At 50.4% G+C, this 141,444-nt stretch overlaps 4 protein-coding genes across 8 annotated transcripts; 2 read left to right on the forward strand and 2 right to left on the reverse strand.

Annotated features, from left to right (window-relative positions):
- The first annotated feature begins 12,592 nt into the window (after positions 1-12,592).
- NBL1 (NBL1, DAN family BMP antagonist) lies at positions 12,593-22,564 on the forward strand. Its single transcript, XM_032495331.1, has 4 exons — positions 12,593-12,825; positions 19,900-20,094; positions 20,206-20,317; positions 21,029-22,564. Exons 2-4 carry the CDS (start codon positions 19,928-19,930, stop codon positions 21,272-21,274), a joined length of 525 nt encoding a protein of 174 aa, XP_032351222.1. The 5' UTR covers positions 12,593-12,825; positions 19,900-19,927; the 3' UTR covers positions 21,275-22,564.
- Positions 22,565-28,099: 5,535 nt separating this feature from the next.
- HTR6 (5-hydroxytryptamine receptor 6) lies at positions 28,100-40,062 on the forward strand. Its single transcript, XM_032495336.1, has 4 exons — positions 28,100-28,221; positions 28,687-29,692; positions 39,256-39,414; positions 39,613-40,062. The coding sequence occupies exons 2-4, from the start codon at positions 28,979-28,981 to the stop codon at positions 40,060-40,062; spliced, it is 1,323 nt and encodes a 440-aa protein (XP_032351227.1). The 5' UTR covers positions 28,100-28,221; positions 28,687-28,978.
- A 2,092-nt stretch (positions 40,063-42,154) lies between these two features.
- Positions 42,155-119,919, reverse strand: TMCO4 (transmembrane and coiled-coil domains 4). Of its 5 annotated transcripts, XM_032495334.1 has the most exons (17): positions 119,633-119,913; positions 113,877-113,984; positions 110,493-110,650; positions 106,905-107,082; positions 100,792-100,966; positions 100,055-100,082; positions 91,546-91,678; positions 84,940-85,037; positions 84,549-84,692; positions 83,469-83,588; positions 80,151-80,315; positions 79,209-79,345; positions 77,601-77,685; positions 57,690-57,783; positions 54,985-55,102; positions 49,811-49,928; positions 43,024-43,288 (listed from the first exon to the last, which is right to left on the reverse strand). In XM_032495334.1, the coding sequence occupies exons 4-17, from the start codon at positions 107,072-107,074 to the stop codon at positions 43,167-43,169; spliced, it is 1,707 nt and encodes a 568-aa protein (XP_032351225.1). In that variant the 5' UTR covers positions 107,075-107,082; positions 110,493-110,650; positions 113,877-113,984; positions 119,633-119,913; the 3' UTR covers positions 43,024-43,166. The 5 variants fall into 5 exon arrangements, 4 of the variants coding, with proteins under 4 accessions (XP_032351224.1, XP_032351223.1, XP_032351225.1 ...); XM_032495333.1 differs by lacking the exon at positions 57,690-57,783 and having other exon boundaries at positions 42,155-43,288; positions 110,493-110,588; positions 119,633-119,906; XM_032495332.1 differs by lacking the exon at positions 57,690-57,783 and having other exon boundaries at positions 42,155-43,288; positions 119,633-119,906.
- Positions 119,920-135,763: 15,844 nt separating this feature from the next.
- On the reverse strand, positions 135,764-136,973 carry RNF186 (ring finger protein 186). Its single transcript, XM_006188280.3, has one exon. The coding sequence runs from the start codon at positions 136,800-136,802 to the stop codon at positions 136,122-136,124; it is 681 nt and encodes a 226-aa protein (XP_006188342.1). The 5' UTR covers positions 136,803-136,973; the 3' UTR covers positions 135,764-136,121.
- Positions 136,974-141,444: the final 4,471 nt, after the last annotated feature.

Consider the following 141,444-nt stretch of genomic DNA (forward strand, 5'->3'; position numbering starts at 1 on the left):
GAAAAATAACTTTACAAGCTGTTTTACTTCTTATACTTGTTTTCTCTGTATTTGCTTTTAGCTACTATTCCCCCCCCCCATTTTCCTATCTTTATTCAGGCAGAGAGAAGAATAACAGGTCCCCTTCCGAAAAAGACAAAAAGAGAAAACACAACATGCCCACTAGATCTCTAGATATGTCAGTAGAATATGGAGTAGAAATGGACACTGGAATCAGACTTCTCTATCTTATCAGTTATCAGTTTTAGGCATTTATTAAGATGGGCCCCTTTGCCCGGCATCTTTGAAACATCACTTGTGTGTTTTGGGAAACTGAGCCTGTGAGGGAATAGTTCTGGGCAAAGGCCAACCAAAGGAAGCATGGGCTGTTTGCTTTAGCTCCAGAGTACTTCGTATTCCTGCCTTGTAGCTCTTTGCAGAGACTGGCCCAAAGCACAATGCTTGATCTTGTCCCCACTCCCTGCCCCCGTCTCAAATCAACCTTCTGAAAGTTCCAGCTTGTTGGCAAAGGCATACATTCTGTTCTACTTTAACTTTCATTAAAAATTCAAGTCCTCCAGGGCCCTGTTCCCTTGTGGGGTTGTGAAACTTTGACTTTGCTTCTTGTCTGCCCTTCTGGAACCAAATACAAGGAAATTCATGAGTTTGGAGAGAGAGTGATGGGAACCCAACTGGGCACAGGATTCTGGGATAAAGCTGTGACGCCCCGAAAGTGGCCTGCCCTGCCAACATATATAAATACATTCAGTCTGAGCTTGACACTGTATAATTTGGCCCAGAACAATATGTATTTTGAACTCATTTAGGTGAATGACTTTGGCATTCCCAGTACCCACTGGGGTAGTTTTTATCAGGCTACATTTGCCTTATACAGAAGTATGCCTTTGTTCTGAGAAATGGCCTCAGAGCACACTCTGTTGAGCTGTTTCCTTTATTGAGTGTCATCCTCTGTCATCCATTTCAAAGGATCCAAGGATGCAGTCTTGAAATCCTGCCTGCAGGAAATCTAGAGACTGGGAATGAAGAAGATATCTATGTAGTTTTGCTTTTAGTTTTCCCAAACCTCACTGTTTACATTTTTTAAAAATGTAACCAAGCCATAATTACATTTTACTTGTCGTGGTTCAATCTGGTTGTATTGTTTGAAGGACTATTTTTGAACCTGCACGAATAAACTCTGCAAAGTCTTTCCACGAGGATGTACTCCATGGGGCTGGAACAGCCTTTATCCCAAGTGGTGCTGAGACAAACGATCTCCTGTTGCATGCTTTCTAATTACATAAATGCCAAGGGTGGAAGGGAGAAAGTGGAAATTCTCAGTACCAAAAGGAATGCTAAATTTAGAATCACAAGCTCATCTGGAAGCTATCACCACTTTTTTCTTTAAGTGAGCTGCAAGCACCACTTGCCCTTGGACACCGAAGGATGGTGGTGGGGTAAACAGACCTGGGCAGGAGCTGGGCAGAAGTTCCCGTGTTCACTGAGCAGCCTCGTGCGGAGCAAGTGTGAGAGTCAGTGGTAACTGCCACAGCCAGAAAGTGCCTCGAAGGAAGGGCACGGACAGGCAGCAAGGGAGAGGCAGGGCCCTACACGGGAAGAGCACAGGGTTCCCAGTTAGAGAGACCTAGGTCCGAGTTCCTGCTCCTCCGCTGACTTGCCACGTGACCATGGAGGGATTCCTCGATCTCTTCAACCTACAGTTTCCTCATCTGTAAAGGGAGAAAAAATTTTCTACCATATGGACTTTGAGGGTCAAATATACGTGCTAACACGAGTATTTCAAAGGAGGATGCTGCTGTTTGAATCAGAGTGCATGGTAATGGGAGGTAGTCTGGGGACTGTTCTAGGACAGAAAGAGGGTATAATCCTTGGGCTCAAAGAGTTGGCTCTTAGTGTCTAAGTTAGCAAGACCTGAGGGACAGAATGGGTGTCTCAAATGAGTTCTTGGTAACAAAAAGCCTAAAATTGTTGGAAAACACTGCATCTTCATAAACAAGTGTCAGTGTCATTTGTTTTCACTCTACTCCATTGAGACACACATATGAGGAAAGCCATCGTGGCCTCCCTGCTCCTGAAACTCCACCGAGCATTTCAAAGACCAGTCACTGAGCACATGGCCTCAGTGCTAGGCCAGGAGGGGACCCGAGAACTCCAGGGGCTGCTGGCATGGTAGGAGACAGGGCGAGGACCGAACACCTGCATTCAGGATAATTGGCTTCAATTATGTGATCCTCATGCAAAGAGTTTAAAGCCAGAAGATGTTAAGTGGAGGAAGACGATGTCAGGAATTCTGGAGGAATTCAGGAGTGGGCAGGAGATGAGTGTTTAACAGGGAAGAAAGCGGGACTAGAAAAAGGAGCTCATTATCAACTGTCGGTCATCTTTTCTCTATTCCTGGTCTAGCCAGTTTGAGCCTGGCAGCATTTCATTTGATCACTTCAAATGAATATATAGTAATGGTTTGTACTTATTAAGCACCTACTTTGTGCCAGTTTCTATTCTGAAGTTTTACGAACCTCATGACACTTAATTTTTTCAACAGTCCTAGGAGAGAAGCGCTGTTGTCCTCGTTTTATAGATGAAGACACAGATTTTGAAAGTAAATTAACTTGCTCAAGGATAAACAGCTAAGAGGTGATACAGGCAGGATCTTTACCTGATTTCAGAACCCAGGCACTTAACTGCCCTGCTATGTTGGTCAAAAGCCATTTAAACTGGGAAGGATTGTTCAAAGTGGTTTGATCCAGTGTGAACCTGGTTTGATACAAACCTGGTTGAACTAGTTGAAATTGATCAGAGTCGGTTTCATTGAGCTTACATTGATAAGAACAAGTTGTTCCAATTTGAAATCAGCTGTATTTGTTAAAATAACTGCTATCTTTATTAGTCAGATATGTAATTGTCATCCAGAGCTTCAGGTCAGTGTTACTAATGAGTTTTGCTAAATCTTTGCGAGTATAATAAAGCATCATGACATTTTATTGACCTATGCATCTTATAAACTATACACGCTTTTCAATTAGTTTTCATAAGTCATGATTTATAGACAGTGAAATGCACCCATCACTAGGTAGAAAATGGAGACCGTTTTATAATGTACACTGGTAATATTCACTACATTTATGTTTTACTTTTTTTTTTTTAATTGGGTGGGGCAGGTAATCAGATTTATTTATTTTAGTGGAGGTCCTGGGGATTGAACCTAGGACCTCATGCATGCTAGGCATGCACTCTACCACTGAACTATACCTTCCCCCTGTTTTACTTTTAAGGGGTTAAATTTTTGGGGTAACTTTTGATTTTGATACAATTTTACACTTAGAGAAAAGTTATGAAAGTAATAACCAGGAATTCTTTTGTACCCTTTACCTGTGTTTACCAGTTGTACACATTTTTTCTCATTTACTTCATCATTCTTTGTGTGTATGTCTAGTATTTTTGAGCTATTTGAGAGGATGTTGGAGATGTCATGCCCATTTACTTCTAAATGCTTCAATATATATTTCCTAAAAATAAGATTCTCTTATATAATCAAAGTGCCATTATTAAAATCAAATGGTTAACACTGATATAATAGTATCTAATCCATAGTACATATTCAGATTTTGTAGATTATCAAAGCAATGTATTGTCTAGCTGTTTCCCCCAGTCTAGGATCCAGTCCAGGATCATGTGTCGGATTTAGTTGTCGAGTCTCTTTCTTTAATCCAGAACAGTTCATCAGCCTTTTTTCTTGATCTTGAGATTTTTGAAGAGTGTAAGCTAGTTATTTTGTAGAATGTTCCTCAGTTTGGGTTTGATGTTTCCTCGTGATTAGATTCAGCTTTTGCCATTTTGGCAGAGCTGCCCTTGTGTTCTTTTCAGTAAATCATATCAGGAGGCACACGATGTCCATTTGTCTCAACATGAGTGATGTGAACTTTGGTCACTTGGTTGAAGTGGTGTTTGCCTGGTTTCCCCACTATGAATTTATTATTTTTCTCTTTGTGATTTTTAAATAGGTTGTGTGGAGAAACTTTTAGGACTGCAAATATCCTGTTCTTTATCAAACCATAATAGTTTTAGCCTCTACTGATGATTTTCTAAGTTCATTATTCCCTATTATTGACATCCTATACAGAATAATTTTCCCTTCTTCCCCATTTATTTGATCATTTATATCAGTGTGGACTTGTGGGTTCTCATTTTATTAAGTTGATTGTAATCCATTACCCTCAATATTTATTACTCAAACTGTCCAGATTTCTCTAGGAGGAAGGACCTCTCTCGAGCCGGTGACTGTATCCTCTAACGTGTCAACTCCATACTTAAAGCACAAGCTCTTCCAGACTCTTCTTGCTTTACCCCAGCCTTGGTGTCAGCCCTTTCTCCAAGGAGCCCTAGTTCCTTCTAGTGGAGATGGTAGTTAGAAACCAAGATGAGTGTGTGTGCTCGTCGCTATTAGTGTGTCGGTGCTTCCTCTCAGCAGACAGAGCGAGGAATAGGGGTGTGTGTCCGTCCTTGAGTTTGTGCTGATATCTTAAGTCCAAAGCCTAGGGTTTTGTCTGGCCTTCTCCCCATCCATAACTCCCTTATCTAACAATGAGAACTCTGGCTCCAAGGGATTTAATTTCCAAAGAGCAATGTTTTATAAATTAGGCCTACTTGTACATGAGCGGAAATATGCTATGATTCTTTGAGAGACAGTCTGTGTGTATGTGTGTGTGTATGTGTGTGTGTGTGTGCGTGCGCGCACAAGCATGCATGCTCTGGCCTCTTTTAGTCTTTATATGTCTTCCAGTGTCTGTCATTCCTTGCTTGTCTGTATCTTTGGATGTAATCAAGACCCAGAGTACATTTTATCATAATATTTATGGAGTACTTTTAGCCTTACTATTTTTCAGTTAGGAAGTTGAGTTTAATGTTTTCTAAATTTTTTTTTTCTAAATTTGAGTTCTCTAAATTTTTAAGACTCCTAAATTAACTTGGTTTTTAAGTGGGTGGCCCTGCCTAGTCATTTCCATGGGTCAGTGACTTTCAATTGGAAGAAAGGCTTCCCAAAAGTCTTACTATAGAGCATCCTCTGTTCTCAACTGAGCGGCTTCCCTGGGTCACTGTGTAATCATGAGAAAGTCACTTGATCTCTCTGGGCCTCATTGTAAGACAGTTGTAATGATCCCTTCCTGTCAGACAGTCCCATGTGAGGTCAGCCACTCTCTTATCGAGGAGAAGGGTGAAATAGCCAGCCGAATAAGATTCTTGTGTAATCAGTTATGTAACAAATTATGACCAAAAGAATCATCCCCCTTTAAACTGTAGGTATGTTGATTGCGATACCACAGGGCAGACTCTTTCACGCCACAGAAATACAGGAAAGGCCCACTGCTGTTCCAGACTTGACATCCTCTTCTCTCTGTGGGAGATTTCATGGATAAAACCCAAGTTCTGCTCATTTTACCAGGAAGAGGACTGTCAAGGAGTATCAAGTTAGTTCCAGATCTTTCCTTAATCTATGTAGAGGCCCTTCTTGAAGACCAGGAGAGCAAGCCACAGAAGGTGAGGGAGGGAACATGGCCCCATCTAATAAGCTTTCCTGACTTCTCTCCCTTGGCCCCAGAAAGCAGCCATAAGCCTTCTTTTTGGCTTGGACCTGTGGTCTGTAAAGCCTCGGTTTAGCTGAGGAAGGGAACCCTTGGAGGATTGCTCTCCCTTTGCCAGAACCTCTGCAGATTTCCCCGTGGCTTCCCAGCCTCTCACCCTCCTCCCGGTCCTAACACCGTTTTATGCATGTTGTTTCCTTTTAGAAAATTTCAGTCGGTCCCCAGTAATGCACAAAATAAAGGTCCAGATTTCTTAGTCTAGTACTCAAGGCCCCCTGCCTGGTAGCCCCTATCTCTGCCTCCTGCTCTACGCCCACTACCCCTTCCATGGAGTAAGACGGGAGGCCGAGAGCAGGGCTCTAGAGCCACACTTTCAGGGTTTGAATCCAATTCTGACACTTACTCTGTGAGTAGGGCCTTGGAAGTTATCTGCCCTGTCCGTGCCTCAGTTTCCTTATCTGGAAATGGGAGCAACGATGAGAATGCCCACCTCAAAAGGTTATTATGAGAACATGTGAAAAGCCTTTTGAACAGTGCCTGGCATATGGTAATATTAGACTATATTACTATTATTGCCCCCTTTGAATCTATTCTCACGCAGCAGCTAGCGTTGAAAAATAAATCGGACTATGTCAGTCCTCTTCTCAGAACCTTCCAATGGCTTTTCATCCCATTTGGAGAGAAAGAGCTAGAGTCAGCACAGTGGACTCTGAGACCCTCCGTGACCTGACCGTCCTGGTGCCTGTCTGACCTTGACTCCTGTCACCTGCTCCCCGTTTCTCTGCTCCAGTCCTTCGGTCCTTGCTGGGCCTGAACGCACTACACGTTCCCACTAGGGCCACTCTGCTCCCAGGTGTCTGCATGGCTTGCTGTGTCTCTCCTTCGGGTCTGTGCTCGGTGCACCCTCCGCAGGGAGGCCCTCCCTGACTGCTCTGGGTTTTGTGACCCTTCCCCTGTACTCACTCTAACCCACTTCCCTGCTTCTTCTCTCTGGCGTTTATCGCAATTTCAGTCTGTATCTTTAACCTACATATTTTGTTGGCTGTCTGTCTCCTCCCACCAAAAGGTAAGCTCCCTGAGGGCAGATATTTGTATTATTTGGGGTTTTTAATTTTTTTTTTTTTGACTGCCATATCCTTAGTATCTGAATAGAGCCGAGCACATAGTGGGCACTCCATATTTGCTGAGTAGGTAAATGTTAGTATATTACCTCCATTTCAGTCAAACTAGTTATCTATTCTTGAAACATTCTTCTAGAGGTGACACATTCATTCAAACAAATATGTTTATCTCACAAGCCAAATGTATCCATTTTGGTGACTGCCTAGAGGAGCTATGTTAAGGATTCTGAGGCTACTTCTGAGCCAACCCAGAAAGTGTTTTCTTACGTTCATGGTGTCGGCTGTGGTGCTCTGGAGGTCTGAGGGCCACATATTTGTCCAATGCACACCCCCTTTCCTGAGCCCTTTCTTTCTTACCGTGGACTGCTTTCTCAACTTGCCAAGCCTTGCTCATACGTCAGAGCACTGGTTTAAGTCCTACCCCCAGCAAGCCTTTCCCAGGCATACCAGCACCCGGGACTGCTCCCTTCTCTGAACGCCTGTGGCCTCATGGTTGGGTTGCCAACGAGCTTTTCCTTTGTTCCACTGCTTCCCGTTGTTGGTTCCTCTGCCCTTTTCCCTTCCAGGGCAGACCTTACACCTTATTCTGTCTCCAGTTCCTGGTGCTGTGCTGGACACTTAGTACGTGGTACCCCCCCAACTGAAAACAAGTTTTAATCAAGACTTTTGGGAGGTAAGTAATAAACTCCTTCAAATCAGCTTAGGTTTGTAAGATACTGGAAAAGTTCAGCGAGTTCAAGGAAAGGTGACTATCAGGACACATGAGGCGAGAACCAAGCCCTTGTCAGCTGCTTCGGCAGCCAGAGTTCTCTAGAATTCTGCCCTTAATGCCACTGGGTCCCTGTGCCTTTCAGTTCCAATTCCTCAGAAAGAGGATCTGATTGGCCCAGCCTGGGTCAGGTGTCACCTCCGGGCCAATCCGCTCTGACCAGGACAGGTTCATGGAGGACACGTGGCTGTGGCTTGTACCTTGTGTTTATTGGTGGATGTGGCTAGAAGCCAGTTCCCTAGTGGAGGGGCTGGACAGACACCCAGATAGTATTCTTTTGTGCCTTCTTTTTCTTCAATACCCATGTTCCTAACAGGAGGATTTTTCAATGAATCTATCTGGAGCACAAAAGCCTTAAGAAAAACAAAAAACAAAAAACAAAAAACTGTTCTGTGGGATAGTAAACACACACCGAAGGTCCAGGTCTTGAGGAGAGAGAAAAATTCTCCTCTGTGGGCATTTGTGGGCTGCTGGGAGCTGAGAAATGGAAGAATCAGTGGAAGGGAGAACGGCGGAAGGACATTGTAAAAGAACTGACTTGCTAACGCTGCCCACCACTGTGGCAGCCCTGTTTACCCCCTTCCCCTCTGGCAGCAGGGTGGACGAATTCCAGGCCCGAGGCCCTTTCCTGAGAACCCAGCTCTGGTGCTGTCACGTGGAGGTGGGTGGGTGTCCCTGTGGAGTCAGGCGGCCCCCGCTGAAGAAAACAAGAAAGTGATGGGGGCAGGAAGCAAACAAAGAGTAAAGTGGGTGGTTGGGAAGGCGCCTGGCACCCTGTCCCTGGCATTTAGGCCGCATTCCTGATGACATGGATGAGGAAACAGCCATGACCACCACGGCCTTTCTTGAGTGGAAAAGGGACATTTTTTGGAGTCAAACCGACTTGAGTTTAAATCTCCACTCTGAAATTCCCCAGAATTAGTTCTCATCTCTGACCCTCTTCTCTCTTTAAAAGAACATTTTATTCTATTTACTTATTTTAATTTTTTTCTTTTTTTTTCCCCTTGGGGGAGAGGTAATTAGGCTTACTTATTTATTTTATTTTTAGAGGAGGTACAGAGGATTGAACCCAGGACCTTGTGTGTGCTAAGCATGCACTCTACCACTTGAGCTATACCCTCCCCTGACAGTCTCTCTTCTCATCTCCTCCTTCTTAGCACTTGATCCCTCTTCTTGATTTTTGGTCTCCCATTCTACCTGCAAAGGGCATTTGACATCTTTGCTTGGGGCCAGGTTCCGCTTGGGTCCTCATTTCTGGCCTCTAGTCTTGGCCGAGGCCACACCTCCCTCACCCTCCATAGCCTTCAGGGACACTATAAGGAACCGTCACCTCCTCCCGCTTTCTCTGAGCCCAAGATGGGGCCCAGAGGCTTCCTGAGCTCCCAGGGACAGGAGGAGGTGGCAACAGCCAGCCCAAGGGGTGGGCTCAAAGTCAGAGTATCTGATTCTGCTCCTGGATCTACTACTGACTTGCTGAATGAACTTAGGCAAATCCTCTTCCTCCATGGGAAAGGATAATATGACACTAGTGGCTTCCACTTCCTGAGAGTCGAGCTGGTGCCAGGTTCTGTGCTTCACGTATGTGTCCCTCAGTGAGTTCTCCCAGTAAGCATGCACTTGGGCACCATTAAAATTCCTATTTCACAGGTGAGGAAACTGAGGCTCAGAAAGTGCATTAGTAAGAAATTTGAGAAAACTTCGTGCTAAAGCCTGGGTTTGATCCAGGACTCTGACTCCCTGCCTTCTCTCTGCTGTACCCAAACCTCCCTAAAATTGCTTTCACTTTCTGGAGCACGTGCTATTTTCCAGGAACTGTGCCGAGCACTTGCATCCATTTATCTCCTTGAATCCTGGCTCCTTCTCATCATAATCTTACCGTAAACGTCATCCCTTTGAGATGTCTTCTGAGGCTCTGCCATCCCATCACTCACTCTGGCTTGCCTGAGTTCCTCCATAACACTTAGATTATGAGAAACCCATTCGTCTACAGACGCGTACCTGCTGTGCCTCCCTGCTGCAGAACTTAAGCTTCTGGAGGGCTGGGGCCTTGTCGGTCTAGTCCATTGTTGTGTCCCCAGCACCTCTGTCCCTGCCTGGCACACAGTCAGCACAAGAAGTATTTGTTAAATAAGCGAGTAAGTCCTGATAACACCTCTACAGAGCACGTACTGCTAACAGCTGCGTCTTACAGAGGAGGACACTGAGGCCCAGACAGGAAACGACTTGTCCAGTCGGTGGGTAATGGAGCAAGGATGTACACCCAAGCAGAAAGACTCCAGAACTTTCCACGATGAGTCTTCATGACCTCTCCTACCTACAGACTTGAAAGTGTGGACGCTCCTGGTCTTTATCTTGCAGAAGAGAGAGGGACCGTGGTTCTCCCGGACCCCAGTACCAACCGCCTGAATCAGTGGGCCAGACTGGGAAGGAAGGCCTTTGCTTGTTTTCACACTTTCTGCAGGAGAGTGCAGAGGTTTGGACCCCTGTCGAGGCCAGGCTGACGGGATTAGAGGAAACAGCTGGCCCAAGCCCGTGCCCTGCGGGAGGGAGTGCACATTCCCGGGACTCGGGGAGGGAGCAGCTCCCCACAGCCCAGTCACATTCCAGGTCGGTCATTTTTCTGAGCCCAGATGTTTGCTAATGAGCTGGGGAGAGAGGCTTTCAGTCCTCTACCCCAGCTCTGGGCCCCACATTACCTCGGCCCCAAGAGGCTGGCCCAGGGCCAGTAGGCTCTGGCTTCAGGCCCGTGCCCTGTGCCAGCCAGGCCTGTCGGGGCAACTGGCGCACTGCTGCCAACCAGGTGCATGTCCAGGAGCTTGGAGGCTTTGCCTTTCCCGCTGGGGCCCCACCACCCCGAGTCCTGGTGCTGTAGCATCCTTGCTGCAGCCTGAGGGAGGCAGTCAAGAGGGTTGGTGGCAAGGGTGGGCTTTGGAGTTGACGGGTCTAGTTCAAGTCTGGACTTTGTCCATCACTAGTGGTGTGATCTTGGGCAGGTAACTAAGCTTGTGATGCCTTGATTTTTCTCATCTGTACAATGGGAATAATGACAAGATAGTGGTAAGGAGTCTATATAATAAAGCAGGCATAGCGCTAAGCATAATGCCTAGCACAGAATGATAGTTGTTGATGGTATTAACAAAAGTCACCTTCCAGACCCCTTGTTCACGTGGTAGCCCTCCGGTAATTACCAGTCTTCACCAGACAGGTGTGATCCAATCCCAAACCCCATGTACTTGATTAAATGGTTGAGTGGCTGGCAACTGTCCACTTGGAGGGCCTCTTCTCCAGGCTCTCTGACTTGACAACCTCATCAATCTACACAGTTAGCTTCTTGCAGTGGGATGGGTTCTTACAAAAGGTAGATATCCAGTCCCTGCCCCACCCAGGGTCGACACTGAGAGTGGCAGTGGTAAGCAAAATTTTCAGTGTTTCCTGAGTGCCTACCGTGCAGTGAGGCTAGCTAGACCCTGTGCCACGAGTCCCTCCAACCGATGGTAGCTGACATCCCCTTTACTGTGGCTCTAAGTCGGTTACTTAACCTCTCTCTAGGTCTTGACTCTTTCACTTATGAAATGAGGATAACAATACTGTTTATCCCATAGATTTGTTGTGTGGGTGAAAAGTGCTTATAAGGGACCAGGCACATAGCATAGTAAGATGCTTGATATGTGTGAGCTATTATGAGTGTTATTACAGTAATCCTTGTGGAAACATTTACAGGGGAATAATTACTTAATTCAGCCAAATATATTGTACACCTTGTTTGCCCTTCCACCCCCAAGTCCTGGGGACACTGACACAGGTGATCCCTGCCCTCAAGGAGCCCACTGTCAAGTGGTGGAAAGAGATTCACTCAACTAGTCTAGAGGGAGGGAAATTAAAAGAACAGGGGGTATGTATCCTGTGCTTCCAGGATCACACTAGAGGAGGGAGGGGTTTATGCTACCTGGATCTTGGGAAGGCTTTCCAGTCTGGTGCTTGAAGAATGCCTTTACTAGGACATGAAAGGAGGGGAAGGGAAGCCCGGTCAAAGGAAATAGAGTAAGCAAGAGCTGGGAGGCATGGGGATGCATTACTGGGCTTGGAGAGACAGATAGGCCGAGTACACTATGGAGTTATCAGCAGGCCACTAGGAGCCACTGGGATTCTCGGCAAACTGACATGGGATGAGCAGGGCTGCGTCCACCTGGGAGCTTCCAGCCAGGCTGCGGTGAATGCATGAACACCAACCCACTACTGTGACAGAAAGCAGTATTCTCCAGTCTGTCTCACAATTGTGTCCTGGGCTACTACTTCCAGGAGCAAAGCTATTTTCTCACTTCACTGGGCACACCCAACAGAGAGGGCGTGGCCGAAACCCACCCAAATGCCCCAGTGTGGACTGATGAGTTGGGTACCCCTCCTCCTCTAGCAGCTGAGGCTGGACGATGCGCTGGGCGCTCGGCTCTTCCCAGGGGCCAGGGAAGTGAGTCCAGCTTTTGACGCTCACGTTCCGAATAGTCCTCCTTGGGGCTCTCAGACTCCTCTCTGCACACTTAAGCCAAGGGCTTGGAGCTGAGGCGAGGCCTGGCGGAGGTCGAGTGACACTAGGAAACTAAGAGCGCGGACCTGCCCTGGGTCGCACGCCCGGGAGTGGAGAGGTGGGGGCGCACAGCAGGACTGCGAGGTGAGGACAGTCTCCCCGTACTGAGACTCGGTGGACTGGAGCGCCACACCCTCGGAGCAAGACTGCAGCGCTCGGTTCCCACAAAAAGGAACACCTCCATCTTTGTCACCCGGAGGCCAGGCTCGGCCTGATGGTCCCGGCTCCAGGAAAGTTACGCGGAGAGGAGTCTGAGGGCAGAGAAATCCGGCGGAGGGCACTTTAGATCGAGCAGGGGCGCCGGACTCTGCTCTGCCCCTAGGGCGCCGGCCAGGGCGGCCCCCGCAGTTCCGCCGTGCCGTCGGACCGCTCCGGAGCCCGTCCCGGGGCTCGAGGGCGGCGGGGAGAAGAGGCCGGGGCCCCCGGCGGCCGAGGCGCCCCCTCCTGCGCGTCCGGAGGGAGCGGCCCAGCGCGCCCGCCCGCTCTTTCTTTTTCGCGTCCCTCCCTCTGCTGCCCCCGCCCTCGCTCCCTATTTGGAGCGGAGACACCCCTGACGTCGGAGCCGCTCGGCTCGCCGCTCCCCCGCACCGCGCGCCCGCCCGGGGCCGCAGACGGCGCGCAGCGCAGCCCAGCAGAGCCTCACGGGGCTGCCGCCAACCCTGCCGGCCGCCTCCCCGAGCCTCCCGGGGGCGCCGCGCCTGACCCCCGCCGCCCGCAGACAGCTCCGCAGGAACCCGCGGGCGCGCCACGCTCCCCGCCGCCGCCGCGCGCGCGGTAAGTCCCGCCCGGGCCGGCACGCGGGCGCCCGGCTTCCAGAGGCTTCGGCCGCAGACGCAGCGCTGCGCCCCCGGCCGCCGGCTGCGCTCCCAGGGCACCGGGCGGAGGCGCCGCTGCCGAGCCCCGGAACCCGGAGGGCTCCGGACGCCGGGGCTGGGGACGTGGGCGCGGCACGGGGTGGCCAGGGAGCACCCCTGCGCCTCGAGCCGGTCCCCCGACTCGCCGGGGGTTTCCATTTCTCGGTAGGAGTCCCGCGGCCAAGAGAGAAACGGAGGGAGATGCGCGGCCGAGGGCAAGCCGGGCGGGTCGAAGGCTGGTCGGGCCGCGCGGGCGCCGGGGCAGCGCCCGGAGCTCGGCCACAGGGCTCGCGTGTCCCCCCGGCTCTGCCCGGGCCTCGCTACGCCGCGAGTCTCTCCACTTCTGTCCGTTTCTGCCTCCTTTTTGTCTCTGTGTGTTTCTGTCTCCCCATCTGTCTGTCTCCGTCTCTCTATTTCCGTTCCTCTCTCAGGTTCTGTCCCTTTCTTTCTGTTTCTCCCTTTCTGCCTGTTTTCAGTTTCCCTGGGCTTGTGCCTCTGCCTTTATGTTTTCTTTCCGTCTCTCTGCCTGCCCTGCTCTGGGAGTCTCTGTCTGTGCGTCTCCCTGATCCCCCACCCTGAAATTCAGACCCCCCCCCCAAACCGTGTCAGAGGCACGGGTCCCCCACTGGGATTCGTGAATAGTTTCCTAGACCCGGTAAAAGAAGCGAAACCCTCCCCCTACCTTCCGCCTGCCCTCGGGGCCTGGCCTGGGTCATCCCCCTGGAATTGAGACTAGGGCAGGGGATCCAGCCTTTCCGGGGGCTCAGTTTTCTTAAGACTTCCACCCCCGCGAGGCGGCCTGGACAACAGGGCCGTGCTGCCGGCCACCTGCCCGTCCCGCTCCCTGGGCGGGGCGATTCTGATGTTTTACAAGCCGCAGTAAAGGGGGCAGCTGGCTGCCTTGGCTTGGCCAGGGAGGTGGCGGGCACCAGGGGAGAAGGGCACATTTTCAGGCTTTCCAAGGCTTTTGCCCAGCTGGAGGACACCAGCCTGTAACTACGGGAACCCCAGGAAAACAGAGGTCAGGGCGGGAGGCCAAAGGCTGGGCGCTGGCAGAGGATGGGGGTGGGGAAGCAATTTGTCAACAAGGAGCCCCTCACCCTTTGTTACTGTGGAAACCACCAGCCTCCTGAAACTCCTCCAGATGCTGGGGCTGCTTGGGTGTGGTTTGCCTTTAGTTGGGGCCAAAGAAAAGGCGAGGCTGGAGCATTTTCTTGGTGACCCCCCTCCACCCCTGCAAGCTGGACCTCTTTCTCCTGGGCCTGTGTGCTGGAGGGTGGACCCAGCAGTATATGCTCTGCATTAGCCACGGCTTTATTTTCCTTCTTTTAGAGTGAAATTTTGAATGGAGTGGACTGTTTCTCCCCACCCCCACCCCCAAGGGTCGCAGGCTGCGGGAGCAGGCAGGGATGCTGGTGAAGTCTGCAGTGGGACTTCTGCTGAGCAGATGTGTAGGCTGACCCTGCAGCAGTTCATTAGCATAGATTTGTTTTGGAGACGGTTTTTTGGTTTGCGGGCAGGAGGGCCAGGGTCTGGGTTGGGGGGCTGTAGCCAGGATGGTGGAGCTGCCTGGCGGAGGCAGGCAGGCCTTTTGGGCATGGGCTTGGCCCTTCATGTCCGGCCCTGGACCGTCGGTTCAAGCTCTGCCAGCGCTGATGGAATGAAGGAAGCCACCCTGCGGTGACTGGGGTCATGGAATCACAGTGGAATCACATGGAATCCCAGCAGCCTTCAACAGCATGCTGGAGCTGGACTCCTCTTGAGAGAATCTGCTCAAATGGATGTTCGCAGGCCTCGCTTCCCATTTTATGGGGCAAACACGAGGCTCCGGGAGGTGAAACAAGTGGTCAGTGGCTTGGCCTGTAACCACTGTACCATCCTGCCTCCAGGCACACAGTGAGTCAGCAGATAAGCCTGGGCCTGAACTTGTCCTCGGACCCCAGAGTGGGCCTGGGAAACCCTGCTGAGCTGATCAGGGCTGGGGTCTGACCCTGCCTCGCCCCTCCCAGACCGACCTTTTCAGCTACACCATTCACGGAAGTCCCTGCGCTCATTCCAAGACCTGCAGGGGTGGCCTGCCTCACCCTTGCTGATCCCCAAGCCCAGGGCCGAGGCCACAAATGCCACACCCTCTGCACCTCACAGCATGTACAGTGTGGCAGCCAGGCCCAGCCTTTTTTCTCGAAGATGGATTCTAGAGGGGGCTGGTCTCTCCAGGACGCTATCCCTTCCGTCAGTGGCCCAAGAATTAGTCTTAGTGGAATCTTCCTCTTACTTCCTACCCTGGCAAGCAAGTGTGTTGGGCGGCACTGGACAGTTCATGAGTTCCCCCTAAATCCAGTTTCTTCCAGGCGGATGCAACCCCAGATTTAGATATTCTCAGGACCCACTCAGGATCCGGTGGGAGGGAGAGGGTGGGGGAGGGGAGGGCGAGGAGGTAGTGTGGGAGGCAGAAGGGCGTGGGCAGAGTTCAGGGAGGAGGAGTGGCCCAGAGTGACTCCCAGTGACATCTACTGAAGGCATCCCGTGACAAGCGCCCTCTCCTGAAAATTCCTTGCACTCTTCAGTTCAGTTCTCACAGCTGCCCTTAGGAGGTGGATTATCCCCACTTTGCAGGTGAGAAAATTGAGGCACAGAAAGGTTATAGTGGCTGAGCTAAGATTTGCACCGGAGTCTGTCCCAGTCAGTGGTGGAGAATGGAGGACACCCAGACCCTGCCGTGTGTGTGTGTTGGGCGGTGGGGGGTGGGGTGGGCAGGAAAACAGGGAGAGGTAGGGACTGGGAGCATCTGGTCTGATAAGTTTGAAAAACATCTCACCGCAAACCCCACAGGCTTTGTGCGAATCCAGATGTCACCTGAGTGCACAGGTAGAAGCTTCCATCCGAGTCCTGGGCCTGTAAGTGGGAAGGTTTGCCAGGGGAGTTAAAGTTGGGGAGAGGCTTGTGTTTCTACCAAGGGTTTGCCAGCCCTGCCTTCCACCTGCTCCCACACCGGGCTGGTTGCTGGGAACCACAGCATCGAAAGCCTAGGGGGATGTGTATGTGTGTGTAGCCAGGGGTGAGTGGACCATTGTACCTAGAAAATCGTGGTGAACTCTTGTTATACGAGATTGGCTCTTTACGAAGGGAGCTTCATAGTGAGTGGGGTCAGGCAGAGGTCTTCCTTGAAATCTAGGCCCCTCTGTGAATTTAAGCTTTCATTCCAGACTCTAGGCCCAGGTAGTGGGGTGGGTGGCACTTGTCAGCAGTGCTATTATGGGGGACCCTTCCCTGGGGAGTTGGGGGGCCTCAGAATCATTCAGGAGCAGGTCCAGATACCTGGGTCACACCCTAGACCCCACACTGTGAGGTCAGAATGTCCAGGGCTGGGGTCCGGGCGTCTGAGTCTTTGGCAAGCATCTCAGGGAAGATGCTAGGTTCTGGTAGGTGTGAGACGCAGAAAGGACCCCAAAGGCCCGACCCTGAAGCCTGTGTCCTTGCTGCCCCACCCTCGTTCTTCCCTGGGAAGCAACCAGGGCAGGTGTCCAGTGTTTGTCCACTGCCTTCTTCCCCTGTGTGGGAGACATCAGCCGTCCCTTCCTTGATCTGTGCCTGTTTCCACAGTGCTGGGCTGGATCAGCCTGTGTCCCCTCCTCTCCCCCAGGGAATTTCTTTCTGTGTTGCTGGCAGCTTCCAGATGTGTCAGGTGTTTGCACGGGGCCTCTGAGGATCTGGAGGGCTTAGACTTGGGAGTGGACGGTGGGATGGGAAGAGGACTCCCACTCTGGGCTGAGGACGCCCTCACTGCAGCCTCCCCGTGACTCTGAGGATGGCTGGTGTCATACCTTCCTCGAGGCTCCAAGGAGCTAGAGGTTAGCCTGGGGGATCCCCTTCCCGCTCCAGCATCCTGGGGATCCCATGACTTGTGGTGTGACCTTCAGGGCAGGAGGAAGGGATGAGAATCTGGGTAAAGCTCTGCAGTCTCAGGAAGGAAGATCTGATGGCTTGATCAGAAAAAAAAAATCAGCTGAGCTTCTGCTTGAAAAAACAAAACACAAGCCAACAAAAAATAAAACTTGCTAGCAAAGCACTGACTCCATTGCGAAGGGCGGGGGGCAGCAGGGTTCCTTGGAGACGGCGGGAGGGTGGGAGGTGACCAGCCTGGCGTCCCCCTGCCTCCTGCTCCAGTGTCCAGCTTTGGCTCTGATGCCTGCCCAGCCTTCCCATCATCCCCCGGGCGGGGGGAGAGACCTGCTGAGTTGGGCGCCTGCTGGGTGCTGGGTGCTTTCATTGCACCCTCGCCGTCCTTCTCAGGGAAAGTGCTCTGCTCCCTGTGTCCAGGCTGAGGTGGGTGGGCACAGAGAGGTGACTTCTGAAGTCACACAGCTCCTAGACTGGAGGCCTGGGATTTGAACTTAAGAGCTCAGGGCTGCTGGCCAGGGGAAGCTGAGTGGGGCCCGGCCCCTCCTCTGAGGTCCTGGCCAGGGCTTGGGGAGCCTGGCACTTTGGGTTCAGCACCCCTTCTGTGGGCCCAGCTGGCCTTTAGGAGAGGTGCTGGAGAGGGAGGGAGGTAAGGGAGGTGGCCTTCTGCCTCTGTTTATCTCATTTCTCCTTGACTTCTGCTACAACCTGACCCACAGTAACCAGTCCTCACTCTGCAGGCCAGGGCTCCCCTAAAACACTCACCGTTATCCCTTGTTAATAACCTCAGCCCTATCTCAGCTCTCCCCCTACCCCGAGCCTGGTCCGAGCCCATGGCCTCAGGTCCAACCTCCCCTAATCCCAGCCCCAAATGAGCCCCAAGCCCCAGTATCTGTCCCCAATCCTGAGGAGACCTAACCCCACTCCCTGGCCCAGTCACTGCACTGGCCCTACCTGACCTGGCCGTCCAGAGGAGTCACGATGGGGTCAGGTGGAGGACAAAATTCCCCAGACTTCCCTGAGGTCTCCAGGGGGGCCAGTCTAGCCTGGGGGCCCAGGGAGCTGTGGCCTTGGGTGAGCCGCCGGGGCCTCTGCTGGTGAGCTGTGGTCGGAGGCAGAGGCTGGTTCCCCGGGGACAGAAGAGGACCTGGTGGGGTGAGGAAGCCTCCTGGATGCCAAGTGTGTTGAAAAATTAGATTGCCAGTTAGGAACAAGTCCATTCGATTTTCTTAGGACTAAAAACACAGGCTTTGCTGTCGATCTTGTGAGCGAGACCGGATGTGCGTGGGTGAGAGCCTGGGTCGTGACACAGACTCACTTGGGCTGGCGCAGGCTGTCTGGACTCACCTCCCACTGGTCTCCCCGCCTCTCCCCTCCCCGCTCCCTGCATTGGGGTCCTGTGAGATGGAACTGAGACCTCCTGCAGGGAAGAGGGGCAGGCCATGAGGAGAACTTGCTGGACAGAGCAGAGTGCTGTGGATGGAGGTGGTCACAGCCCTGCAGGCCGGCCCAGGCCTTCCCCGCCAGCCCGGCTGAGCCAGCCCACCTAGTTAGCCTGCAGGAGCGGGCAAGACCCCCCCAACACCTCCCACTTCCCAACACTTGACTAGGTACCTGCCGCTTTCAGCAAAAAGTGGGCTGAGAGTAGGGTTGTTCTGATCAGTGGCATGTCCAGCCCTGAGCCGGCCTGACTGGTACTGGGCATCTGTGGGACCAGTGCAGCCATACTTGGCCCTTGCTTTCAATTCAGCCCCATCCAGCCCCTCTGGGGACTGTCCCCATGCCCAGAATCCTAGTCTGACTGAGCTGGACCAGATCTCAAGCTTGACCTGTATATCTGAACCATTATAGAAGATTGTAAAAAACAAACAAACAAACAAAAAAGCCCCACAGAATCCCATCCTGCCCTAGAACGTTCATTCCACAAGTCTCCAGGGGATTCTGATGCTCTCCCAGGTTTGGAAACCACCTCACTCATGCTACAGGTGGGGACACTGAGGCCGGAGTGTCTAGGGCCCCACAGCGTGGGTAGACTCCTGACTCCCAGTCCAGTGCCTTTTCCCCAAGGTTCTGACTCCAGAGGACCCCCTTGTGAGCATTGCCCTCATTTCCAGGTCTCTCTGAAATTACCCTCTTCTATGCTTTTTGAGGTGAGGAAGTGGCAAAACCTACTGAAGATGACATTGGGGGACATTGGGAAAATCCCCTCAGAGCTGAAGCCTTCTGACACACAGTCTGCCCTGCAGCGCCATCTGCTGGCTGGTTCTGGTATTGCCTTAGTGCCTTGCTCCGTCTGATTCACAGAGGCTCAAGCCCTTGGCTTGGATTGTCTCCTCTTTGACTCAGGGATTAGGAAGGAGCTGGAGATGATGAAGTGTGTGTAGACTCAGGACTCGGGGCTCTGGTGGGGCATCCAAAAGAGAAATACAGTCTGGTTCAGGGTTAGTTCCTTCACTGAGGTGCAGCCAGCCAAGGTGGCATAAGAATTCACAGTGACATAAAGATAGAGGTTAGCTTTCCTGATGTCAGTTCTGACAACAGTGGCAGCATGTCCAGGAGACAGGCTGGCTGGCCAGCTCCTGGGGGGCATGTGCTGTTGGAAGGACCCACAACATCACAGTGAGGAGGGAGCTAATGATTGTTCAACACTTAAAAATCTTCTTGGGAATTTAATGTCTAGTTTAGTACTTGCAACAATCCATTGCCACACCCAGTATCCCCATTGTTTTTTAGATGGAGAAACTGAGGCACAGAGATAAAAAGTAATGTGCTCAAAGCTACATAGTAAGTTATAAAAATAACTAACAATATTGAGTGTGTATTATCTGCTTGTCTCTCTGCTGAGGGTTTTTCATGAGATGCCTTACTTAATCTTCAAGACACCCAGCTGATGCTCGTACTGTTAGCAGCTCCACTTTTGAGGTTCATACTGGAGAAATAACTTGTCCAAGGTTGTCCTGGAACAGTAAGTGGTAGAGGCAAGATTTGAACCCAGGCCATCGGGAGTCAGAGCCCATGCTTGTAACATCACCGCCCCCCACTCCTCCGCCCTGCCTCCTGGGCCCTGCCAGCCTCACCTGCGGTCTGTTCTCAGTTCTAGGGCTCCAGAGGCCACGGGCACGATGCTTCGGGTCCTGGTGGGGGCTGTCCTCCCCGCTGTGCTGCTGGCCGCTCCACCGCCCATCAACAAGTTGGCATTGTTCCCAGATAAGAGTGCCTGGTGCGAGGCCAAGAACATCACCCAGATCGTGGGCCACAGCGGCTGTGAGGCCAAGTCCATCCAGAACAGGTGGGATCCGGGGGGAAGGGCAGGTGGGCGGAGGGGATGAGGACACGGACAGGGCCGCCCATTCCTGCCTCCGCCACGGTGACACGGATGCGGTGGCCTCTCCTCCCACAGGGCGTGCCTGGGACAGTGCTTTAGCTACAGCGTTCCCAATACCTTCCCGCAGTCTACGGAGTCCCTGGTGCACTGCGACTCCTGCATGCCGGCCCAGTCCATGTGGGAGATCGTGAGTACCGCCGCCCGCTCCCACCCAGCCTCCACCCTGAACCTGGGCCGACCTTGGCCGTGAGTGCTTAGGGAGGCCTTGCTGTGTGCAGAGGTCGAGGCTTGTGCCAGGGAGACAGACAGACATGGTCCTTGCCACATGATGGCTTATAAGTCTGACACCAACACATACAGGACTAGAGATTTTTCTGAAGCTCCATTCTGATGTCAGTCGCACGCTGCAGTTGTTTCAGTGGCTTCCCATTGTTATAAGATGAGACCTAAACCTTTGCCAGCCCCACAAGGCCTGGTCTGGCTCGCCAGGCAGAGGGAACAGCATGTGCAAAGTCTCAGGCAGATCAGGCAGCGCAGAGTTGGCAGGAGTGGCACGAGGTCAGGGTTGGAGAGAGGAGATTTTTCCGCAGGTGCGCTGGGAGGCCCGGGGGGCATTTCAGGCAGGAGGTGGCCATGTTGGGGTTTCCCTCGAGGCGCCCTCTGGCTGCCGTGGGAATGGAAGAGGCTGGCAGACTGGCTGAGAGGAGGGAAGTCTGGTGGCTCATGCAGGGATGCCCCCATCCCTCGCTGGGCTCACAGAGCCCACTGGGGCATCCTGGATGGGCTCAGGATTCTGGGGCCTCTGGGATTCTTGGTCTCATGAGGAGTGTTACCCTGGGGCCTCCTTGCCACCCCAAGCCTTTGGAAACACCTCTCCCTTTCTCTCCTGCCCTCCCAGGTGACTTTGGAGTGCCCTGGCCACGAGGAGGTGCCCAGGGTGGACAAGTTGGTGGAGAAGATCTTGCACTGCAGCTGCCAGGCGTGTGGCAAGGAGCCGAGTCATGAGGGCCTGAGCGTCTACGTGCAGGGCGAGGACGCGCAGGGCTCCCAGCCTGGCCCCCACCCCCACCCCGGTGGGCAGACCCCTGACCCCGAGGATCCCCCGGGGGTTCCCCATGTGGAGGAAGAGGGGGCTGAGGACTGAGGCCCCCAACTCTTCCTCCCCTCTCATCCCCTGTGGAATGCTGGGTCTCACCCTCCCAGGGAAGAGTTGGGGGAGAGGCTGAAGTCCCCCCTTTGGCACTGGATGGACTTGGATTCAGACTTGGACTTGGAATGCTTCCCGGTTGCCATGGAGATCGGAAGGGAGGGGCTGGCGCCAAGCTGCACAATTTAATATATTCAAGAGTTGGGGGGAAGAAGCAGAGGTCTTCAGGATTCTTTTTCGGAGGGGGTTTCTCTTCCTTTCTGCCTCCTAGAGGTGTGCCCTTGGGACGGGGGGCAGTTGGCTAAGCTGCTGCATTGGGGTGAGGCCGTGCAAAATGGCGGGAGCCAGGCCAAGGCCTGAACAGCCGCTGGTGAGGCAGGGCCCTGGGTGTGCTGATGGTGGTGCTGGGCCCCAGGCTGAGGGTGGGCACCTTGACTGCAGCAGCCCGAGGGAGCGCTGGGAGGACCATTGGCAGAAGCAGGAAGCTCTGGCCCACAGGCTTCCCCCAAGGCCTCCCACCCTACTCCCCATCCCCAGGGTGACTTCTTCCTGGTGGCACAGAGGTGGCCCTCCCTTGATGGCGTGGTTGGGAGTCAGGCCTGGGCAGGACCCTGCTGACTCATGGCCCTGGAGCTGGAAGCCAGGCCCTCCGGCTTCTTTGGCTTCCCAGGGCGTGGAGGGAAGCGGGGAAGAGGAGCCCTGCTGGGCCAAGGGGAGGGGCTGACCCCCTGGACCAGAAGAGCCTCCCTCCCTCCTCGCCCTCTCCCAGATCTTGGTGTCTCCCCCTCCCCCCAAGTTCTAGGCCCCTCACAGCTGCTGGAGCTCAGCTCACCCTCTTGGGAAGCTTTTTCTGAGTATCTGATGGTGGGGAGCAGTCTCCCTTCCCCAGAGGTGCCAGGAGGGACTGGGTGGGGTGGACTCTGGCTGAGCCTCAAGAAACGTGGAAGGGGAGGGGCGCGGGCGCGTGTGGGTGGCCAGTGTTCCCTGTGGCTCCCCAGCTGCCCAGTCCCACCGCCTCCCTTCCCCCAGCTGCACTTTAGCCCTAGAAGGGGCGCGGGGCCCGGGGGGAGGGCCGGGCAGGCGGGCAATGAGGAAGGCCCCGCAGCACCCACAACTGCCTGCATCTGCCTGTCTGTCCCCAGGGCTGCTGCCAGCCCAGCAGCCCCCTCCCTGGGGGCGCCACGGTCCTCGCAGCTGTTGCGACAAGAGCTTCTGGAGCTTGTAACCAGTAGATTGTCTCCCTGATGGACCCTGAGTTTTCTCATGAATAAACTCGTTCAACGCGTGTTCTCTTCCTCACTGGGTGGCTCTGCTGACCCAGGGCTCCCTGAGGGGAGGGAGTCAGGCTGCACATCGAGCCCGGAGCAGAGCCACCAGGCAACGCGGCCCGCAGGCCCTCCCTGCGTCCTAGGGGCCCCCACTTTCCCACCTTGCTGTGGCCCCCTGGCTCCTGGCTCCCCAGCTCCTGCCTCCTTCCTTGGGTGTCTGTTTCTGGCCTCTTGTATATCTTGGTGGGGCTTCTGGAACCTCTTGTCTGACTTTGGCCCTTGATCCCTTGGGCTTGCCCCAGGACATCGCTTCACCCTCACAGGGACCAGTCTGGCTTGGCTTCAGGAGAAGGGGAAATGGACAAAACCAGTGGTTACAAGTTGCTGTGTGAGGTGGGTGCTGTGCTAAGTACTCTACATAAATTAACTCGCTTAATCCTCGCTACCACCTGGCAAGGTGGATATAGTGCCTTCATTTTACAGACGAGGCATTGCAAGTGCAGAGGGGTTAAGTAACTTGCCCAGGGGTGAGAAATGTCACCAACAGGACGTGAACCCAGGCAGTCTGGCAGAATCATTCTTTCCGGTATAACCTGAGTAATGGCCATTTGTTAATTACCTACTGTGTGCCTGGCTGGTTGTTTGGCAACTCTGGAGTCCCTTCCCCCTCACAATGGCCCTACGGGTTTGGTACCGTTCCTGGCATGCAGCTGAGCGTGGGGCCCCCCCAGACTCTCCACTGAGGCAGGGCTGGTGGTGTGGGTGAGAGCTATGATGCTCTTTATTCCTCGCACACATTGCTGTAACCACCAATAGCAGGCAGTTTGCATATATTATTTCAATCCATGGATGATCGTCATTTTGCAAATGAGAACTGAGGGCCTTTATGCTTTGGGAGTGTCTCCCAGGCTGGGAAGCGGCGGTGCCGGGATTCCAATTTGGCGTCCTCTAGTGGTGCAGTTGTGTACTACACACGTCAGTTCCTCAGGGTACCAAACCTTCCCCTCATGGATGCCCTGCATGCTTGTGTACTGCCCAGCTACAGGATGGCGCTTCCTGCAGTCATGCAGGACACAACTCTTTAGGGTGGCCCTGTGCCCCTTGACATGGAACTGGGTTGGAGAGAACCCATCAGTGACCTCTCAGTCTGGCAGGGACAGACTGGCCGTATTCACATATATTCTGAATATATGTGCTAGATGTGAGGTCTAACTCAGGGGCTTTGGAGGACTCAGAGACCGGGCCCAAATAAAGGACTTCCTGGGGGCTGTGAGGTCTAACTCAGGGGCTTTGGAGGACTCAGAGACCGGGCCCAAATAAAGGACTTCCTGGGGGCTGTGTCCTTGGTACTGGGCCTCTGAGACCCGAGCATCGTCTTGGCAGGATGAGTCTTGACCAGGAGCTGCTTATATCCTGTGTATGAAACAAGGCAGGGTATAAATTCATAGATACATAAAGCAATTAATATGAGGCTGGTTGGAAAGGAAGCAGGAAGGTGGGTTGGTGTGGCTGGTGGCAGACCTGGAATCCTAGCCTGAGTTCAGACTTCAGTCTCTTTGCAGTAAGAGCCCTGGAGGTGTCTGCACAGAACTCGATTTCAGTGAGATGAAAAGAAGCCTCGTGGGAGGAGGAGAGAGAGGCTGGAGACCAGATGGAGACTGCAATAGTCCAAGCAAGAGGTGATGGAGGCCAGAATGGAGTGGGGACAGGCAGAGGGTAGGGAGGTAGGGCCCTAGCAGAGGGGTGGGGCCACAGAGGAGAGGCGCTGCTGATTGAATGTGGGATCAGCGAGTAGGAAGAGCCAGATTTGTGAGAACAGAGAAGCATCACTAGTGGGGCCAGCTTGCCAATGGCAGTGAGATGTGGATTAGTGACTGCCAATTTTTCTCTTCGTGGATCTCAAACTGAACTACCATGATATCCCAGAAAAAAATCGCAGGTCCCTCTCCACTGTTTGTCCCCAAACCTCCTGAGAGAGTGGAGTAAATTTAAAATCTTCACAAGGGATAAACACTGATGCGCACTGTCTATGCTGGACCCTCTCCGGATGGGCGGATAATTGGTACCAGTTTCCCCAGTTCGTCTGAGCCACTGGTATCGAGCCAATAACTCCCATCTAGTTTCCTCCCCTGCTTTGAGCCTCTGAGAAATTCCAGTCTGCCTGGGTTTAAATTCTGGCTGGGCCACTGCCTAGCTGCACAATCTTGAGCAAGTCAATTAAGATCTCTGAGGCTCAGTTTTCCCATTAGGAAGTCGGGGAATCATGATTGTACCACCTCACTCTCAGAGTCGTGATCTTTGCATGAATTAGTGTAAATACAGAGCTTGGAACAGTGCCTGGCATATGCTAGGACCTCAATGAATATCAGCAGTTATAATAATAATTATTGAGACTGAATGATAGGCCCATGACAGCTGGTGATTGGGCTGATAGTTTTGTTCATTCATTCATTGAACATATATTTATGGAAGCCTAATACATGCTAAGGCATCAGCAGTGAACAGAATAGACAAATCCCTGCCCTCATGGAGTTAACCACTTGGTCCAGCTTCCTATGGAAGCCCCTCTAAGCAGGCCTCACAACCTCCCTGGACCTCAATTTCTCCATCTCTGTCGTAAGCAGTCCTCCTTGGTCCTCTGCGTACTGACAGGCACAGAGGACTTCTAAGACTTAGCTGTCCCATTGTGGCATCAGCCTTCTCCTCTAGGGAGAGAGCAACCCACAGCTAGAAGTAATCAAGAAAACACTGAGCATCCTTGAAGGTCCCTCTGTACCATGAGGTGTTAAGGATATTTAAGACTATATTATTCCATGACTGAAATGACAAATTTAGGTGAGCACACAGAACTTTTCAAAAGGTTTAAAGTCAAGATAATAACTGTGGCCACAAGATGGCACCATCACCCAGACCCAATCTTGAAAAATTATTATTTTAAAATTTTAATTTCATTTTTTCATTTTTTATTTTTTATTGAAGTATAGTCAGTTTATAATGCTGTGTTAATTTCTGGTGTGCAGTGCAGTTATACATATATATTCCTTTTCATATTTTTTATTATAGGTTATTACAAGATATTGAATATATTTCCCTATGCTATCCAGTATTAACATTGTTGTTTATCTATTTTATATATAGTAGTTACTATATGCAAATCCTAACTCCCAACTTATCCCTTCATCTCCCCTTCCTCTCTGGTAATTGTAAGTTTGTTCTCTATGTCTGTGAGTCATTTCTGTTTTGTAAATAAGTTCATTTGTATCATATTTTAGATTCCACACACAAGTGATATCATATGGTATTTTTCTTTCTTTTTCTGACTTAACTTCACTTAGAATGATGATCTCCATATCCATCCATGTTACTGCAAATGGCATTATTTTATTCTTTTTTATGGCTGAGTAATAATATTCTATAGTATATATATACCACATCTTCTTTATCCAGTCATCTGTCAGTGAACATTTAGGTTGCTTCCATGTCTTGGCTATTATAAATAGTGCTGCTGTGAACATTGGGGTGCAGGTATAAGCAAACTACAGATCATAATATAATAAGCATCCATGCTTCTATCACCTAGAATGAACAAATATTCACATTTTTGGTCATGTTTTCTTTAGATATTAAAAAAAAACAGGACATTAAACTGAAAAAGCCAAAGCAGAGGGACTAATGTGCTATCCTACTATATACTTCTAATTTTCACAGTGCTAGAATTTACCAGGCGCCTCCTCTGTGCAAAAAGGTGTAAATACTCATCCCATTTGTATCTTCGCTGCCCCAGTTTCACAGCAGCAGAGAAATGAAGAGGCTCACAGAGCACGTAACACAACTGGGATTATGAACCCAGGTCACTGGGCTCCATAGTGTGTTTTACATAGTGCTTCTCAGCTTTTCTGTTGCTCATATAAGGAATCCCTGGGCTGATGGCGTTACTGTAGAGCTGAATGCACTCCCATTGTACAGGTGGGAACACTGAGGCCAACGGCTAGCACTGACACAGCATCGTAAAGTTTACAGATTATACCAGTGTCATTTCGTCCTGCCAACAACCCTGTGAGGTGGGTGCTGTGTTGTTCTGCTAATGATTGCGGAGGAGAAAACAGAGACCAGGGAGATGGAGTCGCTGGCCCTAAGTCCATGGAGCTAGGTACCAGTGGAGCTGGCATCTCAAGTCTGCTCTTTCTGATTCTCTGCCAGTGCTTGATAGCCTGTTCCTTGAGGCACAACAGAAATTGTCACAGTGGTGCAGGTGGTGCTGGGAGGGAGGACAGGCCTCCTCCTGCGACAGAGACCCATCTGTGGGCAAGATGGAGACTCCAAGCACCAAGCAGTGGCTCAGGGGGGATGGCTGTGTGCAGGGTCTTGAGGTTTCTTTGCCTTGGGCACTGGGCAGAGCTGAGTTTCAGTTCCACTTGATCACTTGCTGCTGGTGAACTTGGGTGAGGCCCTCGGCCTCTCTGAGCCCCATTTTAACAGCTACCTCTGAGCGTTGCTGTATCAGTAGAAATGGCATAATACAGCCCCTGGAACACAGCAGGAACCATAAATGTGGGCAGTATTATTTCCCTGCTTCTGCGAAGGGAAAAAGACCCCCGCCCACTCCAGATTCCCTTTTCACTCCTCCCCGTTTTCTTTCTTTCTATGGCAATTTTCACTCTACGACTACTTTGTTTACTATGCTTATTTTTGCATGTCTCCTTCCAGTAGACTGTCAACTCAGTGAAGCTGGGTCTTTGTTTTGGTTACTATGGTGTCTTGATTAGGCAGAACAGTGCGTGACACTTAGTAGGCGTTCAATATGTGTTGAATCCACAATATTAATCTGTGAAGTGTCGGGTAGAGACTGTCCTTAGCCAAGGGGGAGAGAGACACAGCAGTGGTGCCCGGGTTGTGCCACACCCCGCCCTTCTTCCTGCAGCAACTCCACCCCACCTGGCCTGGGGATTCCCCAGTCTGTTCACACTCTTTAGTAGACTTGGGAGTGCCAGCAGCTCGCGGACTTCATCTTCAGTGCCTGGTGCTGTCGGGAGAACGGGATGGTTTCTGCCCAGAAAGACCGTGAGGAGGAGGTAGCCATATGTTTAAACTAGAGTTTTAAGTAAGTATTATGTAGGTTGTTATATACCATATATACTGTTATATACGTACCTACGTGTAATATTATATATGTGTACGTATATACGTCAAGCGATCTGCTTAATCTCCCCCAACGGGCTCCCGCAGTGACCCTCGCTGCGGGTGGACGGCCCCGCACTGGGGAGCAGTCCTGGATGAAGGCGGGCCACAGTCCCCTCCTCTGAGTTCCTCCTGCGCCACGTGTGGGTTGGGGAGGGGCATGCGGGGGTGTGGATGCTGCTACAGCTGGGAGGCGATCTGGCGCAGCCTGGGCGCTCCGGTCGTCCCTCCGCAGGCCCGGGGGTACCGGGGACGCTGCCAGCCCGCGAGGCCGGGGCTCGGCTCTCCCCGCCCACCGCAGGGCGGGGCGCAGGCTCCGCGGCGCGGGGACCGCGCGCTCCTGGAAGCAGCCGCCGCTCCTCCGCGCGCGCCGGCCCCTAGCGGAGCCTCCCGGGTCCCTGGGCGCCTGCCCGGCCTGCAGCCTCCTCTTCCTCTCCCGGCCCCGCGGCCGGAGCTGTGCCGCAGTCGCAGGCGGCGGAGCAGCGCTCAGCGCCCCAGGTACCGAGCGCGGGCGGGAGCGGGACCGGCGCCCCGTGGCCGGGTTGGGAGGCGGCGGAGGCGCGGCCGCTGCTCCTTCTCTCCCCGAGGGCCGGCCCGGCGTCCTCTCTCGCTGCGGGGACCGTGTTCACCCAAGCCCCAGGTGCCTCTGCGCGGGCTCTGAGACCTGTGTTCCCCGCCGGGGGCTTTGCTCTGGCCCGCGGGCCCCCTCCCCCAACCTCTTACTCCGCGACCCCCAGCACCACGGCTCCCCACCTGGCATCCCTCTACGTCTATCCGCCGCGGGGTGGTTCCCCTGGCCCGACAGCGCCCATTCGCACCCGGCTCCCACCCCCTGGGGTCCCTGTCCCCGACAGCGTCCTTGCCCCATCTTACCTCCCGCCCCTTCAGGGGACTCTGCTCCCGCCAGCCAACCGCGCAGAGTCACCGTCCCGGTCCTTCTGACTTCCTGCCCGCTCCTTCTAGGAGGCTCTTCTCATCAGGTGCCTTCGCCCAAACTTCCTACCCGTTTGCACCAGGTGCCCCTACCTCACACCGGAGGACGTCCAAAGAAGCCTTCTCCGTCCTCCTCAGGTTGCTGCCCCTTGACCCGGAGACCCATCCCTATCTTCTCACCTGCCGCCCTGGGGGTCTGTTCTCACCGACGACGCCCATCCACTCTGCTCCTCCAGGTCCCATACCGCGTCTTCCTGCCCAACCTACCTCGTACCCCGGACCCCTCTGAAACTCACGTCCTCGCCCTCGGCCCTCTGCCCCCATGGTCCCAGAGCAGGGCCCCGCCAACAACAGCACCCCGGACTGGGAGTCGGGGCCACGGTCGCAACAGGAAGGCAGCGGCTGGGTGGCGGCCGCGCTGTGTGTGGTCATCGCACTGACGGCGGCGGCCAACTCGCTACTCATCGCGCTCATCTGCACGCAGCCTGCGCTGCGCAACACGTCCAACTTCTTCCTGGTGTCGCTCTTCACGTCGGACCTGATGGTGGGGCTGGTGGTGATGCCGCCGGCCATGCTGAACGCGCTGTACGGGCGCTGGGTGCTGGCGCGCAGCCTCTGCCTGCTTTGGGCCGCCTTCGACGTGATGTGCTGCAGCGCCTCCATCCTCAACCTCTGCCTCATTAGCCTGGACCGCTACTTGCTCATCCTCTCGCCGCTGCGCTACAAACTGCGCATGACGCCCCCGCGCGCCCTGGCGCTCATCCTGAGCGCCTGGAGCCTGGCCGCGCTCGCCTCCTTCCCGCCCCTGCTGCTGGGCTGGCACGAGCTGGGCGGCGCTCGCGCACCTGCCCCGGGCCAGTGCCGCCTGCTGGCCAGCCTGCCGTTCGTCCTCGTGGCGTCCGGCATCACCTTCTTCCTGCCCTCGGGCGCCATCTGCTTCACCTACTGCAGGATCCTGCTGGCCGCCCGCAAGCAAGCCGTGCAGGTGGCCTCCCTCACCACCGGCATGGCCTGCCAGCCCTTGGAGACGCTGCAGGTACCCAGGGTGCTCAGGGAGATCCGGGCTTGTGGGATGGAGGGGAATGAGCCGCCACTGGGTGCCCAGTGCGCATCCATCACTTTCTTTTTCTTTTTTTCCCCCACCGTTTTTTAATACACACTTGCTGGCGATCTCCAAGTGGTCATTCCCAGCTCCCACCTTTCTTCTGAACTCCAGACTCAATGCCCGACTGTCCACAGGATGCTCTGGGATGTGGGTCAGGCTTCTCAAATGTAACATGTGCAACAGGGAATTCAGGGTGTCCTGACTCTTCCCATCTGCTCGTCCCCCATCTTCCCCACCGCCACAAATGACTCCAACTTGGCATCAGGCACCAGAAATTTAGGGATAATTTTTCTCCCTCATGCTTGTGGGATTCATTGCCAAGGCCCTGCTGGTGCTGCCTTCTAAGCACGTGTCATCTTCAACACCACCCTCCTGATCCAAACCACCATTGTTTCTTACCTGGAGTCTCTGATAGTCTCCTTCTGCCCGCCCACCCCACCCCGTCCCACTTCCACTCCAGACTCACTCTTATCCATTTTCTGTGCAGCAGCCAAAAGCACAAATAAAAACAAAAAAGTGGTCACATCACTCCCCTGCGTCAGACCTTTCAGCAGCTCGGCATTGCTCTCAAGATGAGGAGGGGACACTTGTCAGAATCTGGCCCTGGGACCCCGTCCTTCCAACCTCTCCCTGCCCCGTCTCTTCCTGCACCAGCCCTGTGGCCCTTCTGATGCTCCCAGAAGCCCCAGGCTGACTCTGTGGCCAGGTCTTTGCACTCGCTGTCCCCTCTGCCTGGCATGTCCTTCCCCCCTGGGCTGCCATTGCCAGACTTTTCTTCAGCTCCCAGGCCACCCCTTCCCAGAGACCGTCCCTGACCACCCTGTCTGCAGGCCTCCCCACCCTGCTTTTCTCTGTCCCGACCCCCAGTGTATTTGTTGATTCGATCAGTGTCCATCTCACCCCACTCAAGTGTAAGCTCCCTTGAGGGCTGGGTGTGTCCGGATTGGCTTTGCCCCTCCACTGCACATAGTAAATGCTTATTGATTCCCTGTGAATGGGGTAGGTGCTCTTAACTCAAGGCCCTGCAGCATCTAGGGTAGAGTGGCTCACACAATGCCTGGGTCCTATTGTCCATCCCGAAGGATGGGGGTCTACACTGATCCTGCCTGAGCCCGAGAGAATGAGGTCACAGGTCCCAAGGAAGGTCCTGACTGGGCTCTCTGAGCTCATCTTGGTGTAGATGCCTGCAGGATCGGGGAGGTGGGGTGCCTTTGGAATCACTGGGTAGATGGGGGCTAAGAGGCTAACATCCTGGTCGGCAGTCCCCTGGAGCAGCTTGTCCGTATCACCCTAGCAGTGAGGTCCACCAACTAGAAGGACAAGGTCTTGGATGGACAGGCTGCAGCCCTGCTCTCTCCCTGATCTGTGCTCATGAAGAACTTTCCTGAGTCTCAGCAGATGGCAGTGACCCTGATTTAGTTCTCCAGCGGGAAGACGACTGCCTGGGCCATCCACACTCTCCCCCTGGGTTCTTGTGAAGGAGCGTTTCCCGAAACTGCAGGTGTTTGGGAACTGCCTTGTGAGATCTGCCTTGCTACCTGCTCCGTCCACCCTTGCTACCCTCACACATGCCGTAAGCCTCTGCGTTCGTATGTGCTTAGCATTTGCTTGAAATCATCTCACTTATCTTTTTACCTTCATAAACTTATTTAGAGAGAAAACTTCTTATCTCTTTTGGGAATGGAAAAATCAGTCTCCTTGCCGTAAAATAGAAGGTGATCACAAACACAACCCCAGTGAGGCTGCAGAAACCCCAGCAGTGTCCCTGAAGTCCAGCTTGGTTTGGCTGGAGAGACTGAGCTGAGGCCTGCTTTCTCTTTGTCAGATGTCAGAGGGATGTTAAAGACGTAGTAGCATCCATGCAGGGCTTTTTCTCAATGGAGCCAGAAGAGCAGGGAGGGAACTGTGAAAGACGTCCATTCCTGCTGAGGTTCAGTTCTTTTATGGGATCCATTTACCGCCCAAGCTCATCTCCCATTCTCACCCTCTGGGAAGCTCTGCCCTAGTGATCAAGGACGCGAGAAGCTGGCTGGCCTTGGTGAGGCTGAGGTGGGAGAGGTCTGGATTCTCGGTTCCAACAGTGCCTGTGACACACGGATTTTCTTTCCATGAAGCTAACTGGCTGGTGCCAGGACTGAACCTGAGACAATGCAGCCTCCGCACCCGGACAGGCATCCCCCAGGTGCTGGCAGCTGCAGCCCCCTAGCCTTTGAGCGCTCACTGCATGCCAAGCACTGAGCTCAGCTAATCCCCCCAACACTCAGTGAGGCAAGTGCTGTCATCATCCCTCTGATGGGGAAACTGAGGGCCATAGAGGGGAGGTGAATTGCCCAAGGTTGCACAGCTGAGGAGTGAGGTTCAAGCTCAGATCTGACTGATGTCAAAGCCTGGGTCTGAGCATCGTGCTGCCTATGGGCGGTGACATGCTCTTAAAACGCTGACTTCAGGGACACCACCCCGTGTCTGTCCCTCTACTCCACTGGCTGTGCCTTCTCCATCTCCTCTGTGGGTCTTCCTGATCTACCACCATCTGTGACCTCAGTCCTTGGGCCTCCTTGCTTTTTTGCCCCTCCACATTCACTCCCTCAGTGTGCTCATCTCATCCCAGGACTGAAAGTACCACCCACACGGTGATGACTTCCAGCAGGGACCACTTACTTACCCCACCCCAAACAGAACTCTGGGTCTTCCAGGCTCCAGATACCATCCCTCCATTGTCTTCCTCATATCGACTCATTGACATGAGTTGCTCAGGCCAGGAATCCTGGAGGCAGCCTTTCTTTTTCTCACGCTGCACAGTCGGTCCTCTGACCGCTACTTTCAAGACACGTGCAGGCTCTGATCATTTCTCATGTCTATTGCTGCCTCCCGGTGCTGGCTGAGCCCCTTCATCTGTTGCTTGGGTTAGTGCAGTGATCTCCCACTGGCTTCCTGATCCCATTCTTACTCCCTTTCCATCTGACACAGCAGCCTGAGCCATCCCTTTAATATGCAAGTTCTGTTGCATCATTCCTCTTCTCCTTCTCTGGTCTCCTCCCCTTCCACCACGCCCCTCACTATTTCTCTTTCAGCCCCACTGGCCCCCTTGCTGTTTCTTGAGCACACCAAGCACACTCCTGCCCCAGGACCTTTGCACTTGCTGTTCCTTCTTTCGGAGTGCCCTTTCCCCACATCAGCTGGTTCTCCCCCTAACCCAGAAGAAACTGATAGAGGTTAGGGGGTTAATGATTGTTTATTTCCTCCTACTAGAACGTAAGTTCCATGAGGGTGAGGGCTTGTCTCTACTGCTATATTCCCAGCACCTAAAACTGCGCCTGCCATGTTGTAAGCGCGCAGTGCACAGTAATGGAAAGAATGAAATGAATGCAGTGCTTCGCAGAGCCTGGGATTCAAGCCCCGCTCACATTGCTCCCTGTTCTCCCAATTCCTTTACAAGAAGTTCTTGTAGTGGATGGATCCTGTGCTGTTTCGTACATTGATTGACTTCCTCAGTACTGTGTTGAGTGCCTCCCATGTGCAGGAGCTTTTCTAGGCTGTGGGTGCAGCCATGAGCGGATGGAGACAGTCTTGCCCTCTTGGAATCTATGTTCTAGTTTGAGAGAGAGACATTGATCATGAAACCCTATCGTGATGAGGGTTATGGAGCTTATAATATTCAAAACCTATTACTCCCTGTGCATACGTTTGCAAACTGAAGTGAGGAAGTCACAAAACCAAAGGCTGGGAGGAGTCTTCAGGGGTCATTTAGCCAGCACCCTGCCTCAGAGGCAGAAGGACCCGTAGCCTCTCAAGCCAGAAATGTGTCTGTGCGAACACCTCCCACTTTCTGGAAAGCCTTTTCTCTTGATTTGAATGAGAAAGTGTCAGACTCCACCACCGCCTTTGCTTCTAAAACCACTTGGATCCAAAGCAAGCCTTCCACAGGGCTATTTTCCTTACCGCCTGGAGAATTGCTTGTAATTGGGGAACTTGCTTCTGGGATGCTGTCTCTACTCCAGCCTCTTCGGTTGTGACCCCGTCCCCCCACCCACCTCCACCCCGAGCTGGCCTGCCCCGGAGACCAGCAGCGTCCAGCCTGGAGGGCGGAGGAACTCTCAATGCCTGGATCCAGAGGAACTGATGAGAGTGAACAGAACTTGGGGTGTGTCAGGCCCCTTTCCTCCTCTTCTCAGCTCCACTGAACCCTCAGCTCCTTCCTGATCCAGCCTCTAGTTTCCCTGAAGAGGGAAGTGGGCTGGGCACTGATCCCTGAAGTCCTGCCTCCTCTGGGGCTTTGGACATGGAGGCTGAGCCAGCTGGAGCATCTTTTTCTGCCTCTACCCGCCACTTCTGCCTACTGATGTGAACAGGCTTTTAAAAAGCCACTGGTTGGGAGTAGTTTCATCCAGGTCTTCATGGCCACAGGGGCTGTGAGAAAGGGGCTGTGCCTTGAGGTGAGGCAGGAGCTGTGGGCGGGGGGTGGAGAGGGGGCAGAGAGGTGGTGGCGGTGTCGGAGTGAGATGCTGCCAGGGGTTTGTGTGTGTGTGTGAACGGTGGGCGCCTGTATGGGGGTGGCGCTCATCCTTGGGGGATACCAGAGGAACCAGTGTGGGAACTCAGCCCGATGGGGAGCAGCAGAAAGAAGCCCAGATGGGAGTTTCCGTTTTGTCAGTTCCTTTCTCTCTCTGCCAGGATTCCTGTGTCTCTGTGGTTAGAACCCCCTCCCCATCATCTTCCTTTTTACTTCGTCTTTCCCCCTTCCCAGGCCCCCTCCCCCAGTTCCACCTCGCCCCAATCTCTTCCTTCCTTCTGCAGTGCTGTCTTCCTCTTCCTTCTCTCCCATCAACTTCTCCTCCTTGTCCTCCCCCAGCTTTTTTCACCCTCTATCACCCAGCTATGCATCATTCTGTCCTAACGATCCATCTTGCCTTCCATCTCTGCTTCCTCCTCCTCAGAGAAGGCTGTGATCACAGAAATATCTTGGAGGTGGAGGAGGGGGCTGAGTGGGAGAGGCTGCCAGAGGAGCAGAGCGGAGCATGACAGCCATGGCTGCTGCTTAGAACGAGGCGGCGGGTGCAGCGGGGGCAGGGCGCAGGAGCTTGTGTGCCTGGATGGGCGTGGGTTCAAATCCCGCCTCCTTCTCATCTCAGCCAGGTGACTCTGGACAAGTCACTCACCTCCCTCTACCCCAGGGGTAATGGTATTTATCATTTGAGGCAGTTTGAAGAATCAATGAGATGATACATGTAAACCTGGTGCATAGTAGGTGCTCAACTAGTGTTAATTCCTGTCCTTTCCTCTTGGTGGTAAAGCATGTGGTTCTGGGGAGCTTGTCCCTTTGAGCCTTTCGAGGGGTAGAAAGCAGCATCGCTGCCATCAGCAGCCTGGTCACCGTTATCAAGGAGCTGAGGGGAACACAAGTAACAATGACAACAACAACAATAACCAGCACTCACAGGTGCTCACCATGTGCCGTGCGCTGTTCCAGTAACTTCCTATCATCTTATTTAATCCTTACGACCATCCTATGGGCAAATACCATTGTAATCACCTTTTTACAGATGAGAGATCTGAGGCACAGAGAGGTGATGTACCTCGCTTAAGGCCACTCAGCTAGTTAGTAACAGAGCCCCGATCTGAACCAGGCAGTCTGGCTCCAGAGTCTACCTTATAACCCTCACTATGATTAAATGATTGTACAAATTTGAAATTACACAAAGGAATACGGAAACACACTGTAAGATGCAAATTCATCAATAAAGTCAAAGACCCCTCTGATGTCTATCGAATCACCTCCCACTCCCAGGGACACTTTTATCAGCGTCTTTCCAGTTCTTTTCTGTGTTTCCATGTTTGTTTACAGACCTAAAGAAACTTAGTGCTTTGCTTTGTGTATTTTTCTAAACAAAGGGAATCATCTTGTTTAGAAAAATATCTCTTGTTTTGCAACTTGCCGTTATCACTTGATAATGTGTCGTGGAGATCTTTCTGTTTGATCAATTCATTCTTTTAAACGTCTGTATAGTATTCTATAGTGGGAACGTACTGGGGTGTATTTAACCATTCTCCTTTTGATGGACTTTTGGGATGTTTCCTATCAGGAGTTTTTCCTATCGCGACTAGCGCCGTGGTATGCATTCTTGTATGTGCCAAGTGTACAGACATGTGTGCTGGTGTTTATGAACATAGGGGCCTGTAAATGGAATTGCCTTCTGGAAGGGCACTGCCAAATCGTCATCCAGTGGCTGCCCCCTGACAGTGACAAATGCCACTGACGCATATAAGGGACATGCAAACAACAGAATGTGCCATGAGGGGCTGCAAGGGGCTACAGGGCAGAGAGAAGTGGGAAGGCGAGGCTGGCATCAGCCAGACCCCAGAGTGTGGGCTGGCGGTTGCCATTGGCTTCTGCTCCATGAGGGCCTCTCTGTGACAGTGGTGGGGTTTTACTTGGGGGTGCCATCCTCTAAAGTGGAAGCAGCATGGGCAAATGGGAAAAACACAGTTTCTGGAGCCAGAAATGACTTTAATTCCCTGACTCAATACTTACCTGCTGTTTGACTCCTGGCAAGTTCTTCTGCCTCTCTGCATCCCATCTGCAGGATGGGTATTACGATGCCCACCTCCCACGAAGGCTGGACGGCAGAACGAATATCAAGCGCTGATGCACAGTAAGCGCTTAGTATGTGGGGTTGATAATTTGGGGTAACTGGTGCCTTGGCTGAGGACTTGTACTGGCACAGCGTGATCTTGGAAAGGTCCCCTACCCTTTCTGAGCCTCAGTTCCTTCCCCTCTTGCCTATATTCTTGGATGAACTCTTTGGAGAGAAGAGGAGAAAGAAAAATGCAGGTTTATTCCCAGGAAGACAAGAGAGGGAATCTCAGATCATCTTTAACTTTTCTGGAGTGCTCTCCCTGATGATTGACCCCAGCAGATCTCCCCACGTGCCTCAGTTCCCTGGTGCCCTAGAGCTCTGGCAAGGTCACAGCTGTCTCTTTCCCCTTCCTCAGGTCGCCAGGGGCCAGGGGGTTTCTGTGTGACTGGGGTTTCCTGAAGACGCTGTCTCCCTCCTCCCCATATGTCTGTCCTCACTGATGGTAGCAATTTGAATTCATGGCAGATCTTAGGAGATTCTTTTAGGGCAGTAGAGCCCTCTCCCTCTGGGTTGACGACAGAGCCACAGAAACCATACAGAGTCCACTCTGGAGAGAGAAAATGAGCAGGAGAGAAAAGCAGCCCTCTTTTTCTCCCTCGCTGCAGTGTAGTGAGTCACAGCATTTGTCCTGATGTGCATGCTGTTTTGGAAAACCGGAGCTGCTGGCAGAGGGACAGGGCTCCTGATGGTGCCAAAAACTTCCCCAACCTGATGCATGTACCACCGAACCAACATCAGAGCTGCTATGTATTTACACTCACTCTCTGCTGGACACTGTGCATGCGTTTATTATCCACAACTTCACAGCAACTCTGTAAGCTGAGTATTTTCTCCCATTTTACAGATGTGGAAACAGAGACTCTCAAGATCACAGAGTGAGTAAGTGGTAGAGGCATGATCTGAAGCCAGACCACTTGTCTTAAAAGCCCAGCTCCTGCCTCCGCTCAGTGTTGCCCCACCAAGACAGGGGGTAGTAATCAAGGGCCTCTTATAGGCTGCTCTGTGTGAATGTGTCCTTAATATTTGTCTAACCAGATTTCATCTGGACAAACACATTGAAGGGTGAGAGTTACAGTGTGTCTCGTCTCCCCTGTTCTGCCCACCGCCATTCTAGAATGAGACTCTCCAATTCTACAGATAGTAGCAGCTGGGGTTCAGCACCATGGAGAGGAACCAAGCCTGGATACCCTGAGGAGGCGGGGAGAGAACGGGGCTGGGAGGGGAGTTCCTGTGCTTGAGAGTGGGGAGAGGGGTTTGGCTTTGGTGCTCTCAGGGCTGACAAATCTTGGCTTTGCTTCCTCCGCCCCCTTTCCATCTGCGAAGTTTGCGTGGGAATCTGGTTCCCCTCCTGCCTCCTTCTGACTCTTTCATCTTCCCATACCCAAGCTACCTCTGGTTGCCTCAGGAGCTAAGCTGGGCTCCCATGCAGTTTAGGAAATGTTGGGGGGAATCCCTGGATTTCAAAGGGTCACTGGTCCTTTGGTCTGAGGATTTGTACTGTGTATTCCCAGGCAGCACACATACTGTTTCATAACTCTGTGAATTGTGCACATCTCTGCATACTAGTATTTACTTTAATTGTAAATATAGGTGGGTCTCGCTTTGTGTAAATCTGATAGACGAAAATACAGATTGATTGCAACACGTGGTTTAGAGGAGAGCTTCCCATTCCAGCTTTTGTGGACCCATAGAGGTTTCATGGATGAACGTTGCAGTGGCCTCTGAACCCTCTGGATGTGTGGGAACTTTTTTCTTCTGTGTGTGTATAAAAATTTGTAAGTTTTTTCTTTTCTGGGGAGTGGTTTTGTAGATTTTATTAGAGTCTTAGCAGGCTCATGAAGCTGAAAAAGTTAAGAGGACCACTGGGCTAAAAAGTTCAGAGAGGTTTTTTAAAGTCTGGGACTCCTGGTCTCCAGTTTTCAAGGTCACATTCCAATCCCTGTTGCCGTGTCCCCCCCACCTCTCCCCCAGCTCCTGCTCACGGAGTCCACGTGTGAGAATGGAGATGTCTGCCAGTTCCCAGCAAAATCTGAGTTTAAAATGCCAAGGTCACTCGCAGCCCTAGTAATTTCTAACCAATTTAATTGCACACATTTGTTTTGGGCACACCTTTTCAAAAATGCACTTTATTTTGTGAAACATGAGAGTAGTGGTGCAGGCAAAACCATCAGTCTAAAATATGAAGAGAATCCATATGCAAAGAGATTGCCAAGCCCTGGAGAGCAACTGTCCTCTTTTGCCAAGTCCAGTTCAATTGCAGCTAATTCTTGGTAGTGCCAAAATGCAGTGCAGGACAACACTGCCCCCAAACACAAATCCAACAGTTCAGAAGACCCACGCTCCCTGCGAAGGACAACACTTGATACTGGCCATCACACATGGCTATGAGCCCCAGCACCCAGGAAATCTCGTGGTACTTCCTAGAGCTCCTTGTGAAGTGCTGGGTCAGGGTCAGGACACAGTGCAGGATCAGGACCAAGGCTCAGTCTACTTCTGGGGTTAGGGCTCAGTCTGAGGCTAAAGTTGGGTTCAGTCTGGTCCATGGTTGAGGCTCAGTTTGAGACCTTGGTTATGCAGGGCTCAGTCTACAGTAGGCATCAGGGGCTCAGGACTGTGAGCAGGGCTTAGCTGATTGATGATGTCTGGGCTTGGTCTGGAGCCATGGTCAAGGTTCAGTCTGGAATCAGGGTCAGGCTTCAGTCTCGGACTACAATTGGGACTCACTCAAGGAGGAGGGCTCAGTTTATTACTGGTACTAGGGCTCAGTTTAGAATTAGGATTAGGGCTCAGTCTGTGGCTGGGAATAGGCTCAGACTGGGGTTCTTTCTTAGCTGAATCATGTGGCCTTCCTTTCCGCAGGTGCCCAGGACCCCATGCCCAGGGGTGGAATCAGCTGACGGTAGGCGTCTGGCCACCAAGCACAGCAGGAAGGCCTTGAAGGCTAGCCTGACACTGGGCATCCTACTGGGCATGTTCTTTGTGACCTGGCTGCCCTTCTTTGTGGCCAACATAGCCCAGGTAATGCCACCGCAGGGGGTAGGTGAGTCCATGCCTTGCTGGGGAGGCCCTGAATCCCATCCCAGCCCAGATCCGGGGAGGGAAGAGGGTGGGTTGCCTTTCATGGCATATGTGTTCGTGTGTCCATCCCATCCATGCTGGGTGGGGTGGTCTGTGTCCCTGCTCTGGGACCAGGCATGATGCACGCCATCCCTCTAGGCCGTGTGCGACTGCATCTCCCCAGGCCTCTTCGATGTCCTCACGTGGCTGGGTTACTGTAACAGCACCATGAACCCCATCATCTACCCACTCTTCATGCGGGACTTCAAGCGGGCCCTGGGCAGGTTCATGCCATGTCCCCACTGCCCCCGGGAGCACCAGGCCAGCCTGGCCTCCCCCTCCATGCGTACCTCTCACAGTGGCCCACGGCCCGGCCTGAGCCTGCAGCACGTGCTGCCACTGCCCCTGCCACCTAACTTGGACTCAGACTCGGACTCAGGCTCAGATGGCTCCTCAGGCCTGAAACTCACAGCCCAGCTCCTACTGCCTGGAGAGGCCACCCGGGACCCCCCACCGCCTGCCAGGGCCACTACCACAGCCAACTTCTTCAACATCGATCCAGTGGAGCCTGAGCTGCGGCTGCATCCACTTGGGACCCCCACGAACTGACCCGGGCTTGGAGTTGGTCTGTGGGAAGCTGAACTGGAAAGGACCAAGTTCCCAAAGCCTTGGACTAGCTCTTGGCTAAAGCCAGGGGGCCATAGGTCCTCTGGGAGCCCTCTGAGCTCCAGTTGGGTGCACTGAGCCAGCTCCCCCTGCCCACTCCAGCCTCCTATCTGGAGGAGAAAAGGCTGCTTCAGATAGTTTTCTCCAGGATGCTCCGCTGTTGAGTGTAACTTGTGGATGTGTGTAGAGCAAGGCTGGAGGACTCCTGCGGGTGGGCATAAGGACCTCTTGGTCCAGATCAGGATGCAGACAGGCATCTCCTTTGCACATTCTATCAGATGGCATGTGAGGGATGCCTTTGTCTGCTGAGGTGGCTTAGTGCTGGGCCAAACTTCTTGGTCCTCAAAGTGCAGTCCATGGGCCATCAGCATCAGCCCCCAGGAGTCCGTTAAAAATGCACGCCTCTGCCCCATTCGAGACCTGCCGATCCCCCGGTGAATCATGTGCACGTTACGATTTGAGATGTGCTGGCTCAGATGATCTTTAACCTTGAGGATGGTTTGCTAGGCAGTTTTTGGGCCAGCCAGACTTTCAGGATGTATCTGGCTACACAGAAAATATCTGAGCCTGGGAGTCGGGCAGGCATAAATTTGAATCTCTACTTCACTACTTACCAGCCCTTGGACAAATTACTTAACCTCCCTGAGCCTGCTGTTCCATGTGCAAAACAGGGTAATGATGCCTGCCTCATAGGGTGTCATGAAAATCAGGGTAATGGGTGTAGAATACCCAGCACCTGGCAGGTGGTCAGTGGGTGGTCCCCCCTGTTGTTATAACTTCTGGCCATCCAGCCTGCTAGCCTCTTGCTGAAGGCCGGGAAGGGCTGTTTGCTCCCCACTGTTCTTTTTCCATCTTCCTCCTCCTCGTTAGCCCTGGCCCAGATCCCACAACCTGGCTCTGATTCCTCAACTTGCTCTGGATACTGGGTGGTGTTCCCATCCCACCTCCTGGGGGCAAAGGGGCAGCTGGCGGGTTCTTGCTCAACACCAGGGGTGGATGTTCCTCTACCTTGGGCTTCCTTGGACCTATTAGGGAACCAGCTGATGGGGACAGAACCAGCCCCTTGCCCACCTCCTTTTGGCCTTCCTGAGGTCAGTGAGGGAGTAGGAGTGGTGGCCATTGGGTCAGCAGAGTTGTAGAGATGTCCCTGGTGCAGGCAGGTGGACCTTGGCACAGGGGCCTGATTTTTTCTGAGGGGGAACTCTTGGTTCCCATAGTTTACCTGCTGTAGATTCCATTTCAGTCTGAGGTTTTTCCATCCCCAAGTTCCATCAACCCAAACTTCAGGGGCCTCCTCTGCTGGCCAGGCGCTCTCCTTGGTGCTGATCAGATTCAACTCTAGCAAGGCCACTGGATGTAGAGGGGCCATGGTGCTCGTGAGGGCTCCCCCTCTACCCCAGGCCTGCCCCAGGGGACTCTCAATAAGCATTAGCTGAGGTGGTGACCTGGTGTGGACTGAGTTTTCCTGAGGGGCCACTTGGGCTGGAGAAGCAGCTGGGGAAGTGGGAAGAGACTCCAGGTGCAGGCTCTGCCCTGGATTTGCTTTGGGATCTCAGCAACATCACTTCTTAGGGCCTCAGTTTCCCCAAAGTAGGAGTTCTGTGAATATTTGTGGAGTGAACAAAAAACAAGTATCCCTGAGGACCAGTTCAGCTCCAATATTCTAATTCCCCTGCATCTCTCCCCTCCTGGCCGCCTCCCCCGCAGCTTGTCAATATTTTCCCCGCCTGGGCCTTGGTTTCCCCATCTGAGCAATGCGGGCAGGGGGCAGAGTATCTCTAGCCCTGTCATTCAGGGACAGTGAGGGGGCCAAGGGGAAGGTTCCCATGGATGCACATACACTGGCTAAGAGCTTGGGCTCTCAGGGCCGACTGATTGGAGACCATCTGTGTGGCCTTGGGCAGGTTACCTAACCTCTCTGGGCCTGCAAGTGTAAAGTGAAGATAATGATAGTACCTACCTCATAGGGTTGTTGTTTGAAGGTCAACGGACACACTCCATGGGAGCGCTCTGTACATGGTAAATACTCAATAAATGGTGGCTATTATGACTATTTATTATTATAATCATCATCACCTTTGTTTCTGCGATAGGAAATCCTTCCCCCGTATATTTCACCAGGCCCAGTTCCCTGTCCACACTGCATGCTGCTCCAGCATTTTTTCACCTTGCTCTACAACAATGATATCCAGGGCCACCAGGTGGCATAACTTTGCGGGGTGCCCTTCACATCACGTCTTCTGATGGATGCCCCTGTGGTTGAGCAGAGCCCGCCAGCATGGCTGCACGTGGCAGATCTCATCGGATCTCTCAAGAGCAGAGAGAAAAAGCTGTCTGCTCCCAACCTGTACCTGCTCCGTGGGCTGGTGGGCAGCTCTGGAGAGTGGATGGAAGAGAGGGCAGACACCAGGCTTCCGAGTCTGGGGAGCATGGCAGGATAGGAGCCCCGGGTTCCAGAGAGCCCCCTGGGCCTCTTGATGGGCAACCAGACCCCATGGCTCCAACCCAAAGCACAGGAGGCCCACAGCTGGTTAGACCTGGGATGCTATGCTGTGCTTAGTTGACTCTGCAGGGCGCTGGCCTTGCCTCCTCAGAGAGGGAACTGTGATTCCTTACAAGTCCCTCTTCCTTCTGATACCAATGTCTTCAATTTAGGAAAGGCGCTGGTAGAAATCCTGCATCTCCAGAGCTCATGTGAGGAACCTGGTGGTGAAGGGTAAGAGAGTGCTGCACATGGAAGTCTGGGAAAGTGACTCTTCTGGGGTCAGTCCAGCCCTGGGCAGGGCTCCTGGGTCTCACTGGTACAGTTGGGGCAGCCCAGTGGGTTGGGGCCCACGCCATGGCTGCAGATATGGGAGCTCTTAGCAGGGCTGGCAGCAGCAGGAAGGGAGGCGCCTTCGGACTGATCCAGCCCTGTTGGCACTTGGTCTTGGCTGGGGTCAGGGGATGCGGCTGCTTTGGGGGTGTCTCTGGATGCGGGACCCTGGGTTTGCCCATCCTGGTTGGTTGTCTTATCTGATGAGGTGGCTGCTGCCTGGTGAGGCTCCTCATGGGGCAGACTGCCTGGAGCCAGCGAGAGCCCCTTCCCATCCCAGCTGGGCTTGGTGCGGATGCCCACGGCCTTCAGGATGATGTCCATCTGCTTGGCGTAGTCCAAGTGGCCGCTGACCTGCAGAAGGACAGTGAGTGAGGACTCCAGTGGGTAGGCAGAGCCCAGCCCTCCCCAGGGCCCCAGGCTCAGTTCCTGGGCCTCACCCACTCCCTCAGCATCTTCAGTCACCAATGCCGTGACTCCAACCCTCAAAGACTCTCAAGTCCAGGGTGGGTGGGAAGCCTCTGAGGTCAAGGCTGCTCTAAAATTTATTAAATAAAGTTGAAGGAAGCTGCTCTACAGAATCTGGTCCTCCCAGGGCAGGAAGGATTCTCCTGATAGAAAGTTGGAGTGGGAGCTCTCGTTCTCTGCCTTCAGCTGCAGGTTACAGCGGAAGGGCTCTGCTGCTCACCAGCGGTGGGACCTTGGGCAAGCCTCTGTAGCCCTCTGGCCTTCGCCTGTCTCAGCTGTCAAATGGGGACAATAGGCGTAGTTACATCAGAAGGTTGCTATAAGGGCCCCCCAGGAAAAGCCCCCAAATTGAAAATAGAGCTATGGCTGGAAAGACTGCTAGGTACTTCCTACAATTCATTCTTCCCCTTCCCCCTGAGACATAAGAATTTCAATTTATAGCTGGGTACACTAAGTGTAGCCTTGCGACAAGTTTTGGCCAATGAGATGAAGCAGTACTATTATGCGATGCTCCCTGGAAGTCTCTTTAAAAGGAAGAGTGCTCCTCACTCCCCTCCCTGATTTCCTTTTTTGTGCTGGCTGGAATTCCGACAGGATGGCCAGAGCTTTGGCGGCCATCATGAGCCATGAGGACAGCAAAGTAGCAAGACAGGGAATTTTGGCTCCTGAAGGCTGTGAAGCTACCAAGCCTACCCTGAACTACCTCTTCTGGCCCTTTTTCCTGTGTGACAGCATCAACTCTTGTGTTTTTAAGCCACTTCATCTGGCCCTCTGTTGTATGGACGGAATCTCCATCGAGACAAGAGTCAAGAACTCAGAAGTGCCCACCCAATCTCTGAGAGAATAGAGACTCCCCAGTTTTGTGTTGGGATATTTCAGTGAAAACTAGGGATGTGACTGGACTATCTGATGGTATCTGTGATAACAGACAGTGCTCAGCACACAGTAGGTCCTGAATGCATTGTAGACAACGAATTTATTGGATATACTCCTTTGACAGGCATTGGCTGCTAACTGTAGATTAGAAGAAACTGAGCCATAGGGGAGGTAAAGGGACCCACCCAAGGTCACAGAGATGTCAAAGCTGGGATTTGAATCCTGGCTTGTTCTCTTCATACAAGATCAAATATGTTTTGGGGGAGACATTAAAAATCATTCTCATTTTACAGATGATGAAAGAGTAGCCTAGAGAGGGTTGGTGGTTTGCTTAATGACACACAGCATCTGAAGAGCAGAGCCGTGTGTGCTGTGCTTGAGATGCTGACAGTGGAGGCTGCTTCGCTCAGATCTCCCTTAAATAGAGCTTCATGCCCTCCCCAGCCAGCTTGGGGGGCCTGCTTGAGGGCCAAAGGCAAGCACAAGACAGAACATTCCTTCAAGGTTGAAGAGGAAGATTTTTGTTTAAAAAGAAGGCAGGAAAACACTGAGGAGGCTTGCGCTGGGAATCTTAGGAAACAGCACAAAGGCTCAGCTGGTAACATCTGCATTTCCATCTGAATCACAAATCGCACCGGGTTATTCCAGTGACTTTTCAAGAACATAAAAGACAATTCCCAGTACGCTTTTGTTACTTTCTCAGAACCAGAACCTGCCTACTTCTTGTTCCTTTCTTTACAAACGTGTTTAAACAGTGTTCAGTGAAAATACACACAGGTACACACATATAAGAGGCTTTTCAGATCCCTGGGTTCAGGGTGAGGGTCAAGGTGAGGCAGTGTCCTTCCAGAGAGGGCGGACGTTAGTGGCTGCCTGGCGCTAGAAAGAACCTAAGTTTAGAATCAGAAAAATGGGGGTTTCAGCCTTGGCTCCATCTCCTACCAGTAACTGGGTGAGTCCTCACAACGCGCTGAACCCCAGCCTCCCCATCTATCAAATGAAGATCATGACACCCCATACCTTGAACGTTTGCTACGAGAGTTCAAGGGTCTGGGACTTTGTGGGAACTATTCCCTTCCATATATGACCCAAAACACTTTTACAGGGACATGACCCAATTAGAGTTAGTGATACCCATCTCATGGGCTTGGTGGGAAGAAATAATACAAACCACAAGGCACAGCACCTGGCCCATAGTAAGTGTTCCATAAATATGAGTTCCTTTACTTTAGTTTTCTTGGAAGGAGGGATAGAAGGTAGGGAGTTAGCTAGGCTGATCCATTCGGGAACCCAAGATGGCTGCTGAAGCTCTAGCCATCACGTCTGAACCCCGGCCAGCAGAAACCTTGACTCATGGGACAAAGATGGCCTCCTTATAGCTTATTTATGTTGGTGAAGGGCTGGTACAGTCAGCCAGAGGGATGGGAGAGCAGGAGCAAGGTGGGTGGGAAAAGAATCTCTTCTCAGCAGTGGAATGTTCCAACGTGGGTAATATTAGATAAAGATTTCAGTCCAAGACCATATCCCTGGCTGTCTTGATTGAAATCTGCCACCTGCCCAGATACACACTGGATGTCCTGGTGCTGAGAAGCCTCCTTGACCTCCCGTGCTGGTTAGGGACTCTCCAGGGCTCCCCTGTGACAGCACTCTCAACACGCATCGTCTTCATCTGCTCATGTCTGTGTTCCGATAGACTGTGTCAGCTGAGCAAGTGCAGGCACCACTACTCACTCACCAGTCCTCCCCACGTCCAGCCCTGTGCATTGTGGTGCTCAGGGTTACCGGATCCATCCACATGGTAAGAATGGGCCTCTGCACTTCCTGCTTCCTGCCTTGCAAGATACTTCAACTTGACCAAACCGAGGCTGCTGCCACCCACCTCTGCCAGCCTGACCATTTCCAAGCCTATTACAGCCCTTGGGGTTCCTTTACCTCTTTGGCCTCAGTTTCCTCCTCTGTAAAATGGGGCTAATAAAGATACATATGCCACATGGGCTAGGTGTGAAGATTCAGTGAGATAATACATGTCCCAGGCTTACTGGCTTAGAGTTGGAGGTCACTGACCGGAAGCCACAGAGATGCATAAACCCTGATTAAGAGCCCAGGCTCTGACGTAGGTTCCCATCTGGCTCTGCCACTCACATCCAATGTTCCCTCCTGCAGCCTCAGTTTCTACATCTGTACAATGGGGTATTATCCCTACCACATGGGACAGCTTTGGGGATGAAGTGACATCGATCTGTACGTACAGAGCAGCGTCTGGCATGCTGGCTATCGTTTTTTATTGTTGTTGAGTGTCTATGTTGTGCCAAGTCCTGTGCTAAGTTCTAGAAGCCAGCTGGCACTTCTTCTGGGACACCAAGACTCCAGAGACCCTGGGCTGAGTCTTCTGCCTCTCCAGGAGCCCCTACCCGCTGCATCTCAGTCCCCACACAGGAGAGACTGAAAGGCAGCGGGCAGCCTGGCCTTTGCTTCGCTCACTGGAGATGCTCCTTGCTTGCGAGCAGGCTGCCCCTGGCTCACTCCTGCTCAGGCTTGTCCTAAGATCAGGAGCCCCCGGGGACCATGTCTGTGTCGATGGCTGCCGCAGGGACAATGCACCCTGCGCCCTGTCCACAGCGGGCCAGCAGGAAGAGGGCCGGGCCTGCAGGTCTCTGCTCCGAGCACGGGGCAGCCAGTGCTTCCCCAGCAGCAGCCACAGGGACTCTTTTGCCAGCAACCTCTCCTCCAGCAAGAATTTTCAAGGAAAACAGGAGGGGCAGCACAAAGGCAACGCTAATTACCTCTAATTACCCAGAAGAGGAAAGCACTGCTTTTTGCAATGTGCTCCTAATGTGATAAAGAGCTATTATTAGGCAAGAGCTGGGGAGCTGCCAAGAAGGCAGTGTGGGGGGGGAGGTGTCTCTGAAGCTGCGGTCCCAGAGGCAGAACGGAAGGTGGTGGCAGGGGCCAGAGAGGAGGGCACTAGCATTAAATGAGGGCCTACTCTGCACTAAGCACTAAGCTGGAAGGTAGGGGATTTCCCTTGTTTCCAGGCTGAGGCACAGAGAAGTCAAGTCACTGGCCTAACGTCACACAGCCAGTATACCTGCAGCAGAGCCCGGATTCTAAGCCAGGCCTCTCTGGCACCATAGGCTGTGCTCTTCCCATTCAGGGGCTTCCCAGGGCAGAAACAGTGTCTTTCAAGGTCCTTGTAGCAGTTAAAAGAAATTTTCATTTAAAACGAACTTTTACCTGTCCCTTCTCACATTTTATTCTTGTGGCAGAGGGAGACTCTTGGGGTGGTGAAGCATAAAGTCACTTCTCCCCTTCACCCCATCAGGACCCTCAGACAGGAGAGAGATCCCTGGACATGGGCCAGGAGGCATCACTGAGTCTTGCAGCTTCCTGGGCTTGTGACCCAGAACCTCCTCACCTGTAGGGAGGTGCACAGCGCAGGCCCTGGTCCTGGTTTCCAGGTCTGTGACTCTCTGGCTGGGTGAGTTTATTCTTTCAAGCCTTGGTTTTCCAGTCTGTGACTTGGGGATGCATAATATGGGACTGCTGTGAGGGTCACATCACATGAAGCAGTCTCTAGATCTAAAGAGATGGCACTAGGGGTTGAAGTTCATACCTGTCCTGGGAAGACTGCCTCTTGAACTTGGAGGCATCAGTTTCAGGGATGGATGAATCTAGAAACTCCTTATTCTTGGGCCAACACTGGCCCCCCAAACTGCCAGTTAGGAAGGCCTAGGGCTGCTTTACCTGTGTTCCTCTGGTGGGTTTGGACTTGTGAGCTAGGGTCCTGGGAGTTTAGGGGAGTGAAGATGTAAGGGAGGACGAGTTGGCCCCAGCCTCACTGGGGGCAGGCCGGGTGAGGGGCCCCGGGGACCTTGGGGCAAGGACACGGGCCGTGGACTTCAGGGGCAGCAGTGCCTGCTAACATTCTGGTTTTAAGTTTTTGTGCTAGACTCTCCCTACGCTCTCTTCAACCCTCAGCCAAGTTTCACTAAACATGAAACCCGGGGTTGGCTGTGCTGGTGGGCGTGGGTCAGGGTGCCCATCTTCCCCCACAATGAGGTGCAGTGTGTGTGCTGGGTGGGGCATGTGGTGGTGGATCAATGGGCCAGGCTGCTGTTGGAACTGAAGGGTGAAGCCAGGGTTCTCCAGAGTGCCCTCCCCAGGGGAGTTTTCAGAAGCCCAGGGAGGGGCGGACTTTGTCTGCTTTTCGTAGGATAGTGCGGCTGGCTGGCTCAAACTGCTGTCACGTGGGATCTGGGGAAACTGGGTTACGCTCAGGAAGTGCTTGGCACTTGATAGACGGCAGCCAGCAATGTAATAATTGGAAACCGAAGTTTTTGTTCTCGCAGGACTTGGCATCACGAGGCTTTTCACCAGCTGGGTTTGCTTGTGGAGGTAACCACAGCCTACTACTCTCCCTTCCTGGTAGCGGGCACCACTCCCAGTATTCCTCATATCTACCCAACCGGGGGCGGTTCCCTTCATCTTCAGACCTGGGGTTGAGTCCTGCTCGGCCAGGTTCCTGCCGTGCAACCCTGGGCAAGTCCCTTAGCCTCTCAAGGCCTCAGTGTCCTCATCTGTACAGTGGGGGGACAGGTGTTGCAAAAGGCTTAGGACATTGAGTGAGTGTCCAGACACGAAGTTACTTTACGTCTATGGCAGGCTTGTGGTGGGTGGACGAGGGTCCTTCAAGCCTGAAAGATGGCTCTAGAGACTCAAGTTAGGTTTGTGTGGCTGCCCGGGCGGCTCCCTCCTACACCATTCCCAGCAAGAATTCTTTTCACCATGTGCACCTGTAGTCCAGCCTCGTCTGAGATGTATATGAATCCTTGGGGGGTCTGATCAAAATGCAGACTTGCAGGCTCCACTCTGAGAGACTGACTGAGCAAGTCTGGCCAGTGAGGCCCTGGGATCTGCATTTTAAATAAACTCTCCAGGTGATTCCAAGCTAGAGGAGCCTGGAACACACTTTCCCTGCCAGCTGTTCCATGGTTTCCCAGCCTGGCAATCAGGTTCTTTTGCTCTGGTCCAGCAGCATGAATGCCTCCACCTGTGTCTTCTGGTTGTTTCAGTTACTTCCAGGAAAAACAGGCTGTCCTGACTAGTAACCTGGGCTGGGAGGGTTGGGGTGGGGGGCAGTGGGAGGAAGAGTTGGAGGCGGAGGGGAGTGGAGGGAGGGCACTAATGGAGGGGCAAAAGCATAGGCTCTGGAAGTTCAAATCCAGGCTATTAGTTGCTAGTTGTGTGATAGGAACTTTTCTAAGCCTCAGTTTCCTCCTCTGAGAAGTGGGGATAAAATAGTGTCTCTCCCAGAGGCTATGTGAGGGTTAGAGATGATGTGTGTAAGGGGCCTGGCAACAACGCCCTGGAACTCGTGTCCGTGAACAGGAGTTGCCTCTTTCCAAGCTAATTCTAACCATCTCCCTTCTCTGGGGTGGACTGAGCCAGGGCCAGTGTCCTTGGAACCCAGGTGGCTGGGCTGGAGTTAACGAAGTGCCCCCACTGGCCCCAGGAGGGACAGGCAACACTCACCACGGAGGTCAGGTCCACGTTTTCCACCCTCCTGTCCTGCAGCAGCACGGGCTGCAGGCCGGCGACGCGGAGCTGCACGGAGGACGTGCGGTACACGAAGCTCAGCAGCCAGTCCCCCCTGCGGGCGGAGAAGGGGGCGGATGTCAGCCTCGGGGAGCCGGAGCACAAGGATGGGCCCCGCCTGGCCCGGGAAGCCTGGTGGGACTGCAGCTTCTGTGGGAAACCAGGGCCCCGACTGCACCCTGGTGAGATGATGGGGGCTGCAGCCGCTGACACTTTGAGAGCCCTTCCTGGGGTGTGGCAGCTCCAGGGAGGCTGTTTTGTTCTTTGCTGGGTCCCCAGAGCAGAGGACAGTGCTGGAAAGCAAATGATGAGTATCTGTTGAGTGAATGAATGTGGAAACTGGATGAGGTCAGCCCATCGCTGGGAGAACTGCTCTTGGCTGGGGAGGGGCTTCCAGTCTCTAGGGGGTGGAGGCTGGTCCAGGGGTCCCTGGGAATTGAAGGAAAGGCAGCAGGGCTTCTGCTCTGGGGGGAGGGCCATGGGGAGCTGGGGCTGCCAGGCTCCTCCAGGTGGAACTCTGGGTCTGGGGCCCCCATCTGTGAGCTGGGGGGACCAGCTATGCCACCCACACGGCAGTCCTCCCTGCTCTTGGCCACCCCTCAGGGGGTGCCCCTAGGCCCCTCCTCCCGAAAGTATGAATCCCTTGCCCCTCGTGCTGGCTCTGTGCTCCTTTGGTGACGTCTGTCACATGTCCTCTGTGTGCCCCTTCCTGAGTCTTCTCCTTTTCTAGGCTGAGAGCTTGTAGAAGGCAGGACTGGGCCTTTATCCTGTATCCTGTATCCTGAGCGGAATCAGGAACTCCCAGGGGGTGGTGCCCAGCAAGCCGGGCCTCAATGGCCCTCCATGTCATGCCGGTGCATGAATCGCACAGCTGAACGCTGGCCCGCTGAAGGGTGTGCCTTGGCTCCTCACAGGCCCGGAGTCCTCCCTGCTCCTTCTACCGTCATCCCCTCCCCAATGGTCCTGGAGTAGAGATGGCGCAAGGAGTCCCCCGGGGGCTCAGAATGAAACCCTCTCACTGAGTTCACATCCCAGCTCTGCTGAGTGACCTCGGCGAGGTCCCTGACCCTCTCTGAGCTGCCATCTCTGCACAGTGCGATGGAGAGCAGTCCCGCTCACTCCGGCTGCTTCCAGGGGGTTATTGGCCTGAGGCTTCCCCTGCCCCCTCACTCCACTCCCCATATTTAAGTAGGTTCACGGCAGCCAAAATACCTTTGGGGGCCAAGAATATGAATTCCTGGCAGGTGCTAAATTTCATCAGGCAACTGCAGTTAATGTTTTGGTCTGGTCAAGACTTCCCTCGTCTCTCCTTCCTCTCTCCCTCCCCTCCCCCTCCCCCTCCCCCCTTTTTTTCTCCAGAGAGATGGTCCAGGATCTCACAAAATAATGGAAAACCTTATTGGCCTCAGATTCTCAACAGAATAGATGGGTTTAATAAGATTTTGTTCTTTTCATATGGTACTCATGCAATTTTAATTCTTTCCCTTTGCTGTGTATGAAAGCACCAAGAAATCATGTGCTGTGAATATGCCCAGTGAAATAATTAGAATGGCTACTGCTTATTGGGCACCTTAAAGTGCCAGCCCTCATCCTACCTCATCTCATTTTATCTTCCCAGAAACTCTGTGAAGGAGGGACTGTTATTCCATTGTATTTTATTTTTAAATTTATTTAAAAAAATTTTTTTGGGAGGGGCAGGTAATTCAGTTTATTTATTTATTTATCATTATTATTTTTAATGGAGGTACTGGGGATTGAACCCAGGACCTCATGCATGCTAAGCATGCACTCTACCACTGAGCTATAACCGCCCCCCTGCCCCACTATTCCCATTTTATAGGTAAGAATACTGAGATTCAGATTTGTTAGTCCAAAGCCACCCAAGAGGTCAATGGTGGAGTCAAGATTTTAACCGAGGACTGTCTGACATCAAAGTTGTGTCCATTCTTCTTTTTTGCTTGTTTTTTAAACTGCCCTTACCTTAAACAGTCAAATCAGCTCTTTTATGCCTTACTTCCAATCCCTGTCCATTCCATAAGGATGGCCACTGTTGTTAGCGTCTCATGGTCCTTCTCACCTCCCTGTGCAATTCTCGACCTATAGATACATATACGCACACACAGAAACTTCTTCCCTCAAATGGGATCACAGTATGTATTGTTGCACTTGCTTTTTCCCCCCTTAACTATTCCCCTCTTTACAGTCATTTAGGTTGTTTTAAATTTTTAATTATAAATGAAGCTGCAATGATCCCCTTTGTACAGCCATCTCTGTGCATGGGTGTATGTAGTACAGCAGGGTCACAGAAGTCAGAATTTGTGGAGTTAGGAGGCTGGCACGTTAAAATTTTTAATAGCTATTGCCAATTATCCTCCAAAAAGCATTCACTAAATTCAGCTGTCACCAACAGTGTATGACAGTGCTCACTGCTCCACATCTTTACCAACACTGAATGTTATTCATGTTTCAGATGTTTGATAATCTCATGGATGTTAAAGAGTATTCTACTGATTTTAATTTGCATTTATTTCATTAATAATGAGGTTGGGTATCTCTTCAAAAGTTTGTTGATTGTATTTATTTGGTGAGTTTATGTGTAAATACCCTTTGGCCATTTTCTTACTAAACCTTGTTCTTATTGATTTGTATGAGCTCTTTATATATTATGGCTCTTTGTCTTTTGTTTCTTTGTTGTTTCTACCAAATCCTGATTCTAGGAACTCATCTTAGAATATGAACGATAAAGCCAAATGATGGGGTGAACTTTCATGTCTTGGTTAATGCCCTCGATCCATGACTAAAGAACATCTTTATCTTTATCTCTGAGTTACACAGCTGTTGCTGTGGGCTAAATCATCCAAATGATAAAGACTTTCCAAATCTGTTCTATTCAGTTTTGGGTTCTACTTGGGATGAATGGGCTTAGATAAAAATTAAAGCTAACTGGCCTTTTGCCTTAACTTTTCTGAGCCTCAGTTTCCTCACTTGTAAAATGGGATTAATAATACCAACATCTTAGGGTTCAGGGAGGGATTAATGGAGATAATGACAACAAAGACAGGATGTGGCAGGTGGTAAGAGTCTAATACTTGTTATATCCACCCCCATCACTGCATTATTTCATTTTTAATGTTTTTTTAACAAATAATTGTCTGTTTCCATTTATCTTTTCTACTAGACTTGAGCTTCTTTTGTCTTGTCCATCTTTCCCATGCTCAGGATGCAGGCTCAAGCCTGGCATGCTGGATGATTCTGAGTTGCCCTCAACCTCAGGCTGGAGCCTCTCCCTCCTCTCACCCTGACATACATTCCTTAGAATCAGGAACCCAACACATTTCTCTTACTCTATGATTTGCCTTTCAAATGATCTCACCTGTTCTTCTGGCGTCAGCTGATGCTGGCAACCCCACTGGTCCTCACTCCAATTCTAATTTCAGTTCCAGTGCCGCATCCCCACCTCTGTATCCCACCCGCCCTGCTGGAAAGTTCACGTTCTCAGGATAGTGAGTCAGCTGCTTCACCAATGAGTCTTACTTCATTTTTTTTTTAATTGTTATTAAAAAAAATTGTGTTAATGGAACCCTACAAGTAGTCACCCAACCTTACTGTTTCTTAGACTTCAAACTTGTCCTTCAGGTCTGGGCTTAGAATGTCACCTTCTTGTCAGTAATCTGCACCTTTGCATCTAAGACTACAAATCACGGGTCCCTTACTGCAAATCCTCAGGGACCTATTGTGTTTCAGAATTCAGAATAATGATTTGGATTTTAGGAAGGCAATCTGGCTTGTAGCCCGTGTAGCATGTAACACCCATGCGAGGTTTGGGGTGGTGCCCCTGAGTCGCTCAACCCACAAGCCCAGTGACAGAAGCAAAGCCTAGAAATCTGTCTCATTCGCGCTGAGCAAACTTGTCACAAAACGAGTTTGTGGGAAAAGCCTTTGCTTTCAAAGCTTCTGGATTTTGGTGGTGCAGACAAGCCTCCACATGCCTACCTGCAGCTGCCTGTTTTCTTATTTTTGCCGCTGGGGGTGAGGTTCCGCAGGGTTGGGTGGGGCTTATTCCTGCTGTCGCCACAGCACATGCCCGGCACGAGGTTGGTGCCCACGGACAGCTGTTGAGTGACTGTTCCAACTGACTGGTGATGATGGTGATAAACAGTAACACCATCTGTCGCTCACAGAGCACGTACTTACCATGTGCGACTCTGTAAACTGCTTCACTATCATCACAACCCTGCGGGGGAGTTGCTACAATGATCCCTCCTTCACTGATGGAGAAAGTGAGGCCAATATTAAGCGCCAGGCCTCTGCGATTCCAAATCCGTGTGGTCTGTTCACGCTGTCGTGTTGACACTATCCCCTTCCTCCTTTGCTTCATCTGGAGGCTGAAAGGCCCGGGCATCCTCTCCGGCCGGTCTCCTGAGGGCTCTGTCCTGGGCTTCACCTTCTCTGTTCCCTGCAGGTCTCAGGCACGGCCTTGGCTGGAGCCCCTCAAGTCCCCCTCCTCGCCCCCCCAGGCCAGGGATGACTCCTTTCCAGCCCAACGGCCGCCAGGCCTCGCGGTCCCCACCACTTGTTAGAGGCTTTGTTACGTGGGGTGGGTGCTGGCTCCCCGTGGCTGTCAGGCCCCTGTTCTGTCACCTGGCCTGCCCCACAGCCGCTCCGAAAGCTCAGCCTGGACCCTCCCCGCTCCCTTCCTGTGCTGCCAAATAACACACACAGGAGCTCCTTACTTGATATTCAGAGACCTCCCATTTGGGGCCCAATCTTTGCTTTTCATTCTCATCCCACTCACCCACGTCCCTGTTCCCCCAGATCACGGTGACCAGCCTGGCCTCTCCTGCCGTCCTGTAAGCTGGTCCAGGCCTGACACAGGGACTCCTTCTCAGGATCGTCCCTGGTTGTCAGTCATCCTCTAGGGAAGGATGCTGCCCTGGTCAGCGCACCTGGCCTGGGCCTCGCTCCTAACAGGGCCAGGGTCCCACTGGTCCCTGGGATCCTCCGGGTTGAGGGCCAGGCCTCGAATATCTGTGTCCCCAGCACAGGCCTGGGTGCACGAGGTGCTCAGTAAGGGTCGTCAACTCCCCCTCGCCCCTGAGGTTTGGACAGACCTGCAGTAGCCATTGATGATCCTTCCAGACACCACCTTCCGGAAAGGCTCCCAGTGCTTGGCTTCTCCTTCCACGGGTGCCCCCAGCAGGACGACATCCTCGATGATCCCTTGGCAATCTGGAGAGAGACCCCAGAAAAGACCGTCAGCCTCCCAGGCCACAGCGGGACCTGTGAGGGACTCTGCAAGAGTGGCGGAGGAAAAGGATGTCATAGACCTGTGCACACACGTGCCTGTACAAACACACTTCAGGTACACACACCAACACGCACACATATGCTCGTGCACAAGGGCAAGCATTCCAGTATACAAATGTGCACATGCACTCACACACACAGTAATGGCGGCTTCCATTTACTGAGTTCCCAGCCCTGGGTCAAGCCCTCGTGTGCCTGTTCTATCCCTGCATAGCACCGAGATCCGCATGTTAGAGTTCAGGAAAACCGAAGACATTTTCCAGATCACGTGGCTAGTAAGTGACACAGAGCAAGCTGGGACCCGGGTCTGCTTCCACCCTCCATGGAGCTCACAACTGGCCGTGGACTCGGAGGGGGTGTCCCCCCTTAGAAGGGACTGGTGGTCCCTTGCTCAGTGCACGTGGTAGGTAGGAGACACCACAGCCTTCCTGTGCAACAGGTTCCCTGGGGTCTGTACGCTGGCGGGAGGGAGCAGAGAGGAGACGGTGGGGGGCGGGGCAAAGTGTCCCAGGATACGGCGAACACTCAACCACTGCACTGACCTAGTGGTTCAGCGTAGTTTAGGTCGGGGCTCCTCAGGGTGCAGGCCCTGGGCGAGGGCTGGTCCAGGGACTATTTGTACAGAAACAGAGACGCAGCATTTCTTTTCTCTCATTGCAGACTGGAAAGCAACAGTTCACAGACAGGCAGGCGGACCGCACTTTGAGAAGCGCTGCCCTAGACCCATGAGGGGTGCAGTGCACCCCCACCTGTCACTCTCTACCCCCCCACCCGGCTGTATTTTTCCTCTTGTCACATTCTCTTGTCTACGTCTGTCTCCTCTAACATCAAGGCTCATTGAGGGCGGGGCTCCAGCTGCCCGAGTCACAGCTGTATAGAACAGTGCCTGGTATACCCTTGGAGCTCAATAAAGATGTGAGTGAACGAGTGAATAAATACACTGCCGTTCCCCAGGAAAGCCAGGATATGCACTTTGCAAAACCCTGGGTTCAAATTTTAGCTTAGCTCCTCTGAGCCTATAAGTGGACATGATAGTATCTTGAGGGTCTTCATGGCAATGGAGTCACAGTGTGGGGAAAAAAACCAGCATAGTGAACACACAACACAGTGGAAATCAGTGTGTCCCTCCCTGCCCTGCACCCCTGCCTCCCCGTAAGCTCGTTCTTATGGTTCTGAGTTCCCATGCATTTGGAAAGCTATACGCTCCATGTCATCCCTGGGGAACTGGCCCCAGAGGGACAGCTACACTCAGCCCTGCTGCTCTCCTGCTGGGTAACAGGACAGGCGGCGTCTTCTCTCTGGGTGCCAGTTTCTAACCAGAGCACATCTGTCTTCCATCTGGGCTGCTGTGTAAGAATTTGTCTGAATAAATGGCTCCAGGCCAACAGGAGTTTGAGAACCCCTCTGGCTCTGACGTCAAAAGATTCTGGGGTACAGGAGGGAGGGTACAGCTCAATGGTAGAGTGAGTGCTTAGCATGCAACGATGTCCTGGGTTCAATCCCCAGTGTCTCCATTTAAAAAATAAATAAGCCTAATTATCTCCTCCCACACCCCCACCAAAAGGGCGTAGAATTCTGATTTCACTCCTTTGCTTCCAGGGACATGATCACCTGGCAGAAGGATGTAAAGGTTCAGTAAGCTGGTAGTGTGTGTTGAATTACAAGGATGACTCAGATACGCCTTGGTGTGACAGCTATTCCAGGGGCTTATGTTGCTAGCAAGGCTGTAGAGAAGGAGACATTACTCAGACCCCTTCTCTTGGCAGATGAGGAAACTGAGTCTCGGCGGGGTGGGGCATGCCCCAGGTCACACCGTGAGAATACAGCTGGGCCCAGAAGCTGATAGAGAGGGCTGCTGGGACCTGGGGCCATTCTCTCTGCTGTTTGAGGTAACAACTCCTGAACCACAGTGATCGCAGTTGGGTTATCATTGCTCCCACAGTGCCCAGGGCCCAGGGCCGACGACTGAGCTCAGCAGCCCTCTCCAGAGCCTGGTCACTCAGGGCACCTGCACAGAATCTCTCCACCTGAGGAGCGGGGACAGCTTTGCAGCCCTGGGTGCTGATGCCTGGAGGGCTGGGACCCCTTGTGGCTGGCAGTGGAACTGCAGCATTCTCTATGAGATGGCCCCCAGCAACCAACTGCCAGGTTGCTGTAACTAGCGAACCGACAGCTGTTACGAAAAGCAAAAAAAAGTAGTTGCCTTTTGAAGCCGAGCTGAACCTCATAAAACCTCATAAAACAGTTCAGAGCACAGTGAAATCAAGTCAGGATAGGCGGCGAGCTGGAAACACATCCACCCATCTCTGAAGCCTGGCTGCAAACTGCCTTTCTAGACTTCCTCCCCTTCATCCTCAGACTGGCGCCACACTCACATGTGTCCTTCTTACGTTTTAAAGACTGTTTGTTCCCTGTGAGGTTGCAAACGTGGAGGTAAGCGTCGGGGCCGATTCTTGGTAATACACAGGTGTTAGCTAGAGGAAGTCAGCGAGAATCACTTTAGACCCACCCAAGGGAGAATCTGGTATTGTTCCCGGAACAGAACAGTCCAGGAGGGGAAACCTGAGTTAGGAAAGAGCCAACTCTGGCTGCTGGAGTGGATCCTGAAAAGAAAAAAAAAAGAGTCAAAACTTGCTGTTTGGTCCAAAACTTGATAATACCAGATTTCAGGCTTCCAGGTAAAATACAGAAAATCCTCACTCAGGTACCATTTTGAAGTGTCAAGCAGGCCCCGTCCATGGGCACAGACGATCCCTCACATCACGATGTATATTCAGTGCAGAATGCCCCTGCTTTTCAAGACCAGCAAAAGAAACTGGAATTTAACATTATTTTAGTAATAACAAATATAAGATGACCTCACTGCCTTTTTACTGCAGGGCCCATGCTGGGATTTATTCCTATCGCTACCATCCACTTTTCTTCTTGTGGATTTTTAAGATATTAAGAAGGTCCCATCGCTTTACGAATAGTCAGGGATCCAACATTCATCGGTCATCTTTAAGCTCAGGACACAGACAGGTCCAGCTTTTAGGCTTGGATTTCCCATTCTATAAACAGTGCTGTGTATGCTATTAATATTGTACTTTTACTGTTAAAGCGGGAGGCCCTTCATCCTGTTATGACTTTGGCATTAAGGAGTCTCCACAGTTAAGAAAAAAAAAGCTTTTATCGGCCCTGCCTCTGCCCCTCCACTTTCAGTCCTTTCTGTCGCTCACATGTGCGGTGAGAGACACTGCTTTCTCATACTTTCTTTGCTTCTACTTCTTATTTTTATTCTTAACACAGGAGCCAAAGCGATCCCTTTAAAATGCGAGTCATAGGCACAAGGTATCTTTCAGGGGGGATGGAAATGTTCTAAAACTGGGTCGTGCTGATGGTTGTGCAACTTGACATGTTCACTAAAAACCATCGAATTGTACACTTAACATGGGGGGATGGTGCAGCATGCAAATTATGCAGCAGAAAAGTCAGAGCAATTCCCTCCTGTGCTCCGAACCTCCCGTGAGACCCATCTCTCATGGAGTCTGAGTCAAAGTCATTTCAACAGCCCTTGAAGCCCTGTGTGATCTGCCGCACGCTTCCCTCTTGCTCCCTCTGCTCCAGCCACACTGGCCCTGCTGTTCCAGAACATGTCAGGCCTTAGCCTGTGCTGGTCCCTCTTCCAGAGGCTCTTCCCTCCGACATCCACAAGCCTCCCCGATCCCTCCTTCACCTCTTGGCTTAACGGTCACCCTCCAAAAGTAGGAAAATGCAACCTCCCACCCCTACCAGGTGCCCCATCTCCCTTCTCTGATTTATTTTTCTCCATAGCATTTGAGACCATCTATTTTATCTTTAAAATCTCTCAATTTTTTTTCTATTGAAGTATAGTTGGTTTACAATGCTGTGTGAATTTCTGGTGGACAGCCTAGTGATTCAGTTACACACATATATATTCCTTTTCATATTCTTTTTCCTTATAAGCTATTACAAGGTATTGGATGTGGCTCCCTGTGCTCTACAGTGGCACCTTGCTGTTTTAAAATCTTTTTTGTAGTTTGTCTCCTGCTACACGGGATCTCCCCAAGGGCTGAGACTGTTCTTTTTTATGCTCCCCAGGGAACCCCCGTGCCTAGAACAGTGCCTGGCACAGGTGCTGAGCTCAGCAAGTGTTTGTGGAATGGATGACAGCCGTGGGACTCAGCAGGATGAACCCTTCATGCTGAGAATACATGTAAGGAGGATTTTTTTCTTTTTATCTTCCTCCTGGTATAACTTTTTCTGAGAGGCTGTAGTTAAGGATCTCTGTAGATTGGATAAAAACAAAGGAAGAGTGTTGACTCTATTGAAAGTCAATGGAAGAATATTTAACCGCTGCGCCCAGCTCTCCAATTGCTGGTTTCCAGAGCTCTGCTCCAGGGGAATGGATGCTACTGTGACTGAGTGCAGTCTGCAATGGGCAAGAAGAATGAATGGTCCTTCCAAAGCTGATGCTGCCTCAGTCTCCTCCCCCAGCTTCCGACAATGTGATCCAGGGGCTCATGGGAGCCCCCTCAATGAGCATCTGACATCAGCTGTATTAACAGAATCCCTTGGGCTTGGTCAATATAGTAAGAAGGCTCAGGGTCTTCAGATCCTTCCAATGATTCACAGTACAGCTCAGGGTGCCCCATCTCTGGGGGCAAAGATCCAGAGTGACTTTGAGGGCCCAAGAAACAACACAAGTACAAACCACTGTCAGCCAATGAAATGCCTCCTGTCTCAACAGCAGGTGTCCTGTTTCTAAGACTGTGTCAGATGCTCTTGTGACTCACAGAATTCCTGGATTCAGGTAGCTTTTGATCATTACATACTTCAACCAGGAGACACGAAATGTGGGGCAACTACCGTGTGCAGGGCTGTGAAATCTTTGCCATTAGAAAGGGCCCATGTGCACAAAAGGTTGGGGATCATCTGCCCAGGGGAAGTGGCTTGACCTCTGGCACAAGAGAGATATGTTCAAATCCTGGTTTTGCTACTGTGTGAACTGAAGTCAGTTATTTAATAACTTGGAGCTTCGGCTTCCTCCTCTGTAAAATGGAGATAACAGAATAATATTGATTGTCCAGGGCTGGGGAGGTTATATGCTCAGGGCAGTGTCTGGTACATGGTGTGGTCAGTGGTTTCTGCTCCACTGTTATTCCCGAGCAGATGGTCAACTTGGTGACTAGGTAAAAATGGTGGGCATGAAGCACTGTCTTTGGAGATGGCTCGGCCATTTCTAGTCACGGTGCCCGCTTCTAGCAGCCACTAATTGCAGGCACTGTTTTAGGAGTTAGTAGTGGTGGGAAGTGGTGATGATGGGCACGTGGTCCTAGTGAACGGTAGCCTTGATCCCCTTCAGGGCAGAGCCTCTGGAAGAGAAGCGGCTGAAGAGCTGTAAACAGTGACTAAACACTTTCTCGCTTCCTTAGAAAAATTTTTTTTAAAAATTGTCGTAAAAGACACGTAACATAAGATTTTCCATCTTAACCACTTTTAAGTATATAGTTCAACTGTGTTGAGTATGTTCCCATTGTTGTGCAACCATCCTCACTTGCTTTTATCACTCAGAATTTAGATAAATCAGTTTCTATCTTGTCAATTGCCCTTATCATGCATTCGGCAGTTCACACTCAAGTCCTGATATGACACTTTCACCACCTGGCGCTCCTCACACACCGTCTGGAGACGGTCTTAGCTTTTCAAAAACGAAAAACCAACCCTCCCCCCAAACCCAAGAGCTGAGAATGGGCAGTTCACAGCAGCAAGCGTCCCTTTACAATATAGCTCTGGTCTTGAAAATCGTATATACTTGAGTTTTTGTCAAATTAAACATTCTTAAAATGTACCAGGAGGGGCCAGCTCTTTCAAAGAGTCCCACGGAGAACCCTTTTGGACAACGAGAAGGGAATGCTTGGTCACTGGGAATGACCGCTCCCAGATTTACCTTGGCCATTTTGTCTTTTCCATATGGTGGGCTTGTGAAAGGTGAGGCAGGGGCAGAGAGCAGTTTCCAGGTATTTCTAAACAGCCAACTCTAGGAGTCACACAGAAAACTCATCAAACGGCTGGGAAGGCAACATCGCACACCCCCACATGCCAATCACGTTGTCAATAATGAGATTCTCCTGGGCTGCAAAGACCAAAGTTTCAGAAGCAAAAAAGAAGAATTTTCTCCCTCCTGGCAGGGGGGCGTGTGTGGAGTGCTGATAAGGAGGGAAGCGAAGGAGGAAATTATCTCCTGACTGCGGGTCCAGAAAACAGACCTTGAAGAAAATGATATGGACTGCACTGAACACAAACACAATCCATTCCAAAGACACACAGACGCGTGGACAATAAACACACAGATGTGGCTAAAGGGAGAGGGAGGGTCACCAGGAGCCGGGCGGAAACATAGATGAAGAAAGAGAAGCTTTGACCATCCTCCACCCCCGACCCCCCAGCAGAATGAGGTTCACACTGGAGAGACTCGTTTAAAGCAGCCTGTTTGGATATATTACAAGGATTCAGGATGAATCCTTCAGGGAAGGAGTAAGCCTTCATCTCTCCCTTTTGATCCCCATCTCTTTCATTTGGCAAAGTGGGAAAGCTGTTACTTGCATCCTGGGGCCCTGGAAATTAATCTGTATGTCTGGCCTCTCTTTGCTGTTCACCCCAGCTCTTCCACGGGGCGGCTAAAGCCGGGTCTGTCTGAGGACAAAGCAACTGGAGACGCAATTCCACGCAAAGAAATCACATCAAATGCGACGTCTGCTATCATGGAGCTGAAAGAGGCAGTTGCCTGGATGACAGTCTGTTCTGCATTTCAGCTAATATCTAGTGACAGCTCAGAAAGAGTTTTCGGCCAAGTGGGAGTTTAGGAGCTCAAGGGTCAGGATGTTTAAATGTATCTGAGCTTACTGGCAAACTCTTTTGCCTTGGTTTTATGCTTCAGACATCATGGGTGGCAATGTTGGTCTAACTTCATAAGGGCTGGGAATGAAATTGAAGAGAGAGCTCTTGCTGCAAAGGTTTTATTTTGTTTTTTTAAGAACAAAGCTGTGGTATTCTATTTCTAAATCCCCCTCCTTCATCACCATCATCATCTCAGCTTACCTTGGGATAGGCGAAGTGTTTTTCACATGTACATCATTTCATTTACTTCTCATAATGATCCTAGGACTACTCTCATTTTTGATGGGGAAAGCTTGCCTCAGAGACACTAAGTAATTTGCCCAAGGTCACACAGTAACAGGCGTAGTGGAAGTCAGTTATTCCTACGTTTTCTCTCCCTCTTTCCTGTCTCATTTCCCTTTGTGATCAAATATAATCTTGAACCAAAACATATGTCTTTTGATAACTGGGACATCTTCTAAAATCATATATTAAAAACAGAACAACACAACCTGCCAAGATTAACAGTTCCAATCTGGTTGATTCAAGAGACACACTAATAGGCTAAAATTTGCTTGAAGATTAATATCCCGATGTGTGCATCATGCCAAAGGTACATGACCTTTTGCTTTGTTCTCAGGAACGTTTGCCAAACCAAGTGGTGAAAAGATATTGCAAAGAGAAAGAAAAAGGAGCCCACGTGAAACATGTCACACTTTCTATTTTTTGATGGAGAATTATGGTAATAAGCTCACACCCTGACACGTGAACTCAATTTTCCCATCAGAAAGGTTAAACAGAGTAAGATGACATAACTTAGAAATACAGCTGCTGGTAAACTGCAGGCTGTGAGCCAGTATAAAACAAGCCGTTTCATTATATATATGCATATACATAAATGAAAGATCATATATGTTATATAAGCTAGCTACTGCTGTGTAACAAATCAACCCCCAAACTCAGAGGCTTAAGGTAACCATGTATTATTTCTCATGAGCCTACCAGTGAGCTAGGTAATTCTGCTGAGATTATCCAGGCATGCCTGATCCCCCTGGGCTCACTTATGTGCCTATAGTCAGCTGGTTGGCAGGCTCAGGGCTGGCTAAGATAACTTGGCTTTGCTCCATGTAGTCTTCCATCCTCCAGTGGGCTAACCTTGACTTATTCTTAGGACTGTGACAAGGTTCTAGGAGAGTGGAATTCATGTGCAAGGCCTTCTGAGGCCTAGGCTTGAAACTGACATGATGTCACTTCCTTTACCTTTTTTAGCAAGTGCAAGTCACAAGGCTAGCCCAGATTCAAAGGGTGGAGAAACTGACTCCACTTCTTGATGGAAAAAGCTTCAACATCATATTGAAAAGGATGTGGATACAAGGCAGGTGGAGAATTAGGGCCATTTTTTTGTTATCAGTCTATCACAGATATGAACAGTACTGCTGAGACATTGCAAAGTGCTGATAGCTCATGTGCAGTGAGCAAGGGGTTAAAAGTCTCTGGTGATATCAGTGCTAGATGAATGTTTCTTTGATTCTCACCTGGTGGAAAGAAGAAGGAGTGGGAAGAACACTGGGTGGGAAGGATGCCAGGGTGCAGGGGTGGCCCAGCCAGGTTGTGGGCAAGTGGCTAGTTTTCAGGGACATGGTTTTTGGGAGCCCTGAGTGAAGGCAGGATCCACCTAGAGAAGTGGAAAAGTAGGCCAAGGCAGAAGCCTTTAGGCAAGATCAAGGTGGGGTGTTCAAGTGCTGATCTTGATCAAGTTCAGGATCAAGCACAGACACCAGAACTAGAGGGCCAGAGGTCACAGCTGCAGAGCAGGGTCTGGAGGCTATTATTCAATTATGATAAGAGCAGAGAGCATTTACCCAGCATGGTCCTGGATTCCAGGAACTGTGCTAGATGCTCTCCCCCTGTTATCACAGTAATCTTCACTGTAGTAGATCCTTAACTAGTTATTGTAGCAGGGTCTGTTAGAGGTAAACTTGCTCAGTCTTTGAAAATATCTTTTGGCTTCCATCTTGATTGATAGTTTAGCTGGATATAGAATTTTAGATTGGCAGTTCTTTTTCTTTTTTCTGGCTTCTATTGTTTTGAGAAATCACATGTCTAGTTGAGCTTTCATTGTAAGTAATTTTTTTAAAATCATTTTTAAAGTAGTGATTTAAATAATTTTTTTTTGAAGTTCTGCAATTTCACTATGATGTGTGTAGGTGTAAAATATTTATCCTGCTCAAAACTCATGTTCCTTGAAACTCAGGAATCAAGTCTGGAAAATTCTCAGCCAATAAATTGGATCTCTCTCCTATTCTCTTCTTTTTGGAGTTGGTAGCAGGCAACTGTCAAACACTAACTTCTCTTTCCTATTTTCCATCTCTTTATTTCTCCATGATGCATTGTTGGTAATTTCTTCAAATCAATCTTCCAACTCATGATTTCTCTCTCTAGCTTTGTCTTATCTTTGTTTAACTCATCCACCAAGGTTTCAATTTCAATGACTGTTTTTTCATTTCTAGAATTCCCATTTGATTTATTTTAAAATCTCCCTGTTATTTTTTTCCAGTGTCTTGCTCTACACAGTTGTTTTCAATGTTTTATTTTATGTCTTTTAATAATTGTAAACCTGCTTATTTGGGGGGAGGGTAATTAGGTTTATTTATTTATAAAAGAATTTTTAATGGAGGTACTTGGGATTGAACCTAGAACCTCTTGTATGCTAAGCACACACTTTACCCTGAGTTATACCCTCACCCCCCTAATTTATATCTTTAATAATTGTAAACCTGCCCTTGTTTTTGGTGGGGGGCTCCTTCAGACTGCTCTGTTGAGGACTGAGGGCCTAATTCTGATGTTAGTTTGTCTGTAATTTTTCCATGTAGTGGGTTTTTCCCCTTGTGTGTTTTTTCATCTGAAAGATAAGTTCATCTTTAAAGCTGCTCTTATATGCAAATCTGTATAGTTCAGATTGAGGACCCATTTTTTCTCCAGAGTACTCTGGTGTCAGTTTTTTGACTTGGGGAATTCCTGGATCACGCAGGTGGTGTAAACGTGAACCCTAAACCCAAGTGAGGCATGGTCCTGTGTCTCTGAATTCCCTGAATTTCCTCCCTTCCAGTCAGCGCAACATGCTTATTACTGTGGTCCTGCTCCCTCCTTGCTTCTCACCTCTGGTGACTTCCTTTACTTTTTGGAAGCTCAGCTAAGCGTTTAAAAACATATTTGCTATAGTTTACCTATCATTTCTGGAGTACTCGTAGGAGGAGAATTTTCAGGCTAATCAGTTCACACGGTTGCCACTCTAGAACTTGCTACTATAGCTCTAATATTTCTCCATCATATGTTAGTCATCTCTCTTTTTAAAGAAAAAGGACAGGCCTCAGGCTCAGAGCCTTTGGCAGGGGACAGCATCATGCTAGATCTTATAAGAATTGTTTTATTTTTAAAGTTTTAATGATTCCTTTCAGGTATGACAATACTGAGTTTCCATTTGAGGTAATGGTTCTTTATAAAATAAATTTACTTAAGATTATGAGTTGATATGAAAATATTATATCGGAACACCCATGCCAAAAGAAATGACTCGAATCATGAACCTGTTTAATAACTCCTGTGGTTGGGAACCTGGCTGTCAGTCCACAGTGGTTAGTACCCTCCTGCTAATGGTGACAACCTGCTGGCTTCACGGCATTGGCTACAGTTTAGCAAGTTGAGTCGACTTAACATTTGATGTTCTTTGGACTGCAACACGAGGTTTGCTTTCTGACGGCACAGCTATTCTAAAAGGTGGTCATATTTCAACTGGTACTTTACTGAATGTGACTGGATCTAGGGACAAAATAAGATTTCCCTGTGGTTGCTTCCTCTTACCCCTAACCCCCAAAGCTTTACAACTTTTTATTCCCTGTCAGAAACAGACGGCACAGCGACTGATGCCTAATACATGCAAACAAGGAAGATATAGCAGGTGACAGGGGAGTTTCTCAGGCAGCAGGAGCAGCTGCTCAGTTCTGCACAGGCCCATGATGGAAGGCAGCTGGCAGACCCTCCCCAGTCAGCACTTGCTGGAAACCCCCTCGGTGCTAGGCTTGTGAAATGTGAGCCTGAAAGTCACCACAAGGTGGTGCTGCAGCGATCAGAAATGCACCAGGTGTCTCCAGGGTCGGGCCCTCCCCCAGAAGCTTCCTGAAATGCCACTGCCAAGGGGTGGGCTGACCACACCCCAGAGCACCTGCCACTCCCTGGGGTCCCTGAGAGGAACTTTGAGAAGAGAACTCCAGGCCTGGCGGTGCCTTTAACAAGCTTTGCATCCTGGATAAGCTGGGCCAACACTCAGCTATCAAATTAAGGGACAGGTCTAGGGTCCCCATGGGGCCATGGAGAGAGTCCTGCTGTGGGAGTCAGGCAGCCCTGGGGCCCACCCTCTGCTCCTTCACTTATGCCTGTGTGACTGTGAACAAATGAGACTCTAACTGGGAAGGGCCTGGCAGGAAGGGCACTCAGTCAGCTGGCTTCATTTGGTGCAGTTCAACAAGCCTCTTATCGGGTATTGAAGGCTGGGCTGAACTGGCGGCTGGAGATCTCAGCCTCTGGGAAGCGGAGAGAGAGCAGAGGGGCCTTTGGGACCAGCAGATGGGCAGGTTTGTGCAGTCACAGGCAGGGGTGGCTGGGATGGGGTGGGGGGCGTGATCGGCGGGGAGCCCTTCCCATCTGTGATCTCAGCAGGCGGATGGAGTCTGGCTGACCTTTGTCCCTTCAGTGCCCTGCACAGGTGCTGGCACGTGGTGGGTCCTCAGCTGACCGATGGGTAAATACAGACATCAAGTGAAAGCACTGACATGAAAGACTCAAGTCACAGCCTGCATCCAGGTCCCTGCTTTCCGCTCAACAGGTCCAACCCCTGCGTTCTGGACCCTGCTCATCTCTCCAACCTCACCTCTGCCAACTTCCCAGCAGAAACCTTGGCTCAGGTCGCCTGCCCTCCCCAGACTGTTCATCCTTCTCCCTCTGGGTCTCTGTTGTTGCCAGTCCCCAGCTCGAAGGCCTGTCTCCCTTGCAGCCTCTCAAGGTTTACCTTTTCTCTCAAGACCTGCCACCTCCTCCTTGAAGCCTCCCCTGCCACCTGGAAAGAAAGGCTCCCTCCTGGGAACTGCTTAATATCTGGGCCCTTGCAATGAGGCATTTGGTACTGTTACTGCCCTTGTTTTAAGGCTGGTGTCCACTCTCTTACTCAGATTTGAGGCAATTTGAGGGCTGCAAGCTTATGACGAGAGGCAACATAAAGAAGGAAGTGGTTTAGAGTCAGACGCACCTAAATTAGAATCCCAGATCTGCTTGTTACTGGCTGTGTGCCCTTGGACAAGTCACATAACTTCCCTGGGCGTCTAGTTCCCCATCCATAAAAATGGAAACTGTTAACACCTGCTTCCAGGTGTAATGACGTCCACACCTTTCTAGGTGACTGGGAAGAAGACTGAGATGGAGTCTATTGCTACCTGGCACACAGTAGGTCCTCAATAAACGTCAGCTCCCCTCCTGCTTCCCCTCATCTTGGAAGGATGGCTTCTTATTTTGGAGATGAGCAGCTGTTCTCCATCAAACTCCTGCAGAGGAAAGTAGGATGAACAGGCAGGATGCACTAAAAGCCATGCTTTCCGCTGCTTTCTAAGCTGTGATCCAGGTTCAACAAGAGTCCCCTGAAGCCTCAATCTCCAGCCACGGCTAAGTTACAAAGTGTAAAATCACCCCAATGAAGATCCACCCTGGGACTGGTCCCCTAGTTAACATTCTTCCAAGTACCCAGGTGCTCAAAGCTGAAGAAATCATCTCCAGTCTGAGTGTCTGCAGACACCCCTGCGACAACCTGACAATTAGGCAGCCCCTTGGAAAGGTCATCCCCAACCATGACGTGTCCTCAGAGCTCCAGGTGGGTAACCTTTCCATCAAGAGCTGTTTGAGGTTCTGATGGCTAATTGGGCCAGAACCTGAGCACTTCGCTCCTAAAAGGAGAGGGTGCAACCGTCAGACAGAATGTCAGGTTGAAACGGAAGGTCTTGTTACTTGTGGAGCTGGCATCTCCACGTCCCCTCGTGGAAGTGAGAAACAGGTACTTTATATTCTTTCAATGCTTTCTGTTTTTGCTTCGATTGCTCGGAAGCTAGTAGTTAAATTCACAGCTCAATGATAGCAAGTGGGTAATAACAGGAGAAAATATAACAATAACAGTAAGTGACAAAGAGAGTGGGGACTGAATGCCGACTACTCGTCAGCCTTCTGCTAAGTGCTTTACATGTATTATTCCACTTAATCCTTCCAGTCATGCTCTGACGAAGGCATTAGTAGACCCATTTCACAGACGAGGAGACTGAGGCACAGGGACTAGGTACATGTGCTCAGCTAGTAAGTGGCAGAGCTGGGATTCAGATCCAGGCCCGGCTGCAAAGTCCACTCTCCTGCATTTGGGCTTCCCAACCGCCTCACCCCTCCTGCTCACATCGGTGTTCTTTCTGGTTCTAATGTTTTACATTTATCTATAAGCTGTTGCTCTCACGGCTGGATTTCCTGAGAAGTCGTGGAAATCCAGGAGATGAGGCTTTGCATGAATACATGGATGAGTAAATGAGTGAACCAAAGATGGAAGAAATGAAGAATAAAGAACATACTGGAGACCTGAAAGGTCAGAGTTCACACGGGGACATCCGTGCTGGGGTGGCAGGGACAGGGGCTCCCAAACTCAGACTCTGTCATTAAAACACAAAGTGTGGGGAACACACTAACTAGAGGCAGGAATGTTCTAGTCTTCTGTTCTACAAAACAGGCCAGGCAATTTTCTAAAAGACAGCTGTTTTGGTGATGGCGGCTAAGCAGGCTTGATGGTCATGGACATCTTAGATACAGAGGGAAAATAACCCGACAGTTTCCATTACAGAATGCTGTGAACTGAGACGGTTCATTAATATGTAAATTAAGAGGACTTGGGGTGTTTGCTTCCCCTGCTGGAACCCCCAGTCCCCACAGGAATGCTCCTCACTGGCCAGGGTCTGGATTCTTCAGTTTTTATCAACCAGGACTCAGGCACAGGACCTGTTCACACTAAACTCTGGGTGAGGGGATGGCCAGGGAGGGAAGGAAACTGGAAGCAGTCGCTGGAGAGGGGATCTGTCCATGGGACTGGGACGGTCCTCAGGGCTCACCAGGGCCAGAATGAGAAGAATGCCGTCCATCTCCCCGTGCTCACTGCAGAAGCTCTGGCAGATAGTCTGTTTTGCCCAGGAGCTCGGACAGGGAGCACGGACGCCTGCTCCATCTCCTTGCAAGTGACAATTCTTGGTGGGCCGAAATGAATCAGCCTTCAGTTCCCGACACGGTCTCTTGCCAACGTGCTTAGTGGGCCTCTGATCAGCTCGGGGTTCCAAATGGATAAAATCATGTTTCTGAAAGGCCGAGGAGCAGATCTGGGGACATGCTGGCCACCCAGGCACTGAAGCCCTTGGGGCTCTGTTGGGGTGCCAGCGGCCCCCCTGGACATATCTGGACACCAGCACCCTAGTTGGCACTGGGGGTCTATGGCCAATTGGTGGGAGGAGGGTGACATGGATCAAGCGGTGACTAAGCCTAGAGGGTTAATTAATGGTGGAGCAGGGGGGCCGGGCCCCAGAGGTGAGGCCAGAGCAAGGCCCCAGGGCCCCGCTTTTACACAGCTGAGACAACCCAGGTTCCGTGTGCGAGCAAACGCACTTCAGCAGGTGCGACCGCTAAGGTCAAGGATGTCTGAGTTGCTAAGAGGACGCAAATGCCTTTCAAAGGGGGTCAGCCTAGTCTGCAGCCAAACCTGTTCAAAAGTTTTATTAAAGGAGAAAACGAATCCTACGTTTTGCTCCATTCCTTCCCTGGGAGCTGCCAGTCTGAAGATGTTAGTTTCTTCCAGAGAGCTCAGAGGCAGCGAGCCACAGTGAGCCTGGGAAATCCACCTGGATAAACTACTGGAGGCGGGAGCAAGGAACTCTGATTCACTGCCAAGCACCGTGTGGTCACAGCCACCTTACTGAGAGGCCAGCCGGGCAGTCAGGCTGGAGCTGGACCCTGGGCCCTCCATATATACCTTTATGTACCTCTTCTTTGTGCCAAGTCCCACACCCAGTGCTGGTGACACAAGGAAGAAGGAAATGGATATGGTCCCGGCCCTCAACCTCTTCATTGTCAAAACAGGAACATCCATACCTACATCTTAGGGTCAGAAAACATGCAAAGCACTTAGCAGAGTGCCTGGTACACGGTATGTACAACAAGCAGTAGCTATTAAGTCCCAAGAGGCCTCAGCTTCCCATCTGACTAGTCAGCCTGAAGCTCAGAGGTCAGGTGACTTGCCTTACGCCACCTAGACAGTAACCAGCAGAGCCTGGACTTGAGCTCAGGTCACCATCCCTTGCATCCTGAAGGCACAAAGAGCAGGAATCAAATGGAGCCAGAAGACAGAAGAAGAAGAGGTGGGGGAGCCAGGACCGACGTAATTAACGCGCTCCGAGATGCCCAGAGCGCGGCGGGCCCTGCGGGCTTTGATTGGCTGAGTGAAAACATGAACCGGCAAGCTGGCTTATCACACGGTGTCTTGCCAACGGCACGGACAGGGCCACCGGCCAGAGACACTATGTCATGTCACTAATTAACTCCCTTCCGATCTTTTGGGCGTGGAGAGGAGAATAAATGCATAAATAACTGAAGCAGAACTGATTTCTCGGTTTGTGTGGCCGTTTCCTGGCTCAGCCAGATACCCTGAGTCAGTTTGAATTGAGCTCTGTCCAACTACTCAATTTCTGAAACCTTGTCAAGTAAATACATAGAAAAATGGACAATTCACTGTGACCAGGGGCCCAGGGGCCGTCGGGGAGTACCTGGATCGTGGCTCTTCTTGGCATCAGGCACTGCCCCTCCACCCACCCTTGCCACCTGCTGGGGCCAGAAATGCCTTTGGTCGGAGGGTCAGTTGCTTCCGGAGCAAATTCCTCCTGCCGGCTGGCTGATGGAGCGCTGTCAGAGGTGGACTGCTCGTCTCTGGGAATTCTGGCTGCATTCATTTCCTGCCCACAGGCCCCAATGTTTGGCAGGCGGGATCACTGTGCAGAGTGAACACGTGCAGGCTGATGGCGCCTGCGGGGAAGCCTGGAAGCCGAGTGGCCTAAGGGCCCTGGGTCACTAGGAGGCTTGGGCGATAGGCTGTTCAGCTGGCCCGGGTCTCGGGGGCTGTGCTGAGCTGAGGCAGCTCAAGCCTGTCACCACCCGAAGGCCTTGGCCCTGTTCTCGGCAGCAGCAGCACTCACAGCAAACTTCATGGGGTTTTCACGTCCCTCGTTAACGAATCAACTGCTGACAGGTATCGGGTACCTCGTGTGTGCTGAGTCCTGGGCCAGGAGTGGCGAACAGAACAGACAATGCCAGACCCAAAGCTGTGAATGCAGAGACAGACAGCTGTTTAAGGGGGAGGCAGGGAGCAGGGGCAGCTGGACCAAGGAGAGTGGCCCACGTTTCAGGGTCGGGCGCTGGGCACAGATTCCAGCTCTGCCATCTCCCGGCTCTGCCTTTGGGCAAATCCCTTCAACTCTGAGTCTCAGGGTCCTTGTCTGCCTCTCTGTGAAATGTGCTGAATTACACGCCTGCCTCCTGAGGATGCATGAGGATCAGAGTTAAAAAAACTAAACACACACACACACAAACAAATACAGAAACAGACTCAGATATAGAAAACAAACTTATGGCTACCGGAGGGGAAGGCGGGGGTGGAGGGATAAATTAGGAGTTCAGGATTTGCAAATACACACTACTATGTATAAAACAGATAAACAGCAGGTCCCTACTGTACAGCACAGGGAACTATATTCAATACCTTGTAATGGCCTATTATGAAAAAGAATATGAAAAGGAATATGTATACATATGTATATAACTGAATCACTCTGCTACACACCAGAAATTCACACAACATTGTAAACCAACTATAGTCCAATAAAAAAACATAAACTGTCACTGTTAGGCATCAGCACAGACCTCCGATCTGTGGTGACCGACACCAAAAACAAACAAATGCACACTTTACCCTCTGAAGTAAAGCAAGGATAATGGGGTCACCTTGTCCAGCTCTAGTTCCCCAAATGAAGGAGCATTTCCTATGAGCTGCTGACTCCCTAATAAGCATCCTGTCCCCAGTGTTTGGGATGCTGACGTCTGGAGAGCTTGCGTCCTTGTGGCTCCACCAATAATAACCTCAGGAGAAAATGGCTGCTTTTTCATCAAGACCAGACTGATGGAAGAAAGATCAGTAACCCTGGGGATCCTGAGTGTGTGTGTGTTTCCCCTTTAAGAACCTGGTGTGTGTGTGTAATTTGGCAAGCCAGATCTTCTGAAGTCTAATTAGTTTATACCTTTTGGCAAGAAACAACTTTTCTAAATGCTCCCTGGTCTGAGGCTTCCTTCCACATGGAACATGGAGGAGGGAGCTTGTAAGCCCCACCCTGAAGGATGCGTCTGCGCTGGCTCCACGCCTTGGGGCGGGGTAGGGGAAAGGACGGTGAGGACAGGTGTAAAGCCACAGGATGCCTGGACAAAAGCAGACAGGAGTCACCAGGAACTCCCTGTTTTCCTTCTTGGCAGAGAGGAGCTCTGGGTGTGGCTGAAGGAAGGCAGTTGATGGGAATCTCAGGACTTGAAACCAAAAAATCCTAAGGGACCCACCTGAGCACATTAAGCCTTAGCTGTAAAATGGAGATAATTATCCTGACCTTAGGTTGCTATAAGAATTAGAGAACAAGTCATGAAAAAGGGCCTGGGTTAGCCATTGTAGATCCGAATTCCAGCTGCATCATTACCAGTCCTGCAACCATGGACTAATTACGCCCCCTCTGTAAGCCTCAGTTTCCTCATCCGCAAAATGGGGATAATTAAAACCTCATAGGATTATTGCGAGGAGTAAATAAAACAAGGCATGTGAAGTGTTTAGCTGGGTCTGGTACATAGTAAGTGCCCAATAACTGTTAGCTGGCGAGATGACGATGATGATGATAATGAATCGATCATGGAAGCAGGTAGTAGGGATCTCAGTTAACCCCCGCTGAATCTGGGTCTATTTCTGCATGAAGATTCCCCAGCCACATCAGGCATTGAAATACTCATCTAGAAAGCAAGGGAGTCCCACTGGGAGTCAGTCCTTCCACTCAGCCTGGGCACACCTGAATATGTGGCAAGATGGCTCTGAGAATCTAACTAACTGACGGAGAAAGCTCAGCAGACACCTTGACAGTCTCTAAGGTGACGCACACATACGGGTAGAGAGTGGTCCAGCCCCCGAGGAGCCTCTGCAAACCCAAACCACCTGCCTGGGCTGTGGGAGGAGCAGAGCACACTTGGAAGCTTTGCTGAGCATCTGACTGCATTCTGGGGGGCTGGCTTCTTGTGTCTCCTTCTATTTCCTAAACCAAGTACTTACAGGCTTTATGTGGTGGAGCCATTTGTCTCCACCTAAGGGCAGGACACTCAGATTAAGGATGTCAGCCTCACCCAGGTGGCTGCCCTAGAACTTGGTATGGAAGAACAGTAAGAGCTCCTTTTCCTGAGCGCCTACTGTGCACTGAGAGCTTTTCAGATGACTGACACACATCACTGCCGACTCCCACAGCCATTCTGCAAGACCCCAACTCATGTCTCAGGGAGGGCAGATTATTTAACAGGCTGGACTGTCAGCTCCATGAGGGCAGGAGCTGTACTGGCTGGTTTGTCGCCATCTCCTCAAAGCCCAGCCTAGTGCCTGGCACACAGTAGGTGCTTCACGGATACAAGCCAATGGAGTGAATTTGATTTTGACTAGTTCTCTACTGGGAAGGTCTGATATGAGACACTGTTTTGAGTGAAAACATCCAACCAGGAGGGGCCCCAAATAATAGTATAAACAGGAGCTCTGGAGTCAGAGAAAGGTGTCAAAATTGTAGTTCTCGGGCAAGCAACTCCACTTTTCTCTAAGCCTCACTCTTCTCATTTGAAAAATGGGGGCAGGACTATTCGTCTCGTGAGGTCGTTGTGAGGGTTGAGGAGACGGTACATACATCCCCGAGCAAGAACCAGGCGGAGAGCTGGGCCCTCATGAGTGGCTGCAGTTGCCACCGCTGCTCTGACTGGTGCAGCCACTCCCACTTGCGGGCACCTCTTCATTTTCAAGGCATTTTCACCAGGTCACCTCCCCTGCTTCTCCGGCTCCTGGGCACGGTCTGGAGCCAATCACCATCAACACAGCTCAGAGCTTTGCCTGCCTGGGGCCTGCTCCCTGCCAGACTGGACCCAGCTCTGGTCCTCTGGTAGGTAATGTGCTGGGTGTCATTCCTGCTTTTGTCTGCGTGGGGCTCCTTGGCCCAGCTCCGGGGCTCCTGGGGGCTCTCACCCAAGCATCCTCAGGGCCTGCTCCCCTCTGGCTTTCCATCAAGATGTACTTCTATCCCCTAAGTTGTAAGGCAAAACAAGGGAAGAGAGGAAAGTCCCTATTTTGTAGATAAAGACACAGAGGCTCAGCGAGGATGGTGTCTGGCTGAGGCCTCAGCTGAGAATTAGTTCCAGAGGCCAGAATCCACTTAGGGTCTTCTGGCTACCAACTGAGAGTGTTCAGGAAGTGAAGCCCACTATTGGATGCTACTTTTATGGAAGTATGAGTTCCCTGCAGTGGACATCAGGTGTGTGTGGCAGCCACCGGGGCCATTCCTGACATAGTTCTGCGTCTTTCCCTTCTGAGCACATGGTAGGAATACATTCACTGGCCCTTCCTGGATGTTAGGAATGTCCACTTGCCTTGCTCTGGCCAATGAAACATGAGTGACAGTGTTGTGTTACTTCCAGGTGAAAACATTGTAAGAGCCAGTGCCTAACTCACCACAATCTCCATCCCCCCTGCAGGAGCCTCTGTCAGCCTGGATCTCTGAGCAGCTACAAAGATCAGAGCCCTCTGCTTACCCACAGTGGACAGGCAGCATGAGAAGTGAACCTTTGTTGTGTTACTCCTTGAAGATCTAGGGGATGTTTGTCACTGCAGCATAACCTAGCCTATCCTGACTGATATGATGTGAACATTGATAACGTTTGACAGCTCACTTATAGAGCGCCCTCTGTTGGCTTTATCCTGGGTACAGGAGGAACAGAGGTTGGTCAGACACGACTGCCCTCACGGGGCTTGTAGTCTGGACTCCTATTTGAAAGGAAGCTGCCCACACTGAGCTTGAGGGAGAGGCAGGCCCGGGTGAGGGGCACCTTGTCACCTGGTGAATGGCGGCATACCCCTAAGCAGTAACCCCCTGCTGTTTGCAACATCCACCAAGAGCGGAAGGTGAACCTGGGAAAGGATGACTGCTACAGGCAGCTTTTCTTAGGGGAGGGGAGAGAAGGACAGGCTGGCTGTAGCTGGGAGGGAGGGGTGGGGGAGGCTGGCTGAGGCTTCTGAGCTCAGGGATTTATTGCCTCATTTTACTACTCAGTCTTGAGGGAATCTACAAAACAATTAGCGGATTCAATCGCATTAAACTAATTCCTCTTTTACATCCCCTAACTCAGATAATGACAGCTTTCCCGCAATTAGGAGAGGGTCTCCTCCATGTGCAGATTAACTGGGTGTTAAACAAGCAGGGCTGCCTGGAACCAGACGGCCAAGCTGGAAGGAATTAGACATGGAACAGCAGCTCCAGGCAGAGGGTGAATTAATTCATTCATGACCCTGGGCCGCTGGAGACTTGGAGGTGCCCCGTGAGTAACACAAGGCCAGGACTTGGGAGGGGGTGGCCAAGGAAGAGGGGGCAAGGTGGGGGCAGGGACAGAAAGGAACCGGAACTGGGCCCCCACCCTTGTGGGAGGCCGATTTTTCTTCAACTCGGTCCATGGTCTGGGTCACCCACGTGCGCAGGGGTGCTCTAATCTGATGTGCTCGCTCCCTTGTATAAAGCCTAAGACAGATGTTGGCATAACAGAAATGCTCAGTCCCAGGCTCTTATTACATGCCAGCATTTATCTGCACTAGTGCACTTAATCCTCACCACCTCCATGCTGAGACTATTATTATATACTGTGTTTCAGAGGTTAGGCGACCTGCTTAGTAGTGAGTGTGGGATTCAAACCAGATGCCCTGATGCCAGAGCCGGCACCCTCGCAGTAACTGACCTGGGATCTCAGTGGGGAGGAGCTGCGTGGCCCCGTCACCTGACGCCCGCGGAGGCCTGCGCCTGAGCCGTCCTTCCAGCTGTGCCTGGCCCCCCCTCTGTGGGGAGGTGGGGACTGGGGTGATAAGTTGTAAAGCCCTGGAGGCCAGAGGCTTTCTGGATGGCTGGGAAGAGGGCGTGGGAGAACTGCAGGAAGATGAAGGCCACGTGTGTGTGCCAATATGCAGGCATGTGAGTGTATTTTTTGTGAGTATGTGTATGTCCATTTTTTATTCATTTTACTTTGTGATCTGGGTGGCCTTGGGCCCAAATCCCCTGGGGGCCATCGGAGAGACTGTGCACAAGTGCCCAGCTCTCTGGGTTCAGGACCTCTGAGTTCCCCAGAGTCAGAGTCAGGATTACCATTTGGCAAATATTTGCTCCCCTCCCACTCCGCTGTGGACAGAGCACACTGCCCCACCCCACTGACCTAGGGCTTGGCTATCATTTGCTTTGGCCAACAGAATGTATGGAAGATTCAAGATCACCGAAAATTCTTTGCCACTCTTCCCATCCACAAAAGGAATCCTCTCTGCTCCTGCTGTGCCACATGGGAGAGAGGTTAGCCTGGGTCCCATGAACAGTGCAGCGCCCCAAGTGCCCCATGCTGTGCACCTCACCCCTCTAAGCCCCTGCTGACAGATCTGTCCCAAACCAGCCTTCCATCCTGGAGGTCTCACCTGCCAGAGGCCCAGGGCAGGGCAATCAGGATTTCCACTGCCTCAGCCTGGGAAGTGTGTGTTTGGATGGTGTGACATGATCCCAAAGGTGTCTGTAGAGGGTTAAACAGTAGCTCCCCCAAAAGATGTGCCCACCTGGAACCTGTGAGTGAGATTTTCTTTGGAAAAGATGTCTTTGCAGATGTAAGTAGGTCATGCAAATTTGCATGATCCTGAGATGAGATCATCCTGGATGTGAATGGCCCTAAAGCCACCGACAATGTTCTTAGGTGAGAAGCCACAAAGGAGACAATGATGGGAGAACAAAGGCAGAGACGGGGGTGTGGCATCTGCAAGCCGAGTGACACGGGCCCCACCAGAAGCTGGAAGAGGGAGGCTCTCCCCTAGAGCCTTCAGAGGGACCGTGGCCCTGCTGCTCTGCTGACACCCCGATTTCAGACACCTCCCACTCAAGATCCCGCATTGGAACGTAAAGGCCAATGTCATTATTAGAGGACAGTCTCACATCCACTCTAACTTACGTACAGAAGAAATACACAATGTTCCAAATGACTTAACTACTTTGTCTTTTTCAAACTATTTAAAACTTTTAACTAAGGGCTGAGAACATGGACGCCAGGAGGGTTTCCACCTGCGACAATAAGCCAGGCTTACCTTTCTCCTGCGCCATCTCTTGCAGACAGAAGTAGATGACTCTGGCTCCCAGGCTGAAGCCGATCAAGGTGACAGGCCGCCGGCCCTGGGGGAGAAAGGACACAGGTGTTGTGGGGAAGGTGCAGAGCCAGTCCTAGCAAAACATCCACCCTGACAACGGCAGCCCTGGCACACTGCTCAGCGCCTGCCTCGCGCTGAATGAAGCACGCCCGTGCTATTCCCAGCCCTGAGCTCTGATGTCTCAATCAGGAGAGTCGGGGCCCTTGTTTATGTAGGGGTGCACCTGCCGCGGGAGCTGGCTTCTTCCGAGGTGGCTGGCTGGGTTAACTCCCTTTCATCACACATCACTATCCTGCCTCTGTCTCTCCTTCCGCATCTCCCTGTGGCCGAGGACTGCAGTGAAGTGGGGCCCTTCTGGAGCCGGGAGAGGAGGCAGGAGGTGCCCCAAGGTGCAATGGGGAAGAAGGCAGAGTGACATGGTGGAGGGGGACAACCGTTCTCTTCCTAGATGGGAAAGCGGGATTTGAAATATTGGCCTTAAACTACAAGAAGAGGTAGTAAGTTAGATGTAAAGAGGAATTTTCTGATGAAAGAACTTGTAGAGAAGGCAACTCATAAGAAAAAGAAAGTTATGTGGGCTATTTGGGTACAAGTTCTTTTTTTTCCCCCAGATATGAAAGTATCCTTATTATTTGGTGGATTATTTAGCTAGGAATGGAATTCTGTATTAAAAACCAATTTTACTGGAAATAGGGACAGTCAATTGTCAAATGGGATCAAGCTCTAATATTGGAAAGTCCGGTACATTTTGAGTTCTTGTTTGCCTGTAGAAAGTTTTGGGGTACAAATTCTACATGGAAGGAGCTGATGGGTTCCAAAGGTCTAGCTGATCTCAGGACTCTCTCCCTGTCCCTTGTTTTTGTGCCAATATATGCATCCACCCTCCCCCATCTCATCTCCATTCACTACAGTGGAAACCCTCCAGCAAACAGTATTCCAGCTCTGCAGGAACTCCATGACAAAGGCTGCTGGTTATCACTCCACACCCATCCTCCCTTTGCCCTTGGTTATTAAAACCCCTGAGTTTTTCTGGGCCCACAGCTACCCAGCCAAAGACTAAGTTTCCCCAACTCCCCTGCAGCTATGGATGGCTGCAGGGCTGAGTCCTGGCCAAGGGATGTGAAAGGAAGCAACAGGTGTAACTTCTAGGCGCACCCTTCATTCTCCTTTCCCACCTCTGACTGTCTGGACTGTGGATGGACCTCTGACCGTTTGACGTGGTATTTGGACCACTGAAGATTTGCTCAGTGGTAGCTCTATACTTCTAGGACAGAACACCTGGCCTTGTCCATACCTACAGACGCCTCTTTTTCTCAGTCCTCACCTGATTACTTGCTAGAGATGCAGAGTTTATCATTCTTACTGGTCATTCATTCCTAGGACACTTTTGTCACTTGAACTGGAGGAGTAGTGAAGATCATTCACTCCCTCAAAGCCACTGGGCTACCCCGACGTGGGCTTGTCTTAGATATGATGTCTGTGTGTAAGTCAACCCCCTTGCTTCCCTGCTCCCCGTCTTCCTCCCCACACCCCACTATTCCCAGGTACCTGCTGTCGGGAGAGCAGGATGTGGGCCAGGTGCTTGCCAACCTCTGCTGATCGATGCAGACACACGCCCCAGGGATTGTCGATGACATTGGCGACCGAGAGGAGGGAGGCTGGCCACGTCAGGGCAGCCACAATGCCTGGGGAGGTGGGATATCAGTGATGAAGGCAGTGGTGGTGGGGGGTGGAGTGCCTTCTAAGGGCTAACAGATGCCTGAGTGAATGCATGCAGAGTCTTTTGGAATCTATAAGTTTTCTAAGTGTTGTCAAACTACTAAATAGTAAAGAAGAAAACTGAAGCTCATGCATCTCTGATACATGGACCAGATCTCATGTGTCCAAACATCTGCCGTGTGTGAGATTCCAAAGATGGCCCCCATTTGTCACTCCACCTTGCATTCTCCCACTTGGCCTCATAACCTTGCAGTGCCCCCTGTCCCTGCCCTGCCCATCCACTCTAGGCTCAGTCATGTCTTGGCTTTGGTCAATGAGATGTTACTAGATTCGAGGCTTGAAATGGACCCGCGCCTCTCGTGCACCTCTACCACGGGTGTGGGCTAGTCTGAGATCCCTGGAGAGGGGGAGAGACAAATGGAACAGAGCTGAGTCACCCTTGTGGCCCCAGGCCAGGCTGGCCTGATCAGTGGACAGTCAGCTGACCCACAGATGCATGAGCAGGCCCAGCAAAGAAGAGGCAAATGAAGCCTCATGACTTCTGAGCTACTGTGATAAATGATTGTTATTTTAAGTCACTGGTTTATAGGATGGCTTGTTATGCAGCAATTACTAACTGACACACCATGGGATAATGTGACTGGTTGTTTATCTGTCTTCTCCCTACAAAAACCATAAACTTTTACAGACAGGAATGTAGTCTTTGTCTCTCTGTGTTCCTAGGGACCAGCACAGTGCCTGGCTCAGGGTAGGGGAGAGGGGGCAGCTTACCAGACAACACCGTGTATTTTAGGGCCTCCTGGGCCACCATGTTGGCAAGACCACTGAGGATGGTCTCCAGGGCGTTGCCAAGCTCCATCAGGTACTTGGCTTCCCAGGCCAGGCAGTACTGCTCGCGGCTGCGGGCCAGGGCAGCCCATGGGGCGCTGAAGGTGCCTGGGGAGAGTGCAGGTAGGTGGGGTCTCTCCTGTCTGATAGAAGACGCCCCACCCTACTTTCCCAGACAGCGGCAGAAACCCACTCTCCGGTGGTGGGAGACAAGAGGCCCACCCCCCGCAGCTGACAGCGAGCAGACGGAGCCCCCAGCAGAGCCCGGGTGCCCCTGCGAGTCAGCAGCCTGGCCAGGTTCACGTCCTGCATTCATTAGTAGCTGGGCGACCTTGGGCGCATCACTATCCCGTGCTGAGCCGCACTTTGCTTAGCCGTGAAGTGGGGAGACTGGCATTTATCTCTCTTCATAGACTAGTTGTAAGAATTAAATATTTGAACTACTATACACGGAGAGCGCTATTTTCTCTCATTCTGCAGGAATTCTGACAACCGGCTGCTGAAGGTGGCAAGAGGGATACGCAGGCGCACGAGCAGCTGGCAGCATCTTGTTCACCAAACACTGCCTGGGGAATTGTCTGCAAATCTGGGGCGAGGTGTCCGAGCCCAGCTCGGCCATGACCTCACTGACTCACTCGATTTTTCTGAGCCTCCACTTTCTCCCGCAGGGACTAGAAATGGGAGGATGATGACAGCACCACCACGTGACCAATGTCAAGCAGGAAAATATAACCATGACTGTCTGTCCCCCTTTCTTCCTCCCTCCTGGAGAGGATAGTGTCACCTCTCCAGCGGGACACTCAGGTCCCCTGTGACCTGGCCCCCGCCTTCTTCATAGCCTCATCGTTTGGTAATTCCTGACTTAACACATGACCCTCTGGAAACACATGCCTTTGACTTGTTCATTCATTCATTCATTCCACAGAATGGAATGATGGCATCTGACTCACAGGTGTCGTTGGGACCACAACGAGAGGCTGCACACCAAGCATTACATAAACTGTAAAGTGCTGTCCTGCATTCTATCCACCCCGTGGCCAAGAACATGGGCTATGGAGCGAGACAGAATGAGAGTGAGTCGTGCCCTAGTCCCTGACCAGCTAGGCAACCCTGGGCAGCCCCTTTAAGCTTCAGTTTCCTCATCTGTAAAGTGTGGGTGATAATGACACCCACTTCCGTGGCCTGAAGTGAGGGACTAAGTGAGCCGATGCTTGTGAAGTGCCTGGGTTGGTGGTGAGCTACAAAATCATCATCACCATTACACAGAGTCCTATTTCAAAACGGGGTGGACTGAAGAATGTCCAACTATTCCGGTCAGACGCAGAAGCAAGCCTGTGATGATACAAGACTTCTTTCCCAGCTGTCAAGGAGACACGACGAGGTGACACATTTCCCTCCTGACCTTCATCTAGCTTGGTTAGAGTTCTCGTAACCACCCCCTCTGCCTGGGGAGCATATTGCCCTGGGCTGCAGGAGAATACTGAATTTCCTCCCCGCAAGATAAACTTGACTTTGACCTGGGGCCCATCCAGCAATGGGGGTAAAACGACCATAAGGGATTTGCTTTCCATACTGGTCTGAGTTGTAAATTCCTTCACCTAGATGCTTGCTCTCGCTCCCTCTTTTCTGTAGCGTGGATGGTATCATGAAATAAATGAAGAGGAACCCGTGAGCATTGGTCAGGAGACCTGGGTTCGAATCCTGCATCTGCCAGTTGTCTGCCGCGTGACCCCTCCTGGTTTCCTCTTCAGCCAGATCAGGATGAGAACAGCCCCCACCTCAGAGGGTGGATGTGAGGGTCACGTGGGTGGAACGCCTGACTCCAGTAGGCACGCGCTAGGTGCTCGGTCAACGTCAGAGACCAGGGACGGGGCCTGGCGATCACACACCAGGAAGACTCTGGCGCCCAGTAATGCCTCTAAGCCCGGCCTGAGCATTTTCTCACTTGCTTTCTTCTGTGTCGTTTAGAAGAGTTGTGACTTCCACCCTTGGATCCCAGGGACTTGGGGACCCAGGAGGCTCTTGCACGTGGGTCTGTTTGGGACACTCCAGACTCCCTGGCCCACCCTGCTCTCTCTCTGAGTGATGACCTGTTTGTGAGCCTCACACTAGGCACTTGCAAAAGTGAGCCAGCAGTAAGCAGACCATGGTCTTGTTCCTCAAGGCCAACCTGGTTAGAATCCTCCCAAAATTACAGCAGCAAAGGGGACTCATGTTTGTGGGATGCCACTAAAAACCGGGTGCCTTCCACATGTCACCTTGTTGAACTTAACCTGTGTAAGTACCCCGAAAGGCAGGAATCATTTCTTTCTCTTTATAAATGAAGCAGCTGAGGCACAGAGAAGTTAAACAACTTGCTTGAGGTCACACAGCCAAGATGTACTGATCTCTGACTTACGTGTTGAAAGTCTTTCTATCTGCTACTTGCTTTGAGGATAAATTCAAACTCCTTGCCACAGCTCACATGCTCCTGCCCGATCTGGCCCTGCCCATACTCCCGCCTTCCAGCTCCCTCCTCACGCCATCCTGTGCTTCTTTTGGATCTTTTGCACCACCAGGCTTTTCTACATGCAGCCCCTTTGCTTGGTATACACATCTTGCGCCTTCTTTATTTGGTTAATTTCCAGCCAGTCCTTAGCCTAAACGTCACTTCCTCTAGTAACCTCTCCCTCATTCCCCAGAAACACTCTGTTTCTCCCCTTTTGAGCCTTCCATAGACCTTCCCTGTGATTACGTGCTCAATGGCCTGTCTTCTACCTTGGACCACGCATTCCATAGAAGCAGACACTATGACTGTACTGCTCACCATTGAGTTCCTAGGGCCTGGCTCAGTGTCTGGCACATGGTGTGCACAGCACTCTATAAACACTGCTGAAAGGATGGACTGATGAATGGATGGGTGGGTGAGTGGATGGATGGATGGTTGGATGGATGGATGGATGGACAGATGATGGATGGATGGGTAGTTGGATGGATGGGTAGTTGGATGAATGGATAGACAATGGATGGAGGGATGATAGATGGATGATGGGTGGATGGATAGTTGGATGGATGGATGGATGGTAGCTAAATGGATAATGAATAGATGGATGGGAAGATAGATGTTCAATGAAGTCATCTCACCTCTCTGAGCCTCAGTTTCCTCCTCTGAAAAATGGGACTCTCCTACCTACCCCTCTAAAGACATACACAGGCAAGAACCTGACCCAGCTCAGCCAAGCCCCATCCCCGTCTGCATCCTTCCCTGACTCTGGTCCTCACGGTATTTGCCGGACGCCAGCCACCCGGTGATGGCGATGGTGATGTGCAGCTGCCTGCCTTCGGATAGGGGCAGAAATGTGAACTCTTCAATGGCCCCGACACGCTTCTTCATCTTGTACCCTAAAGATCCAGACATAAAAGTGAGAATGGGGTGACTGGGGACCCTGGGGAATGTTTGGCAGAGTGGCTGTGTACTCGCACTCAGACAGTGAGCACCAACCCTATGCCCTCGATAAACATCTCGTTTTTAAACTCCGTAAAGGTCAGTGCCTTTACTGTCCCGATTACAGATGAAGGTAAGAGGCTCCTGAAGGCTGGATACCTCTGGAGTGGAGCAGACTCAGAGCCCGGGCTCACAGCCACTGCTCTGCCTGACTTAGCTGGCTCTCTATCTTTTTTCCTGCCCACGAACTTCAGGGGTAACACACTCTTCTCAGTAAAAGTGGTTTGAACTGACCAAGATCCACATGTCCCTTGGGAAGTGGACCAGGAATCTCTGGGTGTGGTTCGGGGGCTGTGGACCCACATGACTTGGAAAAACTTCCCCAGGTGATGCTGGTAAATGAGGGGCAGCCACACGTCCTCCTACACAAGAAAGCCCAGGTGTCTCCTAGGCGGCCTGGAAGCTTCCTGGACGCTGACAAGCAGGTCCCGTCTCAGGAAGTCTACACAAGGAGCAGTTTCTCAAAGTCAGCCCTCCCCCAGACCCATGCCAAGCTCCCAGCCCAGTTCTCTGTGGAGCCTGCTACAAGTTCTGGCAAGGAGAAAAGCCACATCCTCCTTCTCCGTCTCCTGGGGAGCCATTACTGGTGAGAATCTGGGTGTGTCTGTTAAGGAGCTGGGCCACCCGGGCCAGGCCCAAAACCCCTCATCGCCTGCCACTCCTTTTTTTTTTAACCTCTATTTTTTTTAAAAATGTATTTATTTTGGAAGGGGAATTAGGTTATTTATTTATTTATTTATTTAAATGGAGGTACTAAGGATTGAACCCAGGACCTTGTGCATGCTAAGCCCGCGCTCTACCACTGAGCTATACCCTCCCCGCCCTTGCCTGCCGCCTCTGTTCCTTTGGAACCTTACCTGTCAGGCCGGCTCCAGCGGCACCGAACAGCGAGGTCATGACAGCTATGCCAGCCACTGAGCCCAGAGCTGCCGCCCCAGCACTGCCAATGATTGTCGCGGCTCCGGCAGCAACAAGAGGGGCAGCTAGACCCCCAGTCACACCTGCAAGGAAAGTGGCCCTGGTGGGTAAGGGTGGGAGGGGAGTGAGGACGCCCGCTGGGTTCTTCCTCCATCAGCTGCCCACTGCCTCTCATGGGGGCTCCTGACAATACTAGAGAACACACTCTGGGCGTGCTGGAGGCCCCTCCCGGCTCACCCCCTGCTCTCCCCACTCTTGCTCCCAGCCTGGCGTCACCCCTCACCCTGCACGATGCCCTGGCCACGTGCCACCATCTCAAGGTGGCCTTACCGATCACTGTACCGCCTCCAACCGTTGCCAGACCTATCAGGAGATAACGCTTCCACTTTCTCCGGTTCTCTTTCTTCTTCCGGGATGCCTCGGCCGTTCTGGGGGAGAAGAGGTTGGTCTCTAGGGCTGGCTGGGCCTGGGATCCCCTGACACGCCCCCCCCACCTCTCCAGCCCCCAAACTAGAACCAGTGCTGGGTACTCTGATGTACAGAGCAAGGTACCAAGGTTACCCTGGGCCCATCGACGGTTTCAAAAAGCTGAAAACATTCTAAAACCCAGCTGGGGAATCCCAGTAGGTGGGATGTCCTACTTACCCAACGGATCCATCCTAACAGGGTTGCAATTTGAATAATGAAAAGACAAAAAAATAATAATAATAGCAAAAGAAGCAAGAAATTATCTTTAAACAGATGGACCCAGAACAAGTACCAGACAGAGACTCCATCACCTCCCTCCTCCCTTCCCCTTCCCCCACTCCTCCATCTGAGCCCACCTCCCTCTGGGATGTTTGGACATCAATTTCCTGCAGAATAATCCTTCCAAAGACGGATTAGAGAAATGTCTGTACTGGAGGTGACAGTCTTGGGGCAATAGCCAGAATTGTTCAGACTTGAAATTTAAAAGTGATAAAATGTAGTACAAGGGAAGCATTTAGAGTGAACTGGGGTCAGGTGAGTCCTGAAAATGGCCCAAGAGCATCACTGAGCCCAAGTTTCCTATCTGACATTCAACCCTCGGTACTTCGGAGGCAATAAGGAGCAGGACGAGAGACTGAGGGTGGGATGGTGCGCACGTTACCAGCGTGAACTCCGAACCGAAGCTGGAGTTTGGACCACAACTCAATGTGCAGAACGATGGCAGGGGACTATGGAATAGTTAATATTTATTGAGGACTTCCAACATGCCTGCCACTGTGCTTTGCACTTCGCATGGTTTATCTACTCCTAGAAGCAGTTTCATTATTGTCCGCACATCACACATAAGGTCAGAGATGACAGTACCCGCCTCTTGAGCAGCTGTGGGGCTCAGCAAAGAGCATGAGAGTTGGCACTGCATGTGAGGACCACAATAGTGGCTGTTACCATGACACTCCATCTCCCTGAAACTCACTTTCCCCTTCTGTACAGTGGGGATAATCACATCTCCCTCACAAGGCTGTTGGTTTGTAAAGATTAAATTCATTCCTTCTCTATCCATTCAATCAACAAACTTCTATGGAGAGTGGGCTGGCCCTTCTGGGTGCTATGTGTCCCATCTCTCTCCTCCTGAACCAGATGTGACAGCAAGAGACAGTTCATCCTCCCGTGGTCGAAAAGCAGTGGGATCTGAGTTGGGTATTTGCAAACCTGCTATGCTTTTTGGTGGTCTGCCAGCTCACATCAACCAACTTTCCCCTAAGCACCTCCTGGGCGCACAGCACAGCACCTCTCAGTCGCTTCACTATGGAGAAGCAGAAACCAATTCATGATAGCAGGGGCTGGTCTGCCATGATTGAAATTCACGCCACCAGACGTGTGAGATGAGGCCGAACCATGTCCATCTAGGGAAGTAGAAGGCAGGATGGTGGTGGAGGGCATGGTTCTGATGCCAGGATTCAAACCCTGTAAGCCAGGCTTGAATCCCACCTCTGCTGTGGTGGTGTATCACTGCTCACCAGATGTTCAGTTAGCCCTCCAGGGCTGGGCCTCCCTATGGAAAGATTATACATCTCTGCCCTGTTGAACTGAATGGTTCCATGACCCGCATTAGCCAATGAAATACAGGTGGAAGGGATATGTGTCACTTCTGGCAAAATCTTTAAGAGTCAGTGCAGGAGCCTGATAGGTCTCCTTTTGCTCTGCCCTGAGACCAGCAACACTCCAGATAGTGGTCACTCTGTCAACCTGGGACCCAGAACCAAGACTGTGGACTAAAGCCACAGCCAATCTGCAAGAAATGCACTTTTGTTGCTGTAAGCCATTGAGACGTGGACATCATTTGTTACTGCAGCAAAACCTCGCCTATCCTGATGGACAGAGACTCTTACTAACCTTGTGACTATGCACAAATTATTTGTCCCGCCTGACTTTCCTCATCCATGAAGAAGGAATGAAAAATAGCACTGAATTCCCAGAGGTATTAGGAGGGCGAAATGAGACAGTCCGCATACAGTGACTGGCATGTTGCAATCATTCAATATGTTTGTTCTTATTATCACTCCTTCCACGATTATGATAATTTCCTCTTAGACACAGGCTGGAGATATACTTTGGCCCTTAACAGCTAGCACCATTCAGGGCAAATAGGAAAGCTGGAAGTTAGCTGTTTTCAGCCGAGTTCAAGGCCTGGGGAAAAATTCCAGCTACTGGGGGCGGCAAGAGGAATGCTCAGGGGCATGAGCAGCTGACTCTGTGAACCGGCAGCATCTCGTTCAGCAAACACTGCCCAGGAAATCGTTTGCAAATCTGGGGCGAGGTGTCTGAGCCCAGCTCTGCCATGACCTCACTGGCTCACCTGATTTTTCTGAGCCTCAACTTTCTCCTGTGGGGACTGGAAATGGGAGGATGATGACAGTACCACGTGACCAATGTCCAGCAGGAGAGTATAACCATGACTGTCTGACCCCTCGCTCCCTCCCTCCAAGCCCTCCCACTGCCTTGAGGATGGCATGACCCTCAGGCCCCCTGTGACCTGACTACACCTCAGTACCTGTGTTCTTGCTGGCCCTTGGGTGCCAAGGACCTTCTTACCTTCTTACCTTCCTTTGTCTGGCTAAACAGTACTTATCTTTCAAGAGTCACCTCCCCCAGGAAGCCTGCCTGAGCCCCAAGGTTGCCTAAATGCCCTGACTCTGGGCCCTTCTAAACTTCTGGACAGTATTAGCCTGGAATTCTAGACTATTGATTTTTCAGAGAGTGAGCTTTCGATCGGCTGCGTCAGAATATCCAGGAGGTAGCTGTTAACAGCACCACTTCCTGGCCAGAAGCTCTGGGCATGAGGATGAGCAAACCACCTGTAACAAGCTCTCCAGGGATCTACATCTCAAGTCTGAGAATTGCAGGGCTCAACCTTCAGAGCATGGATCAAACGTTTCCTGCTCTCCACCCTCAGCAGCTTGTCCCGGGACTGGCACCTGGAGGGGGCTCAGAAACTGTTTCTTGAATGGAATCTACTCATTCCAGCAAGGACTGGACGTGAGCATCTTGCCGCAGGGATCTGTTCTCCCACTCACTGTCCGTTTCTATGAAAACCAGAGGTCACGGAATAAGACGTTTTGGTTAAATAAAATATTCAGCCAGAGTACAGGCCAATCACCATCAAGAATGAAACTTCTGGGATAACGGAACAAGTCTAGGCTGTTATAAAAATGTCACGATCTGTTATTAAGAACATAGTCAAATTCCTGAGTTGGTGACCTTGACACTCAGCCCCGTCTGCTTCTAGATTGTTCCTGCAGCGCACCTGCACATCAGTGATAGACTGTCTTCACTTTTAGCTGAGTTTATGGAGGGGGAAACTCACAGCCTAAAGGAATAAAGTAACTGAAAAGTAAATGTAGTTCTTGAAGCTGTTTTATTTAAATGTATGAATGTTAGTATATCAGATTAATTTTACAAAGACTAGATGGGTGATAGACCCCAATCTGCAGTATTCTGCTCTGTATTATTATTTAAATGTTTATAAACACTTGCTGAAAGCTAAGGCACTCTCTCAACACACACCTGAACTGTCAACCGATTTCCTTGTTTATTTAAGTACTTGAACGCTCTTAATAATACATAAAATGAATAGCTTTCTCATTAATCATTAATTATCACGACATTTCACCCCTGCAATAAACTTCAGTTGTCTGGTTGAATTTCAACATCTAAAGCACAAGCGGAGACGCTGGCTCTGAGTCACCACATCCACAATGCTTCCTATATTTGGAAGCGAGAATTCAGAGCTCGACACTAAACCCAAACGAAGCCCTCCTCCTGTTACTGACTTTGCCTGCTGGTGAGGCACCACGGCAATCTGTGTCATCACAGAGCCGCTGGCCACACTTGTGACCTGGGATCCCAGAAGTGACCTGGAGCTGGCGTTCCACGTCAACCTTCCGAAGACAGGCTGAAGCCAAAATGCAGCGCTGGGCCGAACCACTGGCTGACGTCACAGATACCTTGTCGAGAGCAAAGATACCACATTGCCCATCTCGTGGTCCCACAGAGAAATTGCACTCACCGCCACCTTATCTCCCATGACAGGGTGTCCCTTACCCTTCCTGTCCTCGCCACCATCCTCTTCTTTTGTTAAAATCACCTACTCCAGTCAATAGAGAGGGAACACTTACCACTGGGGAGTCTAGAGATACAGCCCTCATAAAAGCTCAGAAAGCCCCATAAAAGGATTATCTTTACTGCTTCCTTCAGAATTCAGGACGGAAGCCGGGCTTGTCAACTGCACTTTAAGGGACCTGGTAAGTGACTTGCAGACTGGATGAGAAGGTTCAATCAGATGGTGCCACTGACCAGCTGGGTGACCTTGGGCCACTTATGTCACCCCACTGACGTCCTGTTTCTTCCTCTGCAAAAGCCTCAGGGGATTGAAATGAGCACCAAATGGGAAGACATCTTGTGCCTAGATGCAGATCTAGAAAATACTCTAATAAAGGTTAGATGTCGACCATGTTATTACGGTGGGCTCAGTGTCAACCTCCAGCACGGCATTAGCTAACGTTTACTGTGTGCCAGGCGCTCTTCAAGCTTCAGGTATGTGTTACTTAATTTAATCCTCTTGACAGCCCTATGCTGAGAGATCAGTACCACTACCTCTCTGTTAGGGATGAAGAATCCGAGGCACAGAGAAGTGAAGTCACCAGACAAGCAGGGGAAGCCTGGATCGCCTCAAGGCTCAGATGGGGACCCCAGAACAGAAAGGTGGGGCAGCTCCCCCTGAACCCTGGCTGCAAAGGATCACCCTGGGGTGCCAAGTGATCAGCTCATCTTGCAGAAACACAAAACCTTAGAGTGAAAAGAAACGTACATATAATTCGATCCTCTACCTGTACGGGTGAAAAAACAAACAAACAAACTGGTGCAGGTGCCCAGAGACAGAAAGCAATGCACCCAGGACCACACAGGGACTTAGCAGCAGAATCAAACCAGAACCAGGCTGCTTGGCTGACCAGTTACTGTGTTTCTCTGGGTCTCAGATCCTTCCAGAGACCACAGATAGAACCCGAAAGGTCTCCAAAGTCCCTAAAATTGAGTCAAAAAAATGACTCATGTGGAGTATTTTTCCAAGGAAAGGGCCCACACGCAGTAGTAACAGCAGTGATAAGAGTCCTATAGCAAATACTGATAGTGAAGAAGGTGCTATCATACCCATTTGCAGGTGAGGAAACTGAGGCCCAGGGACGTTCAATAACTTGCCCAAGATCACACAGCCAGTAAGTGGCAGAGCTGGGCTGTTTTACGAATTCCCTGATCTGGCATTACTGGTATTATCAGAACAAATCTTCTGGGTAATATGTTTCTTTCTGACAATAGATTTCCAAGCAATACCTAAGTGTCTCCTTTGTTTCAAGGCATACTTGAAATAGTACAAATGTCCAATAAACCCAAAGGTTCTGGATAGCCCTTGTGATTACAGTGATTGGCCTGGATCCAGGTGTTTCTTTATTGACACAGCTCTGGGAGTCAAAACAAGTCTATTTTCAGGTTATTTCAACAGACCAAGTTTCCTTCTTTTTCAAGGAAACAACCCCCTCCCTTTGTCCTACAAACCCTGGTGGGAGGGCGGCTCCCGTTCTGAACTTGAATTGAGCTTCAGAGCTCAGTTTCCAGCTGGGCTGAACTGGCACAGCCTGGCTGCTCCGAGAAAGCCACCATGGCCGGACAAAAGCCACGACTGGGACATGTGACTGGTGCAAGGAGCCCGCAATTAGGCTGCAACTGGGATTGATCTATCACTGGGGGATTAGGTCCTGTGTAAGGCGTCCTGCAAAGAGCTGAGCTCTGGCCAAGTTACCAGGGTAATTGCCCTCTACACACATCTGACCATATACACAGGTCCCTCTACACACACCTGGCCACACACAGATAGCAAAGCCGCTACGGGGGCCCGCGGGGGGAGGGAAGGACTCACACATACCGAGCACTTGATAGCATAACTACTTGTTTTCCACCACGACCCTAGCAGGGTGCTATTCTCATTCCCATTTTACAGATGAGAATATTGTGGCTTAGAGAAGAGGGGGCACCACCTGCCCAAGGTCAAAAAGTGAATGGGCGTCAGAGGTGGGATTTGAACCCAGGCCACTCCAGCCCATGGACAAGTTGTCTCAGAGCTGAAATGGAGTGGGGTGTTGGGGTCACAGATTGTCAAAGTTACAGACTCACGGCCCTTAGCAGTCACCCATTCAGTCCCCTTTCCCTACAAATGAGGATGGAGCCCAGAGAGGGGAAGTGACTTGCTAAGGACACATAGCAAGTCAGGGGTACACTAGAACTCTCTGTCCAGTGCTCCTTCCACCTCCATGCAGCATCTCTTAATGCGGGGAGGGAGGAGACATCTGAAAAGCGCACTCAAGTGGAAGTCCTCGATTCCAGACAGGCAGGGCCGGGGTCACAGGGCTCCCTTACTCAGATTCCTCCTCTTTGCTTTCCTTCAGGCTCTCAAGGAATGTCTCTTCCAGGAGATCCAGCTCCTCCAAGGGCACTCGGAGGAGGGAGGTCACGTGGCAAACGAGGACTCGTGCCCGCGCATCATAGCGTCCTCGAAAGACAGAAACAGCCGGGAATCAGTTCAGCTTCTGAGCACAGAGATGTTAACAGCAGAGCAACTGATGAAACCCAAACCCTAGAAACGTCCTAAATGCACAGCCCCGCAAGAACCAGTCGGCTGAACAATTGGGCGGAACACGGCGCAACTATTAAAAATATGAATCGGAAGCAAGGCGGCGTTTTTCACCAGCTGAATTAGCAAAGATCAATTTTTCACATCCCGAAGCTGTTAAGGAGGTAATGTCACAACTAGACTGGAATCCAACTCTACTGTGAACTAGAAGGTCCCTGGCCGACTCCATGACCTCACCTTCTAGAATGTTCCTACTAGGGAGACTTTGCACCAGCTGTTCCCACCACCCGGAAGGCTCATTCCAGCTCTTCTGGTGGGGCTCCTCCTCCTCATTCAAGTCTCTGCTCAGATGCCTCCTGCCCAGAGAGGCCTTCCTGACCCCCCGCCCCCATTACTCTGTCCCTTTGCCCCGCATCTTATTCTTCACAGATCTCGCCTGCTCTGATACCATATTTGTTTACTTTTGTTTGGTTGTCTCTCCCCCCCTGAGGTACAAACTCTCTGAGGGTAGCCTTCTTCACCGCTCTATCTCCAGTCCTTAGAAGACTGCCCTGCGCAAATAATGTTATATTTGGGTAAATGTTCAACTAATGACCTGACAGACCTGGGCACGGATTCTATTTGTGCGTCTAACCTTGGGCAAAGCTCATCTCGCTCAGGTGGAAGTGGGCATAGTTAAGAGTCACCTCTCAAAGTTTCGAGGAGAGGACTCCGGGCCCACGGCGGGCCCTTAGTAAGTGTTGCAGAATTGGACTCCTCTGCTGGGCGTCTACCATGCTATGCAATAATTTTATACTAAAGTGGTAGTGACTACCACTACTTCAACATCTGCAAAATAAGCCAGTTCCTTCCATGAACGGGGGTCCCCAGAGCCCACTTGCCTTCAGCTGCCTCTCTAGGTGAGGTGCTGTCCATGTGCCGGGGGGGCGGGTAACCACATGCCATGTCTGCTGGTTATTGATCAGTTAAAGCTCCATGAACAAAGGAGCTCCCTGCTCCCTCGTGGAATCACAGACTGTTATACCCAGGTCATAATCGAGCTGGGGAAATTAAGCAAGCATTGGTCAGGGTGATTAATTGGTGACAATTAATCAGCCACTAATTCATACTCCATTGGTCAAGGCTGCGGTGATTCAGTTTCTGGAATACAGACTGCCAGGTGCCCAGATGATTAACCTCCCAAGATAGTCTCGGGCATGGGACTCTGGAACATCAGCCTCGTGTAAGGCTCATTTCAAGGACCTTGACAGCCAGGCTGCTGGACTTGGAGCTGAGGTTCCATTTAACACAGGTGGCGGATAGTGGGGGAGGGGCAGGAGTCTTGGGCTACCGAGGACAACTTGCCATGCAGCCAACTCACTCCTTGTCGCAATACAAGTCAGCCTCATGATTTGAGGAGCTCTGGGTGCACTCGTGCCTGGAGGCAGTGCTGTGATCAAGATAGTTCCTCCTCCTACTGCCTCTGCAGCATCCATGGTGCTCCTGCCAAGAGCAGGGTGTCACTCGAGAAGCTGGCATTCACGATTGCTAATCCTCCCAACGGTCCAGGGAAGCTGGTATTATGATGAAGCTGGTATTACAATGTCTCATTTTGCACAAGAGAAAAGAACGGGTGTAGAGATGCTAAGAAACTTTCTAGATTGCACAGCTGAGAGAGTGGTGGGGTTTGGATTAAAATCCAGCATGCCGAAGTTTCTGTTCATTTCACTGTGGCTGTCTTTTCTTTAAATTTAAATTTGAATTTTATTATTTTAAATGGAGGTACTGGGGATCGAACCTAGGACCTTGTGCATGCTAAGAACACACTTTACCACTGAGCTATACTCACCCACCCTGTGGCTGTCTTTTAAAGGCAAATCTATTCGAGGAGGTTTGAGGGTTTCAGGTCAATCCCACGTGGTGAGCTGTGAACCCGCTCTTCTGTGTGCATGGGATATGTGGGCTGCACACACAATTCCAGGCACAGCCCTGGGTCACTGGCCACAGATGCACGTAAAAGAGACCCATCACCCAGGCAGCCTGTTCTTTGGAAAATCTTGTTGAGGGAGGCGGACTCAGGGACCCTGGCTCTGCCCCAGGGAGGCAGGATTACGCCGGCCTCCCACAACTGCTGGGCAGCCCCAGCTCTTACCCCAGACACCCTTGGAGCCCGACTGGTCCCTCTGGCCTAGGAAGAGCAAGGGACGGGTCACCAGAGTCACCCAGTGTGTTCATGATAGACCCAGAGGCAGAACCCAGTTTCCTTCTCCCACCAGCATCTTAATAGAGAAGCTGCTACACTTTGCACGTCACCATCCAACACTGTCCTGTGCACTGAAGGATGAACAGCACCCCTGGAGCTTGGTACTAAATGCCAGTCGCACCCTGGACATTGTGAAAACCACCAGCACCCTCCCCACATTTCCAAATGCACCCCTCCAGGGGGCAGTACAACCTCCTTTGGGAGGCATTGAATCATCCCCCGTTCTCAGCATGGCTCTGAGTACGGGAACCAAGCCGGGATGGCCAGCTTGGGGTTGACCTTGCACCTCCTCGGAGAGCAGCTCAACCCCAGAACTTGGGGAAGAGGTCACGGCCAGCCCCTCCCCTTTGCAGACTGCCCTCAAGACCAAAGGAAAGGAACTCAGAGGCAGAAACTTCAGCCTTTGTTGCCATCCAGGCTGGGGTTCGCGTTTTCATCTGAATACCTGCAAGCTGAATGGCTTCGGGCAAGTTTCTTGAGCTTTCTGAGCCTGTTTCCTTATCTGTGAAATGAGGGCAAGAGTATCTTTTGAATCTAGCTTTTTGCTGAGATGCAGTGAGGAGCTACATGTGATGAGCCTGGCCAGCAGCCAGGATGCAGTGAGTGTTCAATAAAGCGGGCAAACCGTACTCTTTTTATTTAAATGTCACATTTCCTCAGTCCTTAGATGCTAAGAAGCCAGGGCTGCTGGGGCGAGGTGCCTGCTGCTGTGTCTAGAGGGGGACCCTTCGTCCCGCCTCTCCCGAGGGTCCAAGGACACTTTCAGGCCATATTCAGACAACTACTTACCCAGCCCACAGCACTGCCATCCGGCAACTGACCAACTTTTCTAATTAGTACATTTTATGTAACATTTAGAATATTTATTCCCATTTTCACCCTCAGTGAATTTTTTTTTTTTCATATGAAGAAGCCATACCTTACTCCAATCTCGTGCACCCCTCGGCCCCCTGCTGGGCACAAGGCTGAATCTTCCAGGTCTGCCCAGGGTCTTTACCTTGTGAGGCAGAGCACGGCTGGAGGGACGGGACTTTTAGGATGCACCCCGTCTCAGGGCAGAAGTTGAACTTAAGATTGTTTCACACAACATTGTAAAATGATTATAAATGCATAAAAAATGTTAAAAAAAAGATTGTTTCAGGGGTGACTCCTGCCTTTTTTCTCCATGGTTTATTTGGGGGGGAGCAGTTAAGGGCATTAAGGGGGCAACAAGTTAAGGCCAGTGGTCATGGGAGCTGAGGGGGCCCTTCTGAGGTCCCCCTCCAGTGCCACCTTCTCGGACGCTGCAGGATGCGTTCCTCCGGCTCCTCCTCGTTTTGGCCTCATTAAACCCCCTTAGTCAGCTGTAAGGATGAGAGGTTTATCAACTTATCTCCAAGAGGGAAGCAGAACAGCACTTAAGGGTGGACTCTGGAAACACACTGCCTGGGTTCGAATCCTGCCCCTCACTCTCCAGCTGTGTGACCTTGGACGGGTTATTTCACCCTCTGTGCCTCTTTTGTAAACTGGGAGACAGTATTAGCATCTATCTCCTGGATGCTGCGGGGTTGTTGAGGGGTTTAAACAAATTACAAAGCACTTTGCTCAGGGCCTGCACACAGTAGGCACTCAGGGAGTATTGGCCCTGATTGGAACTACTCCCAGCGCCTAGCAGAGGGCCTAGTACACGCAGCGGGTGCTCAGTTCTCATTTGCTGAATGAAGGAACCAGCCACTTTCAATACTAATTGCAAGCTTTACAAATCTTGAGGATCCTGACGGAGAACCTTGCAACCAAGAGACAGTGTTTGCATTGCACCACGACCAAAGACCAACATCTCAAACCTTTCTGATTCATCGGGGAGGTAGGGTTTGCAGTTCAGTAATAAAGACTAGGTCAGAAAGTAGACTCAAGTTTGCAGTAAAGATTGCTGTGTCTCCTGCGGCGTGTCCCTCCTCGGGTCTCAAGGCCTGGGGTTGATGCTATCTCTGGATTCAGAGTTCAGAGGGCAAAAGCCATGATTCAGTGTAAGTCTCTTCCGCCCTGATGCAGAGTTCATTCACCATGAGACTCGCTGCCTTAAATGGAATTTTGAAACTTACACTTAAATGTAAACCTCAGGTTACTTACTGTACCTCCTGAGCCTAACTTCCTATCAGTGGGGATAACAGTAACCTCTCTAGCAGCTGACCTGAGGATTATACATGATGAATAATTCATCATCTAGGTACAGGACTTAAAAGAGCAGCTAGGTAACTTACAGACTACCAACTACAAATAAACCAGCCCCACCTGAGATGGCCAGATTTGGGGTCCGAGATCAATGGTTCTCAACCAGGGACGTTTTTGTCCCCCTAAGGACATCTGGTAACGTATGAAGACAATTCTAGTGTCATAACTCAGGAAGTGCCACAGGCATCTAGTGAGTAGAGGCCAGGGATGCGGCTAAACCTCCTACAATGCACAGAGTGGCCCCACAACCAAGAATTATCCAGTCCCAAATGTCAATAGTGCTGCAGTTGAGAAATCCAGTTCAGAGTGAGCTCAGATTCAGTTTAACCTTCAGCATATAAAAGGCTTATTTTTCCAGTTGTATGGGCAAGAAGCTTCATGGGTTGTTACTGGATGAGGAGAAGAAAATGATTGGCGGGCACAAAAAATTCCACCCAGCTGCCAACATGGCACTGTTTTGTGACTAAGATCCCAATACTGTCAGTAAAAGTCAACCTTCCAGGAAGTTCTGAGAAATGCAGCTTTTCGTATTGATTTCCTGGGCCGATTCCATGACTAATCACCTGTCTCGCATCAGAGAGGAATCCCACAGCACAGACAGCCAGTCTCCTTTTCTACTGCGTGTCCCACCCCATCAGTCTCTGTAGAAGATGGTTTAACTCTCCAGTTCAAACAACCCTGCTAGTATCTAAGCTCATGCTCTAAAGAAAGGCCATCCATCCTCCCCTCCATCCTTCCACCCATTCATCCTTCCATCCACTGATCCATTCATCCAACCCTCCCTGCATCCATTCATCCATCCACCCACCCACCCACCCAACAGTAAATGCCCACCATGTCTCCATCAGGCTGCAGACACTGGGATGTGACAGTGAACAAGCCAGACAAAGGGCCCTGCCTTCATGGAAGCTGTGGGAAAGGACTTGAACAACTGGCCCGACTATGACACTGACCTTCTCCTTACAAGATCCCTGACTCTGTTCTCAGGACCAAAGACAGTGCTGTTTTGTTTTGCTCTGAAGTAGCCTCTAGCGCTTGCCTCTCATTTGTATTCGAAGTCGTAGTTCAGAGAAGTTATGTGACCTGATCAAGGTCACACACACGAGAGTCTCAGAGACGGGATGAGAGTCCAGGTTTCCTGGTTCCCAGGGCTTCCCCGTTTCACCACCAACCCTGTTCCCAGTGGCACTCATAGTCCGCTTCCAGCGTGCTAGCTCTGTTCTGAGCACTGTACCTGGGTTATTTCATTTAATCCTTACCACTTCCCTATAACGTAAGGGGTACTGTTGTTCCCATTTGATACCTGAGAAAGCTGAGGCACGGAGACATTCAGCAACTTGCCAAGGTAGAGCCTGAATTTTAACACTAGGTAGGCTAGTCCCCAGATGCTCCCAGTTCTTGGTCCCTGGTTCTTCATGAACAAGGACAGAGGTGGACACGACAACTGGTGGCAGGCCACTCCCACTCGGGGCCTCATTGTCTCAGCTACAGACAGACCTCATTTTCACTGCGCTTCACTTTACTGTGCTTTGTAGACATTGTGTTTTGTTTTCTTTTTGTTTTTTAGTAAATTGAAGATCTATGGCAACCTTGCATTCAGCAAGTCTATCCATGCTGTTTTTCCAACAGCACTGCTTTTTAATTAAGATGTGTACTTTTTTTTAAACATAGTGTTATTGTACACTTTAATAGACTACAGTATAGTGTAAATATACCTTTTACAGGCACTGGGAAACCAAACAATTCATGTGACTCGATTTATTGGATTTATTGCAATATCTGCTTTACCGCAGGGGTCCGGGACTGAACCTGCAATATCTCCAAGGGTCACCTGTGCGTGATGAGAGGGCGGGCTAGGTGGCTTGAGGGTCCAGCTACCTCTGATCTCTGGGGGACTTCTCAGTCCTAGCACCTGCTCCCATGTGGGTCCCAGCGTGCCACTGAAGCCACTCCTGTTTGTAGACGCTGGTGTCTGGTGGGGCTTTCAGATAAACCAAAGGCACCTCTCAGATGCTATCAGAGACTGGTATTCTTTAGAAACGAGGTGTTAGTATTCCTGTGGGGATACCTCTGTGTTCCCCAACCCTCGTGAGTAATATCCACTAAGGTTTTCGTTAACAGAAATGTTGCAGGATGTCCGGCTCTGCCACGTATCCGCTTAGGCCAGCACTTCACCTCCCTGAGCCTCAGTCTACTCACCTGTAAAGTGTGAGTGCCTACGCGAAAGGATGGCTGTGAGGATGGGACGCAACAATGTTTGACAAGGGCCGGGTCCAGTAACCAGCATTAACAGGTGCTTAGTAAGTGGTGGTGGTTCTCAAGAGAAATTTAAACGGCAGTATTGGTTTAGAGGCCGCCTATGACAATGTCCCAGGGAGAGCATGAAGTACCGGGCGATATTAGACAGGTCAGGGCAGTTATTCTTTGAGAGCCAGGCCAAGGCCACCCACAGCAAAGAGGGGTAAGTTAAGATGTCTTGGGGGCTCGGGAGGGCTTGTGATTGGCAGGTGGGGGCAGGAAGCGGGCTAGGATGAACACGACTCTCTGGGTGAGGAAAGTCAGGGAGACACAGGAGCGCTGGGGTGGCTTCTCCTCCCCAGAGGTAAGGCAGCGGGACAGAGAGCTGGCCCAGGAGGCTGGAGACCTGGTTTTGACTCGCGGGCTGTCTCTGCCACTGTGTGCCTCTGGGAAAGCCCCCTCAGCTCTCTGGGCCTCAATCTCTCCACCTGGAAATATGAGAGGCTCACCCAAGATGACCTTGGGCAGGTGAGTCTCAGGTCTGCAAAATGGGAACGACGGCCTTCAGCATCCCTCAGGGGGCCGAGAGGGCTCCAGGCCAGGCCAGCCCGTAGCACCAGGCTGGGCACACAGCAAGAGCTTGAGACCTGGAGCTTTGCGGTTACATGATTACAATATGTGGGTATCTCGTGCTGATGGGCTGCCCTGGCTCCGGCACCCTGGGTCTCGGACCCCCGTGCAAACTCCACCCCTCACTCCAAGAGTGTCCAGGAGGACCAGACATTGTTATTCTTCCCTTACTTCTGCTTGAAAAACAAAGTGATACAAATGAGCATCCTCAGACCAGCTCCACCACATCCTCAGAGGGAACTCAGCCCCCTGGCCACATCAGCTAAACAGAAGTATTATTTAAGGCCGTGCCTGCCTGAAAGCAGGGCTGGGCCAGATCACCCTCGGGCTCCCATTCAGCTCTGAGATCCGGGCTTAAAATATTTTGTTTGGAGAGAGTAGGGCCAACAATGTACATTGGGGTTTGAGCCCTGAAGCTGCAATTCTCAGACTATAAATACACGGGAACCGCCTGGGTTCTTGCAGAACCTGCTGGGCTCCCGCCCCAGGGACCGCCCCCTGAGCACTCTTTCCTGGCGATGCTCCCGCACATGCTGATCCTGCTCTTGAAATTCTGTTCCTCCTCCTCTTCCTACCCTCCATTCCCCCACAAGCCAGGGTCCTGGTGGGGAGTTGGTGACACGTCCCTTACTACACGGTGCAGAGGGTGCTGGGATTTCATTTTCAGTTCCGTGCTCCGTCTCCCTGCGAGCCATCCAAATAAACATCAGAGGGGATGAGCCAGGTTCAAGAGCTACTTAGAAGGTGAGACAACAGAGCCTCATGAGGAATCAATGAAAACCACGAAGAGGCAGCCCGTGGCGCTTGGTGTGAACGGAGTACTCCCAGCTCCCCGCCTGCACTGGGTTCCCTTTTCTCTCTTGCATCAAAAATGCCACGGGGGATGGGGCCGCAGGGGCAACACTGACTACTGGCTTCACCGGCTGACATGCAGATCCGTGCCCACAATTTACAGAACTTAGAAATCAACTCACCATCCTTGAGTGAGAAGCTCAGAAGGTCCTAAGGGAAAAGAAACAGGAATTAGCATACGCTGCATATGTAACCAGCCCGCTCATTTGACAAATATTTATTGACTCTTACTAAGCGGGAGAACAGGGCAGACAAAACACCCCTGCCCTGCATTCTAGCAGCGCGCCAGAGGAACAAGCAAGCCGATCCCCGAGTTAGTGTGTGAGAATTTCAGGGAGTCAGATGAAGGAGGGGAAGGACTGTTTTAAAATCTGTTCCCTTGACCCACCAACTGCTGTGTCACAAGCTGCCTGCTTCAAGTGCACACAGAGCAGGTGTGCACTTCCAAGAGGAGGCACCACAGCTGGGCAGTCAGGAGCACGGGCGCTGGAGGCAGACTGCCAAGGCTCAGACCAGCTGTGTGACCTTGAACAAGTCACTGAACAGCTCTGTGCCTGTTTCCCTATCTGTAAAATGGGGATGATCATCCTACCCACCTAGTAAAGTTGCTCTGAGAATTAAATGAGTTCATATCTGTAAAGGTGTCAGCATATCATAGGCACCGTTTAAGTAATATATCAATGGTAAGTATTCAATAATGAGAATTCAGCATTAGCTAAGAGCATCATCACCATATGATATTATGATGAAATATTTACTTTTTCACTTCCCCCACCCCACTGGAAGCAGTTTTCAGACTGACTTTGAAAGGAATTTGTTCTACTTTCCCCGGCAGCCGCCACCTGGGTGGTGGGTGTACCTGAGTGATCATCAGGGGGTCATCCTTCAAGATGGGGTCCTTCAATAAAATCTGAGCAAACATGTCTGCTCCTTCGCCTCCCAGGCCACTGGCAAAAGCAGTCATGGTTGGCAAGACGGCTTCTGACAAATCCAGCCACTTCACCAGGCCAGCCACGAACTCCGTGCAGAAGGGTCTGAAAGACAGATACAGCTGAGACCCCAAGGCTTCCTGGACCGCGCGTCTCACGAGGCCGCTGGGAAGTTGAGATGAGATGAGTTCAGGGATGTGAAGGGCTGGCCTGTACAAAAACCATGGTGACTTTGGCCCATGGAATACAGAGAGAACCAAACCCTGACTTCAGGTGTGTGGATTTTAGCTTTTTCCTCTGTCAAAACTTTGACCACAGGGGCTGATAAACCACAGGAACGAGGGCAATGACCAGTTACTGACCACATGCCCTGGGCCCGGCCTGAGCCGGGGGTTGCACTGGGGGCTGCGGAACCACAGACAAGTAGGTGGCCTCAGATGAGAAGCTCACAGCAGGGTGGAGACTCGGATGGGACCGACTGATCCCAGCATCACGTGGTACGGGGCAAGAATCAAGCCCCGGTGAGTCCAGAGAGGGAGCCCCCAAATCTGCCTGTAGGGAGGGGCAGCGAACAGGAAAGTCTTCCCTCAGGTGGAGATTCGCTGCTGCTGGAAATGGCCAAGGACATGCTTTCTGGAAACAATAAAATGCAGAGGAAGTCCGTCCTCCCATTGTGCTCACCACCACCGTGGGGTCTCTGTCCACAGCAGGCATTTGAGTTGAGTCCCCCGGGAGTGCCTGGGCGGGGGATGGATGGGATGCTCCAGGGGAGAAGGGATCCCAGGAGCTGCAGGGAGCACATGGTATCTTGGGGACTCCAGCTCTGATTCAAAGCCACAACTGGTGGCAGTGAGGGGTGAGCTGGGGGGTGGGTGGGCTGGGGATACAGAGCAGGGGAGTCAGAGGGGAGGTATTAGACCGGTGCAGAGAAAGGGCTTCCCAGAAGCCAGCAGAACTCCCTGGTGGCAGAAGCGACCTCAGGAGGCTCCCCACTTGCATCAGTCCCCATGGATCCCAGGAGGCCCACTCGTCATTCCTTAGAGTTGCGGCTGCCAAAGCCCCAGCGGAGAGATCGCTGCAGCCCAGGCCGCTGACAGGAGTGGTGAAGGACTCAGGCTCAAATGTTGACCTCACCACTGTTTTGGTCCAGGGCCCCAGGAAGCAGCTCTGAAATGATTACTGGGGATTCCTTTGGGGTCAAGGCCTGTGAAAGGACAGGGAGGATGCCAGACTGGGCGGGGGTGGGGGCGGGGGACAGTCGAGCTTTGACACAGCCTCTGTGCATCCTCTGAAGATGGAGTGACCCTTGAAAGCTGCCCCCAGCGGGGCGAGAGGGCTGAGGCTTTATGCCTCCACAGGAGACAGTCATCGGACAAAGGCTGTCCCAGGAAGGGGGCAGAACCTTGCGCGACCTGGCTTTCTTCAGGCTGCGATGGCCTGGGCGGTGCTGGCAGCCCTCCCAGCCGCTGGGGGAGAGTCCTTCATTCCCAAAGGACACCGAAGTGAGGCGGTGAAAGGACTCTGATCTCTCTGTGCCTCCATTTCCTTATCTGCAAATGGATCTACGAGACCAACTTCAGAAAACGGTTTGAGGATTAAATGAGATGATACCCACCCCGAGCAGGGCTTGTCATGGAGAAGATACTCAACGAATGTGAGCGGGCGTCACTACTTTATTTATAAGGCGACCAATGGAGCAGCGGAGAAGAGGATTCATTGTCGGGCTCTGAGGTCTGACACCCTGGAGGAGTCCCGGCTCCCTGGGTGACTGGCTTTGTGTCCTTATTCCACCCCACTTAGCTTCGTTTTCCCCTGTTGTAAAGTGAGGATAGTAATAGGGCCTGCTTTGCAGATTGGCTGGAAAGATTAAATGACATGGTAATAGTGCTTGGCGCTCAATAACCCTCCATAAATGTTAGCTACGGCTGCTACAATTATAATTTGCCCCGCTGCAATTACTGGGATTAACCAGGGATGACATGTGGGTGTGTATAGGGGCAGGGATGACTCAGTGAATTGAGCACCACTTAGGGGTAAACGTCTAGGCAGAAGGGGCTCAGGGCGGAGGGCAGCAGCATGGCCTGGCCCTGTGACCGGGAAGAAAGCCTCGGATGTAGAGAAGCATCTCATAAGAGTGCAGGGGTAAAGGGCGTGAACTCTGGTTCAGATCCCAGCTCTGCTACCAGCTGTGTGATCTCGGACAAGTTACTTAGCCTCCCTGGGCCTCAGTTTCTTTATTTGAAAACAGTGGTGATCATGATGAAACCTACTTCAGAGGGTTGTTGAAAGGATTAACTAAGTTAACATTTGCCACGTGCTTAGAACAAAACCTGGCACATACAAAAGCCCTATGCAGGTGTTCATTTAAATGAACAAATGAATTGATAAATATGTATGTAAAGTGCCAGTATAGCCATCTATCAAAGAAGGAATCACATTTTAGACTGGCAGGGCCTTGGGAATTGCTTCTAATGTGATTAGTGATCTGGTTGAAATATACAAAAATCAGTAGCAATAGTGACAATAAACGGTGATCACAGTGCAACAACCTGTCGGCCCCTGTGCTTACTGCTTCACACACACAGACTCGCTTACTCCCCACCAGGGCCTGACAAGGGAAGGGAGGTCCGATTTTTACCACCATTCTAGAGATAAGGGCACTCAGACCCAGAGAGGTTAAGTGACAGCTCCAGGGTTCACGGCCACATCTCTCTTGACTCAGGAGGCCGTGCTTAACCACTGCAGAGACTGCCCCTCTCCGGTGAAGGCATTCCCGGGCACCCGCCAAGTGCTGGACACCAGCTAAGCAGATGCATACCAGGGGTGTCACCCCCACCCTGCCTTGAGATGGAGCCCCTTGGCTGCGGCAGTTAAATACCTTATCAAGGGTCTCCTCGCTGGGAAGGGGCAATGCCTCACCTGGAATCCAGGAGTCCTAACTTCTAGTCCAAAGCTCCTCCAACTCACACGGGCCAGCAAACTACACCAGGGGGTGCAGCCTTTTTCTTTTTCTTTCTTTCTTTCTTTTTTGAAATTCAGTTTCATTGGAACACAGCACACCCATTCCTTTACATACTGTCCTCCGGCTGCTTTTCGGCAATAATAGCAAAGTTTGGTGACCACGACAGAGACCACAGGGCCCACAAGTCTAAAATGTCTGGGTCTTTGCAGAAAAAGTCTGCAGACCCCTGCTCTACATCATTAATATCTTCATGTTTAATAAATAGGGTTAATTATAAGTGACAGCATCTGTGGTGTTTACAGCATGGATAAGAAATAACTATTTTAAAGGCTTGCTTTTATGCCCCATGTGGACACAAACTGCCACAGAGTGTTTCCTAAAGATTGCCGAAACCAGCGGCACATCTGGGATGTAAAAAGATTAAGGTTAGTTTTAAAAAGTGTTTTGGGCCCAAGAGGTCTGAGATTAACTACGTGGAAAGAGGTGGCATACTGATTGTAACTTTTAGGAAGAAAATGCCCAGCTAAGTAACAGCCACGTGTGCTTCGGACACTACTTGGGTTTTGGAGGGACACAGGACAATAATATTTCTATGTGTCCTCTTGGTGGTGCCCAGCACAGGCCTGGCACACGGTCCAGGTTCATACATACTTGTTTATGTGAACAAAGTACACAAAGCTCTTCCCTCCCTATTTACTGGCTTATTAGGTAGGTATTTATTGGATCTGGGAAGCTTCTGGAAAGACAGAGGCCTCCCAGGTATGGTACAGGCATGGGGCAGAGCAGGGAGAGACTTGGACCCTTGCAGGAGATGGGGCTTTGCCTTGCTTGGGAGCAAAATAGCCAACGAGATATATTCTAAGCTCCAGACAGAGTATGTGGTTTCATTACCAATAATGTGAATAGCCAAAGTCCGTTTGGCAGTAGTTCTGTGCCAGGCTCTGCAGGAGCCATCAACACATTCCTTCCTCAGGACCACCCTCTCTGATGGATGGCTGTTTCTCCACAGCAGTGATTCCTCAGCTTCTCTTTCCTGCCCAGCAGAAGCCCCCTCCCATGACGAAGACAGAAAAAGGCAAGTGCCTTTATTTTTTTCCCTGCCTCCCTTGCAGATGACATAAAAGGGAAAGCCTTTTCGAGGTTTTCTGGAAAAGAGTTCCTCCCCAATGAGAGACTTCATGAGAATCCCTGTCCTTCTCTTTCCTGCCTTGAGCCTTGTTCTGTGAAGGTGTGATGTAAGGAGCTGCAGCAGCCATTGTGTGATCAGGAGGGGAAGGCCAAGAGAACTGCAGAAAAGCCAGCCCAAAGGCTTTCTGAGGCACTGTATCAATCCTGGAACTCTTTCCTTTCAATTTCTTATTAAGTGAGAAAAACAAATCTCTTCTTGTTTAAATCTCTTTTAGTACAGTGTCCTGTTACTTGAAGCCCAAAGTGCCCTGAGGGTAAGTTCCAGGATTGTCTCCATTTTACAGATGAGGAAACTGGGACAAATAAAATGAGTCACAGAGTTAGCAAGCAACCATCACTGTTTACTGAGCCTACTATGTGTCAAACACTATGCTATGAGGTTTACCTACATTATCTCACTTAATTCTTATAATCGCCCTGCAGGGTGGGTATTATTGGCCCCATTCTACAGATTAAGATGTTAAGGGAAGTTAAACAACCTGTCCACGGTCACATGTAACTGGAAAGTGGCAAAGGTAGGATTTGAATCCAGATCCAAGTCCAAAGCCTGTGGAATGTCTCTTGTGCTAATAAAGCCGGCATTTATCCACCCCTTCTTTTCCAAAATTTTACTGAGTGTCTTTGCTACACCAAGCTGTGTGCAAGGCACTGGGAACTCAGAGATGAACAAGGCAGCTCCTGTCCTCCAGGAGCTCAGACTGGAGGGGTGGCAGGTGTGGGAAGAATTACAGGGCAGCATGGTGGTCACAGTGACAGGTCACAGAACAGACAGGTGGAGACGCCCCCTGCCTAGGAGGTGAGGAGGGTCTGGAAAAGCTTTCTGGAGGTGACCTCCAAGGAAATGAATACACTCAAATGTTCAGTCCAGTGGGACAGACAAAGATAAAAAACAAACAAAACAAACAAAATCCAGCAAAGATCCAAGGAAGTTTACTCACAGGAGACCATGGTGGGTGGAGGGGTCCTCGAAAATGGAGCATATGCAAAACCTTCTTGATGTCTCTGGCCCCCCAACCAGTTGCTCCTCATCTCAGTAGCAATATCTCCATCCTCTAAGGCCCCTCTCCCCACCTGGACCTTTGAGGCCAAAGTTAGCTCCTCCTTCTGCCCCGCCCACAGCACCCAACCTGTCCCACGTCAACTGCATTCTCCCTGAGAAAAGTCTGTCTCACCTGTGTCCCTCCAGCTCTCAGTCACTGTCCTGGTTTATCCAAACAACCCCACCTAACTGGCCTCCTCTGGCCTCCAAATTCTCTCCCCAAAGAATTTCTGAAGTCCTTGAAGGCCAAGCCCAAGCTCTTAGCAACTCTACAATCTGAATCCAAATATACGATTTAAACATAGAGCTGGAGCTCTGCAGTGGCAGGTGTTAATACTGTCATCGAACCTGACACCATCATGACATTTAGTCCGCTGTTAAAATCAGTCATGTGGGCGTCCCCCTAGACTGTAAGTACCAGGAGGATGGGAGCCAGGCCTTGCTTTTCTTTGTTTTCTCCACAGGGCTTCACACTACACCCAGCACACAGTAGGTGCTCACTGAATGCATGTTGCACGAATGCATAGACATCTTATCCCCCAATTAGGGTGTGTCCTACTTGAGAGCAGGGAGAGTGTCTGTCTTGTTCGTCTCACTCATGTATACTTTCCAGGAACTTTGAGTGATGCCTCGTGAAACAGTTGGTGCCCCTTAAATGCTTGGTGAAGGTATAAATGAGTGCAAAGTGAATGAGGGCTGTCCTATCCCCCTACTGGGTTGTGAGCTCCTTAAAGGCAAGGACAGTGACTTTCTCCTCTTTGTAGTGTCCAGTAATACCTGGCAGGCTGCTTGGTTGCCAATAATCGTCTCCCTGAAGAAGCATGGCCATCCCTCTGTGGGATAAAAGCACTCACCTCTGCTCAGGTTCTGGGAACAGCTGGGCCAGGGAGACGCCGCACAGGGCGGCGTAGGCGAAGCGGTGGGCCTCGGTCAGCTCCCGGCCCATGGGCAGGTGCGGCTCCCCCTCCGCAGCCGGCTTGGCCGCCTGAGGCAGCTTCTGGCTTGACCTGTCCTGTGTGGCCATTTCCAACCCTGTAGGGAAAAATCCCAGTGAAAAATGCTTCCAGCAGGCGGGCAAAGCTTACTTAGATGGGACACAGAAACTACCAGTCATGAAAGAAAAGCCGGATAAATGAGCCCTCTCTAACATTAAGAACTTCTATTCATCATCTTTAAGAGATCGGCAGGGTGGGGATGGGGAGAGATATCTGCAGTGTGTGTATCAACAATGGATTTGTATCCACAGTATAAAAACAACTCCTACAAGTCACTGAGAAAAAGAAACAAGGCACATTTAAAAATGGGCAAGAGACTTGAATAGGTACTTCACAAAAGATATTCAATGGCCAATAAGCACACGCAGAGGAGTTCAACAGCATTAGTCACCAGAGCAACAGAAATTAACATCCCAGTGAGACACGGCTACTCACCCAAGACATTTCTAGCCTACTATCCGGACTCCACATTGATTTTGGTCCATAAATTCGTTCTCATCCAGCTAAGCAGTAAACATTTTTGTTCTCAAACTATTATTTCTATGGAGGAGTAATTTAAAAGTTTGTCCATAACTAATATTGCATCAGCTTTAAAAAATATCCCTGGGGTAATTAAGAAGCAACAAACCAACATCTGTACAGCACATAACAGTTTACAAAGCACTTTAAACCCATTTAATTCTTATAACTACCATGTAAGGTTAAGTAGAAGGTGATTATGATTTGCTCTTATAGCTATAATCCTCAGAGAGACCAAGCCATTTTCTGAGAGTTACACAGTAAGTATGTGATGAAAGTCAAAACAGACTTTGATTCCAAACTCCATGCTCTTTCCTCTACGCCAGCACAGGGATTCTCCTTCCCCTGTTTCAGATGGAGAAATTGAGGCCCAGAGAGGTTAAGATCTTGCCCAATGTCACCCAGCAAGACTGGCCTCTGATGGTTGCTCCAGGAATCCGAGTTTGAAGTCTGTTTGCAGCAGATTTCCTGGCTTGAACAATCAGCCCAGACCATGGACAAAGGGGACAGAAAAAAGCCACAAACTAAGGACATCACTGGGGGCAGCACCTGGCCTGGATGTCAGCAGGCTTAGCAATTACCACCACTTTCAATCAACTCCATGTGCCATTTGACGGCCACAGTAACTGTACCTATTAGCCATAAGAGCCCAAGATGGTGTTTTATTCAGCTCGTATCTGGAGAGCCCCACGTGAGTTCTCGGTTCAAGAATAAACAGCCTTCTAATCAGAGAAGCATGAGCTGGCCTGCCTCTGACCGCAGGGGAGAGGGGGCTGGGCTGAGCACACTGAATGCCCAGCTCAGGCCAAATTCATTCATTCATTCAATAAAGTACACTTTTGCTGCCCTATAATCCATTCTCTACCCAGCAGCCCAAGTGGCCTTTTTGTCATATATACCGATCATGTCACTTGTCTGCTTAAAGGCCTCCCATCGCCCCAGGAGGAGTACCAGTCCTTTCCTGATAGCCTGGAGTCCTGCATGATCTGGCCCCTGCCTGCCTTCAATCACCTGACTTGTTCACTACTCTGTAGCCACGCTGGCTGTCTTTCTGTTCTTCAAATACACACGCTGGTCCTCCCTCTGGGCCTTTGCACCTGCCATTCCCCCTGCCTGGGACACTTCCCTTGACTTTCACGTTCAGTCTGAGTGTCACCTCCTCTGAGAGGCCTTCCTTGATCCCCTAGGCTGCGCTACTTCCGCCTCTCTATCCCAGCACCTTGTTCTGTTTCTGTAATACTTACTCCTGCCTGAAATAATGTTTTTTGTTTTTTTTTTTTGGCAGGGTGGCAGGTAACTAGGCTTATTTATTTTTAGAGGAGGTACTGGGGATTGAACCCCAGACCTCATGCATGCTAAGCATGGGCTCTTCCACTGAGCTACACCCTCTCCCTCTGAAATAATATGGTTTTAAATTACTTGTTTACTCAGGTGAATAAAGAGAATGTCAACTTGTCAAGGCAGGCCCCTGGTTTTTATTCTCACTGCTGTATCCCTAGCTTTCTGAACAGGCCCTGGAATATTGCAGGCTTTCAATAACTACTCGCTGGGTGAATGAAAGGGGGTACATGACATATGGTGCCTTGTTCTGGGCCTTGGGGAAGATCAGGGGACAAGACTGACAAATCCCCTGCTCTCTAGGGACTAAAATTCTGGTTGGAGACAGGCAATATTATTCCAATGTATAATGATGTCAGTGATTTAAGTAACTTGCCCAAGATCATATAGCTATTAAGTGGTGGAACTGAGATTCTCACTCAGGTGAGCTGGAGATAGGATCCAAGCCCTTAACAGGCCACTAAATGAATAAGTGAACATTGGGTTGGGAAGTGATCCTTGGGAAAGAACAATCAGGATGAAGGGGCTAAGGAGTGGTCAGGTCGGAGGGGAGTGACAACAGTATGCAGATGAAAGGTGCCATTCCAGCAGAGGCTGGCAGGAAGTAAGAAGGACAGCCTGGTGGATGGATGGATGGGAGATGGTTTTCCAGTAGAAGAAAAAGGACAGTGGTAGAGATAGAGAAGTAAACAGACGATGACAAACTAGCGGGGTAAATGCTGTGACGAGGGAAACACAGAGGGATACACAGAGGGGACCCTTTCTTCTGTAGAGCACAGGCAGCTATATTCAATATCTTGCAATAACCATTAATGAAAAAGAATATGAAAATGAATACATGTATATATATGCATGACTGGGACACTGTGCTGTACACCAGAAATTGACACATTGTAACTGACTGTACTTCAATTAAAGAAAAAAAAAAAAAAAGAGGGGACCTGGAACCCAGAATTGGCTTCTGGGAGGAGGTAGCGTCAGACAGGGGTAGGGTGAGTAGGAAGAGAATATTCTCAGCAGAGGGGACAGTATGTGTCTAGTCCTAGGGGGAGAAGAGAGACGATGGTTTTGAAGAACCAAAAAGATGCTCAGTGCAGCCGGGGACTGCACAGGGGTGGGAGGGAAGAAAGGAGTTTGGAAGGAAGCTGCCAGGGGCTATACCAAATTCTTCCAGCTCAGGAGGTGGGGAGCTGAGTGAGGGTACACCGGACCCCTGGGTACTGTTTCTGCAACTGCCGGTGAATCTCTAATTGTTTTAAATTAAAATATTAAAAAGAAAAAAGCAGTAGGATGTCTCTATAGATTTTGAAAATCTTTTCTTAAGTTCTAAGTAAAATCAAAATAAATCTGCACCTCCACTCCAAACCAACCAGTTTGTTAATTTAATGAACAGGTACTGGCACCCGTAGGTGCAAGGTCCTGCATGCTGGGGACAGAGTGGTGACTAAGACAGATAGACAAGGGCCTCCCACTGCGGAGATGTATTCCAGTGGGGCAGACAGACTATAAGTCAACTCACAACATTTAAATTAAGATCATTTTACATATGCTGAGGGTTCTGAAGAGAAAGAAACCTTACATCACACTTACCCAGATTTCAGGAAACAACTGCGGGCCTCCCGACTACCTTCTGCAAACAGGCTCTACAGCTTCTGGAAGGTTCTTTGGAGAAATATGCACATGGCCCTGGAGGAGCAAACCAGAAAAACCAGCCGGTGGGCCCATAGGGTGTGGGATCCAGAGATGGCCTGTGGGGGAGAGGGATGGGTTAGCCCAAGGCTAGGGCTGCCTTGCTCCAGCTTTCACTTGCTCCTGCTTCTCAGCCTTTGCCCCCACAGGTTCCCAGGCAGCCACCGTTCACTGAGAGCAGCCCTGGCGCTTTGCATGGATTGTTCTAAGTCTTCGCACCCTGCGCTGTGGTTGCTGCACCAGCTCCTTGGCTGGCCTGGCAGGAGAGGGCAGGCACCGGATCTATATTCTGGGGCCCATCCCCTGACCTGCCGCAGCGTCAGTGCTCGGAGATGCCTGTGACACGAGCAAATGAATGAATTAGGTTTCAGGCTTATGCAAAAACTAGTTTTTCCTGGTTATTCTCTCTCAAAAAGCACTGCTATTCTTACACACTCATCGAGCATCAGACGAGGAAGGGAGCTGGGACAAGGGCCAGGCACCTGGAATTACCCAGGGAGGTTCCAGAGCCCCAAATCCAGGGACCACTCCCCACCCTACCGCCACCAAACTTCAAATAATCTAAGCTTCATCCTAATGGCCATTTTCCATGTTCAAGGAACTAGAATATTTTCTGTTCTTCAAGCTCCGGTAGGGTTTTAAATAAACGATCAGTGGTAACACTGTTCTCCTGGATGTTACCTTTTTACGAGGCATGAGACTGTACTAAGACTGCAAACTAGGAAATTCAAGCCACAAGTGCAACCTTGTTAAAAAGATATGGAGAAGAAATGTGGTTGGAAGAAGAGCCTCTACTGTGATCTCTGAAAGATGAGATGCCAGAGACTCTTCTGGAATTCCCCAACATTCTGCCACCGATACGTATTTGCTTTCAAACTCTGAAGACGGTTATTTCGTTTATGTCTCTCTCCATACAAAGGGGACTTACATCAGGATGGTGACAGTGGCTGTCTCTAAGTGGGGGTGGGTTGAGCGAGTGGGGGTGGTTGTTGGAGTCTGGATGATTCTAATTTTTTCTTTGTATGTTTGTGTTTTATGAGTTTTCAATAACGACTACGTATTGATGATAAGATCAGAAAAAAAGATAAGATTTGGAATTATAACTTGGTGTGCTGCTGCTGGCTCATACTGGCATCTCTTCCCTGCTCTGTGTTCAGTGATGCTGGAAGCCTGAAACGGGCCACAGCTGGGGGTATGGACACCACTGCAATTGGCAAGTACTACAAATGAAGGGGTTCTATTTTCCGGGGAGGTGGTTAACAGCGTACCACTGAATATACAATATGACTCTGGCTGTGGTTTTGTTTTTTTTGGGGGGGGGTAATTAGGTTTATTTATTTATTTAATGGAGGTATTGGAGATTGAACCCAGGACCTCATGCATGCTAGGCATGCGCTCTACCACTGAGCTAAACACTCCCGCCAATTCCGGTTGTGTTTTTAAAAAATGTTTCACAGATCAAAAAGACCACAAGGGAATACAACAAAACATTAATGATCATTGTCTCTCAGTGGTAGGGCTGTGGGACTAGAAGTAATTGGTTTTTAGTCTTTTTATTTTTCTAAATTTTTACCATTTTCTGTCCTGAGCTTATGAGAGCTTTTATAGCAATTTTTAAAAAATTAAAAACAGTTCTGTTCTTGATCCCTAGAAAAGGAGCGCTTTATCTCAGAAAGCCCTGGCCCCACGTGGCCCAGCCAAGCCAGTGGGACTGCGGTCACCGTTAAGTCCCATTCCTCGGACCAACAGGTCTTGGAATCATCCAGATGGACAAGGGGGAGCCCGACAGAAGGAGGCTGTTCTCAGCTACACACGATGGTGGGATGGAGGAGCCCGTGGTTACAACACTATGGACGGTCCAGTCGGATGGGATGGGCCCCAAACTATTCCAGCTGAGGGAGTGTGGTGGGAGCTGTGGGGTGGGGGGATGTGTGGCCTGAACTGCGAATTCTGGTCCTTGGATCAGGATCCAGTCTGAAGCTGAACTGAGGTTCTCAAGTGACTCTGAGAGAGAGAGAGCTAGATTCCTGCAGAGAGAAAAAGACCCAGATGGTCAGGGCTGGTGGTACCTCTGCCCCTGGGACCACCTAATGTGCACAGGACCAATCCAGCAGTGCCCTGGGCTCAGGAGGTTACTGATGGACGGAGTAGCTCCCAGCTCCCTGGGGTCTCCTGGTGCCAGGAAGACACTAAGGAACTCTGAGAAAGGTCCACATTTGACCCAGGAAAGCCCTGACTCTCAGGGGAGCATGTACACGGTGAGAACCCCAGGGAGAACACTGGTTCATGGCTGGGCTGCAAGGCCCGGACGTGGGATGACGGGGTTGTTCTGGAGGGGGACCTCGTCCTGATACACTACAATGATGATTTCTGTCTCACCAGTCACTTTATTCGTCGCCAGTGAAAACACCAGCGGGGTTATTTCTGTCAGCAGTGGTGGGAGACGCTCATTCCCAAACATCTGTTCTGCAAGCACCCACAGCAGGTGCTCAGCCCATGTCTGCTGATTAATGCCCTAAATGACGCCATGGGGTTTCTTCTTGGGGAGATGAAAAATTCCAAAGTCAGCACCGAGCAGAAAATCAAATGCGGTCAATATCATCCTTGAAAATCCTTTAAATCATCCTTAAAACTCCATGACCACATGACCACCTGGGTCTTGTGAAGATCACATACAGGAATGAACTTTTGTTTTTCTTACATGCCAGCCAGCTGTGGCCTTTTTTTTTTTTTTTTTTTAAACTTGGAGCAGTCAGTGAAGGCCAAGGTCAAATTTGGGGTGTGTGTGTGTGTGTGTGTGTGTGTGTGTGTGTGTGTGTGTGCTGGCAGGGGGGAAGGGGGGAGTGGGGCGGGGGAAGTGATGTTCTTTTTCTCTCTCTTCCTCTTTTTCTGAGTTTCCTAGCTGCAGGTGCATTTTTAAATGAGTCTGCAGTACAGAAAAATAAGCATTACTAGAGAGAGAGCTACAGTGTCAAAGGAAGGCTGAAGACTAATTTTCCTGGAGCCAAGGACAAGGAAAAGCCTCTGGCTGAAGAGCTCCCTTGCAACAAATAGAGCCGATGGCACTGTTCTTAGAGCCAGAAACTCTGAAGACTAGTCTAAAGTTAAATACACACATAGACACACAAACACACAGACACAGATAAACACACACACACACACACACACACACACAAAATAAGACAATCTTAATATGGTCCTAGATGGGGAGATTCTAGGCAGGCCCGGTTCACTCCCCTCTCCCCACTCTCAGCATTTTAGGAGACAAATCCATTCATTCCATACCTCTATCTGGAAGTTAAATTGGAGGCCGGCGGTAAATGCAGCATCTCAGGAGGTCTCCATGGCAACAGTTCCAACACAGAAGAACCCACAGGGTTTGGACATCCCAGTCTAGACCAGAAGAAAAAAAGGGATGTTGGCATGGAGGGCAAGTACTCATCCCGACTTCCCAGCTTGGTCCAGAGCATGCATCACTGTCTGACATACTGTATCCTTTACCTGTTTAAGTTTATTGCTTACTGGCTCTTTTCCTCTGCCCACAAGCAAGCACAGTAGCCACTCAGAAACATTTGCTGAATGGCTGGTGGTTTCCACCAGGGATAACTAAAAAATAATTCAAGAGGCAAATCTACCTGGGAAGGAAGGGGGAGAAATGGCAAAGTCTGTAATGGTTCATTTAATCCACTGGTTTTCAAACTGCTCTCTGGGGCCCCAGGGACTTCTCTTACTCTGGCAGGCAAGAGAAGACACAGTGGGGAGCCACCAATGGCCCACCTCCAAATTTTAACAGTAAATGAGCCAGCAATGGCAATTCTGGCTACATACTCCAAGGAATTGAAAGCAGGCCTCAAAAAGATATTTGTACACTCATGTTCATAGCAGCAGTATTCACCATAGTTAAAAGGTGGAGGCAACCCAACTGTCTACTGATGGATGAATGGATAAACAAAATGTGTTATATACACACAATGGAATATTAGTCACTCTCAAAAAAGGAAGGCAATTCTGACACATCACAAGATGAATGAACCTGGAGAACACACTCTAAATGAAATCAACCAGTCACAGAACGACAAACACTGTATGATTCCACTTATATGAGACACTTAGACCAATCAACATCATAGAGGCAGAAAGTAGAATGGCAGTTGCCAGAGGCTGGGGGTTGGGGGAATGGGGAGTTGTTGTTTAGTGAGTACAGAATTTCAAATTCGCAAGTTGAAATGCTCTGGAGGTTGCACAACGGTGATTACACCTAAAGCTACTGAACTGTACACTTAAAAATGATTAAGATGGTAAATTTTACGTTATGTGTATTTTATCACAATTTAAAATTTTTTAATTAAGAAAATCAGAACGGTAAATGCTTGGTAAATGTTAGCCATGTGCCACTCCTTTTCCACGCACCATCTCATTTTCTCCCAATAATCCTATAAGGTAGGTGTTATTATCTCTGTTTTACAGATAGAGACAGAGTAGCCCTGAGAAATGGAGGTCAGGGTCACTGGATAAGTGATGTGGGATTTAAACTCGCACCTGGGTCTGAGCCCAAAGGCAGCCATCTTAACTATGATGCCACACTGCTCCTCTTTGGTCTAGTTTATACACTGAGGTGGCCCAGAAGATTTCAAACCACCAAATTAGAATCTCACTAGCTCCACCTGTCCCAGGCTAACACCCTGTAACTGAGCAGGACCCTATGGGGCCTTCCTGCGACAGACCCCTCCGCCTAGGTCCTCTGCCTGCCTCTTGTTCATAGAAAAACTCTAGTCTCCCAGGTCTCCCCTGAGCCACAAAAGCCTGGCTCAAGAATTAGTGACTGAATGGATGTGAACACGTAGTGACAAAAGTAGCAGTCAGCCCAGGAGTTGGTAACAATTTAAGGAGTATATCGGACACAGGGCACAGAATCTTTAGTTCCTTTCTGAAGTACTTAGATAACAGTATCTGAAGTGCATTTCTTAGTTGTTTTACAGATGCTAAAACCCCCACCAAGTGGAAGATGTTAACTACTTGACCGTGAGCATGTAGTCCCCAGACCGACTGGAGCCTGAGGATTGATAATGTTAACCCCTGTGACACCACCCTGTTACCTCACTGTCAACCAGTCAGAGAACTGTGCACAAGCTGATCACACACTCTGTGACTTCCCTCTCTCACCTGGCCTTAAAAAATGCTTCCCTGAAACTTATCAGGGAGTTTGGGTTTTTTTTGAGCATTGGCTGCCCCGGACTCCTTGTCTGATGCCTTACAATAAACGCTGCACTTTCCTTCACCGCAACCCTGTGTCAGTAGATTGGCTTTACTGCGCATGGATGAATGGACCCAAGTTTGGTTCAGTAACAATCCCACTTTTCAGCCAGCCAGGGCCTAATCTCCTCCAGCTTTATTTTTCTCCACTCCCCTTCTCCCATTCAGTTTTCACCCAAGCTGAACTGTCTGCTGATTCCAGCCCACATTGGGTTTCCCACCTCAGGCCTGCACTCATGCGTTTTCTCTCCATGCGGGTCCTCGTGTCCAAATGCGGCCCTTCTTCAAACACACAGTTTAAACATAAAATCATTTCCTGTGGGCTTACTTTCTTGGTCCCATTCCAGCCTCACAACAACCTCACGAGGAAGAGACTAACACTGTCCCCGTCTTACAGATGAGAAAATTGAGGCCCACAGAGGTGAGGGCCACACAGCTGGCAAATGGCAGGACCAGGACATCCCCCATCGCCCAGGTCCAGGCGTGCGTGACTTTAAACCCAAGTTCTTCTCCACTTTACTAAAGGATCTCAGGGGCTGCCATGAGGCTTCTGGGAATTGTCCAGCCCCCCAGGCTTTGGGCTGCCTCACCTCCTCTCAGGTATAACGGCGGTGCCTCTCTCCGATAAGGAGGGTCAGGGTGGGAGTGGATGATGCTCAGGACATCGGGGCTTCCCCTGCCTCCCCAGCAGAGTCCTCTCCTTATTCATTCAGGTCTATGACAGCACGTGCCAGAACGCCCCGCTCCCACCAGACCCTGTGTGACTTTTATCGAATTTGCTACCCCTTGGCAATGAATTACAGGTTTACTTGTTTGTGGTCTGTCTTCGTCACTAGAGAAAGCTCCTTGATGGCAGTGGCTTTTGTGTCACTTTCCCTGATGTCTCCTAGAACAGTGTCCTTCTAGAAGAACAGGTGAAAGAATGAATGAATAGCTACCCCCACAACTAAGAAATGACGTCAGCATTATTTTTTTTGGATGACGGACAATCCAGTTTCATATAAAGCAAGGTCCTCATATTTGCTCAAGAACTACTCCTAAAGGCAGATTTCATTTCTGAGCAAATTCAGACCAGCCCTGGAAGTCATGGTGGGGTGGTGACAGGGTACAGGTAGAAATAAATCCTAGCGATATCATAAGTGTATAATTTTCCACCTAGAGCTAAACCTCCCATGTACCTGGGGATGTCTTACGGCCTGGGGAACTTGGAATGCAAGTCCAGGTTGGGCTCAGAGCTGAAGGTAGAGGAGGTGTTAACCTGGGAATAGCAAGATGAGGGGGGGAGGTCTAGAAGAGCCATGCAAAGGCCCTGAGGAGGGAGGGAGAAGCATGCCTGAGCACAGAGGGCTACAGACAAAGTGGTCTGAGATGCAGCCGGAGGAGTAGGCCAGGTGTTGGTGGGACCCAGGCCACAGGGCCTTATGGTCCATGTTAAGGGTTCTGTTCTTTAAGAAAGTGGGATGCCACAGCAGGCTTTTAAGCAGAGGGTGTTAACAATCAGATCGGTCTGGCTGCCGAGAGGAGGGTGGCTGAAGTGGCAAGTGGATTGGATCCTCTCTCCAGCCCTGTTCTGCCCGCTGTAAAATCTTCAAGGCAGTGAGGCCCCCATCTTATCTGTAGCCCCAGTTGAAAACATACGGCAGTGTTCACAAAACATTCAGGCCATAGAGGACACAATGAAAAAGCTTCTAATGATGTTTTTCATGTCCCATATATGTGGGCCCTGGAGGCTGATCCAGCCCCTGTAGCCTGGCGGTACCAGTTCAGGGAGAGAAATTCTCTAGGCTCTGACCTTGATGTACCTCCCCCAACCTCAACCAGGATAGCACTTGTCTCATTAACTGCTGCCCCTCAGTGCCTAAACAGTGCACACGCTGCTATGTGCTCACCCACTCAGTCAACGGTGCCTGTCCAACCGCTCCTGGGCCTTGGACTTAAAAAGCCAAAAGCCTCCCAGCCTGGCAGCTCTGCACAGGGCCCTCCTTGGAGACAGGTGTTTTACTGATGAGGAAACTGAGGCAAAGACCGGCCATGTAGTTCATCCAAGATGACTCAGTTAGGAAACTGCAAAGCTAGGACCTGAGACACATCTACCTGATGCAGTACACGTGGCTGCAAGGGTTGTAAAAGCTCAAATGCTGCCAGTGACACCAGCATTTCATTTCCCGAGAGCTGGAGCCGGGCAGGGAGCGTCAGGCTTCTCGCCTTGAACTCCGCCACTCTCCTGCCTCTTACATGTCTTGATCGAGAGCAGCCACATGTCATCAACAGGGTCACTGGAGCCTCTAAATCAAGATGCTCTAAATAAATACTCTACCCTTGCTTATGCCTGCTTTGGCAAGGCCTCAGATATGGGCCACACTCTGGATCCTGCTTTACCGTTTACGAAGCATTTCGGCATGGTATTATGACCCCCCTTTATATGATAAGAAAATAGAGGCCCAGAGAGGTAGAATGACATACCCAAGGTCACACAGCTAGGTTTCCAGGCTCTGAGGTCACTTTAAGGCTTCCTTTGGCCCACTCTCAACCCACCTAGCCGCTCGTCCCCAAATCCCTGGTGAGTTGGGCTGGGGTGGGGGCTGCTGGAGCTCAGGCTGACAGAGCATCTCAAACAAGGCCAAAAAAGGGCTGAAGGCTCAGAGGATTTGAGGCTGCAAGGTTTAATCTCTCTCGGCCCTCTTCCCATACCTCACAGTTGGGAAGGTTCCAATAGTCTCCCCTCTCTGCCCAGCTCTTCCCTGTACCCCACCACCCCAGGCTGAAGGGCAGTGTTTTCTTCCAATCACTGGAATGTACCACCCCAATCCCCTCACCTCCTCCAGGGCAGCACCTATCTGGTTGACTGCTGTACCTTCAGTGCCTAAACAGTGCGCAAGCTGGCACACGGTAGGTGTTCAATAAATATTTGTTGAATGAATGAATGGATGGATGTCCCCAAAGCTTAAATGGGTTTCATGTTTCTGCCATGCAATGAACATCGAGTTAGGGAAAAGAGAACTAACCGTGCAGACTCCTGCTCTGTGCTAGGCAGTTGTCTCTAGACCAAGGCCTGGGGTCTGGCCCAGCTGTGCTCCTGACGCCCTGTGCCACCCCATGGGGAGCAGAGAAGGGGACCCCGAAGGCCTACACTGGGCCAGACACTGGGTCAGGCTCTGGAGCCAGGTCCCCCACGTTCTTATCCTGATCTCCTTCCTAGCGGTGTGGTAGTGGGTAGACACCGTCACCTCTTCCAGCCTCTGCTCCAAAGTTAGGAGCAGTAATTCTTCCTCCTCTAACAACAGGGTTCAGGCAAGGGGACCTGGCCCCCTGTAAACTTGGGGCCTGGGCTTTTCTCCAGAGTTTATTCCCTCTGCCCTTGGAATTGTCAGTTTGAATGTCTGCAGTGCGCTCAGAGGGCTGCAGGGCCAAGGAGAGTCGTGGGGAGGTGAGGGGTCCTGGAGGGACCACGTGGGCCAAGGGGAAGTCCAGTGACCGCGTGTGACCTTGGGCTAGTCCCTTCCCGTCCCCGGCCCGGACCAGCCTCCTCACTTGTGCAGGGAGGCAGGAGACGCCTGAGTGCTGGGCCCGGCCTCAGTTTCCCCAGGGCGTGTAAGTTTTAAGGGCACTTCCGGCTCGGAAGGAAAACAAGCCACCACCGGGCGGACTTGACCCCCGAGCGGTCTGCGCGCGCGCGGGGGGGGGGGGTTGGCGGGGAGCGGGGCCCGCGCGCACGACGCGCGGAGGGCGGGGTGGGGGGCAAAGGGCCCGCGGGCCGGGCGGGGGCTCCGGCCGAGCCGGCCCCTTACCTGGAGGTGGCAGTGGCGAAGGCGAAGGCGGAGGCGGCGCCGCGGCTCCCGCCGGCCCCGCCCCACTCCTGCTCCGTTCGGGTCCCGGCCGGTCCCGGCCGCCGCGCAGCCCGTCCCCTGGCGCGCCTGGTCCTTCCGGGCTCCGAGCTGCGTGTCCCAACCCGCTCGCTCTGCCGCCACCCCGCGACAGGGGTGCCGGCCTCAGGAAGTGACTGGCCAACCCGGCGCGAAACTCCGACTGTGGGTCTGCCCGCCCTGCGGGCGCCAGATGTCAGCGCCCTTCCAGGTCCGGCCCCGCGGCAGCTGCTCGCGAGGGGCTCGGGTCCCCCCCGGGGTGGAGGGCCGAACAGCCACCCGGGTGGAAGAAGTCGAAAGTAAACGACGTAAAAGCCAAGAACCAGCCACAGAAACCGCCTTCCCAGATGTGTACGCAGCACTTTGAAGTTTACAGGGGGTTGAGAGATCCGTGCTCTCCCTGAGTTTCCTTTCTGTTTTTTATAACGCCAGGTAGGGTCCGGTCTCACGGCCTTTGCGTTTGAGGTTCCCGTGCCTGGCTCTCCATTCTGGTGTGCTCAGGGTGGCATCTGCGAGTCTTCCCTGACCACCCAGCACATTCAATCATAGAGCAAATACTGAGCACCTACTATGTGCCAGGTACTGTTCCAAGGGCAGGGGCTTCCAGTCCTGTTCTATTTCAGTTGCAGTACTTCTCACTCGGTGGAATTATTTTATCTTCCTGTTCTCAGTTAATTGCTTGCCATCCCCACTAGTATTTAAAAGCCTGGAGAGTCGTCTACTGTGTGCCTGGACTGTGGCTGGCACTTAGTCGGTGCTCAGACTCATATAATGCATGCATGAATGGATCTCATTTCTTTAGCAATCCTGTGAATTCTCATCACACCCATTCTACAAGACAAGAAAATGAGGCTCAGGTCGAGGCTGTGCAGAAGCCACAGAGCTAACGAGCGCCAGAGCCAAAGCGTGAATCCTTGTGCTCTTTCTCCAGGTGAAGACAGCCCAGTACTGTGAACAGAAAAGGCAGTGAATAGGGTCAGAGACCAGCTTCCAGTGCAGAGCCTGAGACTCATGCTCCTTGTGGAATGCTCTAGGCTTCTGGCTCCTTATCTTCCCGCTGGCCACTTAGGACCAAGAAGAGCAGCTCTGTCTACTTATAGGGCCAATGTGAGGGTCAAGTGGGTTAAGAGTGGGCACCCTTCAGAGGCATGAGGCGTTATATCTGAGCATGTGGGTCTTGTCAAGATGCAGCATGAATAACCATACGGTAGTGGACTGGGGACAGAAAACCTCTAGCCAGCCCTCCTTCACTCAATGACTAGTGGCCCCTGCCAGCCAGATTGGCTTTGTGGGACCATGCACCACTCTGCACAATGGCCTTGCCCTGTCTCTGGTTTGGTTAGAGACCCTGTGTTAAACACTCTTGACTCTAGACACTGGATCCAGTTGTAGCTGTGCCCACTGCCCATCCCTCACCCCAGTCCCCCCACCTGCCCACCGCCAATGAACAGCACACAAGACTTAATCCATAATCAAGGCTAGAGGAAAGAAAGGTGGAGAAAGTATATTTACCCCTCCCTTTGAGATTTTTGAGGTTCGGTGTTGAACACTGAAGAATTTACTTTCCTCGTCTTATACAATGAGGATAATCATGGCTCCCACAAGCTTCAAGGGTTGCCATGAAGATTAAATGTGGATGTGCAAGCACTTTGAAGGGCACACAGGCCACGCCCAGTAAAAATCAGCTGTTATTCTTGATGAAAGATACTTCTACTAAGCTGTCTTCTATCAACTCCTCCCAAAGGGATGTTTAGGGGGTTGTGCTGGAAGGAGAAATCTTTTCATCAACATTAACTAATTCAACCAGAATTTTTTGAGCAGCTGGTGAGGTTCTAGGCACTGCAGATGTAGCAGGGAAAGAACCAAAGTGTTTCCTGCAAAGTCACGGAGCCTACAGTCTAGTTTGTGGGTAGGGGAGATGGACAGCAACCAAGTAGGTACACAATCCATCAGGCGGTGTTAAGTGTTATAAAGACAAAGTAAAGCAGGGTGAGGGGAACCTGGGGAGGGGGCGCTGTTGCAGTGGTCAGGGAGGCTTGTGGTGTCTGGCGTAGACAGAGCATCCCAGGCAGCCAGCAACTGCAAAGGTGTGGAGAGGGGAAGGTGGTTGACACTTTCAAGGAAAAGGCCAGGGTAGAGAGAGCTGGAGGAGAGGAGTAGATGAGGTTAGAGAGGCAATGAGGACCATATCACCGTGAGCTTTTTAAAAAGGCAGATGCTGAGATGAGAAAAAAACTTATGGTTACCACGGGGTAAAGGGGATGGGAAAGGATAAACTGAGAGTTCAAGATTTGCAGATACTACCTACTACACATAAAATAAACAAGTTTTTACTGTATAGCACAGGGAACTGTATTCAATATCTTGTACTAATCTGTAATGAAAATGAATATATGTATGTACATGCATGACTAAAACATTATGCTGTATACCAGAAATTGACTCAACATTTTAAACTGACACTACTTCAACAAACAAGAATGCAAACAAGCAAACAAACAAACAAATAAATATAAAGCCCTATGCTTGGGCCTAGGGTTGCCAAGTTTAACAAATGAGACTACAGGATACCCAGTTACATTGGAATTTCAGATACGCAAGGAATAAATACTTTTTATTTTTTATTATTTTTTTGAGGGGGGGAGGTAATTAGGTTTATTTATTTATTTGTTTTAATGGAGGTACTGGGGATTGAACCCAGGACCTTGTACATGCTAAGCATGAGCTCTACCACTGAGCTGTAACCTTCCCCCTAAAAATACACTTTTAGTAAGAGTATGTCCCAATATTGCCCAGGATGTACTTATAATAAAAAGCCAGGCATCGGGTATCTGAAATTCAAATGTAGCTAGTGTCCTCTGTTTTATCTGGCAGTCCTACTTGGGCCTCACCCCAAAGAGTTTCTGATTCTCTTGGTCTGGGCTCAGGCCAGGTGTCGGTATTATTCACTAGCTTGCCAGGTATTTCTTTTTTTTTTTCCCTCTTATTTTCCTTCCAGTTTTATTTATTTATTTATTTATTTATTTAAGATGTATTTATGTTTTGTAGTCGAAGCATAGTCAGTTTACAACGTGTCAATTTCTGGTGTACCGCATAATGTCTCAGTCATACATATACATGCATATATTCCTTTTCATATTCTTTTTCATTACAGGTTAGTACAAGATATTGCATATAGTTGCCTGTGCTATGCAGTATAAATTTGTTGTTTATCTATTATATATAGTAGTTAGTACCCGCAATCTCGAACTCCCAGTTTATCCCTTCCCACTCCCTTTACCCCCTTCACCAAGTATTTCTAATGTGGTCCCAGTGTCAGGAGCCACTGATGTAGGGCCTTGTTTATCGGTTTTATTTGGTATGAGATGAGAATCATAGAGGGTTTGGGGCAGTGATGTGACAGGATCTCACCTTTTAAAAGCATCCCACTGGCTCCTGGTGGTGGACAGACGGATCAGATTGGACACAGGTGACCAGTTAGGAAGGTGCTTCAATAGTCCAGGCCGGGAAGGGGACCTGTATTTGCTGAGTGCCCACTGTGGGCTGGGCACAAGTTTACCCTGGAGGCATAAGTTCCTGGGTCCTGCCCCAGGCTGACCCAATTTAGAATTTCTCAGGGGTATGGGAACCTAGGAATTTATATTTTTAACAAGTTCCCCTGATGATTCTGGTGATCAGAACAACTCAATGATTGGATTCGATTCTCCCAGAAATTATAGAAACAACCATGAATATTGTTTAAGGAGCATTATCCTTGTGCCTGGCTCTACATGTTCCACACATACTTTATATCATTTAATCCTATGCAGGTTATACTATTAGCCCCACTTCACAGAGGGAGAAACTGAGGCTCGGGGTGGGTGTTGTTAAATAACTTGGCCAGGGACACTGAGCTACAAGATAGCAGAGCCAGAATTTGATCCCAGATCTGACTGATTCTGCTATCCTGCCCTCCCACGGGCTCAAACATCAACTCAGGTTCACAGATATTTTGATGAGTTTTGGATGATGGCTCCCCAGCAGAAGAAGTCTCCTTCACTATGTCCCATTGGTGTCTATCTTTCCAGAATGTAGGTGGGGCCTGGCCTGGCATGGGTGTTTGTTGAATGGAACTGAATTCTGCGGTTGATGTCACTGAAGGCAACCCCACATCCTTCCCATAAATTATCCTTATGATGCACTTGTGCTGAACTTGAGACTGAATGACCCAGATAATTTATGATTACTTCTTCCCTAACGATGCTCAGAAATAAACAGGGCTACCATGAGGTGGGACTGGACACACCTGCAGAGCAAGGCCAGGGTGGAAGTTGCTGTGGATGGTTTGTGGTTACCATGGATATTGTAACATTGCTGAGCAATCTCTTGTTTGTGTTTCTAAGACGTCTTTTTTTTTTTTTTAATTGAAGTACAGTCAATAACATTGTGTCAATTTCTGGTGTATAGCACAGTGTCCCAGTCATGCATATACATACATATATTCATTTTTTATATTTTTTTCCTAAGGTGTTTTTGACCCAAAGAACTAAACATCCTTCTGTTAATGAGACTGTCAACAAGAATTGGCTAAGTGGTAGTCATTTAGGGTCAAAGCCACTCGAGTTAATATTTTCCCTCATTGTTCTTGTGTGTTAGGTAATAATTTTGAAGTCCTCTGCCTTGTCTTTTACACAGAGGCTTGAGTGATAACCCCTACCTGCTTCTCATCTAAGAATGCTTTGCCCCTGATCTGATATCTTCTAGTGTATGAGACATGTTACAGGTGGTACACAAGGTTATCTTTAGCTGGTACATGAACTTGCATTAAATCACCTTGAATCATACACGAGAGAGTTACTCCCTTCAATCCTCATTCTATTGTGAGCTCAGTTTGAGTTATTGAATCTTTTTTTTTTTGAGTTAGAGTTTTGTGTCTTATAAACTAATAAGCAAGTCCATTAATTTAACTCATATTTAAACTAGTTTCCTTTGTGACTTATAGGTTCACCAACAAACAAAAGTATGTATTTCTCTCTTCTAAAACAACTTTATTGAGATATCTTTGACATATAAAATTATATATGTTTAGGATGTAAAATTTGATGTTTTGAGATATGTATACCTTGTGAAAAGATTGCCCCAATCAAGCTAAATAACTTCATTCATCATGTCTATATAGTTACCATTTGTGTGTGTATGTCTGCGTGTTGAGATTTCCTTTAAGATCTATCCTCTTAGCAAATTTCAAGTGTACAGTACAGTGTTGTTACCTGTGGTCACCATGCTGTGCATTAGATCTCTAGCACACAGTCATTCATCTTGCTTAACTGAAACTTTGTACCCTTTGCCAACATGTCCTCATAACCCCCTCCTCCCTCCCCCCCAGCCCCTGGCAACTACTATTCTACCGTCTGCTTGACTATTTTAAATTACACATGTAGGTGAGGTCATCCTGTAGGTGTCTTTCTGTGACTGGCTTACTTCACTGAGCACAGTGTCCTCCAGGTTCATCCATGTTGTCACAAGTGGAAGGGGTTCCGTCTTTTTTGTGGCTGAATAATACGCCATTGTACTCCTTATAACATTTGCTCATCTTTCTTTTTAACAAAGAGAGAACAGGCTTTTAGCTCAGAGACTTCGTCTCCCCAAAATGCTGAGTTACGATTTAGATCATTGTTGTTTATTAATTTAATAACCTTTTTATTTTGGAAAGATTTAAGTTGGACAGAAAAGTTCCAAAGAGAGTACAGAATTTTTACCTAAGAACTATATAATCCTTCACCCTGTCTTCCTCAATGTTAACATCGTAGATAACCATGGTACGTTAGTCAAGTCTGAGAAACCAATACTGGCCCATTACCGTTAACTAAAGTATAGATGTTATCCATTGATTTTTCTACTTAGGCCCTTTTACGTTCCCAGAATCCAGTCTGGGACACCACACTGCACTTAGTGTTACCTAGTTTTTGTTTTCAGTATTGATTTCGTTTAAAAAATCTTTCTATTACTTTCTATAATGGCAAATAATCCTTTTAAAAAATTTACAACAGCAATACAGTTCCTTTTAAAACATTAAGCAAAATGAAATTACTTAAAAAATAGTGAACGTGGTAAGCAGACATAGCGAAACATTTTGAATTTTCCTCTGGATTGACTTCACCTGTGGGAAAACCCTCCCCATGGCTGGCAAGCTGGTCACCAGCCAGACTGGTTTCTCTCACTAGTCATTAGAATGATGTTTCCATTAGGATGGCCACTGCTGTCTCAAACACTGACCAACATGTGGCCAAAATCATAATGACACCGATGATTTATGGAGCATAAAATCCAGAGGTAGGTGGTTCCAGAGTTGGCCTCAAAGCTCAAGGACGTAAGCTCTTTCCATTTTTCATCACCCTCTGCATGCTGGCTTTTGTCCTTCACTGTGTCATCCTGCGGTCCAAAGACGGCTCCCTCAGTGGCGAGTATCCTTAAGCAATTGTGTCCAAAAGCAGAAAAGAGAAAAATGGAGCTCTCCTCATGAATCTTTCCTCCTAGGTTTCTCTTCCATGGTCAAAGTGGAAGTGATTTTCCAGAAGCCCCTTTGCTGGGATCACATGTCTGGACCACATGGCCACCTCTGGCTGCAAGGGAGTCTGGGAAAGCCAGGAATCTGGCAAAGGGGACTGGCTCAGAACCCCGTGGGCAGGAACAGTCCAGTCCTAACAGAGCTTGGGGCAAGAACACAAAATGATAAATAATACATGTCCTAACTTTCCAACTTGACAGACACACCTTCAAAACCTCGTGGAAGATCAGGTGTGAATTTAGAATCCTTTAACTCCTCGGAGTTCTACACGAGGATGTGGCTTCTGGCTCACTGCCCATTTTCCTTCTCTCCCCGTCCCCAGTTCCATCCTGTACCATGTGTGGTCTTTCCCATAGGTGTGTGGACTCTCTGGCCCACGCATCCAAGCTCTGCCTTCCCCTCCCCCAAACAACTGCCCCTTGGCCGCTTCTCAAACCTAGGACCACGAGGAGTGGCTGTACCCCTGGGGAATGGGTCAGGGAAGAGGCTCACTCCTCCAGGCCGGAAGTGGGCTTGGAGTGATTTGGACAGGGAATATTGGGGCACCAGGCACCCAGAGTGTGGGCTTAGGTGGGCACATCCTCTTGGCCCTGGAGACTTCTCTCTTTGCTGGGATGGGCGTGGCTGGGGAGGGCAGAGTGGGGCTCTCTAAAGGATGAGGTCCAGAGCAGAGACCACTTGCCAGCATTGATGGGACACATTGCTGCACAGACAAAATCTGGTTTCTCTTAAGGCAGAGGTAGAACGGCTGTTGAGCAGGGACCCTTAACATCTGTCCCAGTGTAAGGTCAATGGTCTTATGTCTTATTGACCTTCATCTCCCTAGGACCTAACCCAATGCCTAGCCTGTGGTAGATGTTCACTAAATACTTACTGAATGAATGAATGAGTGAGTGAATGAATGAACAAATGATTCTCACTACTAGTATTGTTTGAAACTGCCCTGCATCACCCTTACACAAGGATGGACACCCTTGGAGGCCAGAGTCTAGAAGGGAAACCCCGAGGGAATTTGTTCAGGGACCACGGCAGAGCAGAGCCCAGAACCCCTGACACCATCCCTGCTGGCCTCCCACTCCCACCACATTCGTCTCCTGTGGACACATCTTTCCATGCGCACAGCCACGCTTCCCCATCAGGGTCTGCCAGAAAGGGTCTGCTTTAGCTGTTTCAGAGTTTCAGGGCTGCTCCATAACTCCGAGCACTCCCATGCCAAGCCCTGCTTGTGAAATAGTGGGCCCCTGAGCCTGGCATGAAGGACCTTCCACTGCTGGCCCAGCCTCCTTCCCTGCTCCACCTGATAAATCCTCAACCCAGACAGGTCCCCTCTCTGCTCTCTGAATATGCTGTGCGTTTTCCGGCTTCCATGCCCTTCTTGCCACCTGCGACACCCCCATTCACCTCGATGTTTCTGGCTATTCAAATCAAATCTTTGCTTCAAGGCCCAGCCAGTTCCCATATCCTTCCTGAGGCTTGCCCTGGCCACCCAAGCTGCCTTCCTCACGTCTCCCCTAGGAATTCACAGATGCTGTGTTCTGCCCCGGGGGACTCTTCCATTTGATATTCAACAGAGATTGTAGGCTTCAACAGAGCGCCAGGTCTTAGGGGAAGGGATGAGGCGGTATTGGAATTCTCTGGGTAGCTAGCTTATTTAAAGGGGGGATATTAAAGGGCAGGACAGGTGGTCTCATGGACAGGCAGGGCAGGACTGGCAAACAATTGGGCCTCACTGAGACCGGCGATTTGGGAAGTCAGGACCTAAGTCTTCTCTCTTTGCCTCTCAGAGGCCGTGTGGCCTCCCCTCTTGTCTGCCTCTGAGTATCAGCTTCATTCATCACTCGCATCCAGCTTCCTACTTTGACATACATCTAGTTCTATGTTGGCGACATTAGCTTTCACTCTACATGACCTTATGAGTCAAGCACCCACAAATGATTCAGGGCTCCTTTGCCTGCAAGTGAAACAAAACAGTCAAATTGGCTTAAGCCAAGAAAAGGACTTTGTTGACTCAGGTAAATATGGAAAAGTACAGAGGAAACAGCTTTCAGGCATGGCTGGATCTAGGTGCTCAAATAATATGATTGGGAATCTTTCTCTATCACTGGGCTCAGCTTTTCTCTGGGTTGACTTCACCCACAGAAAAAATCCTTCTCTTGGTGTGGCAAGATGGTTATGGGAAAGTCCAGACAAACATCCCATCAGCTTAGCAACTCTGGCAGAGAAAACACTTCTTCTGGATAGCTCCAATAATATTCCTGGATAGAGCTGGTTCACTGGCTTAGCCTTGAACCAGACCCCGTGGCCAGGAGACATGATGCTTTGATTGGCAGGTTCGGGACACACGTGCTCCCCACAAAATATGAATGTGGTATTATTTCTATCAGAACCTACGTGGACTGAGATTGGGTGAGGAGGAGGCAGGCCCCTCAAAGACAGCCCCAGTCAGGTTGATGGTCACTTCTAACTAGTTGTGGTGGGGGTGGGGACTGGCTCACACACCTGCTGGCTGCTTAGGTTCTCTGCAGGGTGATCAACTGCTATCTGTCTGCTCAATGCCCCTCCTTCTTCTGCAAATAACATCCTCCTTTGTTTGAGATCCTTCTCCTTCCCAGCCACAAGATTCTACTGGGGCTGCCAGTCACAGTCTGCTGGTCACAGAGGAGGACATGTGACCCAAGACAACCAGTCAGAGTCCTTCCTTGGGAGTTTTCATTATTTAACCAAAGGAAAAAAGTCTGCTCCTTTCTTTCTGGAGGTGAAGCTAGGAAGACAGGAGTAGGAGCTGGCCAACTTCCCAGTCTCTTGAGAAAAGCTGGTGGGAGAGAATAAGACCCAAACGCAGAGAGAAAAGGAAAAGGAAATGGAGAGAAACAGTCTTAATGAAAGTCCACGCCCCAGTTCCATCATTGCCAAGGCCCAGCAGGAACCTGCCCCTGTCACCATTTGGTTAAAGAAGCCAATACATCCATCTTTGTGCCTAACCTGGGCAGCTAGGACTTCTCAGGCACGTCCTATGTGCTGATACACTGTGCTAAATGATCTCTACAGGTGATCTCCTTTGATGCTTAGCACTCAGTGATAATTTCCCCATTTTACAGATGGAGGAACTGAGGTTCAGAGAGTTTGAGAAACTCATTCATAAAGCCAGTAAGTAGCAGAGTCAGGATTCAAACCAGACAGACTGTCTCCAGAGCAACCCACAAAGCTCCAAAACACCGGGTGAGGTGGGCGTGGGTGGGGCAGCATCTCTGTGGAATCAGCGCTTGGTACCTGTCTCACACCCAGCCTGTGCCTTCAAGCTCCTTAGACTCCGTGGCATTGCTGGGCTTAAGGTTTTATTTTTAACTATGAAATATGTACAGTAAAGCACATACAAGGTGTAGGCACTGTTGATGAATAGTTAGAAAATAAATAATCACCAGTGTAACTACCACCTAAGTTAAGAAATAGAACATGACCAGCATTTCAGGGCCCCCCCTGGGTTGCCTGTCCTCTAGAGCTACATCGCTGTCTTACGTTGTCCAAGTCTCACTCTGTGGTCTGATTTTTACCACGTATGTGTACAACTTATTTCCCCAGCTAGGGAGAGGCTGATGGGGGGGTGATGGTGGTAAGTACTGTCCCTTCCACTGTATTTGTTTGCCTTCCTCACTTGCCAGGCCAATAACAGGTGTCATTCACATTGGCTGACAGCTTGACTGGGATGGACGAGCACCTACTATGTGCTGGAAACTGTGCCAGGTGTTTGACACATCGTCTCATTGAATTGTCACAAAACCTCCATCAGGTAGGCTTGATTATCCTGCATTTCCAAACAAGGAAACTAAGGTTCAAGGAAGGCATATATCATGACCAAGGTCACACGGGGAACACATGGTAGGACTTGGTTTTGAACCCAGGTCTGTCTGACTGAGGGCCCTACTTTTTTCATGGTTTGTTTTGATGGGGGCAGGGAAGGTGAAGAAGGAAGGAAGAGAGGTGGGCGTAAGAAGGGGATGGTAAGTGCAGCGACTGAGAAGGGCACAGAGCTGGATTGGACTGGCTGCTTTCAAACCCCAGCTCTGCCACTCGAGCCAGTTACTTACCTTCTCTATGTCTCAGCTTCCTACCTCAGTAGAGGCTTTGTGTCAGCTCCCTGAGATGACTTGTCAGATGTCTAGCATAATGAGTAATAGGGCTGTTGTGAGGAGCCAGAGGATTAAGTTTAGTACAGGGAGCTCTTAGAACAGTAGCCTGAATGTAGTAAGCACTTGACAAACATTAGCCAGGATGACTGGCACAGTTGTTTTGAAACTGCTGCATCTGTAGCCATTTGGCACGCTGTTTTCTTTTGCAGATTGACTCCAGTGAAGGGCAACTGGCTGGATGTCTTTGCAGAACTAGAGCTCGTTTTTTCTGGGGATTCTGAGGCCAATAGAATGGAGACCAGCCTCCTCTGACAGTGGCTGGCTTGAGATCCAATGACCCCACGTCTGAGCAGAGCTGAGCTGAGTGCCACCCTTCTGGGCTTGACATCAGAGCAACCTCACTACAAGATCAGGCTGGCTCTCAGGAGGCTTGGGGGCAGGGGGTGCAAGAGGGCTCCCACTGTGGCATTGCAGCTTTCCTTTACTGGGCTTTGGAGTGGCTGAGGTTCAGAGTGGGACTTTTCAGGAATCAGGAGACTGGACATCTCCTGTATTGGGTCAGGAATATTGGTTGCAAGCAACAGAAACAAATTCTGGCCATCTCAAGATAAAAACAATAATTGTAGGGAAGGAATTTGAGGGTTCATTGAATCAGCCAGCGTCTCAAGAACCAGAGCCATGGGGACCACCTGCTCTGTTGCTCCGCTTTAAGCGGTCATCTCCCCTTCAGCACTAGCTCCAGATTCCAGTTCTGGAAAAGATCGTATGACCTGTACCATGTGACTGCCTCAGGTGAAATGGGAGGTGAGTAGAGGAAAGACCAAGTTCCCCAGTTGGTGTAATGGTTGCTGGTGGAACTCTTTGTTTCTTAAACAACATAGCCTTATTGTCTCATAGAGTTCTGGAGGCTGCAAGTCTAAGATCAAAGCATTGGCAGGGTTGGTTCCTGCTGAGAGCTCTGGGGAGAATCTATTCCAGGGCTCTCTCCAAGCTTCTGGCCATTTTCTGGCCATCTTTGGCATTCCTTGGCTTGTGGAACCATAACCCTGGTCTTTGCTTTCACCTGCACATGGCTGTCTTCTTCCTACATGTCTTCATATTGTTTTTCTTATGTGTATCTGTCTCCATGTCCAAATTTCCCCTTTTCATAAGGACACCAGTCATATTAGATTAGGACCCACCCTAGTGACCTTATTTTAACTTGGTTATCAGTGTAAAAACTGTATTTCCAAATAAGGTCACATTCTGAGGTAGTGGGGGTCACAGAGGGGTTCAACATCTTTTGGTGGGAGGAGGACCCAGTTCAACCCATCACAGCTGCTTTGCACTTATTAGTTTTCCTTCTTCATCGAAGTTCCTTATCAAATAAGATTAAATATCCTGCTCAGTACCTGGCACAGAGCAGACCCTCAATAAATATTTGTTGAATAAATGCATGGATGAATCTTAGATTCCATGGTGTCCTGAATTCTCCAGAGTTTTCTACTGACCCAAGAAATATTCTCCTTTAAAAAAAAGTGAGTTTGGGATTAACAGATACCCATTACTGCATGTAAAATAGATAAATAACAAGGTCCTGTTATATAGCACAAGGGACTATATTCAATTTCTTGTAATAACATATAATAGAAAAGAATCTGAATCTAAAGTATATATGTGTGTATATGTATAACTAAATCACTTTGCTGTACCCCTGAAACTAACATTGTAAATCAACTACACTTCAATAAAAAAATAAAATAAAAAAACAGTGACTTCAAGATTCATGGACAAGAATATAAATTTCATAAGAATAGCTCCAGGCAGATTCAAAAGCTCCGATCTGATTTCTCTTTGAATGTGCTGCGCTGTTCCCATAGCCTGAGAGATTGCAGGAAGGACCTTCATTCCCAGAAATGTTTTCCATTGCCACAAAGAATTAATTGTTCCAGCAAAGATGGAAAAACTTCCTCCAATCATTTGAAAAGAGGTTCCAATGATGAACAGGGGCTGTAAGTTGAGATAAGAACATGGCTGTGGAACAGGTGAGCTCCCACAACCTACTGCCCCAGACTCCCACTCAGTCCCCCACCCAAAGGCTAAATGCAGTCTCTTCTAAATTTTTCACCCTTCAGACCATGGGGCCCGCATACCTCGAATGCTTACAGCATGCTGGGAATGCTTCATCTGATATGGCAAAGTGACTCAAAGTCTAAACTCTGGAGTTGTACTTCTGCCGTCTTCTCTTGGCCCCATCACTGCATCACTGTGTGACTGTGTGATCTTGAACAAGTTATGTAACCTCTCTGTTCTTCAGCATCCCTGTGGGCAATTTAGGGGTAATAATAGTACCTGCCTCATATATAACACAATTCACGTGGTGCATTCAAATCATGTTAGCGATGACCGTGTCCTTACACGGTTGAAGACGATGAAGCTGAGGCTGATAATGGAGGAGGTGAATTCTAGTGCCCAGGTTTTAATAAACTGCCTTATTAATACGATTGAATAAAATAAGATGAGTCTGTTCTCATTATTCCTGTTAGGGCTTTCTAGAACTCAACCCATCTTTCTCTCCTTGTCTATCCTCCCTTTTTACCGATTCACAATCCTAAGTGCTAGACCATGAATTACTTCATTAATTCCCCCAGCAACCCTATGAAAGATGTTTTATAACCTCTGTTTCTTGAGTAAGGAGTCTGAGGCTCAGAGAGGCAAGGTGACTTGTAAGTGGTGAAGCTAGAACTCAAGCCGAGTGTCTGATTCCAAGGCCACAGAATAGGGAGATGGGGCTGATGGGGCTGAAGTGTGCACCCCCCCCGGAATTCCTCTCCATCCTTAGGACTAAGCACAAAGTTCTGCACCGGATTGGCCTGCCCTGGACAACAGTTACACTCTGGACCGGCTTTTTCGCCCCATCGTCAAGGTCGACCCCCCTGTTCTCTGTCACACTGAACAGACCCCACGGAACCCAATCCCATGAAAGGGTCAATGATGATAATTAAAAGCAGTCTGTTAGGACATGGGATTCTCATCCAGGAGCACTTTGAATCCTCATAGAGGTCCTGGGAGGTATGTGGCGTCTTCTCTTAGTTTGCAGGTGAGCAAACTAAGTCTCAGAGACGTTCTGTGACTTCTGCTGGTCACGCACTGGGTCAGAGCCTAGCTTTCAGCCCTGGCTTGTCTCTTTGGTTTCTTCCACTCACATCCTTTCACAGTGCTGCCTGTTTCCTCTGCTCCCTTCTAGGGCAGAAATTGGCCTCTGGTTCTCTCTGTCCCAACACTGTCAGGGGCCAGCTGGGCTTCAGGAGAGTGGGACAGAAGTGTCCCATCTTTGCCCATGGGGATAGAGGGCACACTGGCTGGGGGCCATGTGTCAACACAGCTCCCCGCAGAGAAGGCTGGGCCTGGGGGGTAAAAGCCAGGAAAGCCATCCCATTTTATCATTCTCTTTTCTTCCTCTTTAGCATAGACAGCAGATTCTAGGATCTCCTGGCCTCTCTGAGCACTCAACTCCTGGAATTTGGAGGCTCCTGAGGTTGGTCTCCAGTTCTCCCTCACAAGCCCACAAGCAGCAACCAGCTGCCTGGTTGGTTGGCAGCTGCACACGAAGGAGGAAGCATGTTGGAGCAGAGAGAACCCTGGATTAATTTCCCAGGGAGCTCTGGCAGTGGCTGGCTGTGCATCCTTAGGTAGATGAATTTACCTCTCTGATCCTCAGTCTCCTTATCGGCAAGATGGTTTCTACTTCATAAAGTTACTATGGCGATTCAGCTAGATAAGATACAGAAAGCAGTTAATGCAGTGCTTGGCACATAGTAAGCACTCAGTAAACAGGAATCCACCATTACTTTGTAGAAATGGTGTTGTTAATAGCAACTGAAACCTAGGGTCCAAGAACTAGATGGAATAGTTGTGGAGGTGAGTGGGGAGAGAACGTTCTTTCCCCATCCTACTGGCAGCCATCCCAGACTGCACACGCCTGAGGCCAGCTCCAGGAATGCCAAACGATACTAGTCATTTATGCATGCTGGGGAGACAAGGTGTTCTCCAGGCCCACTTGGCCTTGGTTTAAAAGGACAGACACACGTACACCCAAATGTAAGTGTACGCGCTCTCTTCCATCACCAGGAGTTAAAAGGGCTGATAGCATGGGAGTCACAGAGTTGCCCTGGAAGGACCTTATGAGAAAAAAAGGGAAGTTTTTTTTTTTTTTTTGCAGATTGCAAGAACAGCTAATTGTGTAATACTGATGTCTTGATTTGTCTTTGTGTGACTCCACAGGTGATGTGGCATGAGTCCATTGTTCCAGGGCCCAGCAGGGCTTCAGGGGTCTTAGGAATAATTCAGCCCTCCTAGCTTATTTTGGGGAAATGAAACTCAGACAGCCAAAAGGTCTTACTCCATGACATGCACCCAATCACGGGGCCAGGGCCAACCCCACAGTGCTACGGTAGCAGCGTTGTCTCGTCCCTCCCTCCCAGACACAGGTACAGTCACCGTGAACAAGTATTCAACCTGCAGCTGTTGCCCTACCAGGAGGAAAGGGGCAGGGAGGGACAACGGATCGTGCTCTGTGAGCCCCTCTGACGTTTCAAGTCTGCTTCCCATTTATGGGGTCTTTGGAAGGAAATAAGATGGCATCTCCCACCTTTCCCACCTCTGCACTCCCACAGGTCCCCCCTTGGCTGATGCCTGACTCGGGAACCACAGAAGGTCGTTCCCTTCAGCAGAACCCACCTCTCTGTTATGGAGCATTAGTGGTTGCGAGAAGACACAAAAAGCCTTTCAGATGACTGTGACTCTCAGGGCGAGGTGGGAAAGATTGGGTTATTAGAGAGGACTGTTGCATTTATGGGTCTCTTATCTTTATGACAAAAACTCAAATGGGCATCTACATGCAATAAGAAAGAAAATAGCACCCATAAAGATGTGGTTCTAGGGTGTGGAACTGGCAGCTGGACCCGCTGTTGTGGGGGAGTCCTTGCAACCCTGAGATTCTCTGTTAAGTTAGGGTCTGATGACACGGAGCTGAGAAACTGCTGAGAGCAATTCCCAGACCCATCTGGGTGAGCCCCACCCCTCCCTAACTCGGCCAGCCAAAGGTGGGCCTCTCGCCAGCGCCAGAAGTACCACTCCACACCAGTTCCCCACCCCGTCCCTGCGGGCAGCTCAATGGGAGACCCAAGTCACCAGGACCTTTGGTGAGGTGGGATGCGCATGGGATGAGCAGCACCAGCGGGGAGCAGGAGAGGACTTTCTTTCCGCTCTGACTTCCCAGGAGGAAAAATGCAGAACAGCTGGAAGGATAAAAAAACGGCCCCCAACACACAAAACCAAACCAAACCAAAGCAAGAGAAAAGACCAGACACATAAATTGTGAAAAAAGGAATTCTGGTTCTATTTATTCAGCAATAACATCAATACCTGCAATACTTTCATCAGGATATAGAAAGAAAAACCAGGAGCATTGGAATAAGAGAAACAGGAGCCCCCCATGTAGCGTTCAAGTGGTCTGCGCCTCCTCCCCATCCCCAAACAGCTCAGCTGTGCTGCACCCTGGGCAGGCAGGCACAAGTCTATTGTCCAAGCACACAGCTCCTGACCCAAGACAGCCATTCTGGCTTCGGCTTGCGTCCAGCTGCCATTTAATCTCTGAAGGGAGCCAGTCTTATGTGTAGCCCCTGACCCTGTTCAGTGTGACAGTGAATGGGCGGCAGAGGCAGAAGTTGAAGCCCAACCCTGACTGCCTGATGGGAGCTCAGGCGATGGAAGAGATCTCATTGTGCTTCTGTTCTCTGCAGAAGAGAGTCCTGGGGGAGGGCCAGCAGCTGCCCTGGCTGCGGGAGTGACAGCAGAAAAGGACGGACAACAGCAGGGCCAGGGTGACGATGAGGCTGAGCACCCACCGGAAGACGCCTGGGTAGATGACGGGCAGGATGAGGATGATGAGCAAGACCAGTAGCAGCAGGTGTGCCACCAGGCGCCGGGTTGCCACGCGGTTGGCACTCACCGCATCCTGCTCCTCCTCTTCTGCTAAGCTCGGCGGCCCCACTGTCGAGGTGGCAGGACCCGCCAGCCCCTGAGGACAGAGCTGCACCTCCTGGCCTGGCCGGGCCAGCCGCCCCAGCACGGCCTCCTGGTCACGCAGGCTGCAGATGAGGCCCCCGGGCACGGCGGTGGCCTTGCGGCACAGCGGGCAGGTGACGGACCAGGTGCCGTCCTGCACGCACAGCAGCAGCTTCAGGCAGACGGCACAGAAGGAGTGCTGGCAGCCCAGCAGCTTGGGCAGCCGGGTGCTGCCGTAGGGCTCCCGGCACACCAGGCATTCCAGGTCTCTGTCCACGTAGTCGCGATGACCCCCCGCAGAGCCCACGGTGCTGGAGGTGGGGGCTCCTTTGGAGATGAGCTGGGGCTGCTGCGGGAACTCAGGGCAGGCCATTCTGGGCACGGGAGCCCCTGGGATGTGGCAGATCAGGGCCTGGGCATTGACGGGGACTTTCGACCTGTGTGGCTGGGACCTGGATGTGGCCTGACCTCAAGCTGGGCGTCTCCAGCCTCCTCTTCCTTCTTGCCACCAGCCGTCTGGCACCACTCTCCTAGGGCTGCTCAGCTTGCTTCTTGGCTAACATTGTCCTTTCAGTTATTATTATTTCTTTCCTTGAAACCTAAGGTTAATCAGTAACTCGCGGGTCTGGAGACTTTGAATTGCCTGATAGGAGGGCCAAAGGGGCAGGGCCAGTGCGCGAATCAGGATTTTCCTGTTGGGGCCGGGTGCCCACAGGACGGTGGCTTCTGAGCTTTGGAGTGCAAACACCCATCCCCCCACCCCACCTCAGAAGCCTTTAAAAATGCAGATTTCTAGGTCCCAAACCCAGACACAGAGATTCAGCAAGGTCTGTGTGGGGTCTCGGAATCTGCACAGGTAACAGACATCACCGTGATTCTGACACAGGTGGACCAGGGGACCGTGCTTTGAGAAACATGCCACAGGCAGGTCTCAGACCAAACCTTCTGGATGTCAGGATCCGTGGGGAAAAAAGTTTATTTGTGCTTTAAGTACATTTGCAAGCAGGTGGCCTGGTGAAGCAGACAGAAGTGATGGAAAAAAAGCAGACAGAAGTGATGGAAAAAGTGTTTTGAGTAGCAGGGGGAAAGAAAGCCCAGGCAAACATGGGGAAGCCCAAAGCGTCCATGGGTATTTAGCATCTGCTGCTGCCGTCAGTTCCTTTATAGTCACAACAGTTGGATTAACCACGCCTGATTCACCAGCATCTCACTGCTACCCTGCTGTGCACTGCACAGATCTAATGACAGGTGCCCTATGTTGTGTGCTGGGCACACCGCATACCCAGTAGTAATAAAAACAGCTCCCGTGTATCTGGGCCTGCTGGGAGCCGGGCCCCGTGATTGAGTCCTCACCTGCGTCTCCCTGCAACCTGGCCCAACCCTGGAAGGAAGGCATGGCCGAGGCTTGGCAGCAAAGGCAGGGTGTGGTCAGGGCAGGCCTGCTGGCTGCCTGCCAAGGGGCCTTCTGTGGAGGCAGGACCCGTAGAATCTACCAGCGTCCAAAGTCGGGTCCCAGCCCCATGAGTCCAGAAGCTCAACCTCGTCAGTTGGCGTGAGGGAACTGGCCTTCGGGCAGCTGACTCAAGCTAACAGCACTTATGTGGGACGGACAGACAGATGCAGCATGGTGGTTAAGAAAATGTGATTCCCCACCAGTAAGAACGGCCATCATTAAAAAGTCTACAAATAATAAACACTGGAGAGGGTGGGAGAAAAAGGAAACTTCTACGCCGTTGGTGGGAATATAAATTGGTGCAGCCACTATGGAAAACAATCTGGAGGTTCCTTAAAAAACTAAAAATAGACTTACCCTATGATCCATCAACCCTACTCCTGGGCGTATATCTGGAGAAAACTACAATCTGAAAAGACAGATGCACCTCAATATTCATAGCAGCACTATTTATAATAGCCAACTCATGGAACCAATCTAAATGCCCATCAATGACTGGATAAAGAAGATGTGGTGTGTATATACACACACACACAATGGAATACTACTCGGCCATAGAAAAAATTGAAATAGTGCCATTTGCAGCAACATGGATGGACCTAGAGATGATCATACTAAGTGAAGTAAGTCAGACAGAAAGACAAATACCATATGATATCACTTATATGTGGGATCTTAAAAAAGATGATACAAATTCTATTTACAAACCAAAAATAGACTCATGGACATAGAAAACAAACTATAGTTACCAAAGGGGAATGGCGGGGAGGGATATATTAGAAGTTTGGGACAATAGATACATGTTACTGTATATAAAATAGATAAACAGCAAGGACCTACTGTATAGCATGGGGAACTGTATCCAATTTCTTATAACAACATATAATGGAAAATAATCTGAAAAAAATGTATGTATATGTATAAATGAATTGCTTTGTTATACACCTGAAACTAACATTGTAAATCAACTACACCTCAATAACAAATAAAAAGAGAAAAGAAAAGAAAATGGGACTCTCTCACCTTGTCCTGAATGTAAGAGGGCGGGGTGGCACAATCCACTTCCTCGAAATTATGCCAAGGCCGCGCCGAATCTGGAAGGAGGCCATGCCATCCTTTGCTGCCCCTGTTACCTGCTGAGGTCCCCAAAATCTAGCTCTTCTGATTCAGCCCCTTCCCCTACTCCAAGGAACAGGCTTTGTTCTCTTGCTTCACCTGCCCCCTGGGCCCTCTGTCTCGGAATCTAGTTCCCCACCCTCCACCCTCGCCACCACATCTCTTCTCTTTAGCCTTCAGCTTGACAATCAATTATTTCTTTCCATTGTTTTTTCCTCAGATCAAGCTGAAGGAGGCCTCAGATTTTGCACTGGGCATGTTTTCTCCCCATGCCCAGCATCCATTTCTCTTTTGACAGCTACCTGTTTTCCTCTTAGTTGACTACTGCTCGCCACTGTCATTCTGTGTGGTTCCCAGCTCCATGGAAGGGGAGAGGCGATGTGATTCAGGACAGACCCATCAGTGTATTCCACCCCACTGGCTGTAAGAACTGGTTCAGACATGGATTATGTGATCTAAGCCAAACCAATGCGATTCAACTCTGGGACTTCTGTTGCAACTACTGACAGGTTTCTCTACCTGCTGGGTTTCCAGGCTAGAGGATGGAATCCTTGTACTGCCAAGACCACAATGTGTAGCACAAAAGGAAGATGAGAAAAGAGTCAGAAAAAGGTCCAATGACACTGAATGCCTGGATCCAGCTATACCTGAAGCCAGAACTCTTTGGATTTTTTTTGGGGGGGGGTTATAGCAACCTGTGAAAATAAAGCTGGCTTATTTTTAAGCCAGCTTGAGGTGGATTTTTGTCCATCTCAAGGGAAAGACATCTGTGTAACACAGCAATAGATGAATAGGGGAAATCCATGGGAAGTTATTTGGGGTTAGTATATAAAGAATAACCGTTTGATGTTGTTGGGCAACAACCATAACCATTAGGAAAATACATATTGGTTATAACAACCCAAATCTTACAGAAATATGTAAAGTAAAACGTGAAAATTCCTTTGAAAAAGTTCCATTTCCTGAGAAACGATTGCGTTTAACAGAGTGTTCCTTTGTGTTGCCTGCATCCTACCATCTTGGCTGGGGAACTACTTTGTTTCTTAAAGGTGCTTTGGTTTAACCATCGTCTGCACTGGCTTCGTAGTTTAGACATCCAGCTTCTGTTACTTTACTAGCTGTGTGACCTTAGGCAAGTCTTTTCAACTTCACTGAAGTTTGCTCTTCCATTTGATAAAATGGAGACAATAATACTATAGGAAATTGTGGGTGACTACTTCAGCCCCTTGCCTCCATCAAACCTTGCTCAGAGGAGACAGTAGTTTATACGCCATGCTATGTAATTGATCTCAGTGTAATTGACCTCACCTGGGGACACAGAGATAAGACACTTTGGACACTTTGGTGATCTGTTTAGATAGTGCTTCTTAAAGAGAAGTGAATGTGGGCTGAATCTGTTGCAAAGCCTGAAGCAGATGTATCCCAGTGGAAGAAAAAAAGTTCTCTGGAGCTTAAAATGTTAAATTTATCTAGGTTTCTCATTCTACACTATGTTATATTGGTGCTTGTGGTGATTTTAGGATTCAGAAATTTTGTCTTTCCAAATCTTCAAAAAATATATTAATTACTATACAAATGTGAGCTTGTTCATTCCCAGTAAACTTTTTTTTTTCCCCTTTTGAAATGCAATGTCTTCCGTCCTGTGCTTAACACAGTCCCGGGGTTGTAAGGAGTTTGAGAAGCAGAGCGTCAGTGAGGCTAGAATTTCACAGCCTGCTGCAGGTGGGGAAACCAGAGCCAGGTCTCTTGATGGACCATCTCAGAAATCCCACCACGCAGGTAACCACAGACCCATGCCTTATAGAGACATTTCTGATCTGAGCTTTAGGTTCTGCATAGGTTCACTGGGAAAGGAGTGAGAGAGCAATGATGTCATGAGGTCAAACTGTCTGATCCCTGCCTGGTCCCTGATCTTGGCCAGCCCATCCTTACTCCACACCCTAGTGGCCCCAGAGAGCCGTGTCCCAGCCAAACACCCCATCAGCCCTGTCCCCTCCTCTCCCCAGGCTGCCTGGTGTTTTAGCTCACTCTTAGTCCAGAATTTCTGCCTCTGTGCTCCTTGGAACCCAACTGGCTATGCCTCCACCCCTCTCAAAGGGTCTGTGTGTCTGCAGGTGGATAGTGGGGGAGATAGAGGACCTGGCTTTGAAACCAAAATAACAGTAACAGGATAATGAAGATCAAGTTCGGAGAGAGAGAAATCATGCAAGAGAGAAAGTGAGCCCCAGAACCCCAGCTGCAGGAGGTTGGAAATTGCACTTCCCAGGCTCGGATTTCTAAAAATAATGATGTAAAAAAAAAACCCTGTTTATTATTAAAAAAAAATAAAGGAGTTATTTACTTTACTGATGAACATAAAGAAAATGACGTCAGTAATCAGTAATCTCTCAGCCCACAGAGAACCAGTTTTAATTTTGGATATCTCTCTTTAGACTTCTCTCTGCGC

The sequence above is a fragment of the Camelus ferus genome, chromosome 13, assembly GCF_009834535.1.
Source record: "Camelus ferus isolate YT-003-E chromosome 13, BCGSAC_Cfer_1.0, whole genome shotgun sequence".
NCBI lineage: Eukaryota > Metazoa > Chordata > Mammalia > Artiodactyla > Camelidae > Camelus > Camelus ferus.

Excerpts from the sequence above, each read along its gene's own strand:
- NBL1 (XM_032495331.1), top strand. The coding sequence starts at position 19,928 with ATGCTTCGGGTCCTGGTGGGGGCTGTCCTCCCCGCTGTGCTGCTGGCC. Across the intron at positions 20,095-20,205 it reads GCCAAGTCCATCCAGAACAG|GGCGTGCCTGGGACAGTGCT; the intron begins GTGGGATCCGGG and ends CTCCTCCCACAG. Across the intron at positions 20,318-21,028 it reads CCCAGTCCATGTGGGAGATC|GTGACTTTGGAGTGCCCTGG; the intron begins GTGAGTACCGCC and ends CTGCCCTCCCAG.
- HTR6 (XM_032495336.1), top strand. The coding sequence starts at position 28,979 with ATGGTCCCAGAGCAGGGCCCCGCCAACAACAGCACCCCGGACTGGGAG. Across the intron at positions 29,693-39,255 it reads AGCCCTTGGAGACGCTGCAG|GTGCCCAGGACCCCATGCCC; the intron begins GTACCCAGGGTG and ends TCCTTTCCGCAG. Across the intron at positions 39,415-39,612 it reads TTGTGGCCAACATAGCCCAG|GCCGTGTGCGACTGCATCTC; the intron begins GTAATGCCACCG and ends CCATCCCTCTAG.
- TMCO4 (XM_032495333.1), bottom strand. The coding sequence starts at position 107,074 with ATGGCCACACAGGACAGGTCAAGCCAGAAGCTGCCTCAGGCGGCCAAG. Across the intron at positions 79,346-80,150 it reads AAAATACACGGTGTTGTCTG|GCATTGTGGCTGCCCTGACG; the intron begins GTAAGCTGCCCC and ends CCACCTCCCCAG. Across the intron at positions 55,103-77,600 it reads AGAGATGGCGCAGGAGAAAG|ATTGCCAAGGGATCATCGAG; the intron begins GTAAGCCTGGCT and ends GTCTCTCTCCAG.
- RNF186 (XM_006188280.3), bottom strand. The coding sequence starts at position 136,802 with ATGGCCTGCCCTGAGTTCCCGCAGCAGCCCCAGCTCATCTCCAAAGGA.